This window comes from Aricia agestis, chromosome 5, assembly GCF_905147365.1.
Source record: "Aricia agestis chromosome 5, ilAriAges1.1, whole genome shotgun sequence".
Classification (NCBI taxonomy): Eukaryota; Metazoa; Arthropoda; class Insecta; order Lepidoptera; family Lycaenidae; genus Aricia; species Aricia agestis.
Window position 1 is genome coordinate 8,683,999 of NC_056410.1, and position 144,179 is coordinate 8,828,177.

Below are 144,179 nucleotides of genomic sequence, written 5' to 3' on the forward strand. Positions count from 1 at the left end.
CCAATCCCCTACCCTATTCCCTTCCCTACCCGCCCCTATTCCCTTCCCTTCCCTAAACTCCCCTATTAGCATATACCCTCTTAAAATGCCGGCAACGCACCTGCAGCTCTTCTGATGCTGCGAGTGTCCATGGGCGACGGAAGTTGCATTCCATCAGGTGACCCGTTTGCTCGTTTGCCCCCTTATTTCATAAAAAAAAAAAAAACGCCTACCATAATATCATAATAATATGAACTTTACATAGAATTATGGACTTCCGGAATTAGTTAACGATCAAAATAATTACGGATGTGTACTTATGGTTATATTATACTTACAGGGAAACAGATTCATGGACAGATGGTGGACCTGCGTAATTTATTCGGATTATGTCTAGGCCAGCCGACAGATCACAAGAATTGACATAACTCGACCAAATGTTCTATGTCCGCCACCTGCGTGTAAATCTATGATGGTACAAAATATCTGGGTGCACGGTAGTGCACTCGCCGAGACCAGCCAATCGAAGCGCAAGGGCACTACCTACCTTTTCTCGAAGTGTTTCGTCGTTTTTTTGAACCCTCATAGAGTGGGTTTCCGATGTACCAGCTAATTCATATTCTCAGAATATGATATCAATAATAGACTTATCAAACATACAAAGTCTCAATTGATAAATTTAATCGATCTCACGGTTTTTATGAGAAAAAACCTTTAAATAAGTACTTTCAAGAACCAAATTCCAAAACGAACTGAAATCCCACCAAAAACAATTCTTGTGAAATGTTGTTGAGACGACCACATAAGGTTTACCCTGTGAATAAGATATGAGATCTCATGTAAAGCCTTTTGAATCTACACGGCCTAACTCTATTGACCCTAACTTAAACAAATTCTACAAACAAGTAAATATTACCGATGTATGGCTTCGCCGTTTCGCTACCATTGCGTAGAAGCTTGGCTCTACATGAGATCTCATATCTTTTTCACAGGGTAAACCTTATGTGGTCGTCTCGGCAACATTTTACAAGAATTGTTTTTGGTGGGATAAAGTTTAACAAAGTAGACAATACTATTTACTTAATAATTAAATAAATAAATAAAATCCCAAGCAATGATGAAAAACTAAAAGCAGATATGTTACTACCGCGCGCGTTGTGAAGCTTCAAATACGGCCCAATTGGCCCGTCTGTTATTTAGTCTGCATCGAGCGCAGTCACCAACGTGCCGCGTCTTGTCTTACCTAAATAAATTGAAAATGACGTCGTGCGTGTATCGAAAATGTAACAATTATGACTCGAAAGTAAACAAAACACATGGAATCTCTTACCACATGTCTTTATTGCAATAAATATCTCGATTATTTACATTTTCAATTATTTTTCGAACAATCTGGTAAAAATCGAATTTTCGTCATAGCTCAGGCGAAGAAAGAGACAGCGATACGATTCGACGTTTAAAAATAGAACTGTCTCTTTTATGTAAATGGTTTTTCGTATCTTTTGTTTCACTTATCTGTCAAATTTGTCAATGTTTGCAATTTTGAATTTGAAAATTGTTCGGAAGAGATTTAAGCCGGAAAATAGTATGGACGTAACATATCTGTATAGGTAGAATATCATTGATCCCAAGTAACAAAGTTCTCCTATAGTGGCTAGTGCACAGTTTATAGGCTTGCAGGACTAGTAACTCTCTCTTTGGTTCCAGGTTTTACTCCAAGCTTATAACAGGTTACACGGAGTTCGTTTGGATTTGTAGTAGACGGTTCTTATAAGTTGACTTATAGTCGTGTATAGAACGAGACTATTAAGGCGCAGCAAAGGCTAAGATGGCCTATACAAGTGTTTTAAAGGTGTAAATATACTTGGTCCGTGTGGCTGTAGACTGTGGCTTGCTCCAGTCAGTTACACTTGAAATAGACTACAAGAAGTAATTATAAATCCGCTATAAGGTCATACGCCAGTAATAGTAATTTATAGAACGCACTTAGAAGACAGATATCTAAAAAGCTTATTGAAGCTACCCGAGACCCCAGAGCCGGGAGCTACCTGGCACAGCGGATAGCAATTGCCATCCAACGTGGCAATGCTGTCAGCTTGCTGGGCACTCTGCCAGATGGGGACGACCTGGGGAAGTTTTTCTTTTTGTAGCTTTATACTTTAATTTTGTATATATTTGTATATTTTAGATTGTATTTTTTAGTGCTTAGATTGTCCTCTGTATCTTAGTTAATGTGCTTATTATATATTTACCCTTAATATTTTAATGTTGTGAGAATAAACACTTTATGTGCTAATTATAAGTGAATTAGTTCTACAGTGGTTTCTTCCTAGAGAAAGTGTACTTGATATTATTGTGGGCTCTCGAATGCTGTTATAGTCTTAATTTCTATATAAAGGTTTCTTGAAAACTATTAGTGTCTAAAGAATAAGAATAAGAAACATTTATTTTGCACATCACACAATACAATATTTACAAACAGACATAAAGCATTTTTCGTGAAGTCCATCTAAGCTTTTACAAATTTATCGCACCTTCATGGCAATTGTCTTAGTAATAAGGTCCCCTTTTTACCCTTTGGGTACGGAACCCTAAAAATTTTAGTAGATAAGTAGTAGGTAAACCGTTAACCGTACTTACATTTGACATTGTATTTTCATTCTTCTGTAGAACATTATGAACACTTTTACTCTCCGTGCGCATGAGTCTGCCAAAGCTACACGTCATTCGAATTGGCTGTGCCATTAATAATTTTGCAACATTCATCGTAAAAAAATTGGTCTGAAAACACTTTCTGTAAGAAACTGACAGTATCTATATAGTTGCAACTTAAATGTAATAAGAGCGACAGCACTTAGTTAACAATTTTAATTAGGTATCTACCTATACAAGGAAAATCTTTAGGCATTTACATAATATTATAATTTACTTATTATAAACATAAATAAAATATAGGGTGTGCAGAGAACTACTAGCCTACTACCTTATATCATCTACGATAACGTAAATAATAATTATAGGTAAGTAATATTATATTATATTATAGAGCAACTAGCTGTCCCGGTAAACGTTATTTTGCCTTATAAAGTATAGATGTTCCGCACGGCTTCGCCCGCGCCATTTAGGAATATCATGGAAACCGTACATTTTTCCGAAAAAAAAACCTATGTCCTTTCACGTGATCTATTCTTCATGTGTTCCGAATAACATAAAAATTGCTCCAGTAGTTTCTTAAGACTTTTTTATTTTAACTGATAATTATAATAATAAGTAATAATTGCTATAAACAAGGTTGGTCTGAAATATTTTTTTTGTAAAATGTACTAAACAAAGTTGAAGAGTGATAATAAACCTTTTCAAAAATTTTTCTCCCTTTCTTATAACTTTTTACATTTTTAATTTAGGGTAAAAAGTTATATAAACATATTTGTAGGTAATTTGCAACAAATTATGTTCTTAAAATTTTTTTGTAAGACGTAGACGTATAGTTTCCGAGATATCACGAAAATAGTGTTGTCACCCCTTTTTTCAAGATGGCGGCCGGGGGACAAGAGTGGCGACCCCACAAACTTGAGGTTAAGCTTCTATTGACCCCCCAACATATTCCAAAAATAAAATTGCGTCCTCTAATAAATGCAAAGCAAATGTATCATTTCAATAGACTAATATAGCCTCTGAGCAAAACCGCGGACAGATAGACAGACAGACAGACAGACAGAAAGACAGACAGACAGACAGACAGACAGACAGACAGACAGACAGACAGACAGACAGACAGACAGACAGACAGACAGACAGACAGACAGACGGACAGACGGACAGACGGACAGTCGGACAGACGGACAGCCGGACGGACAGACCGAAACTATAAGGGTCCCTTGTTCACTACGGAACCCTAAAAATATGTCTTACATAATATGTAAGTAGATAGGTATTTATACTAAACAAACTTAAATATACTTACTCACTGAAAAGTAATAAATAATATCGATCTAAAATAAAACTAATTTGAATATTATGTCTTAACAAAATGACGTGTTGTATTGGAGGCACTGACTTCACTACTAAACTTAGTGAATTAAAAATGAGGAAAACCCTTATAGTTTCGGTCTGTCCGTCCGTCCGCCGAAAACTATCTCGGCTATAAAAACTTCGTAAGTTTTTGAGTAATAGTCGATCAACTAAAAAAAATGTTATTCGTAGAAGTACAAAAGAAATTTTTCTTCAAATTGCTTTAAACGTAATAATTACTGAGATGATGTTGTTAATAGTTTGAAACACGTTATAAAATATTATGTGCATTCATTAAAATTATCAAAAACTAGCGGTACTACGAAACCCTATATTGCGAGTGGCACGACACGCACTTGGCCGGTTTTTTAAGTACTTTACTTTGTTTCTACATTGTTTGGTATTTATTTGTCCATCCTTTAATCATCATCGTTCATCGAAAATAAATATTTAATATTTTAAAAACGTTTTTTTTCCACTTTTAGTCACACTGTAGGTAAAAGATTCAAGTCGTAACTCATAATAAGGATAAACGCAGCAGCACTGCTGCAGTCACAGGTTCTATGATAGGTATATTTTTAAGAGGCAAGGTTTCTACAGATCTTGAAGGTTGTCACAAGTGTGATTACGAGTATATTCTCTTTGGGTTGTACCTACGACAACTATCTTTACTGATAAATCCATATCCATTATCCATACTAATATTATAAATGCGAAAGTGTGTCTGTCTGTTACCCAGAAGGGCGTGAAGAGGTAACAGACAGATTATCACTTATTTTTGTTACACCCTGTATTTATCTAATAATTATTGGAATGCGCTATGCAAGTGTTGGCAAGGGCCCGAGCGTCACGAGTTTCCCCATACAAAAGTGAAAAAAAATTTTGGTCTTTCAGCGCTGCTACTTTCACAGTGAACTCTCTACAAGGAACACGTACACACCTTAAAGTATTATCACTTATTTTTGTTACACACTGTATATGTATTTTACAAGATTGAATATTATAGTGCCACAACCTGTATGCCAGGTTGTGGCACTATAATTTATTCATCCTTGTTCCTTTGTACACTACGCGGTCACAGTATAGCAATTGACGCGGTGTAAGTGATGTAACTAATGTCTAGTATTTCAAACTGAATAGGGATGATGATTAGGTCAAAGATTAGCGAAATGCTAGTTTCTTAGCAGACAGAAGCATAAAGGTCGTAGTTGACGGCGAATGCTCGGAAACTCAGTCTGTTAATGCTGGTGTCCCTCAGGGCTGTGTGCTATCGCCTACTCTATTCATACTGCATATCAATGACATGTTACAAACCAACGGCATTCATTGTTATGCGGATGATAGTACAGGTGATGCTGTATATACCGGCTCCCCTAATATTTCTCGGCAAAATGTCACTGAGAGTCGAAACGAACTTGTGTCTAAGGTGGAGAATTCAATGGAGAAGGTCTCTGAATGGGGTAGACGTAACTTAGTCCAATTCAACCCCACCAAGACACAAGTCTGCGCGTTCACCACTAAAAAGTCACCAATGGTCGTATATCCTCGTTTCGAGGGCACATCTTTAACCATCTCCCCTAGCATTGAGATACTTGGCGTCAACATATCGAGCGAAGACCAGTTCCGATATTATCTTGAGGGTAAGGCCAAATTAGCCACGAAGAAGCTTGGTGTTCTTAACAGAGCGGGACAGTACTTCAGTCCGGACCAACGCCTACAACTCTACAAGGCGCAGGTTCGGCCTCATATGGAATATTGTTCTCATCTCTGGGCAGGGGCGCCAAAATACCAACTGCTCCCTCTGGATCGTATCCAACGAAGGGCTGCTCGAATTGTTGACTGCCATAGTGTTTCAAACAGCTTGGACCCCCTGGAATTACGCCGAGATGTAGCTTCACTCTGCATCCTCTATTGGTTGTATCACGGGGAGTGCTCTGAGGAATTGTTCGGAATCATACCACCTGCAACTTTTCGCTATCGTCCCACGCGAAAAACATACCATCCTCATCACCTTGATGAGTGGCAGTCTTCCACAGTGCGGTTTTCGCGTAACTTTATGCCGCGCACTGTAAAACTCTGGAATGAACTGTCACCAGCAGTATTTCCGGACCGATACGACCTGCAAACCTTCAAGAAAAGAGCGTATTCCCTCTTAAAAGGCCGGCAACGCACCTGCAGCTCTTCTGATGTTGCGAGTGTCCATGGGCGACGGTAGTTGCTTTGTTTACGGTAGTTTGTTATGCGCCTTCAAAGTTGGATATTCAAGTCGAATTTTTTTTCAATTAAATTTCTTAATATTTGTATAAAATTCGATAACTTATGCAATTAAAAGCAACTTTTGTTATGAAACCACTTTCATAAACGCAATATTTAATATACCTGTCTAACAAAGTTGTCTCCCGATGCGTACAAACTACGAAAGACTGACGTCATACTTTCGTAGCACTTTGTATGGAGCGTTTCGGGCATGTCTTTTTTATGAGATATTTGAATTGTCATATCTTGGTGAATTTTTAAGCTATCAGAGTCATTCTTTTAACGATGTTTCTATTTTTTTAGTGTCTTTCAAATTTCAATTACCGATAAGAAAAAAAATAGTCATCATGCCTATTCTTGATAAATGGTTGTAAAGAGAGTTTTGGCCTAAGAGCTAAGAGTAAGGATTTAAAGTAAGTAAGCTGTTATTTGTAAATACAAGCAGAGGCGGCGTAAGGCGTAGGCGACGTGGGCGACCGCCCACCGCCCACGGCCTCGCGCTCGCGGTCTAAGGGCCTCGTGCCCCTTAATGGACCACGAGGCTTTTTTAAAGATTTACGAGTTTTGATACTCAATATTATTCATAAATAAGCAAATAGTTTTATAAATAAAAGTTTGAGTAAGTATCAAAAAAATATTTCTCTCAACAAATCCGTCATCTCGCGTCTTTCATCAGGGGGCCTCGCAAAATATATTTTAGGGGGCCTCGCAGCATATATCTTGCCCACATTAAATTTAGGTCTTGAGTGAGTACCAGGAACGCAACGCACGCACAATGTGGACGATCACCGGTTGCGACATCTTCTATCGTACCCGCAACTCTGTCTTTCTGTCTTAAGCGAGGAATAGAGCACCATTAGAGTAAGAGCCTGCGACGGCCAGACTTTCCTCATTTGAGAAAAGCTGAAAGTTTACCTGTTTGTGACCTATACAGAGGTAAGAAGTAAGAACGACCAGTAACTATGGAGCTACTTACCTATGTTCTTCGTCTTATGCCGGATATTTTTGACAGTTGCTCCCCACTGCCAGACATCCTTAAACTTTCTTAAAGTATAAAACTTTGAACTGACTTTTCTAAAATGAGAAAGTCTGGCCGTCGCAGGCTCTTGGTCTACATGTAGTTTAGCGGGTACCTACCCCAGCATGGCTCTCCCACGTATAATAAATAAATTTGCAAATAAATGCTCATATCATGAAACACGGCTACAATCTGCCCGAGATGATAATGAAAAAGGTCTTTCGAAATCAACGGAGGCTATTGTAGTGTATGTGCTGGAACACCAAGACCAAAAAAATAAAATTGGTGGTCCTAATAAAATAGTGAAAATTAGTAATTCAAAATGTGGGAAAAGAAAATATAAAAGAGGCCACCACATAGAAGGCCTCTGGGTAATATGCATGATTGAAAGTGGAAAGGATGATTTAAGGCTTGAAGTTTGTCCTGATATTGAGGGAAAACAGAAGTACTGGTGCCTCTAATAAAAAAACATGTTCAGGAAGGTTCCAGAATTCACACAGACCATTGGGGAACATATACCTAATTAATTTTGCCTTCCTGAGCATGGATATATTATACGCAAGAGGGTTAACAACAGTGATCCCGAACAAAGCTCTGTGGCACCAGACGGGACATACACCCAACAAAAAGAATCCCAGTGGCTGAACCTTATAAAACGATTCCGCAATAAACACAAAAAGAGAGATTTCACAGTTGTGTTTGTTCACTTGGCGGAGAAGAATTCGTTTAAATCATTTAGACCCATTTGAGGAACTACTTAAAGTAGTATCATAATTCATATGTTTATAGATTTAAATAGATTTAGATTTTAGTCCTAAGTTAATTTGTTGAAAATATTAAAAAGTTAATACTTATACTTTTTAATTAACCCCCAAAAAAAAGAGGGGTGTTATAAGTATGGCACCATGGCAACGTCAAAACGTTGCCATGGTGCCATACTGATTTAGTCACTTCAATGAAATAATATGGGCGAAATACTTTATATTATGGCAAAACAATATTGCCGGGAGCCCGGGACAGCTAGTAAATCTATACATTGGAATTTGGAACGCGCCGTCGTCGCGTCGCTGCCCGCTCCCGCCCCGGTGCCCGCTGATTTCGAGACGCGCTTATCGATGTTTAAGAGTACGGTTTATTACGGACAATAAACCAAATTATTTAGTCTAAAATAAAACAAGATCTCTTATTTTTATTTTACGTGCTTTATTTCATTTTTTTGTCACAAACTACATTACTCGGCTTTAACAAACAATTTTCTGTTGGACCAAAATGCTTCTAAGCCAGTAAACTAATAATTATTACAATAGAATTATTTAGGCATATAAAGTTTTCATTTAACGATATTAAAATAAAAGAAAATATTTTTAAAAATCTAAATTCATATACAAATAATCACCTTACATTCAAATCTAATATGAAAAAGTCAAAGCGATACATTTATATGGAAAAACATGACGTTTATCACAATGTTATGGATTCTACGACCCCAGTTTCACTATCAAATATACATAAAACTTAAAAGTGGGGATGTTATTGACTGGTGAGAATCGTTTACACAATATTCAAACAGACGTTGAAATTCATTTTGCAATAACGCAACGTAAAATGCATTAAAAATCGTTTTGGTATTAGGTGTCAATTATCATTAAAGTTGTTTTACTCGTAATAAGGCACCTCTTTCATCACAAGCATGCACTTGTGTCATACAAAGAAATTCTAAACCCCTTTCAGTTCACAAAAAAAAGTTATTTCGCTGGCTAGTTTGGTAATACAGATTACAGAATACCCTTTTCTTACTATTTCTCACCATCCAAAAACTCCTCTTACATTATTAAAGTTAGCAATAATTTTAAAGAAGCAAAAAGTTATAGCTGTGCAGTGACTGTATTGTAATGTTAAGCACGTACGTTCGGTAGTGTAAGTTGTACGCACGAGCGTATATTGCGTGTACGTAATGCAAATGTGTGCAAGTTGTATGTCAACTTGCACACATTTGCGTTGACATACAACTTGCAACATGTATCAAAAAAGGGTTCAAACTTTACTGCTATTCAAAGACATGGGTATAACATTAAAAGCGGTCTACTGACATCCAGAAACCTAGTGCTTCTTCAAAAGTTTCATTTTCATCCATTGATACAGAACATAGCTTCTCTTGCCAGGCTGTTTACCAATTCAAATAACAATTAATTAGAGAATATTATGTTTTTGCAATCGCACACAAAATTTAAATTTCATAAAACGTTACACATAATTTTAAACACGTACATACAATTCATATTATATTTTATTCAAGAGGCATTTTAAAATAAAAAAATATTATACATATTATGGTAATGTAAAACAACAATCTCTAGTTCTTTTTTAACGTGAAATATGTGAAGCTTGCACTAAAATTATTACAAAATATTTACATTTTAATATACATTACACCGAATTATGCAAAAGTCTATGCATATCACTTCGCCCATATCAAACCGAGAAGCATGTTATGCATTAATGGAATGTGCACAATAAAATATATTACAATATAAATTAATTATTAAATTAATAATTCATTAGCACTCTAAGATTAGAAATATATTTTTACTTTCCATTGCGTTCATTACTCAAGAATTGTGATTTCGTACGTAATATCGCTGTTTTAAATTTGTCGCTGAGAAAGGACCTGCCTTTACCATTTCTAAATTTAGAATGTCAAAGATCTTGTCATATTCAATCACATTTCTTGCAACCGTTCATTCTGAGTCACTCCTACAAAATGTATCTTTCTTTGCAATTGTGTAGTCAATTTATACCTGAAAATGTGTTCTTAAGCAAGAAACAAACGTTTAATTATCAATTTCATCAGACTGTTTTTTCGAATCATTTCAGAAATGTAACCTACATTCAGTACTTTTAGATTTTATTTAAAAAAAATTGAAAAAAATACAAAAATCTCTTGTCTTTTAAATATTAAACATAAATTTTATAATAGGTGTAGTAGACATACATTTTAAGCATAATTAAAAAGATTATATTCAACATTGAAAAAGCTTTACTTTTTAACTAGCCTCGCATAAACATTCTTATAAAAAGTTCATAGAAATAGGCAACTCTTGCGCTGCTAAAATCAAGGTGATTCTTTAAATATATCTTATTTGGGACTGCTGGCGCAACCAGGTGAGCTGCCAAAAGACTGAACAATGAACATGCATCTGGCATCGAACTGCTCTCTCAACAGCATAGCTGCTTACTGTTCTTTAGTAGCCCTGGTTGCACCACCGATATCACTGCAAGAATTATCGAGTGTTAAATCTTTATCAATTGACTTTCTACTTTGACGCCGATCCACGTTATATGCGTGACATAAACTTGTTCTGCGATGCCATACCATGATACCTTCAATTTTATGCGGGTGGCAGTGCGAGTAACTATTTCTTCTCGCGCCACCCTCTTCCCTGGCTTACAGGGCTGAATGTAAACAGCATATTAGAAACAGTTACGAGAATAAGTCGAAAGTGTAGGTCATCCTCAATTCTAGCAGCGGCAGAAGAGTGGTGTGGGTACAAAGCTAGGACTACACAGTGACAAAGGCGCGGGGCTCACGGTATCCAGCCCACGACGTAGCTGGCGCTGCGGGTGAACCGGCTCACGCGCCGCACGCGACCACCTGCAACATTAACAGAAACATTTTAAAAAATCACAATATAGTTCAATGTTATTTCACCTCCAAAATTACAATGAGATAATACTCCGTGTGAATTGTGTGTGTCAAATTGCAGTTGCATAGTGGGAGCTATTTTCTGACACTGCCTCTGATGTCTCGGAGTTCTCAAACGGTATTTATGTCGTATAAGGATTAGAAGCAAAATAACACTGAACGGTCTATAGGCTAGTCATGAATGATGAGGATTACGTATTTTATAAAACAGTGTGTTTAAGAGTCTATCTACACGTTGGCCATGTTTGCCGAACAGAAGGGGAAGGCGCTATACCAGAAAGAAAGACGCAAATAATTCAATCTCTTTTTTTAGTATAGCGCCGTCCTCTTCTGTTCGGCAAACACGGCCAACGTGTAGAGGCTGCTTAATGTTCATGATTGAACGAAAAATATTAAGATGTTGAATCATAGGCAGATGACGTTGTTTGGTTAAAAAAAATGCAGTTAAACCTAGCTGTATGGAGGGTAGATGGAGAACTATCTAATATGGGGGATGTTTGAAAAAGTGTCCAGCTGTACGCAGTAAATAACAGTTGAAAAATCCTCCAAGAGTGGCGATAGCTGCAGCAAAAGGTATGGTAGCCGTTGGTGACAATATATAAATTGAAGTTAGCCGAATAGCCGAGTCACAGAATTACTGGGTTAATACCAATATATTTTGAAAAATATAACCTAAAATAGCTGAAATAAAAGCTGCTAAATGATTTAAAATCTACCCTGTTGCTACTGTAGCGCCACCATAATTTAACGCATTTCAGCGGACACTTTTAACATACAGAGATAGTTCTCCTCCATCTACACTCCATACCTAGCTGGCAGATCACGACTATCATTGAATTGGCATAACCTTACAAAAAGACGTTGGTCCGTCACCTTCCTACGAATCAATTTCTTCGATGGCACATTGACAATTTACAATGCCTTTCGACTCGGATTCGGAAACTTGCCATGCGGTTATTGGTCAACGTCGGTTCGCGATTAAGCGTTGGCCAATAACGGGTAAGTTTCCGAATCCGAGTCGAACTGTATTGTTACCATACCGTACCATAAAGTTAATATACCTAGCGGAATAGAGTAATAATCTCGAGCTGTCAAACGTAACCGAAATTGGTTTTCATCTGTGTGAAAAATATGTGTACGCATACACTTACACAAGCATGATTGAACATGCATTCTATGAGATTAAATTGTCAACGTGCGGCACGTGCCGACTGGACGTCAAAAAAAGAGTGCTGCTGCCATGTATCACACGTCTCTTTTTACCACGCAGTGTTACTGATAGTGACATCTCTCTTGCTCAGGCCTTTGTTTCTCTATTCAGCTAGGTATAATAACTTTATGATTGTGACTGTAACCTCAGAAAAACATTAAAAGATTTATGTCATTATTCTAACTTGTTGCTTAGCTCTGAAGCTAAGACGCCACATTTAGAAGGCGAGACGCTCACTTCGATACTACATTGACATCACATTTTTTACATAATATGGCAATGTTAAATTAGTGGACACAAAGATCCATCATGTTATAAGCCCTTTTTATCTTTATATATAAAACTCAAAGGTGACTGATTGACATGGTGATCTATCAACGCACAACCCAAACCACTGGACGGATCGGGCTGAAATTTTGTATGCAGGTAGTTGTTATGACGTAGGCATCCGCTAAGAAAGGATTTTGATAAATTTCAACCCCAAGGGGTTAAAATAGGGGATGAAAGTTTGTATATAATAATACTTCTTAAGGCGCGCGAAGCCGCGGGCAAAAGCTCGTTGTATGTATAAAAAAAATATCAACTATCAAGGTACTTGCGTCATAATTTCATAACCCATACTAATATTATAAATGCGAAAGTATCTCTGTCTGTCTGTCTGTCTGTCTGTCTCGCTTTCACGCCAAAACTACTGAACCGATTGCAATGAAATTTTGTACACAGTTATTCTAGAGTCTGAGAAAGGACATAGGCTACATTTTGACGTGGGAAAATATCTTATTTCCATGAAAATATCGATGAAAATGAATTCGCATTGCACGTGGCCAGCGCTCATCCCGGGGGTCCTGGGTTCGAGCCCCGCAGGCGAAACAAAAAGTTTTCAATGTTCCTGGGTCTTGGATGTGTATTAAAATAAAATATCAAAAATCTTAAATATATTTTATGTATAATATTATAAAAAATCCAGAAATATATCGATGCAATGAACATTTTAGTTCTAATACGATTCAACAGATGGCGTTTTATTTTTTACTTCATTGTAACATAGAACTAATCATACTTATTAGTTACTAGCGGCCCGCCCCGGCTTCGCACGGGTGGACATTGATTTTTAAATATTTTTTTTCAATCTTTATTTCTTAGTCAATCTTTATGTTAAGCAGAACATAAAAATGGTTTACACTATTTAGCCTGTAATCAAAAATAATAGTCATTCAAAATGTAATGAATTAATGAAGCACTATAATATTATCCCATCAATGAAGCGGCACCCGGCTGTCGCATAACTATTATATTATAAATCTATTGTGTCTGCGATTCCCATGATCGAGGTAATATTTACGTGGACTCTCCGGGCGAGCACACCCGCGCGGCGCGCCTTAACGACGCCCAATTCGCAACGTGCAGCAGAAATCGTAATATTTTAATTTCGCCATAACATTAAAACCAAACGTCCAATTTTAATCATTCAAAGACCAAATATTATCTACATTAACTGTACTTAGTAATGAAATAATTTATTTTGATAAGAATTAATGCCATGAGTAAAATAAAGACATTTAAATGTAGTCCAAAAACATTTCAAGTTTTTTTAAATAAAAAATGCTTATTGTGCCTCACTCAACATAGATAGGTATAGTGTGTCGCGGACTTTTTTGTAGATATTTAAAAGATCTACAATTACTTAGAACATTTTATGGTTCTATCTTTTATAGTTTAGGCAGCGTACGCGAAAAAAGTAACATTTCTGGTTGATTTTTTACACCTTGCGTCCGAAAATCCCAAATATGTTACGGAACCCTATTTTTTTCCAAAATAAAATTTAGCCTATGTTCAGCAGAATTAATGTAGGATTCCAATGGTAAAAGAATCTTTCAAATCGGTCCAGTAGTTTCGGAGCCTATTCAAGACAAACAAACAATCAAATCTTTCCTCTTTATAATAGTAGTGTAGACTAGCTGTTGCCCGCGACTTCGTCCGCATGGACTTCAGTTTATAAAGTGCGATGTCAACAAAATTGGTGTCAAAAGCTTTTATAAAAAAACCCTGGTACCCCTTAAATCAATACAGCTGTGCAGTGTGCACACAATAAGTATTTCATTTTTTTATATTAAACTTTATATTTTATGCCAAATTTTAAAGCTTATTTAGCCCCCCAATTACACAACTTTACCCATAAACTATTTATCATTGATAGGTTTAAGGTTACGTCACTGCACAGATAAAGTACTGAGTTATTTAATACCGTAGAATAGATATAACAATCGAAAAAAATCAAAACTTAAATGTAAAATGATACCACCTCTTATAGAAAGACTTTTGAGCAAGCGTCAGCGCGATGTAGAAGACGCACGGCGCCATCTATTATGAATTTTTGGAACTAACTTAATTTGAACAAATTTACGCATTTTCACCCCCTGACAACCCTTTTTTCCAGTAAAAAAGTAGCCTATGTCCTTTCTCAGGCTTTAGACTATCTGTATACAAAATTTCATTACAATCGGTTCGGTAGTTTTGGCGTTTGGCGTGAAAGCGAGACTGACAGACAGACAGAGATACTTTCGCATTTATAATATTAGTATAGATTATGTGCACACTGCACAGCTGTTTTTGGGTATTTTGATTAATTAAGGGCCGCGCTACTCCGAAATGGCAGCGGCGAGGCGAGCACTTTCAGCGCTGCCATTCCGGTGTAGCGCGGCCCTAAGAGGGGTACCACTTACCAGGGTTTTAAAAAGTTTTTAAATTTGACACAAATTTTGTTGACACCGCGCGCTATAAACTAAAGTCCACGCGGACAAAGTCGCGGGCAACAGCTATTAATTACCATAAAATGTTAATTTAACATTCCGGAATTATATAATTAAAAAAGTATTTGCCATTTTTGGCGTAAATAAATCTTAAAATATATTTATTCACAGAATTTCAATTAGCAAAAGAATTATTATAGATAATAGATGTACAAGAATTTAAAATCTACTTACGAGTAAGTACATAAAGAACATACTTTGACTCATCGGTATTAAAATAATTTCTAGTAATAAGTTGGTACTGAAATAATTAAAAATAATTATCAATTAACGATCATGTGTAACTACTGTCAGTAGGTACGAGTTAAAATAGTTTATTTATTACCCTATGCTTTTTTTTATTCTTAGAACCAATCGGTTGAATAAACAGTAGGAAAAAGGTGCACATACGTGCGGGGCGCAGGTGGCAAACACACAAGCTACGGAGAATAGAATATTCATATCGATACAATAACTATTACAAACACAAAGTCTAATGTCACTCAATCTATATTAACGCTATTGTACGCTTTAATTGCTAGTCTATGTTGCTGTCGTTATCTATAGACTGTAATGTATCTTCCAGTATCAGAAAGAGAGCAAAAAGTTGAGTTAATATTTATCATATTATGGCATGGATGTAGACTAAGGGCCTGTTTCACCACTTCCTGATAGGTGCCGAATAGGCTATCCACGACTTAACTTGACAGATGAAGTATGGAGAATCTTTCGAAAAAGCTGTGAATAGCCTATTCAGCACTTTATCAGAAGTGGTGAAACAGGCCCTTGGTAAATTATTCAGGCATCATACATATTGACGTCCAAATAATTACATATTAAGAGTTATTAATAATACATAAAGTGTAAAACACTATTCTCCATAACCTGACATATCTGATATAATGACATGCCGACATTGATATCTTTTGCAATTAGTAACTTATCGAACCAATTAGGTAATATTTTATTACCATTGAGTAATAAAATAATAATTATTGTTAGTCTCGTGGTATTGTGTTTCATACATTTCCATTCGTCTTCTAAACACATTTAACATATCCTATTATGTCTTAAATCAATATTATATACAACAGTTTTAATTAAATAATCTGTCTCAAATCGTGTTTTATTTCTTATTGTTCGAATTTTTATCGATTAAAGAAGCAAATGTAGATAACTTGACAACTTACTTTAATCACAACTTTTTCTACCTTAAGGGCCGCGCCACACAGGAATGGCAGCGGCGAGGCGAGCACTTTTAGTGACATGTGATTTTAAACTTTATCTTCATTATAAATCGCGGCCACGGGCGGCCGTAAACTTCTCAAGCAATCCTATGTATTACAATAATGAAGATAAAACTTAAAATCATATAACACTGAAAGTGCTCGCCTCGCCGCTGCCATTCCGGTGTAGCGCGGCCCTTATAGAAGATGAGATTGGTCTTTAAGAGACCAATAAATAAAACTTTTAATTGCAAATTTTATCTACCTTTTGCCTATAGTGATTCTAAATGTAGGTCTCAAAGGTTTACTCACCACAACGATGATCATGGCTCTAAGCGCCGCTCTGGCTCCGTCGTTGCTGGCGTACTGCAATACACACACCGACAGATCGTAAGGGTTTTATATACATACGTATCTTCGACTGTCAGGTGATCGTACTAATCTTTATATAAATCATAAGCATAATATCATAAGGACACTTAATTATTTAGTATTAGATCACGTGACTGTCGAAGATGTAGTCGGAACAGGTAAAAATATTTTGGGGTGCAGCACATCTCATGCTCAACTCGGCATTCTGTTAGTTCAAACTCATGCGAGAAATTCATAAGACAAGTTATAGAACACATCAAACAGTGAGTTCGTCTTCCCCACGTTTCCTTCTAAACGCCTAAGCGGAAACTCATATTAGCTTAAGCGTCGGAGCTGAAAAACAGTTAACACTGCTCGAGAGCAATCGCGCAAAAAATGTATTTCTTTTACCACTAGGATTGGCGTGGATTCTATTTATTATTTTGTTCTAAGCTCCCTTGCTGCTAAAAACCAAATTACATATTTTAAAACAATTTGCATATCCCTTTAACATTACTGCATTTAAAAAAATAGAAAAAAGATATTTAGCTATTAGATATTATAAAAGAATGTTTTACATCATAGATTTTAAAGACGATTCATAGATATGTAAAATTAAGATTTTGAGAAAGAATAGATCGATTTTAATGCGTCCGAAACAGCACAGATATATTATTGTAAGTGATTAGAGTCAATCGACATTTTAAAATAAGCTTTAATCGAAGCGAAGTATGTTATAGCCGGCGTGCCAACTGAACCTCGAGGGTCTGACCTGTCCATACTCTATTGACTACGCGCCCCTTTTTGCAGATTGTTAAAGAACCTGAACTGAAGTCGCAGCGTTAGGTCTTTCCGTACTGTAATGGAATAAAACACTGTGACTATGGCAAACAGTGCGACACATACCGTCCCGTTACACGGATGCGGAATCGATCAGTCGGAAACGATCGTCCTCACCGATTATCGCGAGTGATCGATTCCGTATCGTCAAACAACATAACCCAGGGCACGCGTGATTCTGTGAGTCGCTCGCGTAACTCACGTGTGGGGGTTGGGGTTTATGTCGGGGGGCTCCGCCATCACGAATCTATCGTCGGCTTTCCCGGTCTGTTTCTGGGCTCGCGGCGTCGACTGAGCGGTATCCATCTTGCGGTCGGCGGGCGGAGTCAGCGAGCCGGCGCTGGGCGGGGTCAGATTGAAGAAGCTACTGTCCACTCCCACTGCAGGCGGTCTTCCGCGCGGGAGTCGTAAACTTAACGACACGCTACTTTTCTTTAGCAAACGGCAATCTGACAATATCGATATCATTTATCGAACCTGTTCTCGTCGTCCAACACTGGTGAGTCTGTCGTGTCGATGAGTGACGGTAGTGTCGTGCCGATCGTCGATATCGATATTTATCGATTTTCGATTAATGAGTTAATAAGCGAGGATGTCAAATCGCTACCGTTATTCGACGTGCGGGTGACTGTTACGATGCTAATGGAACTCGATATAAGTATGTGATTACTAGTGAGCGACCGGCCCGACGCGGCCCCGACACCATCCGGACCGCAATCTATTGTTAATGTATTTGCCGAACTTTGTACTCGTCGCCTCTGTTGAAATTATGACGTATTGTGAAAGCGCATGATCTATGTGAAGAGTGATCAAGGAAATAATAAAGCCTTAATCAGTTATCATTATGTAAAAAAGAAAATAGTAAAATAAATAGTTGTCACTTAGATGTGTACTTATATCAAATCACATCTTAAATTACTGCCGTTCGAATCCTTCTATACAATACGATAGCTGTTTCTATTTCAGTCCATGACTGCTTAACACATGAGGTATAACAATAATTATACCTTTCTTACTTCACATACTTCTGCATCACTCCGTTGGTTGGTTGAGTTATCGACAACTCAACTTTTGACCAGCAGTACTTTAACCATTAAAATATAAAGGCTCCAGTCCCTTGTTACCACTGCGTGATGTATCGACATTATCGCCTCCCTACTGTCCAGTTTATCGTATAACTAGTGTTGTACTCACTCCTGTCGATGTTTCGCTGCAGATGGCTGGCGACGCGGTGTCGCGCGTCGCTGTACTCGAGATGCAGGCCGAGCCGCAGCAGAGTGGGGTTCTCCTCGACCAGCTTGGTTATCTCCATCTCGATCTTGTTGCCGAGGACTTGTGATCTCTGGAAACATAAAACTTGGTCGTTAATACCTTTAAAAATCCTCTTTTTTACATTTTATTATTCCTCATAATATTTCCGAACTGTAACTCGATTTTACTATTGGAACGAAGTTTCTTATCGCGCGTTGCGAAAGGGGGCTAAACGAAAAGTTGTAACGACACAAAAGTGTCATGTCGCGTCACACACGAAAGTGTGTGTCGCGTGTTTTCCTCTCTGTCTCTCTATCTCTCGCATTGAACAGTGTAGCGGCTATTTTTTTTGTTTTATTTTTTCAGTGTAAGTATACAAGATTTTTATGCACATAAGAAATAACTTCGTTCCATCCGGGTGTCCCTTGACACCTTTTTTTAATAAGCAATCGGTTACTGTACCTGGTTGGAAGCGCGGAACTCCTCGACGGTGTGCGTGGTGAGGAGCGAGCGGACGAGTTGCACCACGCCCGGCGGGCTGATGAAGTTCGTCTCCACGTTCACCACGCGCAGACCCGTGTTTACCTGGAACACGTAATGTACCGTTGAGGATTTTTTTTTTTTATGAAATAAGGTGGCAAACGGGTCACCTGATGGAAAGCAACTTCCGTCGCCCATGGACACTCGCAGCATCAGAAGAGCTGCAGGTGCGTTGCCGGCCTTCTAAGGGGTAATAGGGGAGGGTAGGGAAGGGAATAGGGGAGGGTACGGAAGGGAATAGGGGAGGGTACGGAAGGAAATAGGGGAGGGTCGGGAAAGGAAAAGGGTAGGGGATTGGGCCTCCGGTAAACTCACTTACTCGGCGACACACAGCGGAAGCACTGTTTCACGCCGGTTTTCTGTGAGGACGTTTTTTTGATTTCTCCGGTCGAGCCGGCCCATTCGTGCCGAAGCATGGCTCTCCCACGTCAAAAATTGATACCTAGGCCAGGGGTTCCCAATCTTTTTCAGCCTGCGGCGCAGTTACACGTCGCAATAATTTTCACGGCGCCCTACTCTACCTAGCTATTGGAAAAGATACATAAATAAACACCTTCAATGATTATATTTAGGTTAAGCAGGTAAATTTGTTCGGAATCATACCACCTGCAACTTTTCGCTATCGTCCCACGCGAAAAACATACCATCCTCATCACCTTGATGAGTGGCAGTCTTCCACAGTGCGTTTTTCGCGTAACTTTCTGCCGCGCACTGTAAAACTCTGCAATGAACTGTCACCAGCAGTATTTCCGGACCGATACGACCTGCAAACCTTCAAGAAAAGAGCGTATTCCCTCTTAAAAGGCCGGCAACACACCTGCAGCTCTTCTGATGTTGCGAGTGTCCATGGGCGACGGTAGTTGCTTACCATCAGGTGACCCGTTTGCTCGTTTGCCCCCTTATTTAATAAAAAAAAATAATAATACAACTATCTAATCGTCTATCTGCTTTACATAATAATATATTTATTGATATTAAAATTTAATCTTATAATATTTCTTAGGCATATTATCATGACACATGACAGCTATATCGTGACAAATGACAGCAGTTTGACATGATAGACCCTAAAGCTACATAGCGGCACCTGGTGGCAAATAGAATTTCAAACAACCTCATTAGTGTTCTGTCTTTAGCTACGAATAATAAAAACTAAGGAAGAGTGTGTCAAAAAATTTGTCCACGAGTCTACAAAATGTGACCCGAATACATGCATACTTAATGCATGTATTCGGTACACAATTTTGTGTAAATGTATAGAAGTGACAATTAATGTCAACGGCTTTATTTCGTAAATTTGAGTGTTAGTGTTTCGTTGCTATTGCCATGTTAATTTAGTGTGCGAAAAAGAACCAAATTCAAAACGGTTGAAGTAATGGGAGTTACGTTTCTTTAGTTTTATTATTCGTAGGTCTTTAGTGTAGAAGTAGATGACGCCTGCAAATCCGTTGCGCCAAATAGAATTTCAAACACCTTCTATGAGCAAGACTGGGCAATAGTTGTACCATCGAGGAAGTTGATTCCTATGCAATTGACAGACCAACGTTATTTGGTCGAATATGTCAATTCAATGTTAATTGTGATCTGTCAGCTGGGTTTGACGTAACGCAACCAAACTACTTAGGTCCCCGATTTGCATAGGAATCAACTTCTCTGATAGTACCTGTAGTGCGTCGGCGAGGAGCTGCGCGGTGCGGTCGTTAAGGCCGACGTTGACGAGCGACAACACCTCCAGGTGAGTGTTCGTCTTCAGACCTTCGAACAGCTTCTCGAATTTCTCGTCGCTTATATTCTGGAATTATAAGTAGAATAATTATTTAGTTTTAATCGTTACTAAGCAAAATAATTATTGCTATTGATCGCTGGTTTCCCGGTCAGTGATCAGAATTATGAACCTAAGATATAGATAGCAGTAAGTATTACTGCTATCTGTTAGGTTCATAAGCTTCAGTCTCGAAATCAGCGGACAACGGGGCGGGAGCGGCAGCGGCGCGTTCCAATGTATAGATTTATATGGACAGGTCTAGAAAGCTGCTCGCCGCACGTTGTACTAGACGGCTAATCCATATTAATCTATACATTCAAACGCGCCGCCGCCGCTCCCGCCCTGATACTCGCTGATTTCGAGACTGAAGCTTAACGTAACTCTTTGTTACAAATGAAACTATTGCACTACATTTTAGGACAAAAAACATTTACGAATATAAATACAAAGGTGAAAGTTACCTTAATATTATTCCAATTGAGATCAGTCAGCTTCTGGTCATTTTCCTTCACCCTGTTTATTGTGTCGTCGGGGTCTGTGTCATTGGGGGGGTCCATGGGGTACACCTGTAATGTTATTTAACAATATATTAGAGAATTGTTTATACAGGGTGTAACAAAAATAAGTGATAATACTTTAGGATGTGTATGTGTTCCTTGTAGAGAGTTTACTGTGAAAGTAGCAGCGCTGAAAGACCAAAATTTTTTTCACTTTTGTATGGGGAAACTCGGACCCTTGCCCATACAAAAGCTGCTATTTTCACAGTGAACTCTCTACAAGGAACACTGTACGCGTTACAATCGTAAAGTATTATTGCTTATTTTTGTTACACCCTGTATATGAAAATATGTCATATTATATCACATTAACACAGTGGCGGCTCTAGGGAGTGGGGGGTGGCGAAGAGGGCAATCGCCCGGCGTCTCGCTCTTGCAAGGGCTTCGCAAGGTATTTTTCGTGAGTTTATCTCACGAACGGCCGTGAGATAAACTAAGATAAAACAGCCGTGCAAATACGTGCCGCCCAGGGCCTCGCAAAGACCTTCCACCCGGGGCCGCGCAATGGGTAAAGCCGCCACTGCATAAACACTTCAGCTTATATAGCACTAGCGACATATACCTTGGGTTATATATAACATACCTTGGGTTTAGTAGCTTTTGTGATGCCGTCCCAGCCGAGGCCAACAGGCTGGCCCTTGTTGAGGAGCGACGCGTGGTACTGATCCTGGTTCATCATGGAATGGAATCCAAGAATAGCTGGAACAATATATAATATAACTCTTTAGTTTTAATTTTCATGACGACGACTACAGGATGCCAACAACACTGGAATTTGAATACACTACTGCATCTTCATTATTTAATCTAGAACACCCGAATCAGCTTATAATAATATGTTTCAGAACCTTTTTATATATTCACAGAATCCTTTTTTTTATGAAATAAGGTGGCAAACGGGTCACCTGAAGGAAAGCAACTTCCGTCACTCATGGACACTCGCAGCATCAGAAAAGCTGTAGGTGCGTTGCCTGCCTTTTAAGAGGGAATAGGGGAGGGAAGGGAAGGGAATAGGGTAGGGGATTGGGCCTCCGATAAACTCACTCACTCGGCGAAACACAGCGCAAGCGCTGTTTCACGCCGGTTTTCTGTGAGAACGTGGAATTCCTCCGGTCGAGCCGGCCCATTCGTGCCGAAGCATGGCTCTCCCGTCGGTCACACTGCAGTTTCAGTAGCAGGAATAAAATATCATAATATTATGTTATCTTTACAGGATTTCATCGAAGTTTTGTAAATATTTTGTTAGTCTTTTTGAAAAGTAGCTATTAGAAAGGATAAAAATAACAGAAACTTGTAGCTAATTTTGTAAAAATCTATAATTATGTTCAGTAGAAAGCAAAAGTTGAAGGTAGCAAGTCATTGCTCTATTTTTTTTATATATAAAATTATATTTATACATGACAAACATTTTATTATATCATAAAAACACATGAATAAGATGACACTGGAGCATAGCCAATTTACCACAAAGTCATTGCAACTTTCGAAGAAATAAAAATGTATTTAAATGATCATTATAATATTATGTCATAAATAAAACATGACTTTTAAAATTTATAATTCATTAATACTTCCAAAAATATAGATGTATTTTTGTTGCACAGAAAACTTTGTTAGTTTAGAATGATCTCAAGATAACTAAGTAAAAAACCCTTAATATAACAGCAATTTTTGCTGAGGCATTTTAGCTATGCAGTCTAATTATTGCATTAAGTTTTTAGTACAACGTCAGACGAATGATGAACAATACTAGGGTGGTACCATATTAGCTTTCAATCTATACATAAGCACCAATATTGACTTTCTGATGAGCACACAGCGTCACAGCAAACTTAACGCAAACGAAATGAAACAACAAGCAAACATGATCACATAACATTTTGTTATTCAAGTCCAAATACCTCCTAGCTGTAGATTTTATTTACAGACTTTTCCTATAACTCCTAATGAAACTATTACAAAAATATGTATTGATTAATTCACTGCAATATAAAAATACTATTACTTATGTATTCTTGTAATCCGTCAATTAAGAGATATTGCTCTTGAAGTTGATTTCTTGAAAAATGTTAGGAGGTATTACTACTTATCGACGGTTTGCAACTCTAATAAATAATAATGGATGCTGATAGGAACTCACCGGCAAGGTCAATAATTTCCTCTTGTGTAGCACCAGTGAGCGCTTGCTCATATTCATCACCAAGATCTATAGCAATCTGTTCCTCAGCATCACGCATCTTTTCTGGCTGTGGTGGGGGAATCCACTGAAATGGTTTTAAGTATAATATTAACATACTTATTTACTGCAAACATAACTATAATCCATTGTTTTTTTTCATTGTTTATAAGTACTTTATAGTTATCTGATGCTTATCTTGTCTATTATTTTTTGTGAGTATTTTATTGTTACATGAGGATATTGCAATGCCAATTTGAATTCAACTCCTATTATTATTTAAAACAAGTTTATTTCGTCAATACAACAATGTAGAATTTGGCAATGTGCTAATTTACTATAATATTACTAAGGGTTTACATATTTAACAGAACAACAAAAAATTCGCATTAATAGGTTAAGCCCCAATTTCACCAACGTCTGTTAGTGTTAACAGCTTGTTAAATTGTCATGTCTTCTCTTTCATTCATAAGAAAAACAAAAGAGGTAACGTGATACTAATTCGAGCGTTAACTTTAACAGTCGTTGGTGAAATTGGGGCTAAAGGTACATACTGTATAACAAAATTAAGGTTAGTAAAAAAAAAATTTTGAAGTGTTTGAAGTATTGTGTTGTTTATTTACAAAGCAAATAGAAACTATATTTACCTTTTTACCTCGTACAACGCCAGCTACGTAAGGTTTCACCTCTGGTCTGTCAGGTGTCTCTAAGGCTTGTTTGTTGATGTGTTCAATTAACTTCTTACGGTTGAGTGGTCCTGTGGGGTCCTTTTCACATGCATAGTTATTCCGTAGTGATGGGGGTAAACAATTGTCCTGTAAGTAAAATATTTAAAATAAGGTCAATGTGTCGAAGTCCGTCTGGGAGGTAAGTCCGTCTAGCGGCAATAACTTCCATATTTGAACGACTAGTTTTATATGGCTCAGTGGGTAAAACAATATTGCAAAGTTAGTTTGATCTAAGAAACAGACATATCGCTACTAACTACCTGTAACGAAAAAAACGATCTCAAATTTTTTTTCCGTTTTGTACTCGCAATCGGAGTGTAAGTCTCTGCCAAAAAAATTAAAAAGAGTGGGAATACGAAGGAGTTTTTGGAGTTTCTTGGATTACATAAGTAATTTAGGGATCCTTTTACTTATTACTGGTGTTCGATTCGTTAATATCGCTTTAATTTCGTTATTATCACCTGCAACATGTGTCTAACCTAAAATTGCAATAATTGGGAAGTCCGTCTAGTTTTCATAAGGAAAGGCCTTCATATGCCGGTCTTGCCTCGAATCAGATATTGTCAACCTTTTCAAAATATATACATGTCTTTATTGTTAATTTGCATTTAAACTATGGACTACTAAATGATTGCCCAAATTTTACTGCACGAAAAAAGGAAATATACAAGAGGGGCTGATAAAAATTGCAAAAGTTATAAACTACTAAGTGAAAAAGATGGGTTTGGTTTTTTTAATATTCCAAAAACCAAAAATTATTTGAGATAATCAAAATTTGAAAAAAGATCCTTAAAGAGCAGGAACTTTTCTTAAAAAATCCTACCTCCCGGACCAACAACCCTTATAATTTTAATTGAGCGGCGAAAATAATGGTAAAAACGCGTAACTTTCGCGTGCATGGCCCCAATCTGCCACGTAAACTAAAAATAACTAAATATTAATATGAAGGAATAAAAAAAAAATAGGTATTAAGTAGACATATCAATAACAATAATCAAATCAAAATTAAGTAGGGGAGTATGTTGAAAAATGTCTCATCCCATAAATGATGATGAAGCAAATTTGTTGATTTTACCGGCACTAATTAATATAATTTTGTTGTAATAAGCATTTATGTTTATACTTAGTGTTTAATTTTTCAAAAAATGCACTATAATTTTAATGAAAATGTTTGCAACCACTTAGACTTACGATATGCCGGACTTGCCTTAAAATGATATAAAATTAATTTTCTCTGGAATGCCTTATTACCGACACCTTAAACACATATTTGAATGGCCGTTTTGCGGCTTTGCTAGAAACCGTTGCCATGCATTTTACTTCACAAGTTATGGCTATACTGCTGCTAGACGGACTTACCTCAAACTGTAAGGGAAGTCCGTCTACATGCCGAGTTTTAAAAAAATACCATGTAAGTAAAAAAATACGGCAACTAAGATTATTTTTAGATCATTATAGGTCTAATTAATATATAGCCTTTAATTTCCAATGACACAAGTTACTTTAAAAAGCGAATCTCAAGTCAATAAATTATGTTAAACTTTAATTTTAGAAAAGTATGCCGGACTTCGACACATTGACCTTATTAAGTTAATGAATTGTAACCTTAATGGTAATTAATTTTGGAATTGTTACAGTTAATGTTTCATTCCAATAATTAATAACCCATGCAGGTTTTGTCAGTGTGTCACCAAAATAATTTCGGTAAAATTTACTGTAAAAAAATTAAGATAGTTTTTATAAGGGAACAATAAGTTCTGATTTAAAATAATCTATATACATACTTACTTATTAATAAAAATGAGTGTTTTCAATTTTGTTAGTCTTACTTGAGAATGGCTTAGCCAATTTGGCTAAATTTAGTTTTAAAATATTTGGGGAAGCCCAGACAAGGATTATACAAGGACCAAGGTGTAACAAAAGAAAGTGATAAATCATAATACTTTAGAGTTTTTATATGCCCCTTATATATTATATACGGTCCACTGTGAAAGTAGCAGCACTGAAAGAGCAATTTTTTTGTGATTTGTATGGGCAAGCGCCCGAGCATCATGATTTTTTCCCATACAGAGGTGAAAAAAAGTTTATCTTTCAGTGCTGCTATTTTCGCAGCAAAACTTATTTAAGGGACCCATTCACAACCATTAAACACAATAAATACATTAAAGTATTAATAACGCTTAGTTTTCTTACACCCTGTAATGGGAAAAGTGATATGAAGTCACCGGGTCATCTTGATTGTAACATTTTGTATAAAAATTTATATTATTTAAAGTACTTATATAATTTAAAACAAATTATATAAGTTCTGATTTAGGATAAATTTGACTGCAAATAGAACATGACAATACAATGTGGGTTGCTCTTACATGAACTTGTTTAGATTACTCATTCAATTTAACACCATTTAGGATTGCTATAATATTCAAGGTTCTTTTTATTCAGTAAGGTAACTTGAAAAGGTTAAAGGCTTGGCTCATTGCTTTTGATAGCAAAGGGTGGCACTCATTTTGAGATCAGTGGTATCAATTGAAACTTAAAGATTTTAGATTACATCTATTTTAGATAACATAAAGATCAAAACTGGTTGCTTACAATCCATCACTTAGTCTGCTTAGTCATATTACAATCTTACGGTACGGAATACTTGAAATTCCTCTATCGTTAAAAAAATGTCCCTTACAGTACACATTTTTGAAAGTCTAGACAGGTTTTTTTCCTAAAAAAAATGATTTAACGGACGTGAATATTTTTAAGTATGTGTTAAAAAAAATTACGTAAATGCTGCTAAGGGTTGGTTGCACCAGAGGCGTGGTTAATGTTATGGTCAAAGTATTATGGTTATAGTTAAGGCTAATTTAACTTAAGCCGTAACTTTGATCACAGAATTTGACAGAAGACGTTGCTGATCCAACGAGGCTTTAAATGAACGTGGGCGAGGGCGCTGCTGATAAAGAAGAACTGTCAAAAATGGCGTTTGTGTAAAGTTATAGTTAAAGTAAGTTGGTGCAACCCGCCCTAAAATACAATTCAGTCCCTTATGTTAACTTTTAGCTTAGTGCAATTCTCTTTTAACATGTCCTTTGCGTTAAGAATAATTGATACATAATTGTCATAGCTTCACTAAAATTTGTCCCTTACCTTAATCTTAAATATCATATTTCAAGTAAGAAGATAATTTTTTGGCACCTTCTCAAAAATTATTATCCGTAAAAGTTTAAGGTTTTCTATCAAGTTTTAGTGTTTTAGCTAAACCCTTAACCTTTAGGTATACACAATATGTAATGCGATGAATTGCATTGGAAGTGGTTAGCAAATTCATCTTTGATCTTTACGAACAACGCCACTTGTGAACCAAATATACATAGAAAAATTGGGATGACTAAGAGTGCCATGTCTCAAATTTATAAAACCTAGCCTGACAGGAAGATTTCGTTAATTATTATTTTTAACAAAAAATTAAAAACGACTTTCAAGTTAAAAACAAAAGTAATATTCTTAAAAATAATCTAAAAAAAAGAATCAAATAATTTTTATACCTTATTATAGTGCCGTCTTCAGACTATTTCTGTACTCAATCTTCATGCTTTTGAAGTCGCTACCAGCCCAGAAAAGTTCTGAGATCCTTGATATAGAACTTAGGCTAAGGTAAGCTGGTACCGACTTCAAAAACATGAAGATTGAGTACAGAAATAGTCTGAAGACGGCACTATAATAAGGAATAAGAATTATTTGATTCTTTTTATTTTATCTAAAAATAAGAAGTTAAAATTAACTTTTAACTATAACAATTCTTTCAACCCTGACTTCACATTAGTGCTAGTCTGTAAAGTGTAGAGTGCCTAAGCCAGAGGTGTGGAGGAAAAGCAGACTGCCCGCTGTAACAAAACGGGAAACCAGGACTGATAGTAACCAAAAAGCCGGAGCTGCCTAAGCCTCTGAGGAAAGTTCTTTTCGTCCCTCCCCTTAACACAAAAATTATGATTCAGTATTCGAAACTTTTAACAAATTCAAAAAACAATAACCACATAATTTTTCATTCACATGCAGAATGTGAATGAAAAATTATGTGGTTATTGTAAGTAGTTTAGGGTAATATAATATTATATTGTAATTAGTAGCATTATAGCCACTAGCCGTAGCCATGCATACTGAGGTTTATATTTACATTTATTAACAGAATGAATTGTTATGAAAAGCATTAGAGTAACACCCTGCAACAGCCTGAGACCTTCGTCAGTTTCGGAAAGCTGAAAATTTACCTGTTTGTGACCTTTACAGAGGTAAGAACGACCTGCAACTAAGGTCTACCCAACCTTTGTGAAAGAGTAAAACTCAATTTCATAGCTTATAAATATTCTTTGCGGTAAGTGGAGGAATCTTGTCTTCCAGTGCAGCTGCTAGACACCCTTAAACTTTCTTAAAGTATTAGACTTTGAGGGTGTCTAGCAGTGGGAAAAGACTGTCAGAAATGTCTACTGGTAGGCGAGATTCCTCCACTTACCGCAAAGAATATTTAGGTCATGAAATTAAGCTTTATTCTTTCTCAGAGGTCGGATAGACATTCAGAACGAGATACCTCCTCTTTAGGAGGAGATCTGTGACCAAAACTCTGTAGTTGATACTTGATAGTAATTCTTGCCTCTGTAAAGGTCACAAACAGGCAAACTTTCAGCTTTCTGAAACTGAGGAAGGCCGTCGCAGGCTCTTGGTCCAGTGTAAGTCTTAGTATAATATCTCAGACTTAGTTAAAAATTCCTCAGAAACCTTAGTAAATTTTACCTCACAGGTTATCTCAAAAATCATAAATTTTTGTGATAAAACAGATTAATATCTACAAAGTCCGATATCATGTAATACCTATTGTCTAATGTCTCCAGTCTGACATTTATTAGGTACCTAGGTGCAAAGAAAATATTATCATGTAGACTCAGATAAATTTACATCTGAGCATGTAGATTAGTACCACAAAGAATCATGTTTGATGACCTAATGAGTTTTTAATGAAGAATTCATACTTACATCTGGGTCGACGTCTTTGGCGAGCATCGTAAGCTCCTCCTGTGTCAGTTTTGATAACAGTTCGTCGACGTCCACTTCGTCGTATGTCGACAACTCCCGTCCGTACAGCTTGGCCGGCGTCGTCATTGTCGTCGTCTTCGTCGATGACGACTTCTGCAATCCACACAAAACTACACTTGAAAAGAAGCACTGAGCTCACACTTGAAAGTGATTATCAAAACTACAAAGGAATCAATTTGACATCATTTATTCACCACACCCTAGTCCATGTTACTTTATCGATTTACGCTACTCGGGATTTCCCTAGAAGTTGCTGTGTTTTGGAAACATTAAATACTGTAACAGATTTAATATTGCAAAAGAAATCTTACACTCAATGATTTTCAAGTTATTGACTATATTTTTTTGTAACTTCTCAACGAAGCGACAATCAGCCGCGATGAATGACAAACGTAAACTGGAAAATTATTATACTTTGACATAGTGTCAACCGAAACTGATTTTTCAGCCGAAACCGAAACCAATACCGAAACCGAACTTTCGACCTTACTCTCAATTTCAGCCAAAACCGAAACTTGATAAATCATAAAACATTTAAAGTTACATACGATTATATACTGAAGTTTAATAGTTTCATACTAAAGTTTAATAGTTTCAATATTAGACTCGAGCTCCCTATAAACTTTTTAGCACCATATTTCCGTTTTTTTATCCGATTCGATACGAAGGATTATCCTAAAAAACATGAGCAGATGTTATATTTTCAAAACATTTTATATACAGGGTGTAACAAAAATAAGTGATAATACTTTAGTTTAGGGTGTGTACGTGTTCCTTGTAGAGAGTTCACTGTGAAAGTAACAGCGGTTAAAAACCAAAAATTTTTTCACTTTTGTATGGGGAAACTCGTTACGCTCGGGCCCTTGCCCATACAAAAGTGAAAAAATAGTTTATAAATAAATAAACGTTTATTCAGTAATCTGGACATTACACAAAGTTCTGTACGTTTAAATTTAAAGACACCACACCATACAAGTATCAGAAACACACAAACAAAAAAAAAACAAAAAACAACAATACAAGAGGAAAAAAAAACAATAAAACAAAACCTAATATGCATTTAGCAAGGCGCCAGATATTTGTCTTTCAGCGCTGCTACTTTCACAGTGAACTCTCTACAAGGAACACGTACACACCCTAAAGTATTATTATTATCACTTATTTTTTTACACACTGTAGAAATTTAAGACGTGCTACGGAAAACACAATCAACTGCAGTCATATTCTTTATATAGGAAACATGGGCCACGCACTCTCACAGACCGCGGTCAAAGTTGATAATGGAGTTCGCGTCACAATTATATTATGTTGTATGTACTGTAACTTCTTGGTGGAATTTCATATTTCACAGTAATAAATAATAATGTACATGTGTCATTGTGTGTCATTCCACTTTTATTAATTTATAGGGAATTTCTATTTTTATTTTACAGATATACATACACATTTTCCAGATACTTTAAAATATATAAAACTCAAAATTTCTCTAAAAATTCAATACGCACAGTGAGTGCCAGTAACACACTTTCCGTTCCAACTCTAATATCCCCCCAAACCCTTTTATCTTGGTTATGGTGAGAGTTAGGCCGGTATAAATAGTCAGTACTCAAGATGCATCTCGGTCTCAAGACGCGGTTCGGCTCTATGACTGGTCCAAATTTTGACAGCCAACCAATCACAGAGCCTGAACCGTGTCTTGAGACCGAAATGCATCTTGAGTACTGACTATTTATACCGGCCTAAGTCTCTAAGAATTTTGCAAAAATCTTATATTTTATTGGCCTAGACTATTAAAGCATTTTCAAGACTTTCATTTTTTAAATTTGTGTTTCTGGTTAATTTTCAACGCAACAACCAGATAATAGCCATAAAGTTACAAGCAAAAGAAATAAGTAGGTACTTTTTTGTCGACCTATGTTATTAACAATGGCTCCACCTGCGTACCTCTCAAAAAGTTGTCCGTTCCATTTAGCGTTAAAAACGATCAACGATCAAGACGCTCAAAATTTTGATCGTTTTTAACGTTAAATGGAACGCGGGGATAGCATGTGTGACATCACTGAACGCTAATTGGCGTTTTGAAATCCGTTCCGTTTGAAGTTGCTTTTCTTTCGTAATTTTGTAAAAAAAAAATTTATAAAATATTAAACTTGCAGTTCTTCTCTTTTATATTTTTTAACATTTTAATAGCAAAATTTTCATAAATATTATATTTGCATGTTCCCTGTTTTAATATTATATGTTTCACACAATCCGATTCGACAAAAAAGATACCCAGCTGGCAGCTGATGATGATTTTGTCGAAACCATTCGTGTGAAACATAAAATTTAAAATTTATGAGTGTAACTAAAGTGGAATAGAATAATTTAAAAATCAAAAGCACAACTTTTCAATAGGTAAACCGTATTATGTAGGTTATCAGCTACACATTCCTTTTTTTCTTTTCAATTTTCATCCACTATTACGGAAATCAGAGGTTTGTATAATTTTTGCGCTCTAGGCACTCCACTAAAATGATATGTTTTATTTCAAAAATTTTAGAGATCCTTCCGAAAATTGCATTATTTAGTTGAATACTAATAAATATAGTATTCAACATTATCGATAAATATATTATTTATAAATAATAAATATAGTATTCAACATTATCCATCAAAGTCCGGGACAGCATATTATTATGTCTATTTATTTTATGGTTAAGATACAATAACCATTACTTTCATTAAAAAAATAATTTCAAGTCATCTTCTACTTGCGAGGCTTTTTTGCTTATTCATTATGAATATTTACCTAAATGAATGTCAAAATATTAATTGGCAATAAATAAAGAATACAATTAACCTTTAAAGTATTTCAAAAGGACTAATATTGTCAAATTTAGGGTAGTTTGATTGAAACTCAAAACAACGCGTTGACGGCAGCTACTGCGAGTGTGTAATGATAATAATATTAACCAAGTCAAACGACTGGCTACCGATCTCAAAGAGATATTCTAAATAAGCAGAGAAGATAAAAGCTTCCTTTTTCCCCAGCTAAAAATATGTGCGCAATACACAGGATGCACTCTCTATTCCATCACTCTCTCCCATCAGGTGGGACGACTGATCGACACGACCGGTAAGATGAATGGCAAAGTGCTTTGCATGTCCGGTTCACTCATGGATTTACTTTCTTAAAAGAGCGAAGCGTAGTTCGCAGGGTTGGTTAGTTTTAAATACATATAAATCATATCCTATTGAATATGAGGTAGGATATACCTTGAATACCTCATTTTCAAACAATGTTGATTAATTAAATAAAGTTCACACACAATATAATCAATATATCGTAGCATTTATTTAATAGTTTGTTTGGGAAACATTGTTAAAATAAGAAAATAGCACGAAATTCACCAACTGTTACATAATAATATTATATTAAATAAACGTCGTTTACAAAAAAAAATCAACAATACACCTCTAATGCTCAATAATAATAAGTTTGGACAATTTGATGAAAATAAAACGAAGTACTAATAAAAACCAAATAAGTCGCCACTTACTTGCAATATAATATAATCTTAAAACACGATTAAATGGACGGCGGCAAACTGAGCCGAGGCCTCGCCGCCGAGCAAGTTTACCGAATCACGCACGAAAATTCACGAACACTTTAGTTTCGGCAGGGCTGAAAGTTTCGGCTTTATTTTGACCGGAACCGAAACTAAGGCCAAAACTAGATTTTTGGCCGAAACTGGCCGAAACCGAAACCGAAATTCCGGTCGTTCTTACTCTGTCAATTGAATACAGAGTAGTGTGCTGTGTGAGTACTGCTAGAGAGAGATAGATTATTTTTTGCCTCTTGGTTTATAAGTGTGACAAGGATAGTATCCAGCTAGTGATGTGAAAGGAAAATAATAGCGAAATACCGTTTTTAAAATCGATAAAACTTTGTATTCAACAAATAAGATATTTTTTAATGTGGTTTTGTAATGATGAAAATATTTCAAACTACAATACTTTGTTCTTATTTCGTACGTACTCATTCATATTTTTCATGTTTTGCTTCTACAAGTAGACACATTTTTTTTAGTTTTCATTTTAGTACTTAACTAGATGGCGTATGGGTACGTCAGTTCTTCTAAGTAGTCTGTGGTATGGGTAAAATGGGGACAGTAAAGTCTGTCAAATAAGTGAAGAAATTAAAAAGTGGCAGCATCGTAGTGTCATCCCTTTCAAATCCATTTAAGAAAAAAGGGATAGCACTACGATGTTGCCACTTTTTAATTTCTTCACTTTCGTGACGGACTATACACTGGTATTTTTTAGAAACACAACCAATATGAAGTCAATGATGCCAACCTGCAGATAATTTCAGATCGGTGGGGAACCAATAAAAAATCTGGAAGTGTCTATCGTCCCGCCCTCTGGTGCAGATTTCAAAAAGAAAACAACCTATTGAGATTCGTGATTTGTGAGGATAATATTATGTTTATACCTATTCATATTTTGTTTTAATCACCTTCAATTATACTATTGTGAGATACCTACCTACTCATGTTAAAAATCACGAATTCGAAGGATTGAAATTATCAAGGATTGCATTATCTACTAAGTATCAATACGGTATACAAAAAAACAGCTCGTTAGGGTTCCGTTAAGTATAGGGTTCTGTAATCAATAAAACTTGGTTTTACTACTGAACCCTAAAACGGAACCCTAACATGCAGATTTTTTGTTTATTGATATGTTATTAGTTATATAATTTAAGCGTAACACTGTCCTACAAATAGAACAATCCATATTTTAGTACCATCAAATCAAAGTATAAAATCCTTTCTATTTCTGTTAGCTACTACTTTCAAGATTTTTCGCAGATAAAAATATTGTTCGGCTTATCAAAAAATTAGCTTGATAGTAATAAAAAGAAAATGATCTAGGGCTCCCGTACTACTTAGCTTGCGCAAAACATTAAGAGGAGTCCACACCGCCCTTTTTTCCATACAAACGTTGTCCCCTGTTTCCTCCCTGGATAATGCTAGTAGAGTTATAATTTTTTTCCTGAATATCTACGGCCACTAATACAATGTCCCTATGTTTTCTTTTTTTTCATAATTTAATTATTAAATAAGATATGAACGTTCAAAAACCCAAAAAAATGGCCAAATTTTCCACTGTGTTCAAACGTCCAGAAAACAGATTTGGCTAGATTATACAAAAAAAGCAAAACATAGGAACACAGCTCAAGCCTTTTTTTAATATTTAATGAAAAAAGTACTTAAATCGGTTAAGTTTTGGAGAAGGAATTAGGGGACAACGAATCGTTGATTTTCTGGATTTTCTGCAGTTGTCTCTATCGCGTTCTGCGGTATAGGCCTGTGGTAAGGGAGACAGCTATAGATATTACACGTACTTTTTTTTCATTTCTCTAGCCCCTGTTGTATCCTCTTAAGATCGCTCAGCAAGAAGTGGAGGAGAATAATAATTAACTAAGTATAGCGCATGTTTGATTTTTATAGAAACTCATCTCGTGGCTTGGACTATGGATGGTTGTTACATAGGTACATTTTAAATAACATAGTTACAACAACTTGGTTTAACCAACTGCAACTACCAAGTCATGTCGGAAGAAGTAATCGTGAGTTTACTCGAGTCGAGACTCGAGGTCGTGATATTTTCTGTGGACTCCGACACGATGTCTGTGATTCACAATGGGATGATTACGCAATGATCCACTTTATGCCTTGTCTACATAATTGAACTGTTATTGAACTTATTTAATAGCTATTTATAACTTGCTCAATACCAATACCACGTTCGCACAGAAAACCGGCGTGAAACAGCGCTAGCGCTGTGTTTCGCCGAGTGAGTGAGTTTACCGGAGGCCCAATCCCCTACTTTATTCTCTTCCCTACCCTCCCCTATTACCCTATTCCCTCTTAAGAGGCCGGTAACGCACCTGCAGCTCTTCTGATGCTGCGAGTGTCCATGGGCGACGGCAGTCGCTTACCATCAGGTGACCCGTTTGCTCGTTTGCCCCCTTATTTCATAAAAAAAAAAAAAACCAATCGTCAGGTAGGTAAGTAGGCTTAGGTAGGCAGACTTATTTTTCCTAGGAGTCCGATCCTAAGCAGAGCAAGATGCTCTAGCTAGGATGATGGACACTCCGCCTGTGAATTGTGATTATTTAGAAATGTATAATTCAATTCTTTGTCAAAGTTAATGAGTATAAGTTAGTTTTTATTATTCGTAGGTATAAGTAATATACTTACATAAGTACTTACTAGAAACCTTGACATTAAATTAGTTCGTGAATCAGCGTTCCTTTCATATTAGTTTTAGGCTTCTAAGCTTCTAACTTCTAAGGCCATAAACATCACAATAGGCATGATGACAATTTTTTTTTCTTATCGGTAATTGAAAGACACTTAAAAAATAGAAACTTCGTTGAAAGAATGACTCTGATAGCTTAAAAATTCACCAAGATATGACAATTCAAATATCTCATAAAAAAGACCTGCCCGAAACGCTCCATACAAAGTGCTACGAAAGTGTGACGTCAGTCTTTCGTAGTTTGTACGCATCGGGAGACAACTTTGTTCGTCAGGTATATGAAATATTGCGTTTATGAAAGTGGTTTCATAACAAAAGTTGCTTTTAATTGCATATCGACGGTGGAAAGGCAAAAGTTACCAAGCGAGATATAGCTATTTTTACAGGAGAGCCGTTTAAAGATTCATTTTTTCTTTAAAAAATCGTAGAAAATTAGCTATTAGAGATATTTTAAAAAATCCAACGGATTTTTAAGTATTTTAATGCCTTTATTAATTGGTTTATTAAAAAAAAAGGTATTTCTGTATACTTGGCGTAGAAGTGGCGTTTGGTTACAATTTACATAAATTTAGAAGCAGGTAAAAGTTACCAACCGACAAAAACATTTTATCTTTCAATCTAGTAAAGATATCTAAATATATATATTTTTTTCTAAATAGTTCGAAGCAAAAAGGGTTAAGTAGAGATTTTTTTTATTAATTGAACAAGCAAAGGGATCTAAATTTCATAATATTCCATTATTATAACAAGCAATGTTTACTATACGACAAATAAAAATTATTTACCTGCCGCCAAATAAATTTGAGCTAGAACTCAAAAGTTTTTACTTTTTAGACTCAGTGAGGAAATTTTAGTTAGGCTGCAATCGAAAATAACTGAAGTTAAACTGTTGAAGAAAAACCTATCAAGTATACAATATTTGAAATATGCCTTTGAATAAATAATTTTCAAACAAATATTTGAAGCCGAGTTCCTCGGTAAAAATAATATTCAGTATTCCAATGAACCGTAACTTACTTACCGACTTCTAAAATGTATGAAGATTGAGTACAGATAATATAGTTTAGGCTTAGTCCAATCGTAAAAATCGGCCAAGTGTGAGTTTGACTCGTGTACAACTCGAAGGGTTCCGTACCATTATAGAGCAAAAATAGGCTAAAATAGGTTTTTTGTGTGGGATTATTTATCTATTTTATTTTAATTTTATTATTAATTATAAAAGTATAAATACAATTGAGTATTTTGTGAACATTTCAAGTGCCTAGCTGTTGCCATTATTGATATCTAGCAAAAAAGGCGAAAAAATCAGGTTTGTTGTATGGGTTTTTTTTAGAATTTGTTGTTACAGCGGCAAAGGAAATACACTATCTGTAAAAATTACAGATGTCTAGCTGTAGCCGTTCTTGAGATATAGACTGGAGACAGACAGACAGACAGACATCGAAGTTTTAGTAATACGGTCCCGTTTTTACCCTTTGGGTACGGAACCCTAAAAAGGCACTACTATAAAATAAGAATTATGTAACACTTTTTAGTTTATTCATAAGAATATTAATTTTGCTTTTGTCAGTTCCAATTTTTTGTTTGAAAATAATTTATTTTTCTCTTTTTTACGGCTAGTCAACAAGGAACCCTTATAGTTTCGGTCTGTCCGTCTGTTTTTTTTTTAATGAAGTAAGGGGGCAAACGAGCAAACGGGTCACCTGTTGGAAAGCAACTTCCGTCGTCCATGGACACTCGCAGCATCAGAGAGCTGCAGGTGCGTTGTCGGCCTTTTAAGAGGGAATAGGGTAATAGGGGAGGGTGAGGAAGGGAATAGGGGAGAGTAGGGAAGGGAACAGGGTAGGGGATTGGGCCTCCGGTGAACTCACTCACTCGGCGAAACACAGCGCAAGCGCTGTTTCACGCCGGTTTTCTGTGAGAACGTGGTATTTCTCCGGTCGAGACGGCCCATTCGTGCCGAAGCATGGCTCTCCCACGTATGAAAGTCTGTCTGTCCGTCTGTCTGTCCATCTGTCTGTCCGTCTGTCTGTCCGTCTGTCTGTCTGTCTGTCTGTCCGCGGTTTTTCTCAGAGACTAAGGCCTACAAAGCTGTAATTCGGCATGAATGTACATCTTAATCAAACCGACAAAATGATAAGTATATAAAACCTTTAATTTTTTTTGTGGTACCTTCGATACACATTTAGCGGGAGTGATTTATTTTTTCCGCGTCCACCCCACCGTGTGAAGTGTCGTTGGATAGGTTTTTTAAAAATGTTATAAGGATTCAAAGACAATTTTCCGATTTAGGGATCCATTTGTGAAATATGAAGTCTTAAAGTGGAACAAATCGTTAGAGTCTAGTGCCCCCCCCCCCCCCCCTTCTACCAGCTAAACGGTTGCTTCTGGAAATGTGAAAAAATTCACGGGGGTAAGAAATATGCTGAATTTAAAAGGAAAACTATCACGGCTAAGAAGACATTCATGAGTTATTGAGTAATAGTCGATCAACTAAAATATTGTATTCGTAGAAGTGCAAAGGAAATTTTCGTTCAAACTTCAAATTCCTTTGAATGTAACTGAGATGATGTTGTTAGTAATGTAAAACACGTTATAAATGTACACTAGCTATTTAACCGAGCTTTGCTCGGTAGGTATTCGATAAACCACGAATAAAATGACATTTTCTAAAAATGATTCCTAGCTAGATCGATTTATCGTCCCCGAAACCCCCTATATACTAAATTTTATGAAAATCGTTGGAGCCCATTCCGAGATTCCAATTATATATTTATATATATACAAGAATTGCTCGTTTAAAGATATAAGATTCATTAACTATACAAAAATTATCAAAAACTATCTGTACTACGGAACCCTATATTGCGTGTCGCCCGACACACACTTGGCCGGTTTTTTTTTCGTGTCCATCCCAAAACATTTTCATTTCAAAAATCATTTTCCGATTTCGGGGTCCATTTGTGAAATATGAAGATCTACAGTGGAAAAATACGTTAGAGTCCAGTGCCCCGCTCCCCATTCTACTGTGGATGTGTCTAATGGAAATGTTAAAATATTCACGGGAGTAGTAAAGATGCTGAATTTAAAAGGAAAACACTCACGGCTAAAAAGACTTATCAAGTTATTTAGTAATAGTCGATGACATAAACAAAATGTATGAAAAGTATAAAGGAATTTTTCGTTAAGATTCCTTTAAATGTTACTGAGATGGTGAAAAATTATGAAAAACTAGCGTTACTACGGAATCCTATATTGCGCGTGGCCCGATACGCACTTGGCCGGTTTTTTTTAGTTATCTAGATGTCTATTACGCGTATTGTACGCAGTCAGTGGTGGATTATTTTATCTAAGTGTATATGACTACCACAAAAGTTAACTGTACCTGGGTGTATTTAAAAAAATACACATTATTTTGATGTGATTGATTTATGACTATGAGAAGTATCAATAATAGGGTCATGATTGACGGTGCGTGCAGCGTGGCATAATAACTTTATGGTGATGATGATGACGATTGATGAAATTGATATATTGGCATATTATTATGCTTAAATTAGTTGTTTAAATGCTGAAATCCCTGAACATCTATGAGGATTGAAAAATTCTGTACAGCACCTTCGGAACCAAGGTACCTATTCATGTTTGCAGAATGTTACTTTTTGGTAGTATATAATATGTTTGAAATCCTTCAGAAAAAGTCAAAATCACTACAGTAATACCCCTGTCCATGTTTCCTTACAAATTCATCGTGGATCGCATCATCAGATCACAACTTTTGTGAACGTGGTACCAAATTTCAACTATGTCCTATACAACAACAGAAGTATCTTAAAAATCGGTCTACAAATAGTGGAGTTATCCGCGAACAAACATAACTAAATAAAGAACATACTATCGAATTGAGAACCCTCCTCTTTTTTTGTAAGTCGGTTCAAAATAAAAAAGCGATTCTCTTCACAAATTCGTTTATTTTATAATCAACTTTTGCTACGGAATCAGTAAAATATTTGGTATGTGTTTATTATAAAATTAATATAAGAACTTACCACACCAAAATTCAAATTAGATTGAAAAAAATAATTTTAATAGATACCAAGTGTCGTATCGCACAAAATAGTAGTAAGGAAATGCGCGAGAGCGCGCACGCTGGTTGCGCGACAATGGAACTACGACTGATCGAAAAAACCGTTACTATCCACCATATTAGGTATGATTTATAGCGAGGACAAGCGACAACGCGTTAAGTGTTTGTTTGGGCTAACCACATTTAAAATTAAATAATTGTTTTAGCAATTGGTATCCAAGTAACAAAATTTATAGATAAAGTGGCAGGTAAAAGGTTACCAAGAGCCACATATTATCTTAGTTTCGGCGAGTAAAATTTACTATATTGAATTTTTGATATGATTACGGTTTGTTAAAAAATACTTAACGACAGAAAAAATATCTCAAGGGTTTGTAAAAGAGTCCGAAATACCATAAATAAATAAATGTATTATAGGTAAAACGTCCCAAGTACCTAATTGATACCATCAGTGGAAAGGCAGAAATTACTAACTGTAGTTTGAATTAAAAACGTGTAAAGCCAAAAATTACCAAGTAAAAAAAGAAACATATAGATATTACCAAATGCCTGCTTTTTAAAAAGGTGTCAAAAAGTTGTCGCTTGGTCGCCGAAAATAAGAAAAATACCCGTTTCCACGGAGTTCCTAAGCGACATCAAAAGTGCTCGTAGAGACATGGGACTAAGACCAATCGATAGAGAAAAATTCGTTGATTCCGAATATATAAATAACTCATTTTGACCCCTAGTGTCGCTTGGTAACTTTTGCCTTTCCACCGTCGATATGTTATCGAATTGTATACAAATATTAAGAAATTTAATTGAAAAAAAAATCGACTTGAATATCCAACTTTGAAGGCGCTTAACAAAAAAGAAATACAAATGTTATCAAGCTGAAATTTTGGGAACACTTATTTTTACCGAGATTTCTTTATTTTATTAATAAAATTTGCTAATCTTTGACCTTGTCATCATCCCTAATTTCAATTTAAAAATTCGGCCAAGTGCGAGTCGGACTCGCACGAAGGGTTCCGTACCGATACAGAGTAAAAATAGGCTAAAAATAGTGTTTTTGTAAGTATATTAAAATAGAATAAAAATTTAAGGGTTAAATTTTTATTTTATATTTACTCGCACTTGGCCGATTTTTTTTCTAAATATTTTTATCAATGTCCTAATCACTATACGGTGAATAATGTACCTAATATTTAGGTTCCTCTAGTAGGGTAGACTGGGTACGGTTGTGCCAGGGAACGGTTGTGACAGTCGTCATAACAGCGAAACTATACGGAATATGGGGATGGGTGCTAAGGGAGAAAGACGCGTCTTGTAAGTCTGAATGCTTCTCCCAGCATTGCTTCCGCCAGCACTTGACGATAATGTTATCAGGGGCCTTCATTGCTTTTTAATAGTCAAAAGTAGGTTTTCTTGCTTGATTAATTTTAATGTTTACTATTTTTTGTATGCAAATAGCCTATGTCGTTTATTTTCTTGTTATAAGTTGATCATTAGTAGTAATAGTAACTACAAGTGATTATTTTTTACGTAAATCGTTTAGCCGTGGCGCTTGTTTGATAATTAAAATTCTGTGTTGGGTACGGTTGTGACAAATCTTATGGGTACGGTTGTGACATACATTTATCCTAGAATTTTTCTTACATGTCTAAAAACGCTTGCAGGAGACCAAACGAGTGCAGGATATTATCAGTCAATACGACAATACTTACGAAGAAGTCAAACGTAGGACTTATTTACAGAGAACGGAAAAATTCATCAAATGAATCGGATGTCGTTGTTTTGGTTGATAAATATGTTTAGAAATAGACTATGTTTTGATACGCTAGATAAATTTGTTTAGAATAAGATTATGATGTTTTATGGTGCATTTTTATTGAAATAAAAATCATATAAAACATTTTTTGTCGATGTCACTACCGACCCCAATCACCGTCACAACCGTCCTTGGGTTGTGGTCGGTTGTGACAATTTCCCTCCTTCTTTTAAATTTGATTCCATGACTAATACATCGTATTTTAGTATGATATATTAGTATTTTTTGTAGACAAATAAATAAACTATGGTTTGTGATAAAATTTTCCTAGCTAGGTGTAAAATTAACAAAATTATTGCCCTCCAAACCAAAATTGTCACAATCGTACCCAGTCTCCCCTACCTAGTAATGTCAGAGTAGACAGAATATGTCTATTGTGGTAATGTAATCGCATACCATAATTAGATATTAGTACTAACAAACAGGTTTTTTTTTACATATCGATTTTTGCAATTTTTGACAATTTAATTATTTCTCTAGGAGGAAAACCGGCTTTCGATAAAAAAACACATCCTATGTTAACTTTTAGAAGTGTTTTTGCAGACCACATACCATAATTTAAAGTTTTCTCAAGAAGACAGTAGCTTCATACTTCATTGTACAGCTTTCTATGTGTGAAAGCTTAGGTAGATTTTACCGCAGCGGCCATGGTATTATCACATAGCAATTAATACTATTGTTACATGCGAATTGGTCACATCTGCTAACGAATTCTCACGGCGAACTCACTTTCCACTTGAAATAAGCTACTTTCGCATCTTGGCACCTCTACGGTAGAGTACGAGAAATGGAAGTTAAACATGTTTATTTTCACATCCAAACACGTTTGCTACTTTCAAACGATTTGTCATCAATGTTTATATGTTTCTAGGCGAATACTATGTTCGTGAGCCAGCTAAGCATATTGTTGACAGTTTACTGTTTACTAATAAAAACATTAAAACAGCGAATTAAATAAGGTCTGACACACTGGGAGATTCACAATCACACGACAATCGACATACAAATATAGGGATCTTGCAATGCCCGTGCTACAGAATGCCCGTAACTACGTTGCGCAGTCGAAATTCGTTTACAGCGCGGAAACCGATTTTTCCGGGATACAAATTGCGACAGACAGACGCACATTCGCATTGATTATTCGTATGAATGTGTAAGTAGGCAATAGTAGGCATTATTCTGTCTACCTACTTCCTTACTGTGTCTAATGCTTATAAAGTGTGAAGCTAGTTAATGGTTGCACAAACAAATGTGCAACTCCACTTTCGACGTCGAATTTGGGATTCGGAACTAAGAATAAGATTGAGAAATAAAACGTGCATAACGGATGCTCTATTTATTGTAACGAAGTTAAACGGTTATGTAATTAGAACTAAACAATATAATATATAAGTATCAATTAAATAATAACTATAATGAACTCTATATTGAAATAAAATATACAGTTGTCTTATCTAGCCCACCAAACTGCATGGCAAAGTACCCCATTAGTCATTACTAATATCTGCAACTTTTCTAACGTATCGGACGAAAACAAATCGTCGTAAAATATATTTAGATCCTTACTGACGTAAGGACTAAGGAGTCAAATCTAAGGGCAAATGTTTATTATCAAATATCACCTATATCAATCGCATCAAACTATCTACCTAAGTACCTACCTACAAGCTTGTAGAAAACCACGTAAGCCACCCAAGTGTGGACATGTTTATTCATACAGGAGACGTCAAGAAACTCCGGCGTTCGTGATGCACCGGTGCATAATTAATCAATGGAAAAGACTGTTATATTAAGGTCGCATCCGTTATACGGGAGGGGCAAACATTCACACATTATTCAAGACTCGATTATGGCCAGTGAACTGACCAAGACGAATTATTTAGGGTCACTTCGCACGGACACGAGACGCTACGGCCCACGCATCGATTGTGATTTGTGATGGATAAAGTCTTCTTTCTTGGTAAGTATTTGATAGATAACTATGATTGCAATGTTGTCCATGTCATATTTTTCATCATATTATCCTATGGGCCAACAAAGTGACACTGGAAGTCAAGGTATTTGTAATTTGACGGTAAATAAATGTTTGCGTTGCTTTTGTGCATCGTCAAATCCCGCTTCGTTTTGTTCTAGTGTGAACTGTGAACTACGAGTAAAAGTTAAGAGTTAAGACTCGGCTATCTACGAAGAAAACCAAAGGAAGGGTTATGACATATGATTTACTTAATATCAGTCTTAATAATATAGCGTTTGTCCGAATGTTCATGAATGTTGCATCGTTGTTATTCGCAATACCTACCTAGGTACTATTTCAATATTTCGTGGGTGCTAATATCTAGATAATAGGCTTCATAACAGGTGTTTATCTTTTGATTAAAAAAAAACTTTACTTAGGTAGGTACTTTGTTCCAAATGGCAAATACCAATCTACCTATATTACTTATGAATTTATAACATTTTGTTACCAACATCAATCGCGTGCAGGTGCAATTAAAAACCGGTCGATTACATAAAAATCGTTTACCGATTAAGGCATTAAGCACTAGCCAGTGTGCAAACATTCACTAGTTTTTAGTGTGTTTGTAGATTGCAATCATTTTGCGCAACTGTGAATCACGCTTCACGTGTTTTTATTTTGATAAACGAAAGTTGTTACCCAAGAAAATATACATAAAATTAATTAAATTGATGATGTATCGACCTTACCAGTTACTAATAAATCTATTCACATTTTGTATACAGACCTTATTATTCTGTCAATTTCTGTTCAGCCACTTTTCTATCAGGCAGAAACAAAACAGCGTATAAGTACATACTACATAATATTTAGGGCCTGTTTCACCACTTCCTGATAAGTGCCGAATAGGCTATCCACCACCTAACTTGACAGATGAAGTATGAGAATCTGTCAAAAAGTTGTGAATAGCCTATTCGGCATTTTATTAGAAAGTGGTGAAACAGGCCCTTAGTTTCTAAGGTCAGTACTTAGATACTTTAAATCTTGATACTTTAAATGTTGTTGGGCCCTCCAGTCTACAACATAGTATCAGTCTGGACAAAAACCGTTGTTTTTTCGTGTAGGTTGAGGAAGTGTCCCGTTCCGCGCGACCGGTTTCTCGCCGGTCGACACGGCACTTTGCACTCGGCGACCGAACCCCGCCAAATCACACCACTGTCACCGGGTCAGTGGGATCGAGAAAGTCATGATTAATATGGCAATATCGAAAAACCGTTCTTGTAGCGACATTTTTTACCAAAATTAGCTGCACCAAGAATTTAGAACGCCGAAACCTAGATTTCCTAGCCCAGAAAGGCGAATCGTTGAAGCATGTGATTTGTAATATCGTCGAGGTCGTGACTTATAAATCGTTCATAAGATTAACCCCAATAGATCCTAAAAAAATAATTTCTAAGCCGTTGAGGAGGCGGTGTAAATTAGATAATATTATAATTTATAATAATGACGATTTTAGGTTTCTCACACTTCAATGAAATTAAAGTTACTGTAATATAATTTTTTAAACATTTTATTATTTGTTAACTATCATTGATTAAAGTGTTGTATTATGCAGCCACTCCTTGGCCAATGATGGACTAATACGATAACAAACGTACTTATCTTAATTATTGCCTTGATCGAATCATCGACGTCGGTTATGCATACTGTAAAATGTAGAGAAAGAATATAGAGTGCAGACGCAAAGTTAGTGAGTGTAGACTACGCAATCAGGGTGGCAATCATAGCTGTTATGTACTATCAGAGAAGTTGATTCCTATGCAAATTGGGGACCTAAGTAGTTTTGTTGCGTTACGTCAAACCCAGCTGACAGATCACAATTAACATTGAATTGACATATTCGACCAAATAACGTTGGTCTGTCAATTGCATAGGAATCAACTTCCTCGATAAAATACCGCTCATTACGAATCTTATAAAATACACCTTTTCCTTGAAGTTTCACAAAAAATCATAAAAAATGTCTCTGCTCTACATCTAAAATGTCCAAAGCCTGTGGTCTGAATGCAAATTATTTTATTTGTATGTATAACCAGCTCTTAAAGTGAAAATATTATCATTTTGTATAATTATTTATTAAGCTACAGACTCACGAATATTTTTTTTGGTACCAAAAAGTTCTACTAAATAAATTGTTTTGCGTTTCGTAAAGAGCAAATCAAAATAGACTGTTTAGTGTTTATAGTATGTATAAGAAATACATCCATACTTCCATACTAATATTATAAATGCGAAAGTGTGTCTGTCCATCTATCTGTATGTCTGTCTGTCTATCTGTCACCTCTTCACGCTTAAACCCCTGAACTGATTTTGCTGGGCATGGAGATACTTTGAGTCCCGAGAAAGGACGTAGGATACTTTTTATCCCGGAAAAATGTACGGTTTCCGCGCGACAAACGAGTTGCGAGCATCATCTAGTATTATCTTAATATATATATTTCTTGTGTGCGTGTGTATGTGACTGAACTCCTCCTAAACGACTGGACCAATTTTGATGAAATTTTTTGTGTGTGTTCGTGGAGATTCGAGAATGGTTTAGATTTACAGTTTGGTCTACTGGAAAATGTTTTTTCAATTAATTTCTTATTTATAAGGAGTTGTTGATTTTGGAATGTTTTACATTAGATCCGGCGGACGGCGCTATCATCGCATTCAATATTATTCTATTTCAATTTTAGTTTGTCCTGACAGATGGTGCTACGATTAATTTGAAAAAAATTTTGTTATTCATGTGCTGATTAAAATATTAAATAAATAACACATAGGCTACAATTTTAACCGACTTTCAAAATGGGGGAGGTGTTATGTTCGTTTTCTTATATTCAACGATTACTCCGCCGTTTGTTAACCGATTTTCAAAATTTTTCTTTTGGTATATAGGGTATCATCCCAATTTGGTATTATATTCAGAAAAGTGGTGATCTGATGAAGGATCCATAAGTAATCGAGGGAACTCCTCAAAACTTATAGGGAAACATATGGTGACTTCGGTTTCGTGAGAAGTATTCTAAGCATATGCTACCAACAAGTAAGATTTTGCACCGAGATATACCTGGTATACCTTGGTTCGGAAGGTGCTGAGAGAATTCCTGATTCTTTATAGATACAAGTTTGGGAGTTTCGGCGTTGTTTTAAGAACAGAAAGCATATGCTACTATGCAAATTACATTCTTCATCATCATCATCATCATCATCATCATCATCATCATCATCATCATCACTACCATATTATACTATTTCATAGTCTTTTAGATCGAGACTCGAGTTTGTCAAGCGATAATTAAAAAAAATCTATATCTACCTAATATCATAAACCTGAAGAGTATGTTTGCTTGAACGCGTCAATCTCAGAAACTACAGGTCCGATTTAAAAACTTATCTCAGTGTTAGATAGATCATTTATCGAGTAAGACTCATCATTTATCGAGAAGGTTATATTATATTATTACTCTAAGACTAATACGACAGACGAAACTCAGGAAAATGTGGGAAAAACGGGGGAAATATTTTTTATGGGAAAATGTACCTACGGATTCTGTAAAATTTCTAAATTACGCGGGCGAAGCCGCGCGGGACATCTAGTAATATATAAATTATAAGCAGATGACGGACCTACCATCTGGGCCTTTTAATCAACTTCTCTGATAGTTACCATCTCATCGGCCGCAGCGAGTCCCACATTCCCCGGTTGCCCTCCCCAGCACTGCCGGGGATGCATAATAGCATTTCCCGACCAAAAAAAAAAGTAATATCACACATTTTTTGTACAAACCCAGACGAAAGATCACGACGAATTGACCCCAACTAAATAAGTAATAACGTAGGTCCGCCATCTAGCTATGAATTAATTTCTCTGATGGTACTGTATAGTGTATTTTTCGAGCAAACGGGTCACCTGATGGAAAGCAACTTCCGTCGCCCATGGACACTCGCAGCATCAGAAGAGCTGTAGGTGCGTTGCCGGCCTTTTAAGAGGGAATAGGGTACTAGGGGAGTTTAGGGAAGGGAAGGGAATAGGGGAGGGTCGGGAAGGGAATAGGGTAGGGGATTGGGCCTCCGGTAAACTCACTCACTCGGCGAAACACAGCGCGAGCGCTGTTTCACGCCGGTTTTCTGTGAGAACGTGGTATTTCTCCGGTCGAGCCGGCCCATTCGTGCCGAAGCATGGCTCTCCCACGTATAAAATATACCTATATCGAGCAATAACTTGTACTTAATTATCCCATTTTATGTTCCTATTCACATAATATAAAAGCGCAGAATTATTTCAATTCACTCACAAACAGTTATAATTTCCCGGCCAGTAAATTGACAACAATAGAATTAATTGGAACAAAACCGTGTCGGATGGTTTCGTTACAGATTTTCCGTTCACCGCGCTAACGCACTGTAATGACACTAATGGTACTATTCAATGAGGCTGTCATTGTTTATTTTAAATGTAAGCAATAAATTCATTGTACACTATTTTACGCTATCAATAACAATCGCAAAAAAATATTTCCCCAGGAGAACTACTGGCTATTTAATTTTGGAAGTCGTTTAAATATGTAGAGACTCTGCTTTTATCTAAGACAACTGATTTCTTGGTGCTCCGTGACCATTAGATAATTAAGTAATTATTTTTGACTAGATGACTCCCGTAACTCCGTTCCGTCAAAATTTGTATATCGCGCAAGAACCGTACATTTTTTCGGGTCTCCTCAGGATTCAAAGTATCTTCATACATAATTTCAGCAAAATCGGTTCAGCGCAGCAGCGATTTAAGCATGAAGAGGTAACAGACGGACAGACACACTATCGCATTTCTATACTATATTTTTAATATTATAAAGCGGAAGAGTTTGTTAGTTTGTTTGAACGCGCTAATCTCAGGAACTACTGGTCCGATTTGAAAAATTCTTTCAATGTTAGATAGTCCATTTATCGAGGAAGGCTACAGGCTATATTTTAATATGCTAAGACTAATAGGAGCGACGAAATAGAGGAAAATGTGGAAAAAATGGGGGAAATTATTTGAAAGGGCTTATTTGAACGCGCTAGTCTGAGGAACTACTGGTTAGATTTGAAAAATTCTTTCAGTGTTAGATAGCCCAGTTATCGAGAAAGGCTACAGGCTATATTTTATCACGCTAAGATTAATAGAAGCAAAGAAATAGAGGAAAATGTGGAAAAAACGGGGGAAATTATTTGTAAGGGCTTATCTCACGAACTACTGGAGCATTGTTTCTGTTATTTGGGTGAGATAAGAAGTAGACCACATGAAGGATTATAGGCTTTTTGTACACTAATTTGTCTGTGAAATATCTAATTTACGCGGGCGAAGCCGCGCGGAACGTCTAGTATAATAATAAATTAGTCTGGACATCTTGATGGTCCCGTAAGGCTTTCTTAAGGTCGGTACTGATAGAGTACCCCCGAGTTTTTGTTGATAGATTAGCTGTAGATCTACACTTACTACCATCATTCAGGACTCCGTGAGTCCTAGGTACATATCCGCAGTGGGAGTTCCCAATCCCTTGTGGAATGCGTAACGGCATTTTTCGGTACTAAAAACTCAAAAATCGGAATGGTGAAAGTGGAAAGATTGTCATAAAATTAGTAAAATATTATGATACCAATTAGTCTACCCTAAATGTTCTTACCGCGTAATTGACATTCAAAATTTAAAAGTTATTTAAAGGAAGAATTTTATATCATTCATTCAATGTTACATAACATAGAGTTCAAAACACATTCGTGAATACAGTGAGCACAATGTTATGAAACGTTGGTCGCACCAAGGTCAGCAGAACCGCCCACTACCAACAATAATAAATATTTTGAATCACTTCCTAACTCTTGTATCTGGAGATAAAGAGTAAAAATAAGCGTTATTTACGCATTATCAACATTTACCTCGGTATTATCAACATCTACCTCGAGGTAGAAAAACCTACACAATTAAATATTTTATGTTGTAAACGTGAACGCATGAAGTAAGTAACAATTTGAAAATGCCTGAGGTTTTAGGACAGGAAAAATGATAAAAAAAATTGTATTTATTTATACTTAGCCATATAGCTCCGCCATCTGCCTAGGAATCAACTTCTCTGATAGTACTGTATACAAAATTTCATTAAAATCGGTTGAGCCGTTGGAGGAGTTCGAGCACACACACTGTGACACAAGTATTGTATATACATATTAGATTTTAAAACCGGTCAAGCACGTGTCGTGCCACGCAGGGTTCCGTAGTACCGCTAGTTTTTGATAATTTCGTATGGTCAATGAATGCACATTTATAACGAGTTTTACACTACTTAGTACCTACTAACGACATCATATCAGTTACGTTCAAACGAATTTGAACGAAAAGTTCTATTGTACTTCTACGAATACATTTTTTTTAGTTGATTGACTATTACCATCTATTACTCAATAATTTATGAAGTCTTCTTAGCCGTGATAGTTTTCCTTTAAAATTCAGCATAATATTTCTTTCTCCCGTGAATTTTTTCATATTTTTAGAAGCAACCGTTTAGCCGGTAGAAGGAAACTGGACTCTTAACGATTTTTTCTACTTTAAAACTTAATATTTCACAAATGGATACCTTAATCGGAAAATTATCTTTGAATACTCATAATATTTAAAAAAAAAAACCTATCCAACGACACCCCACATGGTGGGGTGGACGCGAAAAAAAAATCACCCCCGCATTGATGTGTAGTGTAGGGGAGGTACCATATTTTTTTTAAAGATTTTATATAAGTACCATTTTGTCGGCATCATTAAGATGTGCATTCATGCCGAATTACGGCTTTGTAGGCCTTATAGTCTCTGAGCCAAATCGCGGACAGACCGAAACTATGAGAGTTACTTGTTGACTACGGAACCCTAAAAATTTCGAAAATCGGTTCACAAACGGCGGAGTAATTGTTGAACATACAAAAATAAAAATAAAAAAATCTCCACAGCCGAACATATAACCTCCTCCTTTTTGGAAGTCGGTTAAAAATGGTATGTATAAAATCACTTGTGTGCCAAAATATGTGCTCGTAATAATTATTTCTTTCTCTACAATCTACATTTTACATGTTACAATGTCTATTGTGTAACGATGATATGCGAAAACATCTCAAAGTTTTATAACTTAATACGTTTTAATAAGAATCATAATATTATATAGGGTATATAATAAGTATACCTAATAAGGTATACATAATATGTAGGTGTTTAATTGCAAATTGCAACAGTTTTAGTCATATTTTAGTTGTTCGCTGTTCTTTATTTCCTGTACAGCTGTACCTATATCAATATGCAAATCGTTTCCAAATCGGCGAAATATGACATTAAAACAGCACAGCTATAACCGAATTTAAAGATACTAAAAGCATGTTGTATGAAATATTTTTAAAGGATTACCATTATATAATAATACGGTCGATTTTGAATGAGTAATTTTAATACCTCTTAGCAGCCACGCTTGGTACTACTAATCTATACTAATATTATAAAGAGGTAAACTTTGTTTGTTTGTTTGTTTGTTAAATGTAATGAATAGGCTCAAAAACTACTGGACCGATTTTAAAAATTCTTTCACCATTCGAACGCAACATTATTTACGAGTAACATAGGCCACTTTTTATTTTGGAGAATATAGGGTTCCGTAAGATATTTCAGTTTTTCGGAAACAACCAGAAAATTTAATTATTTTGCGTACGCTGCCTAAATTATAAAAGATAGAACTATACAATGTTCTAAGTAAATATAGATCTTCTAAATATCTACAAAAATGTCCGCGACACACTATACCTATCTATGTCAAGTGAGGCACAATAACCATTTTTTTATTGAAAAATGTTGATTTTTTTTACTAAATTGAAACGCATTTATTTTACTCATGCTAATAATCCTTATCAAAATAAATAATTTCATCACAAAGTTCAGTTTATGTAGATTATATTTGCTCTTTGATGAAAAATTGGACGTTTGGTTTAGAAGCTAAGCGCGTCCCCGCGCCGACTAACTTGTATAAAATATTCTGTGGCCACTCCTAAATTATTTTCTAAAGTGTGCTTTTGTTTATGTTGAATATTATAATTATCTACCTACTTTTTTTATTGTTCAACATATTTTAACCAAATTTTGGTTAAATCTTTAAGGCGCCTTTTCTTGACTTTAGGTAATTCATAGAATAGAATATTACCGAATACAATGCTAAACCGAACATGTAATAATAACCAAATGCCTCCACAGTGTCAACTAAGTTACTTCACTTATCTGTGTCGCTTTCTCCTCAAATAGTAAGATGAAGCATGAATGTTGTCATAAATCTTATTTCTCGCCGTATCTGTAGCCCGTGTAGGTGTGGTTAGCTCAGTCGCCTGTCGAGGCAATTAGCACTTTCGTCAGCTGTCATCGAGCTGCCGTACTACTGACGAATTCTACATAGAATATAGCTTTGGAATAGTGTATGGTATGGTAAAGTGATAGATGCGAATTTGCAGTACAGAACGACAGATTTGGTGTTATGAGTCTACTTACCGGCAACATATTGATGTAGGTAAATATATATTGGTAATCTATTGTATTGTAATAGTTATTTTTGCTTCTATTTACAAGATAAAATGTGGTACTTTGGAACTCTACATTCATAATTTGATGGTCCTTATTAAAAATGTTAGTGTACAAAATTAACTTTTAACTAATATGAATGGAATCACAAAGAAAACACCTATCGAAAGTAGTTCCACTATTAATTCATTCTCTTTTTTAATATCTTAGTACATACTTGGTAATATACTTAAGTACTAATTATTAAAGATAAAGCATATTCGACATCTTAAAGTTTTTGAGTTTTATCGCCAAAGAGTTTGGAGGCTGGAGTGCTCTACTCAAAAGGTGTTTTACAAATACAAATATCTTTATTGCAGACTACTATGGTCCATTGGTTAGTATTACATACTTACATAATTTTTTTTATGGTTAGTTAAAAAAAATCATATATTAAAATAAATATTTATCACTAAACTAAGTTTTGTAGAGCCGATATTGTTTGTAAGTTCCATCGAATATAATAGCTCTAGACGTAATATTGACCTCAAGACTCAAGCTTAAGAGGATTCCACACCGCCCTTTTTTCCATACAAACGCTGTCCCCTGTTTCCTCCCTGGATAATGCTAGTAGAGTTATAATTTTTTTCCTGAATATCTACGGCCACTAATACAATGTCCCTATGTTTTCTTTTTTTTATAATTTAATTATTAAATAAGATATGAACGTTCAAAAACCCAAAAAAATGGCCAGATTTTCCGCTGTGTTCAAACGTCCAGAAAACAGATTTGGCTAGATTATACAAAAAAAAGCAAAACATAGGAACACAGCTCAAGCCTTTTTTTAATCTTTAATGAAAAAAGTACTTAAATCGGTTAAGTTTTGGAGAAGGAATCAGGGGACAACGAATCGTTGATTTTCTGGATTTTCTGCAGTTGTCTCTATCGCGTTCTGCGGTATAGGCTTGAGGTAAGGGAGACAGCTATAGATATTACACGTACTTTTTTTTCATTTCTCTAGCCCCTGGTGTATCCTCTTAATTACCTGGGTATGTCGTAATACCATGGGTCTTAGTTCACGACCGCTTTGTTACGAGTTACGACACAATGACCAGATATTATGAGGCCACGGTCAAAACATTATTTGCTTTTTTATTGCTTTAATGGGTTCTATGAAAAGTCGTTTGAAGTCTATGTTTTAAGTTTTATACAGTGAACGTGAAAAGTAGGCCCCGGTTTTTAAAGTTTATAAAACTTTTTCATTAATGCACAGTGTCCATCCAATATCAAAATTATAGTCATTACATTTATTTTATATAAACGTACGTACGCTAAATAAAAATTTGTACAGGCAGAACTCTTTAGCTTTTTACTGACTTAAAGGAAACAAAAATTGTAGAGTACATTAAAATACATAATACAAATACCTGAGCCTTTTTGAGGTCTTAGTTTCTACTGTGATTTATTTACTGAAATAGTTAAATACACAGTACTAAAGTTACCAGTGCATTTAATTCTAATAAACTAAACTAGGTTAGTAGGCAGTAGGCAGTAAAGCTACTAAACTGATGAATTTATGGAAAGTCACACTAATACCCATTTCCTAGCATTTCTCGCTCTACAAATAGGTACATTATGCTGAACCGGTCGACGACCCCGGCGGCTTCTAAAAATATAAGGCTAGATTTAACTTTAGAAAATAACGGCTTTATAGGGGCTGGTGGTTTTTTGACAGAAGTTTGTTTGTTCACTAGCGCTTCTGATTGGCTTACGTTTAAGTTGACCAATCAGCCCTTAGATACCATAATCAACCACGATATTGAAAAGACACAGTCCGGTCAAAAATACATCTGAAACCGGCAAGTTCTAGTTTAGGTACATTGCAGTTTCCAAGCAATTTCGAAGGATTTACAAAACTCAATATACCACAATAAGCTGTTGATCACAACATTGTATTGGAAACGGTTTACAGTGTAGCAAAAGTGGAACGAGTGAATTACATAAATCACCCCAATGTTTACAAAGTTACAGCCTATTTTAGCGCGCATCTAAAATTGAAACTACCAAAATTATACCATCGCCTGAAATTGCTACGCAGTAAACTATTCCATATCAACATCGTCTTGTACTGAATATAGTTACTACTGAGTACTGAGTAATATTGCACTAAGGCGTCCTAAATCTTTTTTTAACATGGGGAAATGCTTTACGCATCCCCCAAATGCATTCATCATTATTTTTAGACATCAATGAGAAAAGTAACCATTTTTTGTAGCTAATTATCTCTCTGAAGTTTGGAGTGAAATAATGGTGCAAGCTAGATATTGACATTATATCCTGGAGATGTTGAAGTCCTAAGATGAACGAAGATCATCTTCGAACATGCTTGGTCCGCACACAATAGGTCGGCGGTCCGGATGCGGACCGCGGTCCGCCATTTGGTGACCCCTGCACTAAAGCGTCCTATCTCCTAGCGCTTCTTCTTATTTTGGAGTATACTCGAACCTATTGAAAAGTCTCGAAAAGGGCAAAATAGACTAATTGGCTAATCGAACAGGCCCAACTCAAAGCCTAAAAATTGAAGCCTTGAATTTCTTATAATAAATTAGGCATCCACTGTGAAAAAAACTACCCCTAAACAGTTTAATGATTTTCTTTTGTTTATTTATTCATATTTTATACTAGACACAAATTAGTACCTTAAGATAGCTCTTACTAACTTCTGTGACTCGCACAATAATTTGCTTGCTAGCAATCTAGTTACAAGTAATGCATCGTACTTTCAGCGATAGCCGTATCTTATCTCGGAGCATTCAACGTGATGTAGTGTCAATAACTGTCCAACAATTAGTGTCGACTGTCTCAACAATTAACGAGATGGCTATCTCACCTTCGCAGCAGTAAGGAAGTAGTACAACAACTATAATTTTATCAACAGATCGCGAATAGAACGGATCACGGTCGCGAGCCGGTGACTAAGCTACTTCGCGAAGGAATTCGGATATTTTTACGCCTTCATCAATGTTTTGTAATTGTTTTAACTTCTTAAATCTTGTCGATTTCGTTTCCTACAAATGACTCGTTCGTTGGACTGTCTTAAGTAATTTTAAATGAATCTACTTGTAAGGAACTTGCATGCGCAACTGTTTCTTGGAATTTTATTAATGTAAGATTTAAAAATATTTGTGATACTATATGAAGACTGCGAAGACTAAAATAAAAGTTATTACAAACAGTACAAAAATATGATTAACTAAACGTTATAAATGGTTTAAAAGCACTACAAATTTAAACAACCTTTCCATTTTCCTATTTAATTAGTGAGTCAATGATAAGAGATAAGCTGAAAACCTAATCAAAAGGAAAGCAGGTCACGTTACAAAGCATCATTGTTTGAGTATCTTTATTTGTTCATTGTTTCAACAACAAAGGGCTATTTCTTCTCGCGATTCATACCTATCTGCTTTATTCATATTGGCTTCTACAGTTTACCTTTATAATTACCTAGTACTGTTGTTATATTATAATTATGTCATTTATTAATTTTCTTAGTCGATTTCTAGTAATAATAATTAAAGCATCATTTTATAGCTTTTAAGAAAACGATATCTTTAAATGCCCATACACGGGACAATTTGTCGTTTCGATCGATCGTCAAGAAAATCGTCCAATCGATCTTTTGAACGTAAAATCTTTTGCGATATTGCTACACACGTACAATCTGTTGTTCGATTTTAACATCGAGGAGATAAATCGTTACGATAATAATTGTCCCGTGAATGGCCACCTTAAGATCTCTAGCTATTCAAAATGTTTGTATCTCTCTAGTATCGCTGCGAACCGTTTCGTCTCGTTTCGCTATGAACTGATCCCCGTGAATGATACTGTCATCAAAGTAGTCGTTTTTCGTTTGTTCTTTAACGAATAATCAAAGTTTATTGTCACTTTACAACGTCTCTTAATAACAATATGACGCAGAATCCTAAATCCCTTTGGTTTTGGCAAGTTATTTGATATATTCACGGAAAATTAAACCGCTAAAGCGCCGTGAAGTTTCGATGCTAAATTAGAATGATATTCAGATAAGACTTGTTCCGCGTGTCTTGGAAGTTTTCGGAGTATATTTTTGAATTCCACCGTCTCGTGAATGCCACATTAAGGGCAGGTGAAGTCGGTAAATCAGACAGATAGTGCTGTTTTGAAAAATTACTCCAACATGGTAATAACATCAAAGAAACTATGGAAATTATTAAGAAAATATAATGATGTAAGTAATATGAATGTATCAGGAAATATGTCACATGTTTTTATATTGTTATTGGCATACCTTCATGTTATTCGTGTGTTTATTGCTTCGGTTCGCAGGTTTCTAATTCCGTATTTTGGTAACCTTACCACAGAATAGATAATAGTACAAGACCTTACTTACAACGTAGCCTACAACTCTATAATTGTCAGTTTAAGTATGTTTTATATTGGCTGTCCAGTAAGCTGTACTCTAGTAGAAAATTAAAATAGTCAAAACTAAAGTAACACGCGTAACTATAATTTTAAACTTAACAAAATACAGTTGGAACTACAAATTTTTGCTCAAGTAACTCATGTTTACAAGAATATTTATTCTCTATCGATCACGAGCTATTAATCTTACCTACCTAATTATTGATATCTAGAGTAAATGTTATAAATAAACTTTATCAGATAACAGCAAAGTATTCAAACATTTGACCGTAGCCGTACCTAACATCAATGGCTTTATGAATGACTAGATGATGCCCGCAACTCCGTTGCGCCAAAACTCGTTTATCGCACGGGGACCGTACATTTTTTCGGAACAAAAAGTATCCTATGTCCTTTCCCGGGACTCGAAATATCTCCATGCTAAATTTCAGCAAAATCGGTTCAGCGGTTTGGGCGTGAAGAGGTAACAGACAGACACACTTTCACATTTATAATATTAGTATGGAAGTATGGATTCTTGATTGATGTTGATTTTTTCGATTGTTTTGTACGTATTAAAAAAAATTTTTGAAGGTTGAGTTCGCACCTACACCTGTTTCTTTACTACCTCTATAAGTATGTGATGAGGACTATGATGATAACTTTTGACGGTCTGACGGATTGACGTCACAAAATGGCGCCTACGTTCACGTTTGCCGTTAAATAATACAGTTCAAATGATTCCGAGTGTAAATAGAACGTTCTATGACATTATGATAGCAACAGATGTAACATTTGAAACGAAAATACAACATTTTTAGCGGGAGAGGTCGGTGCGTCAGTCGATTTATACAAAAAGCGCCCTGTCGCCTTCACCTTGGTGCGAATTCTGGTTTATAACATCGCGGTGACATCGTCCATGACACCCGTCGGCCGACACGAAAACTTACGTAAACTACCTGCTACCACCTAAATCCGAGGAAATTGCGTAAACCGACATCAAAGCGATAGTCTATTCTAGAAGCGAATCATACGAAAATACCCTCACGATCACGGCCGACTCACAGGTGTTTTGGTGGTCTTGGTGGACCGCCGCATGGTCTTGGTGGTGGTGACCGTTTCCACGGTCTCCTCCTCCTCCACGACCTCCGCATCGTCCTCGGGCTCCCCGCTCCAGCCACCGAAAAATTCCGACATGCTTTCCAAATTTTCCACTCGTTCACTCACAGAACACCACGAGACACATCACTCGGACAGTATCAATCGGAACTGGTCTCACACGCTCACTCTATCCCATATCATTGAATTTCTACGCGGATATTCGTAGCCCGGTATCGCGGCACTAATGCGCGGAGACGGGGCGCGGGCACTGTTGAACTTGCATGAATCCTACTGGAAAACTGAAATAAACGCGTCGAACAAAAAGCACCAGCCAAAACATTTCATATGCGCGATTATTATTAGTTGGACGGGCTATTCGGGAGAGACGACTGGAGCTTTTGTGAGATTCACCTATAAAAATAATATTTTTGTACTTTAAATTAAGACCCACTAAAATTGTTGGAGGTTACAATCATTTTCAAGTCTTAAAGAACTTCGAAGTTCTTGAAGATCTCTAGCTCTAACTCCGGAAACTCTGAATAGTGTGGGTGTCTAATGTCTATACTATCTCAATCGGGAAATTAATCATTCTGCCTACACACATTTCCCTGGGTAATTAACGTGAAGTGAAGCCTCAATTGCACCTTCTCGTTTGTGGTTTAAAATTTCTTAAATTTTTAATTGCTCTCAGACGTATTTCAACAAGTAGAATTATTTTCAGTATTTCCACAGAATACATATTAGTGGTATTTCGTTAATTAAGTATGTAAACAAAATATACCTATTATTAGCAACTCCTACTCCTGTTATTACTGTACTGTTCATAGAAAAATGATTTTTAATGCATTTTGCTTCATTTTTCCTACTTTCTGAAATGAGATTTTTGTTTACCTTTTATTTAATAATGAGTAAATCACACGCTCATTCCCATGAAATGTAGTGTTCCCCTTTTTAAATAGCGATACGAGATAGAAATAGTGTTTATTGTATACAGCCGTCCGAAACCGAGCCGGCGTAGGAGCCGACAGCTCCTCCACTTAATATAAATACCTCGCGATAAATCCGTACCGTATCACGGTGGAAAATCAACGCATTTTCTATCCTATTTTCCAGGTTAGAAAGTTCTTTTTTGAATGAGCTTCGGTGGCGAATTAAAAATCCAGTTACCTAGTCGTATTAGATAAAAGTGGACGTTGTAAAATTTCGTACGTAAACGCTACTACCACAATATATTACTAGTTACTGCTTATGGGAAACAAACTCTTATACAGGTATGCTATAAAGATTTCTTCTCATGCGTACAAAGAGCGAAAGGGTATGAAATGTTCGGTAAGCATACTTTAGCCAGTGAGCCAGTAGCCACGTGCAACAAGTAAATGAGTTGCATCTTTACTCTATTCTTTAGTACAACTAGTACTACATCAACGTCTTTCATAATAATTATTTATTATTATCTTCAAAGTATAGTTTTTAATATTATTATATAGAATATAATGTTAATAAGTAACCAGTTTCGTTTGTCATTCAACACTAGGTACGCGGGGACCACTTTGTTTATAAGATTAACCTTATAAACTATATTTTGTGGTCTTCAGATGAAGTCTGAAGACCACTATAAAGAAAGGTTCTAAAGGCCTATGGGGGATTTTGTATGGACCCCGTCCCCACCCTTCAACAGTCATGGGATGCATCTCGATTTGTTCACTGGGACCCAGAAGAGTAGAAAGTACCAGTGTCAGTTTTAAAATCAATGGGGTTTATTAAAAAAATAAACTTTTCTCCAAAAAAAAAGGTGTTTATTTTTTAACAAAAAAATACTTTTTTCTACAAACAAAAAGCATATCAGGATACCATAGTCAACAAGGAACCCTTATAGTTTCGGTCTGTCCGTCCGTCTGTGTGTCTGTCTGTCTCTCCGCGGTTTTTCTCAGAGACTAATAGGGCCTACAAAGCTGCAATTTGGCATGTATGCATATTATCTTAATTATGGCGACAAAATGGTATATAAAATCTTTTTTTTATGGTACCTCCCCAATCCCCATACACATCAAGCGGGGGTGATATTTTTTTTCCGCGTCCATCCTATCGTGTGGGGTGTCGTTGGGTACGTTTTTAAAAAATATTATTCAGAGTATTCAAAGATCATTTTCCGATTTGTTCCCAGATCTACTTGTGAAATATGAAGTTTTAAAGTGGAAAAAATCGTTAGAGTCCAGTGTCCCCCCCTTCCACTAGCTCAAATTATTTTAGCTCAGGTTTCAGGCTCAGGTTTAGCTGTTTAGCTCAGGTTGCTTCTGGAAATGTGGAAAAATTCGCGGGAGTAGGAGATATTATGCTGACTTTAAAGGAAAACTATCACGGCTAAGAAAACTTCATAAATAAGTAATTTAGTAATAGTCGATCAACTAAAAAAATGTATCAGAGGAAGTATAAAGAAACTTTTCGTTCAAATTCTTTTGAACGTAACTGAGATGGTATTATTGGTAGCGAAAAACACTTTACAAATGTACATTCATTGACCATACAAAAATTATCAAAAACTAGCGGTACTACAAAGCCCTATATTGCGCGTAACCCGATACGCACTATGGTGGTTTTTTTAATTTCATGTACAAACAAATGACGATTTAATTGAAGACAATAATATTAATATGATCTCCATATTTTAACACTATTTATTTGCACATTAAGGAAATGGGTATGTAAAAGAGAAAAAATAAAACCTAAGGCCGCGTCCCCATCAAACACGGCGCGGCATCGTCACCGTGCCACGATACGACGCCGCCACCGTGACACGTGACGCGTGTTCCGACTTCCGGTGCCACGAACAGTGCGCCGCTCCGTGGCCCATTTAGTTTGATTGAAATCTGACAATATTTCCACTACGCAACTTTGTTTGATACCTGTATTTCACATGCCTCGTTTAAGTTTGGAACGCCATTTTTCGCAAGTTTCACACTGAATAGAGGCGCTCGGTGCACCGTCACCGGGACACTGTGCGGCGTCGCACCGTCTCAGGGTGACGGCGTCGTGTCAAGGCACGATGACGACGCCGCGCCAAGTTTGATGGAATTGCACTGTAACCCCACGTATTTGACAGATGTCGCCATAGTAAAAAATTATCTATTCTAGTAGATCTTTCGAATGACACCTGTTTCTGCTCTGTTGGTTGGTGGGGACGTTTCTTCTCATAGTCCTTTGCCTAAATCCATCTAGACCAAATAATTTACAGCTTTCTTTTCATCTTGAGGGACTAGTTGTAAATTCAGTAATTATTTAATTATTTCAATACTATACTAGGCCCTAGTAGCATTGGAGGTTTTGTACAAAATGTGAATCATCTAGTATCATTATGCTTGTGCTTCATTAGCACAAATTATACAACAGGTTTTTGAATCAACTATATTTTGTTTTGTTTTTATTTTATTCAACAAAATTTTATCAAGATTTACATAATTTACATAGATTGTCCACAGTCCAGTGTTCCACAATAAAAATTCAATTATTTTAAGATACTCTGTGAAATCAAACTATTAACCAGTACCTATTTGAGCAAGTAAGGTATCCTGTAGCTTCGAGCTCGGTTAAAATAAAATAGTTAGGAAAGAGTTGTTCAGAACACTGAACAAAAACCGAGTTCTTCAATAGCTATGTCCATTGTCCACACTATGCAATTTCATCTTCAATTTTCGTCATCATCTTTTTATTCAACTTTCGTTTGGCATATTCAATAATTGAATCAAAATTCCACCCGCGGGCCGCGTTGGAAAGAAAAGTGTCATAGCGGAGGCATGCCTCACGTGCGATGTTGACTGCGCTATAACGCATGCCCTTGATTAACAAAAAAAGGCACAGTGTGGACAAAGCTAATAAGAACTACGCCTTGTCTTCTCAATGCCACATACACACATGTAATGAAACTACGCCTCACTTCGTAAGATGAACTGTTACTCGAGATGTATGCTTTTATAAGTATGCATATTGCATAGTATGTAGCTATATGCTGACAAATCAGAATAATTTACGTTTTTACAAAGCCTTTTTAGGTTTTAAAGGCCTCAACTTGGCTTCAACCACTTAGCCCCGAAAGTGTTAATGTTTAATCTTACCGAGCTAAAACAGCATCCATCCTCATGACGTCACTCACGTCTTACCTGCAATCACAATCAAGATTAGACGGATGTGCGAAACAGTTGGAATAGAAATAGAGCTTCGGGCGTCCTTGCCGCGAGCACGTGACATTGGTGACGTCACACCTGCTCACAAGTCAAAACTCACAGGTGTCATTATTTACCTTACATTGTACATTAAATATGAGTTACATACATTAATTGTACAGATTTAGGACGACGTTGGCCCTTGAGTGGAGCTTGAATAATTAATTTACTAGTTAGCATCATTTCAGTAGAAAAGTTCAATTATGGATTATTTAATTGAACTAAATTGAATCAATAACGGGTAGATATATCATTTCTTGACAGTTGGTCAGATCTACGATCAAAACAATTAGAATGTAGAGTGAAATGTTTATTATTTTTCTATTTTTCCCTATAATTTTGTATGTGTTTAAAGTACTTAACTATAAATCAGACGTGGTGAGACTTAATGGCATAATAATAATTAATTTATGTTTTATTATAAGTTGTAGACTGCCTGTTTTCAGAACTGAGAAAGCGTTTATTGTGTTTTAGAATTAAATAAATGTTTTTTCCGACTGGCAACAATACTTATATACTTCAATAAATAAAATAAATAAAAAACTCTTTATTCAAACCATTAATGAAACAAATCAGATACTTACAAAGAAGGAAAAAAAAACAGTTTGAAATGGCGGCCTTACTGCTGGAAGCAGTTTCTTCCAGGCAACCGTAAACTTAATTACTTAACAAAACAAATAACTGAAAACATTAATTAAAAACATAGATATAAAAAATAACAAAATGAGATACAATATATAATAAGATAAATAAATATTATACTTACTAGATAACACAAAGGAGAAAAATAATAAAATGGATCCAGAATAATAAAAACAGAACTATTTTCGAAATAGGGTTCAGTCGTTCATTCCGAGTGACATTGGGAGACAAAAATAGCACATTTCAAATTAAATTATTACACAGAGCTGGCGTGTTTACAATTAACAAGCTTTTTTGTTCACAAATTAATATATTTCACTAAATTAAATGAGCTGTTGCTGAAATATAAACGCTCTACATGCTACAAAATTTCAAGTGTTAATCTCGATTTAATTAGATAGAGGACAACGTTAAGTTACACCTTGTTATAAACACAGCGGGCAAACGAATAGGATCGCCTGATGGAAAGCGTAAATTCATATCCTTCAGTAAATTTTAAGTTAGTCGATTTATAAAACAGCAACCGCCTGGGCTGACGAAATTTCCTCGTAAGTGATATCAGATCTATGTTGTAGTCGCAATATAGTGATGTTTTTATAAAAATGGTATATTAAATAATTTCTTAAAGCTTTTATATTGAGCTTTTATTATGTAGAAATGTCACGGAACTTCGAGAGTCGTGTGCTTAATTATGTTTCCCATGTCTCTACGTTTACACTTTATTTGACAGTCTAGAAGCTGACGAAAAGTTGAGTTATTGGAAAGAAAACTGTTTTTAAATGCTTGAATAAATTATACAAACTTTTGACAGATATGAAATAGAGAAAGTGTGCATTGGCCATAAAGTTAATATACCTAGCGGAGTAGAAAAACAAAGGCCTGAGCAAGAGAGATGTCACTATCAGTAACACTGCGTGGTAAAAAGAGACGTGTGATACATGACAGCAGCACTCTTTTTTTGACGTCCAGTCAGCACGTGCCGCACGCTGACAATTTAATCTCATAGAAATCATGTTCAGTCATGCTTGTGTAAGTATATACGTACACATATTTTTACACACAGATGAAACCAATTTCGGTTTCGTTTGACAGTTCGAGATTGTTGCTCTATTCCGCTAGGTATATTAACTTTATGGCTTTGGCTATAGGTCGGTATTATTGCGGTATCATACAAAACCGACTTTAAATAACGCATGCAAACTTTAATTAATCATTTAGGTATTTCAAAAACGGAAATCGAATTTACCTTCAAAGAAATATATTCATAGGCAGATGGTGGAGTTACTTAATTTTTAACACGCTTTTATTAGCTCGTATGTATGTAACGAAATCTTTGAGCACGATTTTTATCCATTTCTAATAGTCTAAATAATTCCAAACTTTGCATACGTATTAAGAGCTAATAACAATACAATAATTTATTAATTTTTTTTATTATTTTTGAAAAAATAATAAAAAAACGTGTTTTTTTATTTTTTAAACTATTATTATTTATTATATTACGCTGTGTTTCGCCGAGTGAGTGAGTTTACCGGAGGCCCAATCCCCTACCCTATTCCATTTCCCTACCCTCCCCTATTACCCTATTCCCTCTTAAGAGGCCGGCAACACACTTGCAGCTCTTCTGATGCTGCGAGTGTCCATGGGCGACGGAAGTTGCTTTCCATCAGGAGACCCGTTTGCTCGTTAGCCCCCTTATTTCACTAAAAAAAAATTTTGGCGCAATGGAGTTGCGGTGTCATCTAGTACATTTTATAAAGAAAAAAATGCAAGAAAAAGTCTTAATTACTATTTATATTTAAGACGGTTTCGAGAAAATTTAATAAACTACATAATATAACTATGTAACCTCTGAAATAATTTTATAACAAGTATAAATGTAGAGAAGGATCATTATAATACTAATATTATTTAAACTTACAGAGTGTTTCTCGTAGCGACATCTATCTGAGACATGTTGAACTATAAGTACTAACTTTAGTCTGCAAATGCATAGTTGATTCATCCATGATAGCGAATAGCGATAAATAAACTGAATAAAGTATTACAGACATTAAAACTTTAAAATTTAAATAGCTACAAATTACTAAAAAAAATAATTCGCAGCTCTACCGTAGAATTTACAGTTTGCTACGCGGCGTAGGCCTTTTTGTGCTCTGGGTCTACGCCAAGTAGATTCGCACCCTTCAATATACGTCGTTTTAAAACCGAATATAATTCGCAAAAGAGCAAAATAGGACGCAAAATTCTTCAACACTTAATATGGTTTACTATCAAATATTAGTATAGTATTTCAAATTATATAGGTACGGATAAAACTTTAGAACAACACAAAGTGATATTCAAAAGCGATCATTACCTAGACGGAAGAACATACATCTATCAACAGGCGGCGCTGATATATCGGGACTTGCAACAAGTGCCAATAACCTCTCCATCTTCGATCGGAATTCCTGGTACGCCCAAACGTAAAGTGATGTAACCCGACGACACAAATAAATAATATTATAAGTTTTCCTAACATTGTAAAGGTCATTAGGATAATCATTCGTGCAAGATGTACGAACTAATTATGTACTAGGCTCGGTTCAGATGCATAAAGCTAATCAAGGTTAATACAGAAGCTTGTTTATAAAATAATGTGTTTCGATTTTAAATATATAAAAGACGAATTCACTGAAACTCTACATATTTTCTCGGGAAAGCAAAGATTTCCCCTAGTGTGGATTCATGCTTCTATTAAATTCATTATTCTTCTACTAAACGGCGAAGCTTTTCTTTACTCGAGGAACCCAAAAATGCCGTAAACGTGGGCTCACGTCACATTGCAATAGCGATCCAGCACAGGCTCATAGCATTTTGTAACTTCTAATCTGCCTCCCTGTAGTTTGTCAATGCTACAAAACTATTTCAGTAGTTTTAGATCCCGTTCTGTGCAAACAATATATATATTTTTTAAATTGCGTGGGATAAAATACGGTCGCCGTGACGTACATTATAAATGCAAAAGCCGATTATGGTATGTGATAAATTTTGGCCAGTATAGTGTAATTTGTCACGAGGTGACTGACGGCACGTGGCAATGGGACTAGGTCAACCTTCGTGGTATGCAGACACAAATCATGAATCAATGAGTTCATACAATCATACAATACTACGAACTTGTCAATTAATGATTTATGCAATTTACCTATAGTGTATTGACGCCAAGGTATAATAGGCTATCAATGATTTAAATTCAAATGTCTACGAGTATAATGCCAGAATGTTGTTCATACTATAAAGGTCTTATTAACGGTTCTAACATTCTGTCATAACAATGGCGTGCTATTAAATTAAATTTATGTAAAATTAATTAAGTAGTTTGATGCTACCGGTTCACAATTTTCTTATACATGATTATATTTTGTTTTGCTACACCGTAGTGTAGCTAAACAAGGCCCTTAAAACGAACACACAGTTTTGATCGAGTCATTGGTAGGCTTCGTTTTCGACCTAAAATATAACAGAATGCCCAATCTACTCAAATAAGGTAGTTCTCAAACTTTAAGCTATAAGCTTTGTAAATTATTTTTTACAAGAATTTATTTAATTTATCATCTTTTTGAAAATTTATTAAGTAGTCAGTGTTTTCATGTTACTTTGATATTATTTTTTTGTGATTTCAACGTGATATGCATCAACTTACATACAACAATATATTTTGAATATAAAAGCAATTCGGAATTCCTGAAAACTGGTAATACAACATAATATTACCGCGTAGCAAGTACAGTTCAACGTAAACTTTGATGGTGGTACAAACATATAAATGGGTCATAGATAAAAGTGACGAAACTGAAATGATGAAGCGTATCAAGTCTATTAATACCGGGGGCCTATTCCTGGCCTGTTGCATAATGCGACAACGGCTAATTTCAATTTGCAATTAAATCTTAGCCCACGACGCATCTATCGTTATTTATTTCGTACATCTACCGCTTGTCGCAGATAATTGGTTACTGGTAAAAGCTTATATCAGAATCGTAATTACTAGATAATTCTTCATATTTCAGTATTTAGTAGATAATTATTATGTACCTTCTATCTCTCTCTCTTTCTTTGGCTATAATAAGTATGTTAATAGTGTCGGTATGAATTAACTAATAAACACCAGGAAAACTATATATCTAAGACTAACATCGTGTATGAGCTTTGTATCACATTATTATCTTATATATAAAAATGGATGTTCAAATGTGTTAGTCGCGCTAAAACTCGAAAACGGCTGAACGGATTGGGCTAATTTTAGTCTTAAAATATTCGTAGAAGTCCAGGGAAGGTTTTAAAGTGACACGAAGTTCACCGGGACAGCTAGTAATGTTATATAATATGAGTAATTACATTAAAAATATAAAAAATTAGGACTACTCATCAATTCTTCGGAAGAAGCAAGAAAGTTTTATGATGCAAAAAATGCAGCTAAAGCTCTGTAATATTTTAATTCTCACCTAATAAATTGAAATTGTGCAACATCGAGACTAGAGAGTAGGCAGATATTTATACTACTTATTGATTAATTAGCCGCTGACACACGTATGAGTTTAATATTATAAATTGCGATGGTCCTAAAAATATTTTAATGATAATTCATGGGTTCAGGTTTAGGGGTCGAGGGAAATTTATTGATAACGGCCATTCTTATGCAATTCCCTGTAACAATAAGTTCAGGAAAAGATTTAGTAAGATTATTTTTGGTAAGCGACAATATTTGATAGCCCAAACCGCGGAACCGATTTTGCTGATATTTGCTTTTTATCCCTGAAAAATGCACGGTTCCCGCACGATAAACGAATTACGGTTAATCGACGATCAGCTGTACATCTAGTGTGGATATAATTTGCGCGAGTATTGTGATGATAACATTATATTCATTAAATATATCTTATATCTTTATTGGCTTTTAGGGCTTACAGGGCTTGCATACTATAATCATTATATTCCCTTAAAATATGAAGAAAGAAGTAATTAATAAGAATTGAGAGTTGTAATGCCTAGAAGTTTTTAAATTTTTTTCATCAGACTTGTCTCTTCATAGAATTGCCTATTAGTAGAATCATTTTGTGTGTTCTCTAATTGATTGGGTTTGCGCGCGTCACGTCAGCCGTTTTTATACAAAGTACATTGGCCGCCTGAGTCATTTAGGTCGGGTATAAACCACTGAACTACATGTGCACGCCACACCACCGCCCGCCACGGTCGTCGATTTTATATTTATTACGGCAATTAAACATCATAGAGCAAGAGCCTGCGATAGCCAGACCTTCCTCCGTTTCGTAAAGCTGAAAGTTTATCTGTTTGTGACCTTTACAGAGGTAAGAACGACCAGCAACTATACAGTTTCGGTCGCGGTCACTTTAGGAGGTATCCAGTTCTGAAGGTCTACCTGACCTTCCAGAAAGAGTAAAGCTCAATTTCATAGCTTATATTCTTCGCGGTAAGTGGAGGAATCTCATCAGTGCCGGTCATTTTGACAACTGCCTTAAACTTTCTTAAAGTTACCCTTACACCGTTAGACTTTGAGGGTGTCTAGGAGTGGGAAGCAACTGGCCATCAGCTGGCTCTTGGTCCATCAACTTTGTCATCTGCCAAAATGTAATTAGAGGAACGAGAATTAAGGATGAAATTATTAAGTAGCTTATGCTAGCTTTCTGGAATTTAACAGGCTAACGTTAAAACGAGAAATTCATTTTATTGACACCGCTACTAAATAGTTAATCTTTAGTGAAAAACCAGATAATATTATAATAAAAAATCAAATAATCTATTTATTATGTTACTTTTATTTATGTTAGCTTCTATTTCAAATTTACATCTTCATAAATTTTATTTAGATTATACCGACAGCCTCTCAACGTCTCAACCCCCAAGCGCCGACCACGATAACAGTAGAATAACAATAGATTTCCAAGAATCCGCGATCAAGGGACTAGGCGAGCAATTGTTTTATTTTCAATATCACGTATTGCGTAAATCGTAATATTATTGACCGTCTACGGTTGATATCGAACATCACGCGCCTTCAATCCAATTGTCAAATAAACTGTTCAATAAAATTTAAGCGTGATACATTTAGGCACCTTACTGGAAAATACCACCTTCTCCCTTGCCATCAGTCTGCGACTAGGTTTGCCAAAAAACCATCCACACTGCTGCCCTTGTGGATCTATGGTAGATCGTCTGGGTCACCATGGGCTTTCTTGCCAGCGGAGCGCTGGTCGTCTGTCGCGCCACGCAGCGCTGAATAATGTTGTTCGTCGTTATCTTGTCTCCATCTACGTCCCGGCTATTTTAGAGCCGAATGGTATTGCTCGTGATGGTGGCAAGAGACCCGACGGTTTAACACTAGTTCCATGGGAAGGTGGGAGGAGCTTGGTGTAGGACGCGACATGTGTCGACACACTGGCGGCCTCCTATTTACATGGAACTTCAGTGACGGCTGGTGCCGCTTGCGTTTGAAACGTTTGACCGGGGGGATGATATGAAAAAGTTTTTCAATCTTATATCATCCCGCCTCATAGAACGCACAGGTGACCAGAGGGCTGGAGCGTATTTTGCCCAGCGATTAAGCCTGGCAATGTAGCTAGCATTCTGGGCACTCTCCCTAAAGGCGGCAGTCTGGATGACAACCTTTTTTTATATTTAAACTGTTTTTTTACTTATTATTTCTATTTAGTTAGCTAGTTTTTATTTTAATTTAGTTTTATTGTATTAGTATATAATGGTTTTAATATTATCATAAAATAAATATTGATAGCGTGATATTGACAATAGAATTGCTCGTCTAGGCGGCCGGTAAGTTATAACAATTTAAAAGTTAAAAACAAAAGAAAACACTAATCTATATTTAGAGTTTAGAGCATAATTACGAATGAATTAACAACCCATCAGGCGTCACTGTGGAGCAAACATAGTACATAACATAATAATATTATTACACTTAATTTCGTCTCCACCATAATATGGAAAGCTACGGTGTTTTCAGCTTCTGAAAATTCTTCACTGAGTTCATTATCTGTCAATACCGCATTATCATCAGAAATGTACACGTTTCTGTGGAGTGTGGACCAGTCTTCATGCCAATTTATATCGTCACGATTTTTATTACGGTAATGATTGAGGTGACAGTAATAGATTTTTAAATGTATTGTAATATATCTTGAAATGCATTTACAATGTTTTGGATTTACTCCAAAAAATTGGAAAATACGTAACATCCGTAGCGAAGACTACAGTAAATACTAAAAAATAGGCCAAGTGCGAGTCGGACTCACGCACGTAGGATTCCTTACCATTATAGAGCAAATAGACCAAAAATTGTGTTGTTTGTATGGGAGCCCCCCTTAAATATTTATTTAATTTTATTATTAATTAAAGTACACATATAATTGAGGATTATGTAAAAATTTCAAGTGCCATTATTGATATCGAGCATAAAATTACAAAAAAATCACGTTTGTTGTATGGGAGCCCCCTTAAATAAAAAATTTATTTTGTTTTTAGTATTTGTTTTTATAGCGGCAACAGAAATACACAATCTGTAAAATTTTCAGATTTCTAGCTATAGCGGTTCTTGACATACAGCCTGAAGACAGACAGGCGAACGGACGGACGGACAGACGGACAGACATCGAAGTCTTAGTAATAGGGTCCCGTTTTTACCCTTTGGATACGGAACCCTAATAAGTCACAATGAATCTACGCAAGTGGCTTTCTTGATGGTTTAAAGTTTACAAGCATAAGTTTAATGTGACCACTAATTACTTAATTAACATTTGTTATTATCTACCTATTGATTATTTTCTTAGCATTTTAAAACGGGAACAAATATAATGACCACCAAAAAATACACTGATACCCTAAACTTGTTTACCAAAAAAAGATAATTAACACCAAAAAAATAAAGTCTAATATTGCAATACTACCAGCTATTTTAGTCATGACAACACTTCAAATTGTAATCGAACACCAAATATAGTAAATGATCACCAAATATAGTAAATGACCACCAAATATAGTAAATGATCACCAAATATAGTAAATGATCACTAAATATAGTAAATGATCACCAAATATAGTAAATGATCACCAAATCCTTGTGAGCAAATCAATGCGATATTTCTGTCCAAATAAATCACTACGATTGACAAAACATGTAAGCATAATATTATTAACAAAATAGTTGGCCAAGTGTGAGTCGGACATGGAGGGTTCCGTACCGTTATAGAACAAAATTAGACCTAAAATTGGGTTTTTGTATGGGAGCCCCTTTTAAATTATTTTTTATTATTATTATTACCTAATTATTGAAGTTAACATAATATAATCAAGGCCTTTGCGAAAATATCAACGTGCCTACCGGTTGCCATTATTGGTATCGAGCAAAAAAGGCCAAAAATAATAACGTTTGTTGTATGGGAGCCCCCCTTAAATAATAATGTTATTTTGTTTTAGTACTTTTTGTTATAGCGGCAACAGATATACATAATCTGTGAAATTTTTAGAAGTCTAGCTGGAGCGGTTCTTGAGATACAGCCTAGGCCCTAGAGAAAGACAGACGGACGGACAGACGAACAGACATCGAAGTCTCAGTAATAGAGTCCCGTTTTTAGGGTTTTGTATCCAAAGGGTACAAACGGGACTCTTTTACTAAGACTTCGATGTCTGTCTGTCCGTCTATCTGTCTTCTTCTCTTTAATAGGATATTTGCTAAATAAAAATATATTTGGTTATAAATTTATATTAAAATGCTAACGTATTATGTTGGTGATCGTTTACTACTTTTGGTTTAAGTAACAATGATTTATTTGGAGTCATTTTGCATAAATAGGATAGCGAGATAATAAATCTTTGGTGACCATTTTACATTAAAATGCTAGTATAATGTTGGTGATCATTTACTAATTTTGGTGATAATTTTACTTTAAAATGCTAGTATAATGTTGATGATCATTTACTAATTTTGGTGATCATTTACTTATTTTGGTGATCATTTACTATTGTTGGTTTTAAGATGTCAAATCTTTGGTTATCATTTTACATTAAAATGGTGGTCTGTATTTTCGTGATCGTTTACTATTTTTGTCTGTGAAATGTTACTATTTCTGGTGATCAGTTAATTATAAGCCTTTTAAAACTAGACTTAGCATAGGCTCTGAAAGAACGCTGGCCCATCATTAGGACGGGTTGCACCAGAGGCGTAGTTAAAGTTAAAGTTAAGGTTATCGTCAAATATGGCGTCCATAATGGACTTTTACTAGGGATTTGACTGTTCATTTGAGTTTTTGTTATGGTTAAAGTTTCAGTTATAGTTAAAGTAAGTTGGTGCAACCCACTCAAGTTTTAACTGTTTTAGATTTATTTACATAATAATTATAACTTTGTTTAGTTTTAGTACTTATACTTAAGGAAAATTGTATATTCATGGTTATTTATTTATTATTTTATTTATTTATAAAACATAAGATACGAGTAAATTACGCACGGACCCCTAAAGGGGAATGCTGATGCAGCCACACGTGCCCGGTCAACGCCATCGTCTTCGAGGAAACACATCAGCAGTTTCAGCATAACCGCGTTTTCGTAGTTATTCCGATTATATCAAAAAATTGTCATTCCATTCCGGTCTAGGATCGATCGCGGAACAATTATTGTAAATTAAATATAAGTTAGTTTTAATAAATTTCTTAAATAATTTTTGGTTTTTTTTGGAAGCCCAGGCTGCCGAATTCGTAATTGGCGCAGTCTACGGATACTTTCGGGGCTATCGCGATCGCATTTAAGAAGATTTCCGGGGTCTAGATTCGACACCGCGCGCGGTCGTTCTAGCTCTTGCTGTCCAGCATTCACCGAAGCATCGAACCTCAGGAGTAAGCAGCCGGGGCGCACTCAAACTACAGTGCAGCTTCAGAAAAAGCCAGAGAAGTCGACGAGTATGTGAGTACACTGATCTTTTTCTCATAAGTGTTGCTTTCCACGTCCAAAATTTTCCGTCCCACTAAAAATAGTGATAGGACCGCCTCCTCAAGGCAGGTACGTAGGGATAGCATATTAGATTTAAATCGTAATTTAGGAGAAAGCTCGAATCGCTCTCTACTAGATTATAGTGACGACGATAGTTTAAAATTAGATTTATTTTTTTATTCCGAGAGCTCAAATCGCTTTCAAGAAAATTTTGATCAAGATTTAATATTAATAAATTCAAGTAGTAGTAATTTAGATTTAAATAGTAGCATTTTAGGCTACGGTATTACAATGGATCCGGATACGATTTATAAGGCTCTTCGCCCGGTTCCCGAATTCGACGGGAATCCGAACATACTTACTAGATTCATCAGGATTTGTGATCAGATAGTTATTCAGTGTGTAAAAGATGGTCCAGAATACGAGTTATCTAATTTGTGCGTTATCAACGGTATTTTAAATAAGATTACCGGCCCTGCGGCTCGGACAATTAATTCAAACGGGATACCAGAAAATTGGTTAGGCATAAGGAACACCTTAATTAATAATTTTGCCGACCAGAGGGATGAAACCGCCCTCTATAACGACTTGGCTCTTGCTACACAGGGTAACGAAAGCCCGCAGGAATTTTACGACAGGTGCCAAAACCTTTTCAGTACCATAATGACGTACGTGTCCTTACATGAAACCTTAGCTACCACCGTGGAGGCTAAGCGAACATTATATAGAAAATTAACATTACAAGCGTACGTCCGGGGGTTGAAAGATCCTCTCGGCTCTCGCATAAGATGTATGAGACCCGAGACGATAGAAAAGGCGTTGGAATTTGTCCAGGACGAATTAAATGTAATGTACTTGCAGCAAAGAAATAATCCTCGTCCATCATCATCATCATTACCACCTTCACAAGCACAGATTAAATTACCTCCAGTTAATATTAATAATGTACCGCGAGCGTTACCAGGACCTAGTTGGCAGAAACCTGCATTCACACCGGCTTTTCAGCATCATCATAATATGCCGCAGCGACATCCGTTCCAACCGAGTAGAACGCAGCAAATGTTTAGAGCTCCCTTACCGAATTATAATCATGGATTTAGAATACCTCATAAAAATAATTTTTCACCTAATAATAACTCTGGGCCTAAACCTATGAGTGGAGTGAGTCATTTTGTCACTAAGCCCATGCCACCTAGAATCCCTGGCCATGATTGGCAAAAATTTGGGAATCCACCACCATCTAACTACTTTAAGAGTAGGGAAATGAATTACAATGAATTTTCTGACTACTACCCTGACTATAATTACTATGACCAACAGGAATATGACTATGACTATAATGACTATAATGACTGTAATGACTATGACGAACAACTTGCACTTGAACAATATAGTTATCAGTATTCTGAAAATTCACCAATATCGTATATAGACCATAACATACCTACAAATTCTAGCCCGACTCAGCACGTAGATAATTCAGCCCAGTCTAGCAAAAAACAGGATTTTCAGAAACACAAGGGTCGCACCGCACCCGAATAGAATTAAATTTACATTCAAAAAAAGAATTGCCGTATATACAGATTCACAATCCTCCTCTTAAATTTCTTATAGATACCGGGGCTAACCAATCATTTATAAGCCCCGAAGCTGTTCATAAATTTTTCCCACATTTGCCAAAAATATTCGATCCTTTTGAAGTTACAAATTCTCGCGTTACCAGCATACACGAACACTCTATTAAAATTCCTTCTTTTCCAGAATTTAATCAGGATAAAAATTTAAAACTTTTTATATATAAATTTCATAATTACTTTGATGGATTAATTGGATTAGATTTATTAGAAAATTGCAAAATTGATTTAAAAGATAATATTTTAATAACGGACAGCGCTAAATTACCACTTTTGAGATATCAATGTAGGAGAGATAATATAAGACAAGAAAATATCCCTGCAAATTCATCAAAACTTGTTAATATCCCAATTGACCACGACGACGGTGAAGTCTATATACCAGAACAATTTTTATGTAATTTTATTATTCACGAATGTATCACGACAGTTACTGACAAAACAGCAATAGTTGAGATAAAAAATTTGACAGACACTGACTCCGTAATTTCGTTTGATTCACCGACGCAAATTGACGTATGTAATATTGAATGTACTGAACCTGTTCAGGACCCGACTCGAGTTAAGAATGTTTTAGACCGACTTAGAACCGACCATTTGAACCCTGAAGAAAAAACTAATTTAGAGACTTTGTGTAAAAATTACGCTGACATATTTTACATAGAAGGAGAACCTTTGACATTTACTAATAAAATTAAACATTCTATAAAGACCCATGACGAAATACCAGTATATACTAAAAGCTATCGCTATCCATTTATACATCGACAAGAAGTTAGGGATCAAATAGCGAAAATGTTAGAACAAGGTATAATACGACCATCCGACTCTGCCTGGAGTTCACCTATTTGGGTAGTTCCAAAAAAGGCCGATGCCTCAGGTAGAAAAAAATGGAGACTAGTAGTTGATTTTAGGAAACTTAACGACAAGACCATCGATGATAAATACCCTATCCCCAACATCACTGACGTTTTGGATAAATTAGGTAGATGCCAATATTTCACCACCTTGGACTTGGCGTCTGGGTTTTATCAAGTTGAAATGAACCCTGACGATATAGCTAAAACAGCATTTAATGTGGAGCATGGACACTATGAGTTCCTGCGTATGCCAATGGGATTAAAAAATTCCCCATCAACTTTTCAACGTGTCATGGATAATATTTTGAGAGGTCTGCAAAACGTAATTTGCCTAGTCTACTTAGATGACATAATAGTGTTTAGTACGTCACTTCAGGAGCACATGGTGAACCTGGAAAAAGTTTTTCGTAGATTACGCGACTCAAATTTTAAAATACAGATGGACAAGTCCGAATTTTTAAAATTAGAAACTGCATACTTAGGTCATATAATTACTAACGAGGGAATAAAACCTAACCCCGATAAAATCAAAGCAATCGAAAATTATCCATTGCCAAAAACGACTAAGGAAATAAAACAATTTTTAGGCCTAATAGGATATTATAGAAAATTTATACCTGACTTTGCACGAGTAACTAAACCCATGACAAAATGCTTAAAAAAGACAAATAAGATAGTTTTAAATTCAGAATATGTTGAATGTTTCGAAAAATGTAAGACCTTATTGACTAATGACCCAATACTACAGTACCCTGACTTTACAAAAGACTTTATACTTACCACTGACGCATCGAACGTTGCTATAGGTGCCGTACTTTCTCAGGGCCCGATCGGAGCCGACAAACCCGTCAGCTTTGCATCTAGAACTTTAAGCACTAGCGAGACAAACTATAGTACCATTGAGAAGGAGCTTTTAGCTATTGTGTGGGCTACAAAGTACTTTAGACCCTATCTATTCGGACGAAAGTTTAAAATAGTTACTGACCATAAGCCCCTTCAATGGATCATGAACATTAAAGAACCCAACTCGAGACTAACTAGATGGCGACTCAAACTCAGCGAATATGACTACACTATAGTATATAAGAAAGGCAAGTGTAACACCAATGCCGACGCCCTATCTAGAGTTCAAATTAATAACGAGGAAATAGAGTCCCTTCTCACAGAATGCGGAATTGACCTTTCTATAAGACCTGAACCCTCTGAAGGTTCAACCACCGTTACAGCACATACATCAGCTGAAAACCCTATACTCGAGATCCCAATTACTGACGAACCACTTAATAAATTTCATAGGCAGGTCTGTCTCACGATAGTAGGTGACATAAAGCGACGACCGACTGTTACTAAGCCATTCGACACACACACACGTACACATATTCAAGTATCCGAGTCAAATTTAGAGCAGGATGTAGTAGACGCTATAAAAGAGTATGTTAACCCCAAGATTAAGACAGCCCTTAAAATTACACCTCCCCTAGGTATGTACTCTATCATACCGATACTACAAAGTAAGTTTAAGTCATCCTCCATGCATCTTGTTTTAGCAAAAACGGAGCTGGAAGACGTAAAAGAGTATTTGCGACAACAGGATATCATAAGACACTATCACGAAGGAAAGACCAATCATAGAGGTATAAATGAGTGCTATTTGGCTTTATCTCGCAAATACTATTGGCCAAAGATGCGCGAAGAAATAACGAAGTATATCAACGAATGTACTATCTGTGGACAATGCAAATATGATAGAAATCCTGTTAAACCCCAGCTCAACATCGTACCACCAGCCACGAAACCATTTGAAATAGTACACTTAGACCTATTCACAGCACAGAATGAAAAATACTTAACGTTTGTTGACTCTTTCTCTAAATACGGACAAGCTTACCATTTACGTGACGGAACGGCAGTCAGTATACTACAGGGACTACTTACATACTGTACACACCATGGACTTCCCTTGACAATTGTGACTGACAATGGGACCGAATTCACCAATCAATTATTTTCCGAATTTGTAAGATTGCATAAAATTATTCACCATAGAACCCTACCCCACTCACCCAATGACAATGGCATCATAGAACGTTTCCACTCCACACTTTTAGAACATCTTCGAATATTAAAATTGAAGCAGAAAGACGAACCGACCGTTAACCAGATGCCCTACGCAATATTAGCATATAATAGTTCTGTTCATAGTTTCACAAAATGTAGACCCCATGACATTATTAGAGGACATTTTGATCCTAGGGATCCACTAGACATCAATCTGACCGAACATCTAATGCAGCAATACGTTTTGACTCATCGAGACCAAATGAAGACAGTTTACGAAATGATTAATGACTTTACTACCCGTGACCGTACTAATTTAATGAATAACAGAAATAAAAATCGTGAACCAGAAATAGAATATGTCCCAGACCAGCAGGTTTTCATCAAAAACCCCATGGCCAACCGACAAAAACTAGCACCCCGATATACACATGACAATGTTTTAGCTGACTTACCCATTCACATTTACACATCTAAGAAAAAAGGACCTGTTGCGAAAGCTCGCCTTAAGCGTGCTCCTAAGACTAAGAATTTGTTACAGGATTCGACTGTTGATGATACTACACCTGACCATGGCAGCAGACATAAGACTTGAACAACTTGACAGCGGACCTGGACTCTTACCATTCAGGCTCGGTAGAGCAAAGTTCATCAGCCATTATCATTCATTCATTCAATATGTAGAACTTACTGAGTTAGAAGAACGTATTGACTCTGTATATAGTCAATTAGATTATTTTAAGACTAAGCTAGATAACATATCCTTACCTATATTTGAAATTCAAATTGATTATTTATATTCTAAATTAACAAAGGTAAATTCGCAATTAAAAACTTTCGAACCTAATAGAGTACGTAGAGGAATAATTAATGGTTTAGGATCAATAATAAAAAGTATAACTGGTAATTTGGATCATTCAGATGCCGAAAGGTATAATAACGTAATAGATTTATTAGAGAAAAACGAAAATAACTTAGTTTCAGAATATAATAACCAAATTAGTATCAATAAAGCCTGGATGAATCAGTATGATATGATAATAGATAACCTAGTAGATAATCAGAAGAAAATTAATCAAACTTTAGAGTTGATTTTAGATAAATACAGTTCAGAAGTAAAGTTTGCAAAATTTGCACAGTTGCTAGCAATTATTACTGAGAATACCGACGACATATATTTAGAATTAATTAGATTAGAGAATATTTTAGGTTTTATCCGTGCATCGAGCACTCATCATAGCATGTTAAGTATAGATAATTTAGAAAGTATGATAGGTAGACTTAAGAAAATTTACAGCAATAATGAAATCTTAGAATCTGATTTAAGAGACTATTATGATATTATTAAACCTGGTAGTTATTTTCTGGATAAGCGAATAGTTATAGTTTTTAAATTTCCTGTAGTAGCTCTCAATGACTATGATTTCTTCCGTCTGTCCATTGTCCCGAATAAACTCCAACAAACATTTATCCCTCCACATCCTTACATAGCAACCGATGGGAAATTTTTCATGTACATAGAGGCAGAATGTCCGAAGATAAATGATTACCTTCTCTGTGAAGAAATGGTAAACTATCAACCCCGAGAGAGCCCTGACTGTATACAGAACATCATCATCAATCAGTCTCTGGACAAGTCATGCAGCCCCACGAAAGTCACCTTAACGAGAGAAGCTATGGAGCAGCTTGATGATCAACATTATACCATAATTTTCCCAAGGCCGACTAAGATTCAACTACAATGCGAACGAAAGGAGTACAAAACGATATCCGGCAGCTTCCTGGCTACGATACCCCGTGGATGTTCCCTGCGGACAGATTCGTTCAACATCATTAACAATAACGACGAGATCAAAGGACAACCCCTGAAGATCGCCGAAGTTCGAGACAACCTTGCAGTCGCAGACAAAGATATTCCCCATATGACCCTCAATTCTTTCGACCTGAAGAATCTACATAGCCTGGAAGACCAAGTAATTCTACAGAGCCCTGTCCATCTAAATCAAGTATCTTCTTCACTGTACCATACAACGTTGCCCTTATACACGTTAGTACTTGGTATAGTTACAATTTCCCTTATTCTTATCATCCGACGTCGCCACTTGCGTCGACAAAAGGACAGTGGTCTAAATGAGGGTGTCACTCCAACCAGCCAAGCTGATCAACCAGTCTACGCAGTTCCTGTAAAGAATCAAGAATCTCTGCCAGCAACTTTCTCGCTCAAAGTCCTCAAATAGTTGCTGCTCTGGGGGTGGAGGAATTACGCACGGACCCCTAAAGGGGAATGCTGATGCAGCCACACGTGCCCGGTCAACGCCATCGTCTTCGAGGAAACACATCAGCAGTTTCAGCATAACCGCGTTTTCGTAGTTATTCCGATTATATCAAAAAATTGTCATTCCATTCCGGTCTAGGATCGATCGCGGAACAATTATTGTAAATTAAATATAAGTTAGTTTTAATAAATTTCTTAAATAATTTTTGGTTTTTTTTGGAAGCCCAGGCTGCCGAATTCGTAATTAGTACATAAACATTATATTTAAACAGAATGGCACAACCATTAAACCCGACAAGGGTTTGTCCCGGTGCCATACGGTGGTTAGCTACGTACTACGTACGTATGTCTACGTCTAGCAAATCACTTTTTGAAACTTTAATTATTCTGGATGTTTTATTTATTTAAACACGTAAACCTGATAGGTGTTTTTCCTGTAATTTAGTTTCACGGATATGTTATATTTATAAACAGGGTTTATCAATTTAGAACTGACGTTCTAAAATGTCTAAAAAGTACGGAAATGGATTCCTTATTCAAATGTGTAACGGAAGTAATATCTTGTTAAACATGATATGAAATATAAATACCCAATAAAATATGTGTCCGTTGGGGAACTTGGGATCGTTAGTCTTCTCTTAATCTTAATAGGAACATCAATTCAACCTAGTACCTATGAATAGATAAAGATTTAAATAATACGGCTTATGTCATAGGATACAGCCATTTAGGAATACCTTATCCAAGACATTTAAGTCTAGGGACTTAAATGTCTTTTATTTAGTTAGACTGGAAAGTATTTTAAAATGCAATTATTTGAAATTCAGAGCTATCCAAATCTCCTATCAGGGTTTTTAAATTCTGGATTATTTTAGTACATCATTGAATTCATTGACAAAAGTTTCATCAATTCTGGTAAAGGCTGGACTTTGCAATACGAGTATAAGTATATTTTTATGGTTTTACTACAAAGTTATAAGCGTAGCATGTTGCTCTACTTGGTACTCTAATCCTATTGTTGGCAGCGACTCGTGGTAAAGGTTGCTCTATATCGGTTCAGCATTAGGAGTATTTTTACCGCGCTAAAGGAAGTTGACTGAGTGGTTAATGTTAGCACTCATGTCATTGACCCTAGTTAGATATTCGATACACACATGATATCTGAAACTTAGGATTTTTTAGAAATCAACTACTAAATAAAAACTTTTTACTAATTAATTTAATTAACAAAAATGTACTTTGTATATAGTTCTAGTTATATTTTGTTCTTATTTGTCAACTGTTAAGCTAATTTTTCCAGCATATTAGGATTTAGGAACCAACGTTTTGTAATAATAACGTCTGACTTAGCGTGGATTTTATTTATTAGAAAGGAAAGTCCGAGTATCTTAGCTATACAACAAAAAAATTAAAAAGTTAAAAAAGGCTTTAAGCCTTCAAAAAATGTTTAGTCAGGGTACTCCTGATAGTGCTGAAAAAAATTGCGCCCTTTTGTTTGCCTTCAGTGCCCCTTTTTATCCGGCGCCGGATAAATACACATACACAGACAAAATATAAAGTTATTATATTTTATCTGTGTATGTGTGCTATTTAAGGGACTCAAATTAAATTACTACTATCGATCGTAAAGAAAGTGTGACGTGGGAGGAACGCCCTAAAATAGCAATCAATACCATTAGAATCCTTACAAAAATTGTTAACTGCATCACCTAAGGGCTTCCGGATAGAATTTCTTCTGGTGTTTTTTACCGAATGTATTGAAAGTTAATTATATTGTACGAGTAGTGTTCTTTCTAGCGTAAACTCTATAATATGTATTTATTGTGTATAAATTGCAGAACGGCAGCCATATTTAACAATGACTATAATAATTATAATCCTAAAAGTTGATCTAATGTGTCTGTATAAACCACTAACTACGGAGTCGAAGGATTAAGATAATATTTGACATTTTACAAGAAAAGGAGTATGGACATAGAATAAGTAATTTTATCCCTGACAAAATAAAAAGGTGTAGACAGTGAAACAATTCCCTAAAAGTCGTAAACTTAAGTTTAAACTTTTGTTTATCTTCCCCTTTAAGCTTATTTAAATCCCTAGCCAATGTCTATATTCTCTATTCTCTATTTCCTATAGAACATGAAACTTTACGCTTTTGCTTACACATTCCTGGCTAGCATATATATTCTCTATCTCTACTTCCTAGCCCTCAGCACTTCCTGGTAATCCTGGCAGCAGCCGGCACATGGTAATCGGTATTGATACGGTGATGATGTAAAAGATACAGCGGTGAGAGAGCAACGATCACCTCGACATTGGCGTCGCGCCGCGCCGGGCTATTTCCGTCCTGCGCCTGCGCATACGTACTCATTGTGTCGTAAACAAAGAATTTATTGTAATATATGATTTATTGGCTCACTATACTTTATATTATAGCCTCGTAATAAGTAGGAAATTGGTGGATTTATCAATATGTTCTAATTTGATTTTCATGGTGTACGTTTATCATAATATATTCTACTATTAAGATGTTATTGTCCAATTATCTTAAATGTAGCTTTTCATTGTTTCTTAAATTATAATATAAAAAATCCAAAACTAGCTTAAAATTTATGACAGTTTTGCTGTCGGAAAAACTTTTGTAAATTTAGATGTTTACGACGTATATTAATAAAAAGTATTTCGTGTAATTAGTAGTTTACTTTGTAGCGAGCTGACCTACATAGAATGTAACAAATAAAGTCAAAGAACGCGTAAAATTAAAAATAAAGTTTGTTGCTTGTAGACTGTGTCGATGGTCGAAAATAAAAGTTTGCAAAAATGAGTCATATCGGTTATAAAAATTATGAGTTTTCTTTCCTGAAACTTTTTTTATTTAGATGTTCTTTCTAATTTTTTATGTTGAAATTTAGAGATTTATAAAACTGTACATTATTGAAATAAAGTCCGCAATCTACGCTTTGATAAATGATCTCTCATCACAAGTGTCTCAGAATATCGACCAATATTTTTATTATTAGATTTACTGAAAAATTCGCATACCAACCTTGGGCTGTAAATAGTTTCCTTGTACATACATTCATAAAAATAGTACTTTATACTTTTGTTTTTATTATATTCCTAGTTGCTATTTATGAAGACGTGTATTTGCACTATAGGGGAACGCTTAACAAGATTAACTATTTATTTTAATATTCATTATAATATATTAGATAAATATGACTTGTCTATTGCTAGAATTATTGAAAAAATGAATTGAAAAAAGAAAAGATTGACTGACAAATGTCAAAAATGTTCATTCTTTTCTTTTTTCTCTAAAATTAAGATATGGATCGTTTAGGCAGTAGTGATTGGTTTCTTTTCAATTTTTTACAGGCTAAATAGGTACATTTTGAATACCTATAATTTGTCACAATACAAAATTCAAGATTTCTAAAAAGCATCAGTCTACGCTTAATATTGCAATCGTGGGCGAAGATAGAGCTGTTATTAACAAATTGTTTGTTTAAAAAACTATAAATATGTCATATGGATTAAATTTTACGCAATAACCTACTCCCAATATTTTGTCTCGGTGTTGGTAATATCACTTGTTCGGGAGTTTCTAAACAATAAATCATGTTAGGGGGTCAGTACAAAAAAGTCAACATCGTTTGTGACCACAAGTTGGTAATGGCTGCTAATGTAAACACAACCATTTTTGGAATTGTCATGAATTCATGATTCATAGTGTTAGTTACTCAAATTTTTAATAACTATAGTATCAAATCATTAGGATTTGACTTTCAGTTTTTCAATGTATGTTAGACTAGATGACGCCCATAACTCCGTTGCACCAAAATTCGTTTAAATCGCGGAAGAAACGAAAGTTTTTTAGGATAAAAAGTATCAAAGTATCTGCATACCAAATTACATCAAAATCAGTTCTGGGTTTAAGCGTGAAGAGGTAACAATAAACAGACAGACGGACAGATAGACACACTTTTGCATACCTATTTTAAAATATTACGCTACGCTATACTTTCTGAATTAGGCCTACTCGAAAACGTTTTGAGACTCAAACAATCGGATGGGAATGCCGCGTCCTGCTCTAACAACGTAATTTCTCGTTTGTTAGAGTAGGACGCGGCATTTTCGTACGATTGTTTGAGTCTCAAAACGGTTTCGTGGTACAGCCACAGGTTAAAGACTCTGAAAATTCTCATGAAATGTCAAAACGACGTTCAACTTCATGTTTAGGTTTGATAGAAAGGAAAGAAAGATCAAGGATCGAAGCCACATCAATGTTGCATTTTAGCAGTAGAATTGGAGAGACTGTTTTTCGCGTGCAATATAAAATTCTGCCATTGCGGAACCGAGCACACTTAATATGAAGTAGTCTAATAGCTATGTCCACACTATGCGCTTTCGTTTTTAATTTTCGTCATCATTCACTAATTGAATGCGCACAGCACAGTTGACTGCGCTATAACGCATGCCCTTGACGAACAGAAAAAGGCACAGTGTGGACAAAGCTAATTCACGCCTCAGGAAAATCCGTTCCGTAGTTTTAAATATCGAAGCATAGTATAATATGGCAGCGTGAAGCGCTTTTTTAGGGTTCCGTAGCCAAATGACAAAAAACGGAACCCTTATAGATTCGTCATGTCTGTCTGTCTGTCTGCCCTTCCGTATGTCACAGCCACTTTTCTCCGAAACTATAAGAGATGTACTATTGAAACTTGGTAAGAAGATGTAGTCTGAGAACCACATTAAGATTTTGATACAAAAATGGAAAAATAATGAAAAGTTTTAGGGGTCCCATAGGTACAACTGTAAGAATTTTTTCTTTCATCTAACCTATGCGTGTGGAGTATCTATGAATAGGTCTTCAAAAATCATATTGAGGTTTTTAATATAATTTTTTTCTAACCTGAACCGAGAGACCCTCTTCCAATGTGGTAAAATATGTCCCCCCCCCTTCTAGGCTCTAACTTCATGATAAGTCTAAAAAAAATATATTATGATGTACATTACTATAGAAACTATAGCAAGTACTTTTTTATACGTCATAAATGGTAAACATTATTTTAACTTTCACTAAATAAACTGAAACATAAAAATAAATCAAAAACCTTTTAATTTCATAGAAATAAACCTCATTGCTGCTGCGGAACCCTTCATGGGCGAGTCAAACTCGTATTTTTTGACTATGTTTTAATTTCTTTCGACTATAACAATAAACAAACATGGACGGCTGAGTTTCCATGTATAATAGCTCCCACACCGGTTTCGGTGACGGTGGCCGGTTTCATTGAAACCAGGCCAGCTACGCAGGAGTTATTTTATAGTGCCCAAGTGTGTGCGCAGTACACAAGAGCACTCTCTATTCCTTTCATAACCCAGTGGGACGGAAGACCGACACGACCGGTGAGAGATCAGGCGCAGGACCAACTTTTTACATGCCCATCCGACGCATGGATCATCTTACTTGTCAGACAATCAGGTGATCAGCCTGCATTGTCCTAACCAAACTTGGAAATAACATGTTTCCAACGCGGGAATCGAACCCACGACCTCCGAGTCAAGAGCCGCGCTCTATACCACTAGACCACGGAGGCGTTAAGTTTCCATGTGATGTTTCACGCGCGATGCCGCCAGCGATGTCCGACCACATTTAATTATATCCGCTATGCTCCATTTTCCCGCACCGGCTTCCGCGACGCCTCCCGCCAAGTCAGATTGACATGACTGCGGCTTTGTTCGCTATACTCAAAGCCAAAAAAATAGTTTTTATGGATATTTCACACTATAAGTTAGGTATAACAGTCAGTGCTTACTACTGATAACTTAAAAGTACTATTTGAAGAACATTTGCGGTGAACAGAAAATGGAAATATATTGGATACTTTTATACGACATAACATAATTATATATTTTGAGATGTAAATTTATTAATATTTAAACTTATCCGTAAATCAGGAACGTTTAGACCAGGGCTCACCAAATGGCGGACCGAAGTCCGCATCCGGACCGCTGTCCCATTGTGTGCGGACCAAGCATTTTCGAAGATGAACGTCGTTTAAAAATAAATTTCAGTCTCCACTTACTCATAAACATGACCAGAATTTAATTATTAAACTTTTCTAAACAATTGGCATTTTTCTCTTTGATATGTAATTTTCGTAATTACCTTTGTTTAAATTTTTTTTAATAAAATGTGTGGACCGCGAAGGTGATTTAATTTCATAAAGCGGACCCCAAGCGAAACAAATTGGTGACCCCTGGTTTTCAAACTTGCGTACTTTGCTGACAGGCTTTAGAACCGAGTAAGTAACATATTAAAGCCACATCAAATTTGTCAAAGATCGTATTTGACTATAGAACAACAAAATCCATCCTTGTAAACTGCACTGCGCCAAACTTGTTGCCACGGGGAATCCCCGGGAATAGTAACATTGACATATTTTATTTATACTGAATGGAAATGCTGAGCCAAAACTTAAATAACATCCAATTATACTCGACGTTGATAAACAAGATTGGACATTAACAGACCGCTTCCGTCTGAGCGACAACGAACACTGTTGAAAAGGTATAAAAAACCATTGTTTTAGGGAGAAGTGACAAAAAGAATATTATGTAGAATAGTCGAATAAAATATTTTCTTTAAATGTGCTTTCTCCTTATCTCCAGAAAACAGTAACAAAATTGCATTTTTCTGTACCTATAATTGACCTACAACTGTTAACCACCGCACCGTTGAAATATTGTGCAATTTATTGTAGGTACTATCGTTCTACGCAATCTGTGTCTATAAAAACAATAGCCTGCATTTATATCATGTCATTAACATCACAATGAAACAATTGTTGAAATCTTTTTAATAATAATAATATCTATGGACGCTTCACACCACGTCAGTCTGGCCCCGTGCTAAGTACCTAAAGGACTTGTGTTACAGGTACCAGACAACGGAAATATATTTAATACTTTTATACTATACATATATTTAAGATTTTTATTATATCATACACATATTTAATACACATCCAGACCCGGGAACATTGAAAACTTTTTGTTCCGTCGGCGGGATTCGAACCCGCGACCCCCGGCTTGAGCTACCGATGCGCTCACCACAGAGGTCGTCAAGAATTAAATTACTATTTACGGCACATAAATTTTATTCAACAATGGAAAGAAAATCTTGATCTCCACACCTGTAACCGCTACGGCGTAGCGCCCTCGTAGCCCTCTACGCGCAACTTTTATGACTTTGTTTACAATACAATTACTATTTAAACAATGTATAATACATAGCAGTATACAGCTGTTTTATGTTATACGAGTACACATGTATTATTTGCGAGTTAATAGCGGTGGCTGGAGAGGGATCAAACGGTATATTCCGTTCTTCAATTAGGGGAAACGCAATTGGCAGAGTTCCCGAACACTTGTTGTGCCGATTTGCGCCTTGATTCCGGACCAGTTACCTCCATTTATGGTCGCAATAAAAAAGTTATTTGTGTAGAAAACATTTTGACAATATCTACAAAAGAAAATTATTCGTAAATGGACAAAAACTTGTAGCAATATTCGTTTTTGTATAGAAAATATAACAGATATCCTTTGTCGCCTTGATCGTACTATTTTCTTGTCAAGCTAATTGAACAAGTGGTTGTTGTCTTGAAGAGCGATAATATGGCATTTGAAATTATTAAAAACCGTGATAGTTAAATTTCTATTCTGCGTAGATTGTAGAGTATTTTAGTGGGGTTTCTTTTAATTAATTAATTATTATTATATAACCTATTATACTAGCAAAACTTGGCAGATTAGAAGTTTTTAAAACAACAACAAACAAAAGAAATGCAACAACAGAGCTTTTGTTGGCATATAATTTAAAAATTATATGCGTTTAGTAATTAGTAGGCAGGTATCTCTTTTGTTTCTACATATTTTGGTGTTTTAAACGTAACAATTAACATTTTTAATGATAAAAGAATAGGAAAACAATGCTATAAAATATGTTAACGACGAGACGAGACAGAATTTCAATCACTCTCTGCTGTATTTTCTTTTGAGTTACCATTTCAAAACAAATAAACTATGTATTCAAAATTTTCCTATGCTTTTGCGTCTACCAATACTCAATCTGTTTTTGTATAAAAAGTGCATACGTATTTGTATTTATAGTTAGCTGTAAAACTGCGGATGTGGCGACCTTGCGTGCCATCCACATCATTTAAAACGTCACGACAGACACTAACTAAATAGTTCATGGGATTTCGATATATCCACACTAATATTACAAATGCGAAAGTGTGTATGTCTGTTACCTCTCCACGCCCAAACCACTGAACTGATTTTGCTGAAATTCGGTATGGATATACTTTGAGTCCTAGAAAAGGACGTAGGATACTTTTTCTCCCGGAAAAATTTACGGTTCCCGCGCGATAAACGATTTTGACGCAACGGAGTCGTGGGCATTTGGTGGTTTATATTTTATATAGTTTGATCTGTAATAATTGAATGTTATTGTGATCGTTCGGTCATTTGAAGAAAAATATCATTGTTTCAATCATTTGTGTGTGAAATGAAATGAGAGAAAACAAAATTTGAACATTAATGTTGTTTGTTTTATGTAACGTACAATGACTAGGCGTCAAAAATATTCATTGTTGTGTTCATTCCGAAATTTATAAGATGCATATTCGTTAAATGCTGTCAGTGATGTCGGCAGACGCCATGTTTTGTTAATTACTGGTGCCAAATGCCAAGTAAACAAACCGCGGAATTGGCAGCTCGCTAACTTTCATCCTCATAGTATGTAAGGTTTCGTAGTTAGCTCTCATTAATACCGCGTTTACATTGAACGCTAAACAGACGAACACTGCATCGAACTTTTACAAAGATAAAAACGGATCGCCTCGTGATGCGAGCTATTAAATTATATTGGATTCTTTGAAATGCTTCGAGACTCCGAGCACGAGTGCCTCAAACGCACACATTAATGTTCACATTTGTATTGTGAATAAACATCGTAATGTAGCAGATAAACTAGGATGGGAGCCAAGACGAAAATATGCCCCGCCGCGTTTTTCCATTGGATTTAGCGGTTTGGAAACGGGCAGTACTCCTAGCTGTCAGCCATTGTCGAATAAAATATGCCGGGCAGCGAAGCTGCAGCGAATGATCTCCACGATTGTTGTCTTTGTGTTTTATGTTTATGCGATGTTTATATTCAGTAGACTGTTGTAGCACTGTGTCCCTACACTAGTAAAGTGATTGATGTACCTAATTGCGTGTGGTGCATGTTTGTTTGTCTTGCAAGGTCACGTGGTCATCGTCCGTCGGCGGACGGGGCGTCGCACGCGCGTTATGTACGGAAATTTTCATTGAAGCCCCGGTTATATTTACATCGGCACATATATGTACGTAATGCGCGCACTTCCACTGACGTAGGCCGGACCTGCGCCGGCAGATCGATCCGCCGGTGTTTACGCGGCCGTGTAGTGTTCGGTGTTAACTTATTAAGTAGTCCTGGCGCAGGAGATGGAGGTGGTGTGTGTGAGTGGTGACTGGTGAGGCGGCCGGACACGGGCGGTGTTTACGTCGCGTCGTCGGCGTGTGAGCGGGGCAGGTGAGCGCCAGTCGCGCCGGCGCGCTATTTGTGTCGCATCGGTTACATAAAACAGTCGTGTCCTCACCTCCTCTATCTTGAGGCTCTTGTGGACCACCTTGCGGGTGACCATCGTCTCGTACGTCTCCTCGATTGTCTCCGCCATGGTTGCGATACGCGGGTTGCGCGGGCGTCGCGCTCGGCTGTGTCGGCGGTACTGAACAGGGCATGGTTATTTTTAGTTTTTGGTCGCCCGTTGGCGTGGTGCGCCTGACTCGGCCAAACTTTCGGGAAACGCGGGTTTTGGGGTTGATCCGAGTCAAGGGACTCGTTTCGTGAATTAAAATCACCAAGCGAGGCGGTCGTCTCTTTTCCTCGATTCGAACTTGGGAATTTCGTCGAGAGAACGTTTTCAAGGGTGACCATTAATAAATTGTAAAATATAGTTGCAGCCCGTGCCAGCGACCTGCAATAAAGGCAAATTATGATTAAAGCGAATGTAGAGTTCACAAAAAGCTTTATTGCCGAAATAAATCACCGTCTACCTAGTGTAAAATGTTAATACGGTACAAATGTAGATAGTTATAAATAAAATTTAAAAAGGTTATTAACGAAAACATTTGGCAAAAAAATCGTTTTATTTAAAACTTTCTAAGCTGAGTAGGTAATAATTTATAACGCGAACCTACGGAAAGTAGGTACGTGAAGCCGTAGGTAGATCTTGAAGCTTCAACGGCTCAACGCTTTTCGAGTTGAACTTTATAATTTATTTTTTCTTTCCTAAACTAAATGAAAATTTTAGCGAGTTATGCACTTGAGGAATACTTAGTTATTTAGTTAGGTTTCTTTTTTTTTGCAACTTATACAGAAAACTCCTTTCTAAGGTGCTTTCTACCAATCCTTGCAGTGCAGCGTGTGAATCTGATAATACACTGATATTGGCGCAGCGCAGACGACAGACTATCCGTGACGCACTTTTTAGTCCGTGGAAATAGAACGTATGCAATTATATGCAGTAACACACACGACGCGCAGCGCAGACGTGTGCGTTACTGCATATAGGTTCTATTTCCACGGACTAAAAAGTGCGTCACGGATGGTCTGTCGTCTGCGCTGCGCCATTGTGTGCACACGTATGCTTATAGCAATCTAGTCGAAAGAACAGATTAACAGCTGTTCATCAGCTGTTCCTTTAATGTAAGTATGTAAATTAAAAGAATGCACCCACTCAGTTGCTGCAATTTTCCCAGATTTTCCAACTTCCAGGTTACAGTATTTCCATCACAATCACTCAAAAGGCTGCTATTAAATGCTAATTTAATGTTTGATAAGGTGATGCATTTAATTCCTGGAAAAAAATTATAGGGCTCCTGCGCAGTAGGCGAATTTTGGCGCATCGAAACTCTTGATGTCAACCCCTTGTAAATAAAGTGCTATGATTAAATGCCTGCGAATATATCAGAAGCAGTCATACATCTGTTTGCTTTGTGATTTAAACGAGACTCATGATTCTATTTACAGCACATTTATTATTGCAGAATTGTACCGAGATAATTTATAAAGTTTATGGAAGTCTTGAACATTGTCGGATGAAAATAGACGTCGTCAACAACATGGAAAATTGTTGTGAAAAGACGAAACGAAAACACGTTTTAAAAGCATGTAATTTTTATAATTGTCTAGTGGCTACATGCCCGGGAGAAATGTTTTCCAGTGGAAAAGCGATTGCTCACGGCACTGTGACTAATGCTCAATGAAAGAAAAACAAAGACATCTTATTAAATGCTCTTAAGGGGGCGACTAACTAACCCTAAAGGGTCGGTTTTATAATTCATATTTTTACTTGAAAATAAGCCCCCAATTGTTTCATTTTTTTAAATAAGATACGACATTATATTTCTGAGAATTCGATCTGAGCAAAAACACGATATCTTAAAATTTACTCGATAGAAAAAAATCACAAAGATGCATCTAATTCTCACGAATTTTCATTTATTGCCATAACCGTGCATTGAACTAAGTTAATATTTTAACACATTGTATAAAATTCTATCATCGACCTAGCGGATTTTTAAAATGTAAATTTATCGAGTTATTGAGAAAAAACTAATTTGGCGATGAATCCTCGTCGTTCTTTTTCACCTGGCATATGAAAGACGGGCGTGAGTGTGAAGAGAGAAGGACGATGTTAGATTTTTGGGGTTAGTCGCCCTCTTAAGTGGTTGATCACAATGAGTTAAAGATAAATATGATATGACACAATAAGGTTTTTAATTTTCGCGCTTTATAAAATTCATAAGACTTTAGTTACAATTATTGTAACTAGATTTGCGTATTTGTGAAAGGGAAGTCCCACAGGTTATTTGTGGGACTTCCCTTGAACAAAGACACGCAACGTGTACGATACCTGTAACAGGTATCGTACAATTTCCCACGCCAAAGCGTAGCTCATTGTTATACATCTAGTGCAGTGGTAAACAGGAAAACTAGGCGCCGATTCAAATCGGTTCATTGGTGAATGGTGAAAAATACTGTTCCGCTGCGACAATCATATTTTGGAGCAACGAATTCACCGACAATTTCCAGTAGGTACTAAAACTTTTTTGTTTCATTGATAAGATGGATGGAGGACTTCCTCCTTTCTTGGGAGCGAATAAATCGTCTTCAAACGTTTCGCGTGTAATGTACTATGACACAGAAGCCGCACAAAGAACCGTGATTCAGAGGCTGACGCGGACGCTTTCATTATTTTGCTTCTTCGTCTTATTAATTTATTTAACGGATATTTACAGAAGCTTCCGCCGAGTGCTCTAAATGTTTTTGGTGTTTTTTTTTTGCATTTTTGCAAACAAAAACAATAACAAGGAAACAAAACTTATAGATATTATTTCCGAGCTCTGACTAGAAAGCTTTGTGTCGTAATTACCATGATGACAAAACATTTACAGCTATTTTAGTAAAAATATTAATATCTATGATATATCTAAATTACAGCTCCTACGCCCATTTCGGTGTTAGTGGCCGATTCGATAGACACCCAGGCGCTACGCATGAGTCATTTATAGTTTCCAAGTTGGGAAATGAAAATTTGTCTATTTAATGTCTAGGTATTTCTTTTCTCCTAATCCAGAGAGACCAATAATTAGGGTGTTTTGATATTCTATTTGCCACCAGGTGCCGCTATGTATCCTTAGGATATATTATATCGTGTCTAATTCATAAAGTTAATATACCTAGCGGAATAGAGAAACAAAGGCCTGAGCAAGAGAGATGTTACTATCAGTAACACTGCGTGGTAAAAAGAGACGTGTGATGATGACAGCAGCATTCTTTTTTTGACGTCCAGCCGGCACGTGCCGCACGTTGACAATTTTTTATCTCATAGAAATCATGTTCAATCATGCTTGTGTAAGTGTATACGTACATATATTTTTCACACAGATGAAAACCAATTTTGGTTACGTTTGACAGCTCGAGATTGTTGCTCTATTCCGCGAGGTATATAAACTTTATGGTCTAACTGCTATCATATGTCACGATATATCTGTCATGTGTCACGATAATATGCCTATTTGACACGATAGACCCTAAGGCTGTGCGGCACCTGGTGGCAAATAGAATAGAAATTAAAACACCTTCATTAATCCGACTCGAGGTGCATGATAAACTTCTTACATGCCTAATGCCTATTCGACACATGGGTTATTGACCTATAAGGCTATAACGCGAGAGTCGAACCCGCGACCGTCGAAAGCTTGAAGGCACTTGACCATGGAGGCGTGAAACAGTGTATTTTTAATAGTAGCACCAATTAAAATTAGTAGTAAGCACAATAATATCCAGACCTTTTTTGCGTTAGGCGAATGCGTTTACGCATTCCCGGGGCCTTGGGAGGACCACTGAGGTATGTGGGACTCCCCGGGGCGTCCCACATAGCGACGGGCACACGCTCAACGCAGCGACCTAAGTGCTTTTGAAGCTAAATGAATAAACCAGCGCCATCTCTTGATAGATAAAGTCACCTAATAATTTACACGCTTTATATGAGCATCGGCGCCGTAAAAATGTGTATTGTATACAAGTGATAAGAATAGAAATAATACTAACAGGTTGGAGACAACACGACATATTTACTTCTCTGTTTTTTTTTTCTATACTCCCATAGAAGAAAATACGGATTGCTGGAAGCATTTCTATGGTGGCGATACTACGCCTTACGTCTGATTGTAGAGTTTTTGTTGGCGGCGGTTGGACACTGTATAGAAAATACCATTGAGTTAGAAACATTTCCTAAATAATGGTATGTATGTGCAACCAGTTAAATAGCAGTTGGTGGACCTACGTTATTTGGTCGGGTTATAGTCAAATGATCAGTGCAATTTTCCGCTAGGTATATTAACTTTATGGTGCTCTGTGGCTTAGTTGGTAGGGCTGTTGGTAGCTCAAGCCGGGGGTCGCGGGTTCGAATCCCGCCGACGGAACAAAAAGTTTTCAAAGTTCCCGATTCATGGATGTGTATTAAATATTATGTGTATAATATAATAAAAGTCTTAATTATATGTATAGTATAAAAAAGTATAAAAAGTATTAAATATAATATTTCCGTTGTCTGGTACCTGTAACACAAGTCCTTCAGGTACTTAGCACGGGGGGCGATACCGGTCCGTCCACGTCGTGTCCCTGGGCACCTCCCCCGTGCCATCGTGAGCTTTTTCACGGTGATACGGGAGGGGTGGCTGAACGCCGGTATGGGCGAGTGATTGTGTGTGTGTTTGGCTGCGCCCGCAGTGTGAAGAACGGGCCCGCGACCCGAGGTGTCGGAGTTTGAAGCTATGGAGGATCGCAATTGTCAAAAGACATCCAGAAGTTTAACCATATTGTTCGCTTGTTCTTCGTAATTGAGGATTTAATAATATGTAGTTCTTAGATATAGTGCTCATGCTTTGTCACAGATTTTTTTTAAGTATCTAAGAATAACTATTGAATGAATTGAATACATCATTGACCTAGAGATAAAATACTAAAAACAAAATAAAATCAATATTTAAGGATTCGTGTTTTTTGGCCTTTTTTGCTGCATAGTGATATTAATGGCAACAGTAGGCACTGGACATTTTTGCGAAATCACTTAATTAATTAATAATACAATTAAAATAACATATAAAGGGGGCTCAATTACAAAAAACACAATTTTGGCCTCTGTTTATCTATAACGGTACGAAACCCTTCGTGCACGAATCTGACTCGCACTTGACCGATTTTTTTTGCTTCCGCCCTACCTGTAAGTCCTGTAACCGACGCTGCCCTACCTCAAATTTGACTCCAGCTACAGCCCTGCATGGGGGGGTTTTAGTCGGTAAACCTCCGGTGACCCGGAGGGAGTCCGACATACCCCTGCCCCTTCCCCCGAGGGGCGGGGGATGCGTAATGCATTTCCCCTCCTCAAAAAAAAAAAAAAGGTACTTAGCACGGGGTCAGACTGACGTGGTGTGAAGCATCCACAGATTTTATAGGTTATTATTATTATTTTTCTATTGGTAAATGCAATAGAGATTATTATTAATAATATAATACAGCGCAGTAAACAAACTGACGATGCAATGTAGTGTTGGTATTTTTAGATTAAAATTATACGGTCGCTTAATTCGTCTCTAATTTGCTTACAACTTGCTAGTTGCTCTCTGTAACTGTGCCAAAACGTGAACAAAAAATTACATTTTGTATAATTATTATTTGGCAAACGAACTGTTTTGTGTGACGTAGAATGAGTTTCATAATTATAAATTATCAACCTATATTATAATGATAAGAAGTTGCCTTGAAATGAGTCCTAAAAAATAACTCCAAGTCGACTTGCGCCAATTCAAGTTTAGGTTAACGCTATGTTGAAATGTCTTGTTTCACTTCGCCCTTTTATAAATATTTTCCAAGTATTATTTTACATGTATGGCGTAATTTTAACTGACCGTGACTTGGCATTCACATCTCCAATCCTTCATGACATCCTGGTAAGTGTATAAGCCGGTACTACATCACACTGTATTCAGGGCAGTGTAATAGGATTTAGGGTGTAAGGTTACCTACAAATTAAATTATCCTACAAGGGGCCACGCCTTTACTAACTACAGGACCATGAAAAAGTATCGTGTAATATCGGCTACAGAATAAACGATTAGTTTTACTTTTAAAAAGTTTATTTACGCACAGACGCATAATACTCCTGTATCTATAACAAATTCGTATCAATACATAAATAGAATATCTAGCTATGATATAATTTCTATCATCTATTCAGATGCAACTCCATTTTCACTTTAAGTGCACTGGGTTTCCAATATCATAACTGCACTCTCTTAATACTTAAAACGTCTTCTAGACTTCCTTATTCGACTTGGCTGAAACAAAAAAATATGTTACTCTTACAAATTCATCAATCTTGTAAACAATCCTCTCCAAGTTGGGCCGTCTATAGCATACACAATCGAAGTGGGCAATCATAGACGAATGTGCAAATGTGTTGCACAAATTTTATTTCAAGAGCACGGCTAAATTACGCGACAGTAATTTAGCCGTGTTCTTGAATACAGTAATATTATAGTTTTGATTCATCGGACACCGTCTTTACTTTTATTGGTTAAGGGCCTGAGGGTGTGTTTTTCTACTAGAGATGAGTTAAACTGCGCTTGTAGGAATGTGTTTTTTAAACCAATAGAATGTCACCGCATAGCATTACTCTATTGGATCTTAAAAACAACTTCCTTGCAACGCAGCTCAGCTCAGACTGCTTAGTAGCATTCGCTAGTTTAAAAAAAAGTATAAGGAATTTGACAAACTTCCTTATAATTTTTTTAAGTTAAACTAAACTGTGTCTACCTGATAGAGATGCAGTCTTGGTGAAAAACAGCCTGCAGTATACTGTAGCAAGTCAGTAACCTTTTTTCACTGACATGCTATTTCAGCCACGTCTTTTAGCCAGTCGCGGCGGGGACTCTGTCAGTGTCGTAGTAGTTAGTACACTCACATGACGCGCATGGTGTTGGTGAAGCCGGAGCCCTGCCGCCAGCCGGTGACGACGACGACGTTGTCACCGGTGTGCAGGAAGCCGCGCGCGCGCCCGAACTTCAGCCCGTACTGCACGCGGTTGTCCACGTCCTTCAGCCAGTCGCTGGCGGGGGACTCTGAAATTGATTGAATATAATTATAAAAAAGGTAAAGAACAACGTTAACGGTCTGTTTACCCCGATTCTGCTGTAAACATTAAGGCTGACGTCTCGAAACCAGCGGGCAGCGGAGCGGGAGCCGCGCGGCGCGTGATAATGTGACAGACGGCTTATCCATATAAATCTATACATTGTCACGCACATCGCTGTTGCCGAGCCGCTGCCGCCCCGCTGTCCGCTGGTTTCGTGACTTCAGCCTATACCCCTCATAGACGTTTTTGATCTTGATAACTTTCTAAAACGTCCATAAATTACTCGTTCCTGACTACAACTACCCCCATTTAGTTTTGTAACATTGCTTATATTTACCGCATTTTCCGCAACACTTCTGAACGCAATAACACTTTTTTTCTTTAGCAGATACACCTATAATGAGACGATGTAACTTAGTTTGTCTATAGTTAAACTTTCAAGTATCGATATACAAACCGACTTCATATCCCGCTACTAATTACTTTTTTGCAGTAAACCTACGAAAAAAAAGGATATGGGCGAACAGTCCATAGACGGCCCCAATTTTATAATAAAAAAAAAACCTACGAACTATATTTTTAAAAGCCCTTATTGCAAAAAATTAAAAATATGCGAGCGATACACAAACACTTTTGTGTTCACGCAAGTATCACGCTTCTAACTCGTGTATCTTAATGTTCTGTATGTATAGACCATAGACATCTCAACTTACCCTCATACACTATGGGCAGCACACCGCGGAACAGGTGCGCCTGGCGCGCGGTCTGCGCGTGCCGTGTGACCGCGATGACGGGGCAGCGCGGCCGGTACTTGCTCAACAGGTGCGCCGACCGCCCGCTCGTCGTGATCACGATGATCGCCGACGCCATGGACTTGGTCGAGGCCTCAACAGCGGCGATCGCGACGGAATGGGCGGGGTCGATTGAGGGCTTGACCTGGGGAATTATGTATCGTTTTCAACTTCTGGCATTATAAATCCATACTAATATTATAAAATATGTGAAAGTGTGTCTATCTGTCTGTTAACTCTTCTCGTCCAAACCGCTGAACCGATTAAGATGAAATTTGGTGTGGAGATCGTTTGAGTGCAGGTAAAGAATATAGGATACTTTTTATACTAGAAAAAATTACGATTCCCGCGTGATAAACAAATTATGGCTCAACGGAGTTGCGAGCATTAATTGATAAAATATTATTCAGATGCGACTCCGTTTTCACTTTAAAGACAACGAGCGTTATAAATGAGGATTGATAATAATAATTGTGAGTTGTTACACTCGAAAAAAAAGCACGAGACATATGAGTGCATATTTTGCTAGCATTTGGCGTAGAGTCTTCACCGAACGCAAACGCGCCAAAATAAATAGGATTAGGCGTCTTGGCAATATGGCGGAACAAATATTAACTGCCAAAACCTAATGTTGCCTTCTCTATACCACAATAGACATATAATTCTGTCTACTCTGTCTATACGGCTATAGTTACATCTTACCTGAGCGACCAGGTCGTTGAACAGCTGTTTGTGCCAGATCGCGGCTTCGGCCTCCTTGCAGATGTTGGCCATGGTCAGCACGCACTCTAGCGGGTAGTCACCCTTGGCGGTCTCGCCCGACAGCATCACGCAGTCGGCGCCGTCGAGTATGGCGTTGGCGACGTCGGAAGTTTCCGCGCGCGTCGGTCGCGGCTTCTTCACCATCGACTCCAACATCTGTGTGGCGCAGATCACCGGTTTGCCCACCTGGAATGTGATACAACGTGTTTAGAGTTATGGATACAATATGAAATATTATAAGTTAAATACATATTCAACATCTTCTGGATACAATATAAATATTTTTAGTTATATTGAATATTTAAGGTGCTACTATACGTTAGTTTGATTTAAAAAAAATGAATGTTAAAAATGTTACCTACGTTAAAAGTATAAATGTAAAGGTTAAGATAGTTTCATGGGCGTACCGAGGAGGGGCAGGGGGGGGGCAGCTGCCCCCCCCTGGATCATGTTGACGTCCCTACTAAGTATATTATCTAGTACTTTCATCTATAAAAATAATAAAACGCATTTTTGCCATTTGTTTGCAATACAATATTTTTACAACTAAAAATTATTAATTTTTTATTCTTTATAAACACCTAGCTTATAAAAAATCTGATATGGCCCAGTATCTGCGTAATTTGCCCCCCCCTGGCCCAGAACCTGGGTACGCCCATGGATAGTTTAGTCATTGTTTTTACTAAATATATACGGGTTTAGGTTTTAGGAGTTCTATTTTAATGCTACATTAGAATAATATCTTCTTTTTTTGTTCGAGGAAACAGGCTGGTTTGTTTCCCATCGAGTGGTATTTAATTCGCCAAAGTTGGTTCGATATTATCATCAGTACCATTTCGTAGCTTGAATTGGGATCCTGTTTAAGCTTTGGTCTATAATAGTTATGGAACGTTTTGAAGTAAAACTATACATTAAGTAATATTTACCCTATTACACCTGGCGATCATGGTCTTCTGTGCGAGGAACACCTTCTCCGGCGGGATCTCGATACCCAGGTCACCACGCGCCACCATGATGCCGTCAGATTCCTGAAATTAAGAGCCAACACTATTACGGATTGGAAAGGAGATATTAATTTTTTTTTTATTTTAACATTTGCGATTGGCTCAAAATATTCAAAAGGCAAAAGTTTTTATTTGAAGAAGATAAAAGTTTTTGAAAAATTTATTCGTGTTACATTACACGGTGAATTACATTACACTTTACACTCGTCTGGACCCGGCTTTACAATCGATCCAAGATTCGAGGTTTAATGATAATTGGACCCAATAACTGCATAAGTCTTGTAAAAGTCACCTCTTACGTTTATAAACGTTTATAACGAAAGCCCCAATTTCACCAACGTCTGTTAGTGTTACCAGCTTGTTAAAATGTCATGTCTTCACTTTCGTTCATAAGAAAAACGAAGGAGATAACGTGCGCGTGATACTAATTCGATCGTTAACTTTTACAGTCTTTGGTGAAATTGGGGCTTAGTCTTATATTACTCATCATAATATCTGTGCATCACATTCTAACAAACTCAATGCACAGTTCAATAAGCTGACCCATTTATTTCGCAAATTGATAACATCCTTGCTCTAACAAAGCTTGATAGTTGGCATTCAAAAACAAGATGCAACTAGAATAGACTTGTATCACAATGGCTTTAAGAAAGGACGTTAGCTCCTACGCTTTGCTTCAAAGCCCAAAGGTAGAGTATCAAAATCTTTAAAATTTGTAATTACTTGTTCTTAAACTAGTTTTTTTTATAAGCAAGTAAATTTTAAAATAAGATGTTCGATTATTTTTCCTAAAAAGACCTTTTATAAAATGTTTATTGTTTTTGTGGATGTTGGTGAGTGAGTTGGTATAGTTTGTGCGTTTTAAGATGATATGGGTGACACTTTTCATATTCCTTGCTACGGGTTTTTTTTACAAGAAAACAAAAAAAATCAAAATGTAATACTTAAACTATAATCCATCTACAAAAACAAATGTTTCCTATAATTGTAAATGAATAAAAATGAAAAGTTGCTAAATGCTAACTTATTATTAGGTATAAAATTATAAATATTAACTTTGAAAATTATTGTTACGAAAATATTTGAAAAATGTCAGATGCATGAAACGGAACTTATGCAAATAGAGATTGACACTGTTGAATCGAAATCAAATCGATAAAAAGGGCGGCCATTTTAAATCGCCGGCGCCACTCTGAATCGTCAGTACGAAATTGATAATGTCGATTGCAATTCCTTTACGAAATGATTCGATATTTTTAAATTATCGATAAATTTTCTTAGGTAACTTCCCTACTATTGTCAATTATATTGTGTCACCCATATCATCTTAAAACGCACAAACTATAGTAGTAGTTTAATTGACAGAAGAAAAAAAATCATCGAGAAGTAAAAAATAAGAACAGCAACTCTAGCTCTAAAACAATAAAGAAATTATACTAAAAAATATGTCATAATATTAAGTTGATTAGCCATAAAGTATACCATTAGAATAAATAGCCTGTTTTACATAACTTGTAGGAACTTTATGTGTATGATTATTTCTTATCGACTTCTATTTATAGTGACAGACTAGTCTGTATTTCATTATTGGCTAAGAGGCGTCGAGCGTCATGTACTAGTTGTTAGCAGGTGGGCGAGAGACCTTGAAATTGCAGATAGAAACGTGCGAACATTTTTCAGCATCCTTTTGTTGTATACTCTGATTTATGATAAAAAAATTCTATCGGCCGGATTCGGCGACATTTAATGATGACTTTACAGTGCTCTTAAAGTTATAATGCGCATAGAAATTTTCGTAATTTTTCGGCAACGGTCGTATTTCCCGAGCGTCGGAAGACGTCGCTGCAAGCGCTGTTTTAAACTTACTTTAATAAACACAGAGCTTTGCAGCGACGTAGAGGCACCTGACATTGCTTGGACGTTACCATGGTAACGCCGCGATGGCTTCCCGGTGAGTTATAGCACTTATTGACGGACCGGCGACAGCGGACAGCCACCGGCTATATGCTATTTACTTCTATTTCCTTTGAACAAGGTGCAAAATGCACGTGCATTATATTTTGGGGTGCATTAATTACGACAATTAGCGAAGATTTGCATGCGCTTTATTAATTTGGGAGTACTGTAATTTAATGATGAGTAATAAACTCCATGTACTATCTGAGAAGCTGTTGATTCATAGATGGTTTTTTTTTTTATTAAATAAGGGGGCAAACGAGCAAACGGGTCACCTGATGGTAAGCAACTACCGTCGCCCATGGACACTCGCAACATCAGAAGAGCTGCAGGTGCGTTGCCGGCCTTTTAAGAGGGAATACGCTCTTTTCTTGAAGGTTTGCAGGTCGTATCGGTCCGGAAATACTGCTGGTGACAGTTCATTCCAGAGTTTTACAGTGCGCGGCAGCAAGTTACGCGAAAAACGCACTGTGGAAGATTGCCACTCATCAAGGTCACAATCTGTCTACTCTGTCAAGGTGATGAGGATGGTATGTTTTTCGCGTGGGACGATAGCGAAAAGTTGCAGGTGGTATGATTCCAAACAATTCCTCAGAGCACTCCCCGTGATACAACCGATAGAGGATGCAGAGTGAAGCTACATCTCGGCGTAATTCCAGGGGGTCCAAGCTGTTTGAAACACTATGGCAGTCAACAATTAGAGCAGCCCTTCGTTGGATACGATCCAGAGGGAGCAGTTGGTATTTTGGCGCCCCTGCCCAGAGATGAGAACAATATTCCATATGAGGCCGAACCTGCGCCTTGTAGAGTTGTAGGCGTTGGTCCGGACTGAAGTACTATCTCGCTCTGTTAAGAAACCAAGTACCTACGTAGTAGTTTGGTCGAGTTATGTCAAACCCAGCCGACAGATAACGACTTGCATTGAATTTAGCGCATTCGCTGCAAAACCTAGTTATTGCGCATGTCCAAATCATGCCATGCCATGGCAACGACAACTGTTTACGACTTGACATTTAACCCAATTGCAATTTGTTGGTGGCGTTGCAATGAACAAACCAGTGGGAGAGCCATGCTTCGGCACAAATGGGCCGGCTCGACCGGAGAAATACCATGCTCTCACAGAAAACCGGCGTGAAACAGCGCTTGCGCTGTGTTTCACCGAGTGAGTGAGTTTACCGGAGGCCCGATCCCCTACCCTATTCCCTTCCCTACCTTCCCCTATTCCCTTCCCATCCCTACCCTCCCCTGTTACCCTATTCCCTCTTAAAAGGCCGGCAACGCACCTGCATCTCTTCTGATGCTACGAGTGTCCATGGGTGACGGAAGTTGCTTTCCATCAGGTGACCAGTTTGCTCGTTTGCCCTCTTATTTCATAAAAACAAAACAATTAAATTTTTAAATTTTTCCAAGTGATCCATATCCATATTTTCCGAAATAAAATAATCAAACACTATCATAGTGTTAAATAAATTATTATTTGTACGGCTGTTAGACAATTTAGGCTTATGTATTTATGTTTAGCTTTTATTATTTTAATCATGTAAGTATAAACAATTAAGACGTTGTTTACGACTTGACCAGCAACTTGTTATGGCGTTGCCATGACATCTTTTGGACATGCGCAATAAAAGGTTTGTCCAAAAATACGCCGACGAACACGGCCATTGACATAATCCGAGCAAATGACGTAGATCCGTCAACTGCCTATGAATCAATTTCTTCGATGGTAAAACATAGAAAATGTACGGTTTCTGTAAAAATTATAATTTACGCGGGCGAAGAAGCGCGGGACATCTAGTGTCAATATAAAAAGTAGCCAGTAGCCGATTCTCAGACCTACTGAATATGCATATAAAATTTGATAAAAATCAGTAAAGCCGTTTCGGAGGAGTACGGTGACTAACATTGTGACACGAGAATTTTATATATAAGATAACTGAGATTAAAATGTAACATGGCCTTAAGATGAACTTGACATGCCCTGACTCAAGGTAGCGGAAACTTTGTTTAACCTCTTGATAACCCCCTTGGTTACGCTGATAACCTAACAACCTGTAGCTAATCACGTGACAGTATTATTCATTTAAAAATAATTATAAAATTCTTGTTTTGATAAAACATAGATGTAGATCCAGTCGCAAGCACGTGCTTGGCTTTCTTCGGATTATTTACTGAGGCACTCAAGGTCGCACAAAACCAAACAGCAGCGCACGTGCTCTCGCACTTCAGTCCATGATTCGTCAATCTCACTTGGAGTATAATTTTACTTTGCAATAGTAACCAGCAAAGCATCCCTTATAGAAGCTAAGCGTTTTATTGGACTCCCAATCCCTGTCTCTTACGTTATAGTAACCTCCTCCAAACCTCGCCCTATAATCGCATATTGCTTAAACGCTCCGTAAGTTTTCTTTCCACAGACATAGATCAAGATAGATACCGCATGTGTATACTTCGCGTGCCATATCGCGTTCCCAAACGACGAGAAATGCTCGTCTTTCGAAAGTCTTAGTCTGCGCTCTGTTACATCCCTAGTTAGTTAGAACATTCCGTTTACTTAAGCATTTCTATATTCTTCGATATTTTTTCGTTTGCGTTGCAGTTTTCGTTTAGTATTTATTCATTCTAGTTCAATTTCTCAGTCAGTCAGATTCTGGAAGCCGGGCAAGTAAGGTGTGGGAAGTCGTAGCTTAAAGTGTAACTAATTTAATTTTGGGTTAATAAATTAGTTTAGGGTGAACTTTTGGTTTTTTTTTTTAAACTGACACAGAGGGTGCTGCAAAACACCCTCCGTTATCGGAATCGGACGTCAATCGGATTGAAAAAATGCCTAATTGTGCCGTATTAAGCTGTAGAAATTCTAATGAAAACGTCGGCCTAGATAATGGATACGTTTCTTATCATTGGTACGTCACGTAGGTATGAAAAAAGTGGCACGCTCGTTTTCATACAAATGCGTATGAAAACGAGCGTGCCATTGATCTATGCCTGTGATTCTTTCCCTCCCCCTCACTAGATACTCACATCGATGATCTCGTCGAGGTTGACCATGCCCTGGTGGTTCTCGATCTTGGAGATGATCTGTATGTTCTTGCCCTTGTCGCCCAGGATGCCGCGGATCTCCTTCAGCGCCGCGCCGTTGCGGATGAACGAAGCGAAGATCATGTCCACCTACAAAAAAAAAATAAAAAAAAACACGCTTTTTTAATTAAGTATTTAATTATTTTTTTAATTATGAAATTATTATTGCATTGTCATTGGCTCTTAATACGTATGCAAAGTTAGGAATTAATTAGACTACTGGAGAGGTAAAAATCGTGCTCAAAGATTCCGTTACATATACAATACATATACATTGCATACATAGCCCAACCAAGCTAATAAAAGCGTGTTAAAAGAGAGATTTTCTATAGTGGTATTTATTCGAAGAGAAGCATGGATACAAGTGTGAGCTGTGGATTTTTTTATCCATAATATAAAAATGAGTCGCTGAATGTGTTGCTAAGCGCAAAACTCGAGAACGGTTGGACCGATTTCGCTAATTCTTTCTTTTTAAATATTCCTTGAAGTACGAGGATGGTTCTTACAGAGAGAAAAATTCCTGAAAAAGTCTAAAAACAATACTTTTCTATACTCCCATACAAAAGTTAAAGAATCGACTGTTAGGCGATACGAAGTTCGCCGGGTCAACTAGTTAAAAATAAAAGCTATAAAATCATGGAATAGGAAGACACAACACAGGTTGAAATTCATTCTTGTGTTTGTCGAAGCGAACATTTATTATATACTTAATATTTTCGTCTAAAAACTAGATGTTTTTTTATTACGATCTCATATTTGCGCCATTTAAGTAATCTATAATTTATGTCTTCCGAATGGAAATCTTGCGATTGTTCTAAGAAGATAAGATACTGGTTCACATTTGCGTATCAGCAGACATGCAAATGAACGAAATGAGGTCATCTTATCGCGTATTTTAAGATACGGTGATTCTTATCAATACATTCATTGAGCATGCGGCTTCGAACTTTTACGTTTTTTAACTAAAATATTTTATACTTATTAAGAAAGCCGATGTTGTTTCTAAGTTTAAGTTTTTTTAGTAAGATAAATATGTTTTACGAGCTTTTCCCGCGGCTTCGCTCGCGATAAGAAATATTATTATATGCAAACTTTCATCCCCTATTTGAACCCCTTGGGGTTGGAATTATCTGCATGCCAAATTTCAGCCCGATCCGTCCAGTGGTTTGGGCTGTGCGTTGATAGATCACTATGTCAATCAGTCAGTCAGTCACCTTTGAGTTTTATATATTATATGTCGTAGGATGATTTGATAAATCGAACTATCGCGAAAATTCTAGTGATTTCGCGAAAACACGGATAATTAGATAATGCTGTTTACATTTTTCAATTTTTTTAAAAAAATTTAGGTTTTTTGCGAAAACGCGAGTTGCCTTAGTAACATTGCACATTCTTAACGCTGATTGGCTTGATTTCTGCTTACTGGCCAACTCTTATTCTGATTGGTTACTATCTTTTTCTATATGTATCTTTAAGGTATTACACCATAGAATTATAAAGAGTCAGAAATGACAATGCCTCTTCATAGGAACTTTCCTTTTTATTTAACCTTTTTCTTATCTCAACCATAACCTCAGACTTAGTTTCTGGATCTGTTGAACTTTCAGCATTAATTTCACGTCTTGTATCAGTCATTTTGTATTTACAGATACACTTTTAGATAACTTTTCGCACTATTTTTCAAGTCCAACTGCAATTTTAAACACATTAAAAATATCAAAAACTGCTAGCTCGCTTACAAAAACGACCACAAAAAAAAAAACAACGCGTGACAATGAATTGACATTTAAAACGTCAAGTCTTCAACCAATCAGAGAAGATGTTGTTGTGAGGCGCTTAAACAGACCAATCAGTGATGTTTTTCGATAATAACTAACGATTCGTTTCGCAATCTTACTAAGGCGACTCGCGTTTTGGCGAAAACACGACCTTTTGTCAGTAAGGTTGAAAAATGTAATTACCATTGTCTAATTATCCGTGTTTTCGCGAAGTCCCTAGAATTTTTGCGATAATCCGATTTATCAAATCATCCTACGACATATATATAGATAAATACGACCTTGAATTACTAAACCTCTCTGAATATCTTAAATGTACGACTTATGCCTGATTTTTAAAAAGTTCTTGGACAGAAGTTTATATAGTCAATAGAGTAGCTTTGTCCACATGCCTTTTTCTGTTCGTCAAGGGCATGCGTTATAGCGCAGTCAACAGCAAACGTGAGGCATGCCCGCGACGCATGCCCTCTGACCGTATCCAAAACTTCAAAAATGACAATATTGGCGTTGCGTTCCTTGACGCATTCAATTATTGAATGCGCCAATATGAAAGTTGATAACGAAAATTGAAGATGAAAGTGCACAGTGTGGACATAACTAGTCGTCAATAGAGTCGTCAATGGTTTACGTTTTGACGTTAGTCAGCCACAAACGCTAGTTAATTAATAAAATCCTGTAAAACCTCATACATCGAGTTTCAATTATACTAAACCACATAAAATAAATTTTGCCTTTATTGTAGAAGTTCAAAACACGAAATAAAAAATAAAAATTCCAATGACGTGAAAATAGATAAGAAGATTTTGACAGCCTCAAGTTCAAGCCAGTGTTTAGCACGTGTTATCACGATCATCCGCACATATCGTGCGCGGACGCTCGCGGGGACGCATTACGATCACGTGGTCGGGCCATTCACGTCTACCTCAGATTGTTCATAATATTATTATTTAAATAAGCAATTTAATCTGCGATAAGGCGTTTTTTTAGCGACGTGATTTAGATTATGTTATACACATTGGAGGAACTTGTTTACGGTCTGTTTGTTGTCAACTGAAACTCGTTATATTAAAGTCCTAAGGAGAATTTTAAGAAATATATTGATTTTTTCACATAAGTGCTGATTGACAGAAATATAACCTTCAATTACACTGGATTTTGATGTTTGATCTGCCTTGTATCAATGTCAAAATGTCCAGCATCTCATTCCCTTATGTTGCATGTTTTAATCTAATACAAATCCAAATGTTTTGGTCCATCTACTGCATGAATGTAAAAACAGTATTAAAATGTTTCAAAACTTACCCCCTGTTCAACACCAAAGATGAGATCAGACTTGTCCTTCTCTGAGACGGCTGGCAGGTCCACGGGGAGACCGGGCAAGTTGACACCCTTGCGTGAACCGAGCATACCTGGGGCAAATAGCGTTAAATCATCATTTATAGCCTATAGGTTAGACTTTTGAATTCACAGGCAAGTAGACAGTGTAGTACAATTTTAACCGACTTCCAAAAAACGAGGAGGTTATAAGTTCGGCTGTATTTTTTTTTTGTATGTTCAACGGTTACTCCGCCGTTTGTTAACCGATTTTCGAAATTTTTGTTTTTCGCTAATAGATACCAAATATTGGTCCTATTTTTAAGAGTGCAAAAAGTAGATACGTTACATAAAATATCAACCCTACTCAATCGGCGACAAAACTTTGTATTTGCGCTAGTAATAATTATTATTCATCCAAGCGCGAGCTTATAATGACTATACTGTCATCATGAATCATTTGTTCGGAAGGAATCTTTTCCTTCCGAACAAATGATGCAACCACTGAATACATTTTTGGAGAACATGACGCTATGAAGCGATTTCATCGAATCGAAACAGTTTGTGACCTGTTCTTCTGTCTGTCTGTTACCTCTTCACGCCCAAACCGCTGAACCTGTTTAGCTCAAATTTGACATAGATATATTTTGAGGCCCGGGAAAAAACATATTATGATACTTTTTGTCCCGGCAAAATGTACGGTTCCCAGGCGATAAACGAGTTTTGGCGTAACGGAGTTGCGGGCGTCATCTAGTATTCAATAAACAATATTTCTACACCAGGAACCAACACGTACCTCCATTTTCAATCTCGCAGACCAGCGTGTTGCCCTCAACGGACTTGCAGATGATGGAGATGAGGCCGTCGTCGATGAAGATACGGTTTCCGGGCTTCACGACATTGGTAATGTTCTTGTAGTCCACGTACACTGTGTCCGCGTTGCCGCTCTCCTGCAGGGCGGGGTCTGTCGACAGTCTGATGGTAGCTCCCTTCTTCAGCTCCACTTCCGCGGAACCACCCTGTAGAAGTTGATGATATTATGGAACTAGCCTGTAGTGATGCAGGGATTTTATGAATACGCTACTGCTTAAGGTCCAATTTCATCAACGACGGTTAGGGCGCGATCAGACGTGCGCGTGTTCTGCGCGGGTTGTACTATAGCGTATGGGAAAACACGCTGCCGCGCGCTCTGCGCGGGTTCAGCGCGTGCTGAGCGCGTGTTTTCCCATACGCTATAGTAGAACACGCGCAAGTCTGATCGCGCCCTTAAAGTTAATGCTTGTATTAACATCACGTTACCTCACCTCTTTCATTTTTCATATGAATGAAAGAGGAGACATGACTGTATATTTTGTGGAGACATCAAATATCGTTGATGAAATTGGGCCTTAGGCTATTAGCCTTGAAAGGTGACCGTGTACGTAAACATATTTTTGGACATACATAAAAAATAGGTATGTACATTTAGTCATTTACTGACCCGTTCTGAGCTAAGTCGTGTTGTTAGACTCAATAGGCGAGATTCATTTGTGTCCCAGTGTGAAATATAACAATGTAAACTCGTTATATTAAAGGGGGTTTTGAATGTCCTTCTGTACGATACAATTCGCTGCAATACGAGGGCTGCTATTTATGTATCCGGAATTAAAAAAAGAAACAAACATATATCATTTAATATGGTTTTATTGCTTTTCAAAATATTCGCCGCGATGATCGACACACTTTTGCATACGCTGGAACCAATTTTCATAGCACTTTTTCCATTCTGATTGAGGTATCTCCAAAACGTGCATTTTGAACGCATCAACAGCCTCTTCGCGGCTCGAAAAACGTTGACCACGTAATTTGTTCTTCGCGTATGGAAATAAAAAGAAATCGTTAGGTGCCAAATCAGGGCTGTACGGCGGATGACCAGTCAATTCGATCTTTTGACCCTCCAAAAACTGAGTTGTTTCAGCTGAGGTGTGACAGCTAGCATTGTCGTGATGTAATATGATTCTGCGTTGTCGGTTGTCCTTTCTTATTTCTTCAAAGACTTCTGGTAAACAAATGGTCGTATACCATTCAGAATTAACCGTTTTACGATTCTCTAATGGCACTGTAGCCACATGTCCATTAATTCCAAAAAAACAGGCGACCATTTGCTTCAAAGTACTTTTTGCACGAGTAACTTTTGTTGGTTTCGGCTCATCTTGGAACACCCACACCGTTGACTGTTGTTTAGTTTCGGGGTCATATGCATAGATCCAAGATTCATCACCTGTGTAGATATTATAAACGGCTTTTGACGTACCACGGTTGTATTTTTTTATCATTTTTTTGCACCAATCGACACGAGCCCGTTTTTGATCGATTGTCAAGTTGTGCGGAATCCAACGCGAACATATTTTTTTTACAGCCAAATGTTCGTGTAATATCTTATGTATGCTCGTCATACTTATGCCTAAGGACGCCTCTATCTCGCGATATATATTTTGTGGGACAACAGCTGTTTTTGGGCGACCTTCTTTATTTTCATCCGTGAGCATAGACCGCCCACGATTAAACTCACTGTACCAGTGATAAACAGTGGTTTTTGATGGTGCTTCATCTCCAAAAGTTGCGGTGAGTTGAATAAAGCACTGTTGTTGATTTAGCCCACGCCGAAAATCGTAGTAAATCATTGCACGAAAATGTTCACGCGTTAAATCCATGGCAAATGAAGACACGCAATTTTCAAAATGACGCCACAATGGAAAAATAATTGACAGTCACATGAAACAAAATGTATTCTTCAACCAAAGAGTTCTATTTTCAAATGTTGTAATTACTTTTTAAATATTGTTCTTGTAAGTGGCCAGTTCCGGATACATAAATAGCCCTCGTACAATACCAAAAGAAACCGGTTCTGATTCTTCGTCCTATAGTGTTCAGACTACAGAGATATCGCTGTATATGTAGGAAGTGAGACCAGATATAATTATGGTACATAGCAACAATTGCACCCTCTAGCAGACGTGAGAGAAGGCATCGCCGATCTTCGCACTGTAGTTCTCGGCTTCTCGGCATTTGCTGATACGTTCAGAGAGAAGTTACATATTAAATAATACATAGCATTACTTACACAGGTCCCATGTGTCGAGAGCGATGGCCAGGGAAAAGGGCAATACCGAGCTTCGAGCTGTTCTCAGTTTTTCGTCTGTTGCGGATAATCTCTAGCCGTGAAAAAAGTAACAATATCTAGTAGTAAATAGCCAAATACTTCGCCCTGTAGCAAAACAGTTATCTCAGGTCCCTTGGTGTCAAGAGCAATGGTGAGAGAAGGTAATGCCGAGCTTCTTGCTATAGTTCTTCTCGGCTTCGCGGCAGTTGCGGATAATCTCTAGCAGTGAAAAAAGTTACAACAGTAGCAAATAGCAAAATACTTACGCCCTGTACGAGACCGGTTCTGATCTCAGGTCCCTTGGTACCAAGAGCGATGGCGAGGGAGAAGGGAATGCCGAACTTCTTGCGATAGTTCTTCTCGGCTTCGCGGCAGTTGCGGATAATCTCTAGCCGTGAAAAAAGTTACAACAGTAGCAAATAGCAAAATACTTACGCCCTGTAAGAGACCGGTTCTGATCTCAGGTCCCTTGGTATCAAGAGCGATGGCGAGGGAGAAGGGGATGCCGAACTTCTTGCGATAGTTCTTCTCGGCTTCACGGCAGTTGCGGATAATCCCTAGCCGTGAAAAAAGTTACAACAGTAGCAAATAGCAAAATACTTACGCCCTGTAAGAGACCGGTTCTGATCTCAGGTCCCTTGGTACCAAGAGCGATGGCGAGGGAGAAGGGAATGCCGAACTTCTTGCGATAGTTCTTCTCGGCTTCGCGGCAGTTGCGGATAATCTCTAGCCGTGAAAAAAGTTACAACAGTAGCAAATAGCAAAATACTTACGCCCTGTAAGAGACCAGTTCTGATCTCAGGTCCCTTGGTATCAAGAGCGATGGCGAGGGAGAAGGGGATGCCGAGCTTCTTGCTATAGTTCTTTTCGGCTTCGCGGCAGTTGCGAATGGTCTCGGCATGGTACTCGTGCGAGCCGTGCGAGAAGTTCATGCGGGCCACGTTCATGCCAGTTTCCATCATCTTCTCTAGCATGGCCACATCGCGGGAAGCGGGCCCTGGAGAGAAATGTTACGTAGCTAACTCATATGATGATATGACTGTAGGATCAGGAACTAGGAAGAACTTAGAACATGAACAAAAACGGTTTTATATGAGGTTACTGTTATAGCCACGGGTTATAGCTTATAGCGATATGCTTGTTGAATAAGGAAGAACATGAATGGAATCGAGAGAACAGAAGTTCTAGAGGCGTTTACGTCCAGTTGGCCATGACGACCTTAACTTCATTTACGAATGGACAAAAAAATGTACAGACAAAAGGTTGCTTTAGTAATCTGTGGTCTTGTCTATTGTTATTTAGACACTCATTTATATGGTTGATAATGATGCTTAAGCGAGACAGCCTGAAAATACTGAAATGATTTTTAGACTGTCTTACTTCTATTCTACACGAAATTTTGCGAGCGAGATATCTCGAAATTCGAGTAGGTACGAGAATTAAAAATTTAAGAGACACGACAAAGAGAAGGAAAGAGAGAATAAAAAAAGATTAGATTAACCCCAGCAGGCTTAGCATGGCCACCATAGAAAGGTTTATTCTTACGATAAAGTAGACAAAGTGATGGAATAACAAAGGAAATCTGTCAGTTTGTCCGCTTAAACTGTCGGCGTTTCTATTCTTTCTCATTTCTTCTGTGGCCATGCTAAGCCTGCTGGTCTACCTAGAATATTATATAGATCAGTATGACTCACCAATGGTGCAGATGATGCCGGACAGTCGCACATAAGAGGCCTTGGAGTCGATGTCCAGGCTGCACATGTGCTGCAGGTGGGAGCCCGCGTCAGCCGCCGCCAGCTGCATCGCTGGCTTGTTGGGGTTTCCCGTCTAAGCCAATTGATAAATCAGATGAGTTACAGAAATTAAAATAGCTTTTAATCTGAGTCTACATCTTTCAGTTACAGTTGTTAGTACTTATTTAATATCTAATATACCTAGATTAGACTAATTGTGTAAGTATAAAAGTACAACAAAGATTTACCTATTGACTCTTTAGTCATGAAGTTAGATTGTATTTACTAAAGATTCCAATATTTTCAATAAAAAAAGACCATGTTTCCTGCACTGTAAGTGCAAAAAAACAGTAGTTTGAATTATGAATATCAAACTACTGTTTGCACTAAAAGATTTCGAGTGGGACGATTACATCAATATATGTACTGTATAGGCCCTATGAAGCGTGAAAGATACGATTTCAGAAGTTCTGAGAAAGATCTGCTTTAGTTATCTACAGAGGATACTCTTTATGTTTTGGCTGCAATCCAATGATTGGGATTCTAGGAATATTTCTAGCGAATGTTGGATTATGCTAATTTAATAATAAATCGTTTTTATTTGCAAAATTACAAGTTTCTATGTTCATTATAATTATCGATGCAGAATGTAGGTACTCCACGACATAGCGCATCTAATTTACGTATGTGTACGCCTGTACGGTAGCTATTATACCTTAATGGTTTTCTACGTGGTCGTGTAGTGTATATGAATTAATGATAATGTGTTTGACATTGAAATGTTTATAAGTACAGTAGGTACAAACTGTTGTTTCAGTTAGCATGTAAAATAATTATACCATCGAATCCGTACCAAATACTGAAATACTTATTAGAAAATAATATTTTGAATGTAAGTACCTTTTTTTGCTTATCTTGATTACCATAGCCACTCGTACCTTACTACTTAGGTATGTATGTCCAAACAATGCAAATGTATAGCGGAACTGAACGACGAATGACGCCTTTACATAACTATTATTCTTATCGACTTATCAATATAAACATGACACTTATCAGATTATTTAATACCTAATTATTGTCGTAGTACCTGCATGGATACTTTACTAATTAATACATGGTACAATAAAATGCAACATGCGGATAGAAAGTTGATTTAAATAATTTTGAAGACGTTTTAACTGCAAAAATATTGAGTCTTATAAGACTTTACTAGCTATTTGACCGAGCTTTGCTCGGTATTCGATAAAACACGAATAAAATGACATTTTCTATAAATTATTCCTAGCTAGATCGATTTATCGCCCCCGAAACCCCTTATATACTAAATTTCATGAAAATCGTTGGAGCCAATTCCGAGATTCCAATTATATAATATATATATATACAAGAATTGCTCGTTTAAAGATATAAGGTAATAGGGATTATAGAGAAATGAACTATAGAATATGTGGTTCGCACATCTTTGATTGTAATAATTTCGTTAAAGCGGTCAAGGAATTATTTTAACGAACGAGCTTTTACTTAAAGCTCAGAAACGTCAACAGCTAGCCGACACGAACAACTGCAAGCCGTATGATCGCTGTATAATGTGCTATTTACAAAACGCATTAACCGCATCAGTTCTGCTTCCACAGTTACATCATCAAAACGAAAATTATTACCTCAGTTTTTCCATCGTAAACCGTACACCAAACCATGTTTGCACAACGAATAGCACTACTTTTACTCGCACAATCAACGCGTGGTGAAACCGGCAGTATCAGTGATCTTGAACTGCCCTTTACAGCGGAAAACTTCTCTCGGCTGCAATGAAATGCGGACTTGCGTATTGAGCGCCGAATGACGAGCGTCGACGCGCGCATAGACGCGGACGTCGCTACGCGGGTGAGTTCACACAACCATCACAATGGATGGTTCTACGCTCAAATTGTTGTTAATATTTGGTGCATTTTACGACCTAAGCCTAGCTGGGCCCATGAAATTTGGTTCTATGTTTGAATATCTAAATTTAGACTGCGAGGGGTGCCAGGGTTCGTTGCCAAGATCTCAACGTTTAGTCTAATCGACAAATCGTGGTATACCGTAAAAATATTACTTTTAAAGGTAATTTACCTGTGGATATAATATCTATTTAAATATTATTATTGCAAATTCTCAGCCTCTAGATGTGCATGTAGGCTTTGACAGAGCTTTTAAAAGCTCTGAAAGCTTTCACATTTGATGGAAAGGTATGAGTGTATTTGACACCAATCCACTGATCTTTTGGAGGTCAGTGCACCAATCATATTATTGTTTTTTTTTATTCGATAATATTAATGTGTCCAGGGTTTAGTATAGGTATTGTATGTAGCAACGACCTTTATGGTATGTAGACATACTGCATACAATGTTATATAAACTGCAATGCAATAATTCATAAACCTAATAAGTCTATGCAATGCATTCTCATTTTTAAATGACTGGACAGTGTCACTCATAAACAGTGTTGTCACACCGAATTTTAGAAAATCAGTAACGTCTACTGATATGCCAAAAATTGGAAGAATTAGGTAGATGTTAGAACCAAAAATTGGTAGATCTACCACCCTCATATCAGTACATTTTATAGCAATTTGTGTTCAATATTGCTTTCAATTTCATTCTTTTCATAGCATTGTCACGTATTAAATGCACATATTGAGTGTACACTCCGTCAAGAAAGTCATGACAGGCGGGAAAATTTTCTAAACGTAATCACGCTTTTGTGGTGTATTTTTTTCTTTGTATTTTTTCGTTTAAAATTAGTTTTCTTAATTTTTAATTTTTATAGATAAAGTACAAAATAATATACTTAGTAGGGACGTCAACATGATCCAGGGGGGGGGCAGTTTTGCAGGAAATTCCAAGTTACAGACATTGATTCATTAGTTGTCAGAGAACGTTTCAGACCATTTACAGACTAATCTGCGTTCCGAAAGTGAACGGCTCAGAACAGCTGCAGGCTGCAGCTCGTGTAGTAGCGACCGTAGCGGTCCGTTTTTGTTTTGAAATGATAATTGCTGAAGGAAGTATTGTGCCAAGACGACTCAATTTGTACCAAAATGGTATCCCAGGAGTCTGTAACGTTTATTATTTGTACGTGAACAATGATATATAATGTCGATTGTCGAAACTTGAAAAATAGGTAGATTTGATACCGAAGTTGGTAGATAGGTAGAAGGGAGGTGAAATAGGTAGATCTACCAAAAAGTTGGTAGATGTGACAACACTGCTCATAAAGGTTTTGTAAATAATGACAAAAAAAGCTTATAATTGTATGGGTAATGGGAGCATAGCCAAATATTTTGGTGATGCTATTTTTAAAATTTTTGCTGTTATAGCAGCAAGTGTATACATCATAAAGTCCTTTAAATTATATTTTATAAAAGAAAGAAATTCCCTTCACAGGGACAGGAGAGTACTTTAACAAACTTTCTTTTGTCTTTTGCCCCTGTAGTTAGGAACCTTAAAAATTGCAAAATTGTGTTCGGAAAAAGCTAAAAGAATTAATGCTTTAAAATATTCTCACTAGTTACTTAGATGTTTCATAATAATTTGTATTTAATCTATGATTTAACAAAGATTTTGCAGGAAATTCCAAGTTACAGACATTGATTCATTAGTTGTCAGAGGTGGGTCCCTTAATTCAACCTGTGAATATTTTGACGTAAGGCATGTTTGGTTCGGTGGTCACGATATAAATATAATGTTTTACAGGGGTTGTCGAGGATAACGATGGACCGCTTTGATTCTAATTCAAACCTTACATACCCAATTTCCTGAAATATATTTTTTAGTTCACACATCGAATTTGTATTATGAGAAGTTGCATGAGTCATAGGCAGATAGCAGATTAATCATAGCCCCTAGCCAAGACGTGTTCTGTATCGCTTTTTTAAAGAAACGCTGATCAAAATTTATGGAATTGACATAAATATTGTTCGATAAAATAAAGTTACTTTTCATATGGTGACCTATTTGCTCTTTTGCCCCCTTATTTAATTAAAAAAAAGAATAGTATATGTGTAGGTAATGATTAAATAATACATTCCTACTTGTGTAGGTAGAATAAAAAAGCTTTGGTAGCAATAAAATTAGTTGTCACAGAAAATATCTATAGCACCTTTATCTATAACCTGAATAAAAGTATAATTTTAGTAGAAAGACAAGAAACACAATAGGAAGAAACTGATATTTAAAGTACTTGAGATTAGCCAGCATAATATTTTTTAGTAGGCAGCTGTACCTGCACCTATAAATTTGGCTCTATTAACATGAAGCTTAACTTAATAATTTCTGAAATTATACAAAGCTTATTTGTCATTAGGCATCTTCAAAAACTGCAATGGAAATTATTGGAAGTATTTTAGAAATAAGTAGTTTACTAGAACTTTTGTCACACTACCTTCACTTAGCTAATGTTTTATCTTACATCGATTTTAAAAACAATGTTTTTTTCTTTTAAATACTTTTATTGAGAAACAAAAGTTCTCAACTCAATAAACGCAGAAACAGCTCTATAATATGACGAAAATTGCGAATAAAGCCGGCTGATACTTGTGCAAAATGGACAACTTTTTTAAGTTTAGTATACATAAAAAACTTATTTTAACGTTATACTCACATAAGCCATTTTATTTTTAGTTTATTAAAAGTTATAAAAAGTATATTATAATTATTTAGATCACTGAATCACAGGAGTTTCAATAAAATAAAGTTCTTCAAAGTTACAAACTGCAATGAAATATGAATCAATGGGGGAAGGTCATCGCAATGTCAAATAATGACATATCCTCCACAGGTGTCATAGTTCCGCCAATGTCATGTATTTTTTTTAAACGAGTTGGTTTTGAAAATGCACTAAATTATAATTTTTGGCGCCAATATTTTGTAACAAAAACCAACAAAACAAAAGTTTGTAGCGAACAACCATCGAACAACCTATTAAAGAAAGGCGCTAGTTTTGGAACGTACAAGCAATATACACACGAATTTAAAGATTTTTCAAATTATAAAAATAACCTACAAAATAGAATCGCCCGCAAAAATGGACCAAAAATTATGTTTTTGTATGGGAGCCCCCTTTTCAATTTTTATTTTATTTAAATATTATTATTAAGTATGTAATTATTAAAGTAATATAATATTGTGTATATTATATATTTAAGGCCTTTGTGAAAATGTCAAGTACCTCTGGTACCTTTTGCTATTGATAATATCGCCCGTGTATTATTTTCCTCTATGTATCGAGCAAAAAATTGCGTATTGCAGCCCCCTTTTAATATTAATATTATTTAATATTATTATGTTTTTAGTTAGTATTTGTTATTATACTTCTTGGTTGTTTCTGTCTGTGTAAAATTCAGAAGTCTAGCTCTAGCGGTTCTTGAGATATTGTAGGTAAGTATATTGCGAGGAAATTTAATACAATATGAGGTAAGTACTTACATTCATATATTTATTCCTAGTTTCAATTGCCTTCATTGTCACAACGAATTAATTAAAAACACGACCACCGCAAAACACGACGAGACTTTAATCTGGTTTCTCGAATATTAAATTATACGATGTTTATGACCCAGGCCAAGACCCAAGATAAAAAGCTTAGCGGTCGTTTTATCTCTTCTAGTTGTCAATAAACTTTAACTCGCAGTTTGTATCGATACGTGGTCGATATCGATATCGCATCATTATCGATGGAACTTGAGATATTTCATATTAATATCATATTTAAAAAAATCTATTTCCCTGTAATGTTAGTGGAAATTGAGTATCAGCCATTGGAAAATTCATTCCACAGATTACTAGTATATATTTGTAATATAAAACGATACTTACTGAGATAACTCCCATTTTAAATCCTATACACCCAAAAATTAAAATTAAGGTTGGGTTGCACCAGAGGCGTGGTTATAGTTAAAGTTAAATATGGCGTCCAAACTCCAAACCCCTCATATTCTCATACGACATCTGTCAATTTTTCCGGTTATAGTTAAGGTTAAAGTTAGTTAGTTGGTGCAACCCAGTCTTAGTGTAATCTTTTACCGAGTAAAACCATAATATACTCTTTTTTGGTGAGCTCCCACAAGAGTTGAAAAATTACATTTTATTTCCCGTACTGCTTAAAAATTTTAAAACAAACTATATTTTAAGGAATACAAATTTAATAATATTAACTAAATTTAGGTAATCAGTCTACACGATATTCAGGCAAGTTGAAATCAGTAAGTACATTTTTTACAATGAAAGTGGGCACGACATGTAGGTAAGCAAATAGGTATATTATTTGAGTTTTAATTTTATCTTCCTGATAAAATCTGAATACATCTTTATTGATCTTGATAATTTTTCTGGTGGTCCAGCGGCTGCTTTGCCAAGAAATTGGTGAAACCGCTTCAATAACTTCTAAGTATCCATGGTTTATACATTTTTAAAATCTTCTATGAAAGTCATACTTAATTTGTTCATAAGCCTGTCCACGAATGCTTATTAAGGGCTCATATGACCCTAACTTGACTACATACTTTAACCTAGATCTCAAAATCTGAAAGGTCTAGAAAACTGATTTTTTGACACAAGTAACTTCAGTTCATGAATATTAAATGCTCAAGACGAAAACACGATTACTCAAAAAATGCTCGATAGTTTCTTTTTTACAAAAAACCTTGTTTTAAACACATTTTTGCTTGGATCTTCGAAGTTTGCTGTCTTTTTTTTAATATTTTTTAATATCTAAAAAGGTATTGATAAAACCTAAATTTGCTCAAAACACTTTTTTCATAATCATTATAGTTCGTCTTTTATTCAAGTAAAACTAATTCAGCGATGATTTCGCGCCGTCCTTTTTCACCTGGCATATGAAAGACGGGCGTGAGTGTGAAGAGAGAAGGACGATGTTTGATTTTTAGAGTCAGGTGAGCTCTTAAATCCAAATTAATTCAAATATGCGAGAAAAATAGATCTTTTCACATTTTACAATAATCTGTCTATACAACTTTTTAACGACGCGGACGTCCTGAACTACGTGGGGTTCTGTGTCGTTTCGATCGATCGTCAAGAAAATCGTCCAATCGATCTTTTGAACGTAAAATCGTTTGCGATATTGCTACACACGTACAATTTGTCGTTCGATTTTAACATCGAGGAGATAAATCGTTACGATAATTGTCCCGTGTATGGCCACCTTTAGGCAGCGAAGTGAGCAGGGAAGTGGGCAGCGTGAGAAGTAGTCACCCGCGCTGCCACTCGTCATGCCGCTGCACTGCCGTTGCCCGACGCGGCAAGTATGTTAGGGGGCTGAGCACTGACTTTTATAAAACATTGTGTGTGTTATAGAGGTCAGTGGGGCTGAGTGTAAACGCAGGGCCCCCGTAAGGGTTTCTGGCGCCCGTGTGCAAAAAAAGCGCGCCTTTAGGCAAATTTTTTGGGCCCTTGGTTTTGGCGCCCCTAGAGGATGGCGCCCGTGTGCATTGCACACATTGCACATATGGTACCGGGGGCCCTGTGTAAACGCTCACTCGCGTCGTTACTGCCGCTGCCGCAGAAATATTCAGAAAAATATTGCCGGTAGAGTGAGGAGCAGCGGCAGTGACTGAATATAAACGTCCCTTAGATTGAAGGTACTACGTACCAACCAACTATACAAAAGTAAAAATATAAATAAAAAAATGTGGAAATAAGAAAAAAAATACTGTTGTCAATTTTATTCCAATTCAATTTACAAGATAGATAATAACATAATATTATTATGGTTTAAAATAACAAATAAAACTACTGACAAGAATTATACTTTTTCAAAGTTTTTTTGGAATGGCATCCTCAATAATATACAGCATTCAATAAACTAAGAAGCAAACACTTACTACTACTACAATAAAATGATACGATTTGATTCAGAGTAAAGACTCTATTATTTAGAAAGTTTAAGTGCCAATTTTACCAACACCTACTGGGGCTAACATTTTGTTAAAAAATCTCCTTCAATAATGCGAAGATTTTAACAGAAAGGCTATTATTAATAAGCCTGCTTGGTACACAGCACGGTTGTCTCTTTCGAACTTCGTTCATGTGAAAGAGAAGACAACATAATATTTTTTTAACATAACATTCGTCGCAAGTCATAACCTAGGCTGGCGCAAGAAAGATTTACCTATTCAAGGTACTTTGTACGTTTAAAAATTCATTACTTTTGATTAAAATTAGTAGAAACATAAACTTGATGTGTTGGCAACAATCTGGTGCTAGTGTAAACCGCAAAATACTTTCCACAATATGAAGTTACTTTTTCTATAAAATATTTTTAATTAAATTATTTGATATAATATGCAATAGTACAATATCACATTAGCATATTATCCTCCTTTAGCTAAAGCTGTAGTCATTAATTACTCCGAGTTTCGACAATTAATTCAATACAGATATCAACACACTTATGAGCTACACACTCACGAGGAAAATATTGCTAAAGAATGATTTTTTATTACTTAATTCATTTATTATTTAATAATACAACAAAAAACAGCTCAGTGCCAGACTAGTTTAATAAATGAATTACTCGTCAGAATTTATTAACGCAATAGTTAAAGCTTTTAAGCTTGTCTATGTATATTTTCATAAAATGGCCAAAATTATTCCTAGCCTGTCCATGATATAATTTGCATGTATTTTTTGTACACACATACATTTAATTAACAATAAAAAGCATAAAAAATGTCTAAAAATGTAACAGCCTCGTATAATATTGAGACGCCAACACAACGGCTTTTACTATTTAGGCCTATGTAATAAATATTTCAATATAATATTGAGACAGTGAAATAAATAATATCATGTCAGTTACGCTCATTTTAGGTAACTTTGAATTGCGGTTTAACTTTGAACAATACAATAATGTATTGTTCAAAGTTAAGCAATTCAAAGTTACCCAAAATGACTGTATGCCATCCATTTGATTCTACAGCAGGCTGATTCACAATTTTCGTTCGGCTCGGAATTCGAAAATTACCACGACGTTATTGGTCAACGATTGGCGCGGCACGCGTTTATTGGCTGTTGCGCATTTAAGTTATCATATCCGAGATAAATAACGTACATTGTGAAGCGAGCCTTAGGACTTATTATAATCCATAAGTTATGCTCGGTGTCTGAATAGACTTTATCGATAGATTTCGCTAGTTGTTCTGTTGCTGTAATGAAATGAAATCAGCTCAGAAGCCGAGCATTATAAAAAAGTTGAGATTTTACCGTAAAAATGTTTGCTACAAACAGATGCTGTGGTGGTGGACATTGGCTAAACCGACACACTTGTGAGCAGTGAGTTGGTAAATTCGAGACACGCGTGTACTATCACAGAAGTTGATTCATAAAGCTCGACAAGGCTATGAACGTGGCGAAAAATGGAACTAACGCTGCCATTATACTAAAACGTCATTTATGACAGTTCTCCTTTACCAGTAGCGCTCCTACCCACGTTCATATAAAGCCTTGTCGCACTTTAAGCAGATGGCGGGCCTACGTAATTAGCGTTATGTCAAATCCAGCCGACAGATCACGACTAAAAAGTGCGACAAGGCTTTAAATGAACGTGGGCGGAGGCGCTGCTGGTAAAGGAGAACTGTCAAAAATGGCGCTTTTGAACGATGGCAGCGCCAATCTTTTTTTCGCCACGTTCATTTGAAGCCGTCGAGCTCTAACATTAAATTGATATTACTCGACCAAATAAGGTAGGTCCGTCAACTGCCTATGAATAAATTTATTCGATGGTACAAGTGATGAACCACAATAATAATGTACAGCCAAGTGGAAAAACACAGAGTAACGTTTAAAAATATAGCCAATTATAAAATAATGACAAAACGAATTGTACCTTGTGCTAATAATATTTTACACCTGATTCAACTCTGTGTGATATAAAAATAGTCATTCATAAGAAACGCAAGCCCTTATAAATAATAAAACAACACATTTTGTATACAAACGCATAGCGGCTATAATCTGTCTTTTATATTTTTTATATATACACAGGGCTTATGGAATTGTATACAATTCGAGTGAATGCAATTACTTAAATTATATTTTATATACATTTCATAGTAATGATGCAAACTCACTGACGGTGTTTGTTCACTTCACAAAGTTCTTTCTAATGCGGTCTCTCCGAGTTGGCCCATGACGGACCAACACAAGTGATGACGAGCACATTCGTCTACTAGATTGCCCATGATCGACGTCGATTGTGCATGCTATAGACAGCTTCGCAATCATGGTTATCCGTCGTGGCCCAAAAAGGACAGAGACCTTAATATAAACTCTACCAAGAAAGGTGCACTTTACATATAAGTGGTAATACTGCATATCATTAAAAAAGCTGTTTCAATCAATACTTTAACAAACACACACTTAAAAATACAAAAAAGTATGAGATTTAAGTAATTTTGTTTTGTGACTCTATTCATTACGCGCAAATGACAATAGACAAATTTTGTTACACCAGATTTGCTTTAAAATTAAATTGGAGTTTTCGAGACCTGTTGATATGACATTTAAAGCTTTTTCAGCATCTAATCACATACTAATTACAATTCACATACAATTAAAATCGAGACACTCTAATAACCGTTTTAGTTATTAATGTCAGAAATTATTTGCGACACAAGAAATAAGCAAAAGAAATAGTTTATAATATTATATTCTAATCTTTTCGAAAAATACTCATCAATTATAGTTGATTACGGACAAATCTAATCTAATGTTGTATTGTCAATAAAATGGAATACATGGAGTATTAGAGTCAGTTCGCACAGGAACAAGACGAGACGTGACGCAACGATAATAATAATCATGGACGAAACGACGAAAAAGATTATATTTATGGCATTGACAGCCAACCAACTACATGAGGTTAAGCAGGGATAAGCATACTTTGAATTCTATCAACGAGATGTTCTTGTAAAGTGAAAAAAAACACAATCATTTTGAATGTCAAATTAAAATTGCATCGTAACGTGACGTTTTGTCTCGTTTCGGTGTGAACTACCCCTAAATGTAGGTATGTCAATTTTAACATTTTATATAAACTTTCAACGGGGTACACTTTTTAATAACATGTCATTTGTATATTGTCTGATTGATATATTTTTTTACAAATAGAATGAAATTGTGTGCTCCAACTTGTAAATATTCATTTTAAATAAACCATTTTGAAGGAAATCTTTTTATTATTCAACCATTTCCTTATATTTCACCTTCTACTTTAAACATTTGGGATGAAATGATTTTGTGAAAAAGCCAGCTTAGTTAGCATAATTTTGTTTCCAACTAAAGAATATGATCGATAACTTAAATATAATAATAGTACATACTAATTTACAATAGATATGTTCTTTTGGTGTTTAGGTTTCATTGTAAATTTTTGTAATAGGATATTAAAAAATACCACATATTACAATATTAAAATTTACCATTAAAGAGTTTCTTATTGCTTTATAATCCTTATTTTAAAGCTGCCATGATAAAGCTGAATCAATAACGTGCTTAAAGACATAAAGATGAAATTATTCACCAAAGCACAACAGGGGGGTGAGACAAAATCTTTTCGTTATCGCTTCGTTATAGCATCGCCGATGAAAATGTATGGTATTGACATAAGCGTTCGTTAATAATTTAATCGAACGTCAACGTCATATTAACGAACACTTATGTCAATAAGTATCATAAATAAATAAAAATAACGAAGCGAAAACGGAAAGATTTTGACTCACCCCCAGCTCTAAGTAGCATTAATGCAAATAAAAATACATATTTAATATTTATCTTTTTAACTGATTTTATATATATTTGTTACTGAGGCTATGCATTCAACCAGTGGAATTTAGTATGATCAACGATCACTCCAACCTTGTAGAGCGATTTTCAATATTTTTTGTCGTATTTACAAGTACGAGCATCGACGAATATTGATCTATAGATGATGTCTGATCTATTATTTATATCTAAATATACATTTGTAACACTTGTATTATATAGAATACCACCACAAACGTCTTTTAAGCCAAATTCAGATAAATCATAATAATCAATATATGAAGTTTGTTGAATGTTTACATTTACGTATTACACAATATTGATTCTGTTGATCGAGTATATTATCATAAAATATTATGTTGTGTCAAGAATTTTAAGGGTAAGTGTAGAAAGTTTATAATATTTTTTTGTAAGATTTGAATAATGGTCTGTCAATTTTCACAAATGTAAACATTCATCAATAATATCAGGAATATTATAGATATAAACCGGTATATACTTCATCGATCACTAGCCTACCTCGCTTTTCACATAGAACAAGAGGTAGGGTGTCGCGGCGGAGCGCATCTTGGGTTCCGCGGATAGTAGATCTTCAAACTCCTCGTCGGAGATGGGTTTGACGAGGTCGTCGTCACAGGCGAGCCAGCCGGGCTCCGGTCTGGGGCGGGGCTCGCAGCAGTCGCGGGCCGCGCAGCCCGGCGTCGGGCGCGGTCGCTGGAACAGCGTGCGCATGAAGCTGGAGCCGGTCTGTGCGTCGCCCGTGCGTCCGCACCGAGCGTCCGCGGCGCCGTCGCGAGCGTACGCCACGTAGTGACCGCCCGTCAGCGTCTGCCCGAGGTGCATTATCACCGCCCACAGGATGTATCTGAAAAGTTTAGCTTACCTAATTTCTCTTCTAAAATATTTGATAGAGGGCTCAGATCAGGGCCCAGTCTTAGTTATTAAAACGGGCTTACCTAGCAAAATATCATGACTTTTTCGTAAACATGTAGAATGAAGAAATAACATAATATTGAATCCACGATTAAATGTAGCCAAGGCTTGCAAGATTCACAGTTAAAAAAAATAAAGTCAAGTAGTATTAGTAAAAGCTACAAAGACGATTAGTAAATTATGTAAAACAATTACATGCTTTTAAATAACGACAAAGGACAAGGGGCATTTTTGTATAAGGGCTTGAAACGCTGAATAATTTATTGTATGTCGTAAAATCTCTAAAGCATGGGAGAAAAAAGTTAACTTTTCAAGCTACATTACAGATTACTGGGTACGATAATATTATCATATTGATTGACAACTCATTTATTACAATCGGATTAGTAGTAAAGGCACAATGCTAAAAAATATGATCAAATATTATAAAAATCAAAATCCTTATAATCTTCTTCTTTGGCCTTACTGTAGTAAGTTAAAAAAAATCGTAATATACTAGTAACTAGATGTTGCACGCAACTTCTTTGCAACAAAATTTGTTTATCGAGCGGGAATCATACATTTTTCCGCAATAAAAAATATCATATTATGTTACAATTTTGCTGCGTTACGGTCTGAATCGACCCTAATAAGAAAAATAATCATGAAAGCCCACAATACCTATGCGGCGCTGGCGTATCGGGCGCGCGTTTGGCGCACAGCTCGCAGAAGCACGGCATGAGGAGCGGCGTGGGCGCGTGGCGGGTGATCTTCTCCATGCCACCGCTGAACCGCTTCAGCTGCAGCACCAGCAGCCGCGGCAGACGCGAGTACGCCACGCTGCGCCGCGCCTCGTTGTAGCGGAGGCAGCGCTCGCACCAGTACTGGAAATGCAGTTAAGCTGCAGTTACACATGCTTATTTCAAGCACGCCGCATGCTTAAACCGAGCAAATGCTGATGAACGAGCATATGTGTCAATGCATTGCTTTAAATAAGCATGTTTATTTTGAGCATGCTCAAAATCGACCGGCGTGCGATTTTCGAGCATGCTACCTGCGGCGCGGGTGGCGGGGGGTGTGATTGTGGACAGGTTTGTGGTAGTATCGATCGAGTTTTTTCTTATAATAAGCATGCTTGTTAGAAGAAAGTGTATCGAGTTCAAACAGCATGCTTGTTTTAAGCATGCTAATAAGCATGCTGTTTTTGAGCATGTGTAACTGTAGCTTTAACTTTATTAACACGATTTTATTAGCATGGGCTGTATGTATCTAACAGAATCTTTGAGCATGATTGTTACCTATCTGCAGTAGTCTTAATTTATTCGAAACTTTGCATACATATTAAGAGCCAATGACAATGCAATAATTTATTAAAATTAAAAAATAATAATTAAAAAATAAGTGTGTTTTTTTAGTTTATTTTAACTATTATTTAAGCATACTATATTCATAATGTCTGGACTCTAGGGCTGGTATAAATAGTCAGTACTCAAGATGCATCTCGGTCTCAAGACACGGTTCAGGCTCTGTGATTGGTTGGCTGTCAAAATTTGGACCAATCACAGAGCCGAACTGCGTCTTGAGACCGGGTCGCATCTTAAGTACTGACTATTTATACCAGCCTTAGACTATCTATTCCCTAACTGCTAACAGTTCTATTCTCCTAACAAATTTACAGAATAATAAGGTGCTTACTCGAATGCTATAACATGGCAACTGTTTATACTCAAATTAATCATTACTTATCACACTCGAATAAAGCACTCTCGTACATAAAGACCCAACATACACTTCTAGCAAATGTGTGAGTGAAACTAGTGTTGGGTCATTTAATGAATTTCTGCCCTATCTGAGACTGGGCAGAAATAGAGTATATTGCAATGGAAGCGTCATGCTGTTGCACTAATGATCTTGGGTCATTTGTGCCAGAGCATGATGCTTTCATTTTCTGTATAAAATCCCACATCAATATCACATTCAAATCTGTTAGAATACAAGTTCCATGTAGGTACCTTATTTTGATCTCGTAGGTATTCGCTCGACAAGCAGGAGGCTTTGAATGGTTCCTCGGGGGTTTCCTCATCACCTACAGGTACACAGAGCTCGCAGACCGCCTGGGCCTTTTCCGTCACCGCCTCGCATTCCAGACACATCGTCCTCACTACCATTGTCCCTGGGACAGATAAAACAATTTTTTATTAAATTTTTGTTTGTGTTATGTTTGGAATGTCCACTAATGACGCTAAAATATTATTCATATTCAGCAATCATAAGTCAATTTGGCATTATTGATAGTATGGTTTAACACGTTCAGTGCCACCGACTCACCTGGATAGTTCCATGTAGAATATACCACAAGTATATTAAAAAATTAAAACACTGGAATTGATTGCAAAAAATGCGGTTTAAAATTGTCAACTCACTACTACTACTGTCCCCCGCGTTCCTTTAGAGTTAAGAACGATCGAAAAGCTCAAAATAGGAGGCATTTAGAGCGTTTTGATCGTTTTTAACGCTAAATGGAACGCAGGGAGAGCAGGTGTGACGAGACTGAACGCTGATTGGTGCTTTGAAATCTGTTCCATTTCAAGTTACTTTTAATTCGTAATTATTGTAAATAAACAATATTAACCTTGCAGTGGCCCTTCTTTTGTATTTTTTAGCATTTTAATAGAAAAATTTTCGTAAATGAGGAGCTGCCGAACAAAACCGGACAAGTCCATCAGAGTGCAAAAGTTTTTTTTTTAATCACTCTTGACCCATCTGCGTCAATTCCTATTAATTATTTAAATCAAAACCGGTTAATAAGGCTTTAAAAAGTCAATTTTCAAACAAATGATAATATTTGAGAAGCAGGTGAAGAAGGAGGAGGAGCTGGGAACATGCAATCCCTATTACACAGTTGAATTATACCTTCAAAGTCCTCAGCAACAAAATCCCACCCTGGTCTCGACCGCTCGTCCCGTTCTGGATCATGTGGTGAGGGTGCTCGTTCTTCTGTAGGCGAATTTCTCTTTTCACTCGCTTTTAACTCTTTACGTTTCTTCCATGACTTTCTCAAATTTCCCAGAGTCTTAGTACCACTGTCACCATCTAGATTCGATTGACGCCCAATCCCATTGCTAAAAAAATTTATAATTTTATTCATTTTAACTTCTAGCGGCCTGGTAATAGATAAATTATTTTTTTCTAATGACAGTCATATTATCAAGGCGAAAGTTTGGAACTATTTCTGCCTTACATGAACACTACTATACTGAATTTGACAAGGCATGCCGGGCTAGCACGGCCACCAGTAGAAATGTGAAAGTATAGACAAACTGTGGGGACAAACTTAAGGTGAAGTTCCGAGCTTATTTCGTTCCGAAAAATTCAATTAAAATGCCATTTTATGACAGACTATAGTCCTAAAAATTCAATGAATATCCTACTGTATGACATATATTATAGTCTGTCATAAAGTGGCATTTTAATTGAATTTTTGTCGATCGCGATTAGCCGCGGTAAAGATCGGAACGGCACCTTAAGTTTATGTCCATAGTTTGTCAATACTTTCGCATTTCTTCTGGTGGCCGTGCTAGCCCGGCTAGTAGAAGTTCAGGCTATGGTTTACATAAGGACGTGGGAGAATGGCTCTCCCACGTCCTTCGGCACGAATGGGCTGGCTCGACCGGATAAATACCACGGGCTCACAGAAAACCAGCGTGAAACCGGCTTGCGCTGTGTTTCGCCAAGTGAGTGAGTTTACCGGAGGCCCCCTACCCTATTCCCTTCCCTCCCCTATTTCCTTCCCTTCCCTTCCCTACCCTCCCCTATTCTCTCTTAAAAGGCCGGCAACGCACCTGCAGCTCTTCTGATGCTGCGAGTGTCCATGGGCGGCGGAAGTTCCTTTCCATCAGGTGACCCTTTTGCTCGTTTGCCCCCTTATTTCATAAAAAATAAATAAAAAAGCTACTCTTTAACCTGAAAAGTAACGGCCTTGTTGTTGTTGTACTGTTAGAACGTCTTTTTGTGTCAATTTGTACATTTTGAGTCATAAAAATTAACTTACGTATCGCCATTTTCGTGTAGTTGTAAAAGCGATGCCCTTGCGCTGAGAGCTCGACACGTTTCCCGTATGTTGTCTAGTATACACACAAGTAGTTCATGGGCATCCTGCTGTCGGTTCCCTGCAAGTAGGTAATAATTATAGGTATTAACTGTTATTATCAGGTACTGTTACTGGTATTACATAATGTTACAATCTTATAATCTTTATACATATTTGTGGCTGTATGGGAAAGTTAAGAGTGACATGGGCAACTTAAGAGCAAATTGATGATTAGTTAACAACTAATACCAAAATTCCAGTAGTCAGAGGTATGTTTTAACAAAACCTTTTTGTGGACAAGTGAGAGCGACCTCTTTAGCCAGTAAAGAGACTTGTTGTTTACAATTTGTCTACTTTACTACTAATTTACTGTTATGTCATTTAAATGTTTTAGCTGCCCTTTTAGTGAGAAAAATACCATACAGTCTATTCCACCATCTTGACAGTTATATTATTCATGCAATAAAGTCAGCTTAAACGAAATAACACTCACCTTCAAATGTGGAGTTTACATCTCTGAGAGCAGCCAAAAACGCGTCAGCCGCATAAGGTTCAGGTGTTGCGTCAGTTTGTCCGCTGTGAATACATTTGCTCTCAGCAGCTCGCAGACTCAAGTATGTTTCATGGAGTTTTTCTGTTGCTATCTGTTGACAAAGGCATATGTTATTTTGTTTATGCCATAAATAAAACTGTACAGCCTAAATGGCTGAAATATTAATCTTTATACATACAAAATAAGTAATTCGAAGATAACCTAATTTACCTGTATTTTACTTTTCCCAGCATTGTTATCTGACTGTCCGAGTGATAAGAGGTCCTTGCTACTCCAAGACCTTGTTCCCGATGATGCTAAGCCCACTGCACTGCGGCCGAGAGAAGAACTCTTTAGCCTTATGCTTCCTAACTTCTGTTCTACTCTGCTCAGGTCTGACACTAGATGGTGGAGATTATGGACAAACCTGGGTGCATACCTGGAATTCACATTAATATTATGTTCTATTATCAAATGTCATAAAAAAATATATATTTTGATGTAAATTTTACATATATAAGTACCAACAGAGAAATAGTTTCACAGGCGCATCAAGGATTTACATTATTTTGTCAGGTTATGTCCAGTCAATTCAAGAATAATAAATATGTTGGCTGATGTTCGCATAGCCTAATCAAATTATGTACGTCCCCGTCTGCCTATGAATCAATTTCTCTGACACAAAAACAGAAATAAATAAAAATTGCACTCTTACCGTAAAGTATAAAGGACACTGTTCAGAAAACATGTGTTTCCAAGATTGGAGAGGGTTGCAATGGGAGCCTTCCATTGTGGGTTCCCACCAAACTGAGTGTCTAATTGATGATAGCCATTCAACATGGCAGAGTTACTTAGTGGAGACTTACGCACTTCTAGCTTTACTTTATCGTAAGTATCTGTAACGGCTGCTGCTTTTGCCACAAAACCTGAAACTAGTTATACATTTCATATTTTTAATTACTTATAATAGTAATATATATATAAGTAAATAAGCATTCATTTATTTACTCTGATGGTAGAAGAATATTCAAAAGGTAAAGTACAAAAAAAACTCATTTTTTTAATGTAATTGTTACATTAGGAGCTAGTCAAACAGATATCCAATTCTGTAGGATTCAATTTGATATCTTATAGTTCATATAAACAAGAATAACATTGTCACATTTACCTGCAGAATTGGTAGGTTCTATCAATGGTTTCAGTTTCTTAGCTGCATTCACCGTGTTCGAGTATGTGCTATGTGGTCTCTTTTTTGGAGTATTTTCTTTATTGTCATTGAATGTCCAAGGATTTTCTTTTATCTGAACGGGCTTCTTGTTTTCGTTGTTCAAATTTGTTGCATTATTTTTATTTAGTGAAAGTGAAAATTTAGTTTTGTCAACCCCTTTTTTCACTTCTGTAATTGAATTAACTGGCATCTTCAGGATACCTAAAATATGGAAAGCGTTAAGTATTAATTATTTTTAATAAGGTAGGTATCTAATTAGAAAAGCAGGAATATATTATTACCATTAATTACTTCATGAATTTCCGTCTGATAAACATTATGTTAATGAATATTTGTGGTACATATATAGTATACTTACACCCAATTTATAGTAACGCACATTGACTTACATTATCTGGTATAAGGCAATGTATTTCCATGAACGAAAAATACTACAATAAACAGAAATTGGTAAAAAACAGCGGTGGCTAACCCCATTTGTGATGGACGGCCATGTTCATAGACACAGATTACTATGTTCATAGACCACAGATTACTAGTATATATCATAGACAATCCGCTATGTCTAAATCGAAGTCATAAACATTTTTTAAGGCTAACGAAACTTAAGCAAAGAAATAATTATGTGTTCAGCTCAGCCGTTCATTTTTCTAGTTTTTCTAATTAAGAAAATTATCCTAGCCCCTAAATTAAAATTTATTATAGGCCTCTTGGATATCTCTAATGGCCCCTCTTCAAGATGGGCCAGCGCTGGGCGATCGAATGGCGCATGCGATGGCTATGCAATGGTCGCAACGCCCCTACATGATGGCCGTGTTCAGTTGTGATCTAAACGTCGTTCAAGATAGACGTGTAAGCATTAGCCATTGCGGCAATGCAAAACATGCATTTTTAATAATTTATGACTTCACCAGATGACCCGGTAAACTTCGTATGACCTTCCCTCCTAATATGAACCTTCTCTTGAATTCTACGAATAATCATTTCGAGCCTAAAATTAAAATAATGGTTTATGGTAGTGATAATGATGATAATGATGAATGTAATAATAGCATAATATACTTTCCGTTCTTAAAACAACGCTGAAACTCCCAAACTTGGATCTTTAAAAAGTCAGGAGTTATGTATTGTATAAGCTATTATTATTGTAAAGTTTCATTAAAATTCGTTCAGTATTTTTTGAGTAAAAGAGTAACAAACATCCATACAAACGTTCGCCTTTATCATATTGATTAAGGCGAACGTTTACGCTACATTCATTATGAGACCACGTACTCGTCATTTTGAATGAAATTCGTAAATTGTAATACGAATTACGACATCCTCGCTCGACTGCAGCCGGGCATCGACTGTCGTATCGCCAACGTGTAGAGGCGTACCGCTATCGCTGGGCCATCATCCTTTGATGTGCGGCCGAAAAACCGACACCGCCGCCATTCCACGGCCAGAGCTGGCGCCATCGACCATCCTACGCCACTACGTCCTCCCCACGCTGGGCCATCGTGATGGCCCACTACGCTGGCCCATCGTGAAGAGCCGCAATAAAGTTCACTCGGCGTAACTTGGCGGTAGCGGTCATTGACACCCTGTCAAAAACTTGTCATTTTCTATATAAACCGCGATTGACAATAAGGTGTCAGATGTTGTCAATCGCGGCTTTGTATAGAAAATGACAAGTTTTTGACAGGGAGTCAATGACCGCTACCGCCAAGTTACGCCGAGTGAACCTTAGTGGCGCGGCGAGTGGCAGATTCAGGCAACGTGACACGTGGGTGTCAGAGTGCGATCAGCTGTAAAATACCAAAGAGAATGTCATATACTACGTAACAAGAGGTCGGACTCAGAAGAAAAAAAAATTAACATTATTTTTTTAAATTGAAACTAAAGTTAAAATTTTTAAGTGCAAAACCTTCCACTCTAAACATACCAACAATTAAAAAAAAAAAAGAAATGAGCTCAAATAAATGTTTTATTTCAATAAAAATTATTGTACATAGCTAAATAAACACAAAACAATAAAACAGATTTAATCCACAAGGTTTAGGCAACAAATCCGTCCCCTGCGTACGCTCCGATTCCGATCCAGTGGACACGCATCTTTATACATACACACATAAGTATTATTACTTTGTTTTGTTACACCCTGTACATACGACAGCTGAAATCTATCGCATGGGCTCAGGCCAGCTGTATACCACCTCACTTGATCAGAGGATTTTCCCTTAGTGGCCGCACCTCTCATAATCCCATACCTTCCTTCTCCTCCCCCTTAAATCTCCTTAACAACCATTGCCTGCAGACTAAAATGTTGCAAACTAGTACAGGGACCTAAAAATCTGAAATTAATGAAAAGTTTTTCATTTACTACATTTCCATACATAAATTATTATAGTTAATAACCTTAACGTGCAATTAATTACTACAATAAATCAGTAGACACATTTCAACATTTTCGAAATTAACTGCATACATACTGATACATTATAATATTTTCCATGAAATAATAATCTATCTTTTTCATATATTATAGTTTAAGTTGCATGGGCGTACCCAGGTTCTGGGTCAGGGGGGGGGGGGGGGGGGGGGGGGAAATTACCCAGGTTCTGGGCCAGGGAGGGGCAAATTACGCAGATTCTGGGCCAGGGGGGGGGGCAAATCAGATTTTTTATAAGCTAGGTGTTTATAAATAATAAAAAAATAATAATTTTTAGTTGTATTGCAAACAAATGGCAAAAATTCGTTATTTTTATAGATGAAAGTACTAGATAATATAATTAGTAGGGACGTCAACATGATCCAGGGGGGGGCAGCTGCCCCCCCCTGCCCCCCCTCGGTACGCCCATGTTAAGTTGTAAATTATTATACAAATATGCCAATAATCACTATGACATACTTTGTATTAGAACACAGTATGACATAGTTATGTTTTGCTTCAATTTATCAATTTACGGTTATATTTACATTTTACAATGGCTCACCTTTCGTTTTTTAATAATAATCCACTAATTTAAAATTTTTGAAAGAGTTGCTACAAAATAATTTTCACTAACTGAAAATCGAACTTTGAGTTTTAAACTTCTTCTTCGTCTTTTTATCAACCAAATACAGTCGATCTTGCTTAAAAATTGTGCAGATTATCCAACTTACTTTAGGTGCTACGTTTAAATTTGGAACCCAATTTTTTTTTGTTCGAAAGTTTCACCCACCTGTAAAATACGGTTATAGTTAAAACTTAAAAATATGAAAACACGTTAAAAACGTTAAAAAGTCCTCTGAATAAGGAAAATATTATGGGCGGTACGAGGTACTGTTGTGTTGTAAGGTGCAAAAATTCCCAATCTCGGATTCGTGAATTAACGTTTTATTCGTTTCTGAGACGGAATTGGGAAACGTATCGAAATCAACATGCCGATTATTAATCATGCTTAAATTTAAATCTCGCATGAATATTTCTAAAATATCACGTGCAAGTTATTTTTAATATCATTGTTTTATGTATACCTAATAATATATCGTAATTGAAAAAACGATAACAATAAATAAAATTATTGTCGGTTCAATATTTATTATTAATTCTTTCAATATTCACTTTCGCATTTATAATATTATCATATTAATATAGGTACTAATTACTGATATTACTAATTTACTAATAATATTATAAGTGCGAAAGTGTGTCTGTCTGTTACCTCTTAACGCCTAAACTGCTGAACAGATTTTGCTGAAATTTGGCATGGATAACTCCATAGTATATTCTTAGTCCCGAAAAAGGACATAGACAGTGGCGTAACTATAAGATCCGGCGCCCGTGGCAAATTGATGGGGCTCTATCAGTAAAAATCGTCACGTTTATAATATTGTATAATATTGTATATATTATGTACTTAAAATTTTTTGCCCATTTGGGTCGGGGGCCCGTGGCATTTTGCCAGCCCTATATTTACGCCACTGGACATAGGATACTTTTTGTCTCGGGAAAATGTACGGTTCCCGAATCCCGCGCGGTTACTCCGTTGTGCAAGAGTTACGGCACAACGGAGTTGCGGGCGTCATCTAGTAAATTAATTATATTACATATTAATTTCATAAAAATCAAAGAAAAATTTCTTTGATAATGAAATACATCTGCATTTTACGTTTTTATTTTGCATGTATGGTTGAAAAGTTGCTGAAAATATATTTGTTTAGATTATTCAATACATAGCTCCACTTTCACGTCGTACAGTCGATTACCTACTCTGGTCTGTGGTATTACTTTTACACGGATGATTTGTTCTCCATCATCATGGATTTCGAAGACTTCATGAACATGATTGCTTTGGAATTAGTTTTTGTTCTATAATTTTTAATTAGGTAAACAACCTGTTTTTAGTAATAAGTAATAAGTAATAACTAAGAAGATGACCTTACAAATAAATAAATACAAAGTAAAAAATTATATTCAATGAATTTGAAAGAATATTTCATGATCGTTTATATTTAAGTAAGTAAGTAAATATAGCTTTCGATAAGTACTGATTTTCCGCGGAAAAAGTTTGCGGAAATATTATGAAGTCCACAATCAATAATAATTTGGCTCATTAATTTTTATTGTGCTAAAAATATAAACAATTACCAAAAAAGTGCAGTGACTTATATTCAGAGAATCATAATATTATGAGAAAAGCGCCCGTGAGTTTCCGCCGTCAACCGACCCGCGGCGTTGCCGTAGCTTAGCAACGATATCCAAGAGACAGCTTAGAGGTCTATAGAGGTCTATAGCAATAATATTATTTTTAACGCTTGTTAGTAGTTTGGTTAGTAGCATTTGCAAACGCGCGACTGTAGCACAACTGCAGTAGCGTTGCAAATGCGAAACTGTGTCGTGGACCGTGGACCGTGGTCCACCGTCCACGACACAGTTCGAAAGGTACCGTATCTAAGCGAGGTTGAAAATAAGTAATTATGTCAAAATGCTTAGACGAATTTTGCAAAAAAACTCGATGTCCCTGGATCTCACTCAATTATTATTGTTGGCGCATTCGATTGGAATTTGGTTACATTTTCTCGTGCGGGCCTCGGTTTCCGAAATAATCGTAGTTCACAGTGCTAGTGTAGCCGAAGAGGCGCGGCACTGAAAACACCATCATTTCATTGGTGCATTGTGTCGAGCTCATCAATCATAGTACTGATAACGAGAAAAAGCCGATGTAGGTAATACATAGACTTATAATAATATTATATACCTACTGTCGTAATGTAATGAGAGCGATATACCTAACACAAATCATAATATTGCAATTTCAGAATAAAATACCGTATGCAATATGATTGTAAACTAACATATTGAGTTTCAAAGGTCAGTATTTCGGTTCGGTCAGTTGTCGGTCAGATTTTAATTTATAAATATTATGAAGTAATTTATTTTTTATGTAACCTATAAGGAAAGCATTATCGTTCTACGATTAATACGTAATTATTTTATACGTGGGAGAGCCATGCTTCGGCACGAATGTGCCGGCTCGACCGGAGAAATACCACGTTCTCACAGAAAACCGGCGTGAAACAGCGCTTCCGCTGTGTTTCGCCGAGTGAGTGAGTTTACCGGAGGCCCAATCCCCTACCCTATTCCCTTCCCTACCCTCCCCTATTCCCTTCCCTTCTCTTCCCTACCCTCCCCTATTACCCTATTCCCTCTTAAAAGGCCGGCAACGCACTTGCAGCTCTTCTGATGCTGCGAGTGTCCATGAGCAACGGAAGTTGCTTTCCATCACGTGACCCGTTCTATTCCCCCCTTATTTCATTAAAAAAAAGTCATTTTTTTTCTAGATTAAAAAAAAGTCAGTAGAGGCGGCAAAAATTTAATACCTAGCCTACTGGTGGCAAATTTGTAAATCCGCCACTGGTTGTGGACGTGCCGCTGCCGCGTGCGACCAGTGGCCGACCACAGAATTGACCACAGACCACAGTGTATTTTCATATTATAACATAATATTATTATTTACATAATATCACGTTTGCATCGCGTTTACATGGCGTTTGCATCGCGACTGAATGGGCGCCATGTGTGTTACGAATTTTACCTAAGTAACTAGTAGGTGCCCCTCCTTCAATAAATATCTAAGTACTAGCTGATGACGCCCGCAACTCCGTTGCGCCAAAACTTGTTTATCGCGCGAGAACCGTACATTTTTCCAGGACAAAAAGTATCTTAAATGTCCTTTCCCGCTACTCAAAGTATCTCCATGCCAAATTTCAGCAAATTCGGTTCAGCAGTTTGAGCGTGAAAAGGTAACAGACAGACAGACAGGCAGGCAGACAGACAGACAGACAGACAGACTTACAGACGGACAGACAAACAGACACACTTTCGCACTTTTGATATTTGTATGGATATGGATAAGACGACGCACTTTAGAGTTATATAATATTATTATTTATTTTCCACCCAAATTTCGAGCTAAGCTCGGTCTTCCATGATGTTAAATGCCAATAATAGAGTAATTATTCTAATTCGCTTGTACCTACCGTCTTGTGTGGCAAATGCAAATGGCGCCAATTCCGACAGAGTCAATATTGAAGGGGAAATGAACCCACCCATATCGGTTACAGGCCGAAACGGGCGCGGGCCGATTTCATTACGATTTCACTAATTACCTCTATTAGCTTTTGGCCGAGAATTAAGGTAAGTAAGTAAATTGTGGTAAAGGTCGGAGATCTATGTTTCTATTTCACTACATTTTTTTGCTTTAATCTGACCAAAATATTTATAGAAATGCTACCCAACCTAATAAATACTTTTGTATTTATCATAATATTTTGTACAAAATTACTATAGAGTAAAGAGACTGTAGCATTTTTCTTCGTAGTAGTACCGTACCGTTCGTAGTACAACCGGGTGACCTACGGGCTACGCTACGCGTACCTACGTAGCAAGTAGGTACATAATATAACATACTTAGGGCCTGTTTCACCACTTCCTGATAAGGCTATCCACCAATTAACTTGACAGATCAAGTATGGAAAATCTGTCAAAAAAGTTGTGAATAGCCTATTCGGCACTTTATCAGAAAGTGGTGAAACAGGCCCTTAACATTGCATAATATCTTAGACTTAGTACAAACTATTTTTTTATGAAATAAGGGGGCAAACGAGCAAACGGGTCACCTGATGGAAAGCAACTTCCGTCGCCCATGGACACTCGCAGCATCAGAAGAGCTGCAGGTGCGTTGCCGGCCTTTTAAGAGGGAATAGGGTAATAGGGGAGGGTAGGGAAGGACTTGGAGAGGGTAGGGAAGGGAAAAGGTTAGGGGATTGTGCCTCCGGTAAACTCACTCACTCGGCGAAACACATCGCAAGCGCGCGAAACACAGCGCAAGCGCAAGCGCAAGCGCTGTTTCACGCCGGTTTTCTGTGAGCCAGTGGTATTTCTCCGGTCGAGCCGCCCATTCGTGCCAAAGCATGGCTCTCCCACGGAAAGAAGAAACTAAGAAATATAAGTAAGTACTAACTAATAAATTTTTATCAAATCAAATTAATCATCTCCAAAATAAAAATAACTAACTAATATCATTATTCATTACTTACATAATTGAATTTTAAATAAGTATTAACTTTTTCAAGTCAAATATGTAGAAATAAAACTTTTATTTCGCATCCATAAAAATATAAGCTTTGACCCAAAAATAGTAACTCAAGTCAAGGGTTAGATTACGAGTTCAGATAACTAATTATCTAAACGACATTGTCGTAACTCGTAAGCTATAAATCAGATAAATGGTTTACGGCAGCGCCTGTGCTTGATGTTCTATAGGTTTCTATTAGCATATTGCTTTACATCGATACAGTAGGCCGGCTCTGGGCTTGAATGAATACAGACTAGCTACTAGTAGACATTATCACCCATATAATATGTGGCATAATACGTGGGCACGAATATGTGGCAATATGTGGCATAATACGTGGGCCGGCTCGATCGGAAAAATACCACGGGCTCACAGAGAACCGGCGTGAAACAGCACTTGCGCTGTGTTTCGCCGAGTGAGTGAATTTACCGGAGGCCCAATCCCTACCCTACCCTCCCCTGAGTCCCCTATTCTCTTCCTAATTAATTACCCTTGCCTACCCTATATCCTGTTAAAAGGCCTGCAACGTACCCAGGGCTGTAGCTAGCTATAACAGCCCTGGGTACCTTGCAGGCAGGCAATGCTGCCCTACCTACAATTTGACTCTAGAGTCAAATTTTAGGTAGGGCAGCATTGGTTAGCATAGGTAGGGCGGAAGTAAAAAATAATCATAATAATTATTATTTATCTATCCTCGGAGCATGGGCTCCTAAATCAATACAATCACCATATTGTATACATATGTATTTTTAAGGAAGGGCATTGTGATTTTAAGTTAGGGCATTGTCCCTCAATGATTATGCCCCCCCCTAGCTACGGCCGTGAACGTACCTGCAGCTTTTCTGATGTTACGAGTGTCCATGGGCGACGGAAGTTGCTTTCCATCAGGTGACCCGTTTGCTCGTTTGCCCTTCATATTTCATAAAAAAAAAAATTACACATTGAATAACTTTTCAAGGTTCATTGTTTTTTTGTCGTGTGACATTTCAATTTGTCCTGTTTCCTGGTTTATTTCATAAAAAATATTAGTTACGATAAAATAATTATTGGTACATATAATATTATTACTAGTTCATCCCCATTCCCCGCAAATCTGTTGCGCAGAAACTAGTTTATGTAAAGTATGTTTTTAGGGTTCCGTAGCCAAATAGAAAAAAAACGGAACCCTTATAGATTCGTCAGGTCTGTCTGTCTGTCTGTCTGTCCATCCGAATGTCACAGCCACTTTTCTCCGAAACTATAAGAGCTATACTATTGAAACTTGGTAAGTAGATGTAGTCTGTGAACCGCATTAAGATTTTGATTGTCGGTCGCGCGCTGTAAAGATTAGAACGGCACCTTTAGTTTATCTTCAATGTTTATCTATACTTTCGTATTTCTACTGTAGCCATGCTACGGGTGCAGATGTTAAGTTGGAAGAAGACAAATATATCTAAGCAAACCGTATTTAAATCGGATCAGTAGTTTTGGTGTTAAAGTAAAAAGTTTGATACAAAACCTTACCCCCTCTTTTGTTCTCTTAGAGGAGTGGGGGGATTTTTTTTACACCAGGTGTTAAGTTAGAAGAAGACAAAATATATATCTAAGAAAACCGTATTTAAATCGGATCTATAGTTTTCGTGTTAAATTAAAAAGTTTGATACAAAACCTTGCCCCCTCTTGTGTCCCCTTAGAGTGTTAGGGGGGGGGAGTTTGATACAAAATCTTGCCCCCTCTTTTGTCCCCTTAGAGGGACTTTTTTTTTACACCAGGTGTTAAGTTGGAAGAAGACAAATATATCTAAGAAAACCGTATAATTTAAATCGGATCTGTAGTTTTCGTGTTAAAGTAAAAAGTTTGATACAAAACCTTGCCCCCTCTTGTGTCCCCTTAGAGTGTTAGGGGGGGGGAGTTTGATACAAAATCTTGCCCCCTCTTTTGTCCCCTTAGAGAGGTGGGGGGAAAATTTGTGTACATTAGATGTTAAATTGGAAAATACAGTAAATAATATGAAGTAAGTTCTTTAAAGAAAAAGTTTGATACAAAATCTGACCCCCTCGTTGGTCCCCTTAGAGGGGGGGGCGGGAATTTATACACCAGATGTTAAGTTGGAAGAAGACAAAATATATCTGCGAAAACCGTATTCAAATCGGATCAGTAGTTTTCGTGTTAAAGAAAAAAGTTTGGTACAAAATCTTACCCCCTCTTTTGACACCTTAGAGAGGTGGGGGTAAAAATTTTTATACACCAAATGTTAAGTTGGAAGAATACAAATATATCTGCGAAAACCACATTCAAATCGGATCAGTCGTTTTCGTGTGATGCTGGAACAAACATACAGACAGACAGACAGACAGACAGACAAAAAACTAATCACAGTTTTGGCTTCTATAGCGATGTAGTAACAGCCCGCGCTTATTATTTTTTTAATATCTTTAATGTACAGAATTGTCATTTCTACAGTTTTATTATATGTATAGAGTATAGATAAGTTCTGAAATAATTAGTAAAGCTGAAGTTGAAACTTTATTTCATTGATTATTATTCAAGTACAGTAAATACTACAATCTAATTCGGTGTGGCTGTTATGTCTGTACTAAATCAATTATGTAGTAGATAAAGTAATTAATATTTGAAGTTGGCCAACTGCTCTTATTTCAATTAATATAAGCTAATTTGTATGCTGCGGGCGTAACAAGTTATAGCAATATTCCAACCCATGAATAATTACTAGCTTTCAGTTTGGCGCAAACGGGCCACAAGAGCAGGTCGCATATTATTGCATATGATTCCTTAATTTTCCAGAAGTGAGCGAGGTGACAATATGATAATTAAGTATATTGTTTGAACACTGACAATCATGTTAGCTTTCGAGGCAAAAAAAAAAAACTATGTCAAAATCGGTGCACCAGTTTGAATGCTAATTGTGCTAATGTTAAGTACACACAGACAGCAATGTAGATTTGTAAATCCTATTATTTGTTAACCATATGTCAATCTGCCGTTATGGATTAAATTATCTTAAATTATACAAAAAAACTAAGTCCAATAATAATAGTTAATATTACATTAAAGTCATCATTTCATCGTTTTTCAGACTACAATACCAAAATCCAGAAGTATGAGAAACGGGATTGAAGGCCCTAAACAAACTAATCAGCAAACGTATACATTCAAATTATAATAAACATCGTTTGGACATTATTGAAATTAAAGGCACATACTAGAAGTCTGGGAGTTTCAACAGAGACAACAAAGACCTTCGAGCTGAGACCTTCGAGAGGACGTGGATAGAGGGCTGCGAAACTGCGAAAAGGACGAGCCGTAATAGGCAAGAAATACTATCAGATTTTCATAAAAACCTTTATCAGTCAGTATATAGAGAACCTTCAATACGAGAGACCCAAATAATATAACCAACTACAGACCTATAAGCCTGTTACCGATATGCAAGTTGTTCCTAGCAATAATAGAAAAAAGAATCCGATGTAAGCTAGCTAGCTTACCAACCTAAAGAACAGGTTTTAGGAGGGGGAGGGGTTCTCTACCGTTACGATATTCACTGTATTGAAATGTTTATCGAAAAATATATACTTAGTAGCCGTTTTGGAAAAAGTTATAGGAAGCCTTAGTTAAAAAAGAGTCGGCCTTAACATCAACAATTAATATTTGAGCCACTTAAGATTTGCTGATGACATTGTCCTGCTTTCTGAAAGTTTAAACCAACTACAATCAATGGTTAATGCTCTACATGTTGCAAGTCTACACGTGGGTCTTGAAATGAACCGTAATAAAACTTGTATTATGACCAACTCTACCAGAAAGCCTACATTCGAAATAAAGCGCTGGATTATGTCGATGCCTATGTATATCTGGGTAAGCTTATCTCTTTTCACAAAGAAAGAAATGAACAAGAAGTGGAGAGAAGAAGTGCATTAGCCTGGAAGAAATTATGGAGCTTAAAAGAAATATTAAAGAGCGACATGCCGACAGTAATTAAACAAAAAATAATGAACGTGCATTCTCCCTTTACTAACATACGCTAGTCAAACATGGCCATTTACTTACCGCATAAAGTCAAAAATAAAAACATGGCAAAGAAGTATGGAACGAAGCAAACTTAAATAAAAAAAATACAGAGGATCCCACATAGAATGATAAGACAGAGAACACAATTAACCGACGCTCTGACCTTCTGTAAAAACTCAAATGGCGTTGGGCGGGTTATGTGGCTAGATAACAGACGGTAGTTGGACTCACAATAATATCATGGAGCGGACTACCAGGTGCCAGAAAAAGAGGTCGACCACAAGTCGAGCGACATGTAATTGGTCAGACGATGTTGTACAAGTGGCCTGGAGGGACCTTCGAATGAGGGGTTCTTACTTTAACAGATATATTTTAATTTCTCTTAATTATGTTACTTTTTGTAGTTTTTAAGAAATAAATAAAAAAAAAAGACTTTTTTATTTTTATTTATTATTTATTAAATGCATCATAACATCATACAGCGCATCATTACAGTGGTAATGTAATGTAAGTAGTAACTAAAGGTTTTGGAAAAAAAACTTTAAAAATTAAGAGCAGACTTTGTGACCTCTTTTTCTCAATATCTTATAACCGTAACAGATTTATAAAGTTTTATAAATTTGCATCCACTTAACAATTCGTTTGTAACTGAATAAAAGTATTTAAATTCTTTAAATTTTGTTAATCATTCAGTTACCCTTTGAATGATATTAAAATTTTGTATCATCTAATATAAAATCTTATATTTAAAATTCTCGTGTCACAATGTTAGGCCGCGAACTCCTCCGAAACGGCTTTACTGATTTTAACCAAATTCTATATGCATATTCAGTGGATCTGAGAATTGGCTACTAGGTACTTTTTATATTGATAAGTGCATATTTTGTTGAATAAATAATAGTAAATTATTACAACTCGAGACTGACGGCGACCATTGTTTACATGCTACGGAATAGCGATGGACGTTGCCATCGTGACATACTTATTTAGTCACTTCGATAAAATAATACGGGCAAAATACTTTATATGGCAAAAAATTCTCATGTCACGGGGTGCGTGGTTGAACTCCTCTGAAACGACTCGGCCGATTTTCGTGAATCTTAGCGAGCATATCGGCTAAGGTTGAGAATTGTACAACATCTACTTATTATATTGATAAGTGCATATTTTGTTGAATAAATAATAGTAAATTATTACAACTCGAGACTGACGTCGACCATTGTTGATGCGGCGGGATAGCGATGGACGTTGCCATGGTGACATACTTATTTAGTCACTTCGATAAAATAAGTAATATGGGCGAATTACTCTATATGGCAAAACAACGTTTGCCGGAGCAGCTAGTAATATTATATTAAACGGTATAATCAAATGCCATATAGATATTATTATACCTACAGCTGCTGGTAACATAATATTGTAATTTAAATTTGTTGTAAGTAATACAAGTATTAGGCATAACTCTCAAGTATTATTTTAACAACTTTACACACACACTGTAAATACTGCACGTACAATTAAAAGTAAACCTACTGATTTTAAATAGTCAAACATAACACAAACTACCTTATATTTTTAAAATATCTAAGTAAAGCAGGTGAGAAACAGTTTTCTGAGTGAGAAAAAAAAGAAAACGTTTAGGAACAAAGAGTCCGGACGGTCTTCCTTTATCCCGTGTTTTTGCTTTGTTCTCGGCAGTAACTTCAGCTTCATCGCTAAAGGAGGGTGGATTATGATAATCCTAATATTCTATAACAAGAAAACAAAACTCTGTTTCGACAATCTTATTGATTCTTGGAAAAAAACTTTTAAATAGATTTCCTAGAGGTTTCGTTTTGGAGGTCCCCTGACAAAGTTCTAAGCGATTTATACCCCACAAGCTGTTACACACCATTTCTTCGGGCGGGCATAATTAGCTATCCCTCAGGGCTAAGTGATTTATTCGTATAAAACGTGTAGATTATAGGTGAGCCCTTGAAACAGGGTTTTACATTATTTATTACAGGTCATGTATCTTTTTACGCAGGTGCTTGATTCAATTTTTTCGCAAATCGCCTTTCTATGGAAAATTACGCCGGCCATAGTTCTAGTTTTAGTCCATATTGGGTACGGGATAGGAGTTAGAGTTACGTAGTAACTATGTTTGTGCGTTGATGAT

The 144,179-nt window shown here is 36.6% G+C and overlaps 4 protein-coding genes across 19 annotated transcripts in view; all 4 read right to left on the reverse strand.

Moving 5' to 3' along the window:
- LOC121727265 (geranylgeranyl pyrophosphate synthase-like) overlaps positions 1–2,759 on the reverse strand; it is a 25,283-nt gene extending 22,524 nt beyond the window's left edge. Inside the window, exon 1 of the mRNA XM_042114992.1 lies at positions 2,620–2,759. Within this exon, the coding sequence (XP_041970926.1) occupies positions 2,620–2,745 (126 nt within the window). The 5' untranslated portion in view covers positions 2,746–2,759. The remainder of the gene's footprint in view (positions 1–2,619) is intronic.
- Positions 2,760–8,447: 5,688 nt separating this feature from the next.
- LOC121726793 (tropomodulin-1) lies at positions 8,448–89,307 on the reverse strand. Of its 9 annotated transcripts, XM_042114313.1 has the most exons (14): positions 57,750–58,080; positions 29,423–29,575; positions 24,320–24,487; positions 23,637–23,760; positions 22,080–22,195; positions 21,401–21,505; positions 20,838–20,966; positions 19,097–19,219; positions 18,578–18,725; positions 17,586–17,832; positions 17,316–17,400; positions 16,955–17,004; positions 16,505–16,558; positions 8,448–10,916 (listed from the first exon to the last, which is right to left on the reverse strand). In XM_042114313.1, exons 1-11 carry the CDS (start codon positions 57,879–57,881, stop codon positions 17,358–17,360), a joined length of 1,488 nt encoding a protein of 495 aa, XP_041970247.1. In that variant the 5' UTR covers positions 57,882–58,080; the 3' UTR covers positions 8,448–10,916; positions 16,505–16,558; positions 16,955–17,004; positions 17,316–17,357. The 9 variants fall into 9 exon arrangements, with proteins under 9 accessions (XP_041970247.1, XP_041970245.1, XP_041970252.1 ...); XM_042114311.1 differs by lacking the exon at positions 16,955–17,004; XM_042114318.1 differs by lacking the exon at positions 17,586–17,832 and having other exon boundaries at positions 57,750–58,078.
- A 5,943-nt stretch (positions 89,308–95,250) lies between these two features.
- LOC121726865 (pyruvate kinase-like) lies at positions 95,251–117,396 on the reverse strand. 5 transcript variants are annotated; one of them, XM_042114489.1, is made up of 11 exons: positions 117,294–117,396; positions 111,786–111,918; positions 110,865–111,088; positions 107,746–107,968; positions 106,938–107,044; positions 103,801–103,947; positions 98,746–98,847; positions 97,760–98,005; positions 96,980–97,202; positions 96,096–96,252; positions 95,251–95,469 (listed from the first exon to the last, which is right to left on the reverse strand). In XM_042114489.1, exons 1-11 carry the CDS (start codon positions 117,327–117,329, stop codon positions 95,457–95,459), a joined length of 1,611 nt encoding a protein of 536 aa, XP_041970423.1. In that variant the 5' UTR covers positions 117,330–117,396; the 3' UTR covers positions 95,251–95,456. The 5 variants fall into 5 exon arrangements, with proteins under 5 accessions (XP_041970423.1, XP_041970425.1, XP_041970421.1 ...); XM_042114491.1 differs by lacking the exon at positions 117,294–117,396 and adding an exon at positions 116,470–116,594; XM_042114487.1 differs by lacking the exon at positions 117,294–117,396 and adding an exon at positions 113,489–113,777 and having other exon boundaries at positions 96,096–96,257; positions 96,985–97,202.
- A 6,148-nt stretch (positions 117,397–123,544) lies between these two features.
- LOC121727227 (ubiquitin carboxyl-terminal hydrolase 1) lies at positions 123,545–130,902 on the reverse strand. 4 transcript variants are annotated; one of them, XM_042114934.1, is made up of 10 exons: positions 130,799–130,902; positions 130,350–130,610; positions 129,897–130,113; positions 129,413–129,620; positions 129,143–129,293; positions 128,611–128,728; positions 127,473–127,681; positions 126,572–126,732; positions 125,241–125,443; positions 123,545–124,512 (listed from the first exon to the last, which is right to left on the reverse strand). In XM_042114934.1, exons 2-10 carry the CDS (start codon positions 130,597–130,599, stop codon positions 124,158–124,160), a joined length of 1,872 nt encoding a protein of 623 aa, XP_041970868.1. In that variant the 5' UTR covers positions 130,600–130,610; positions 130,799–130,902; the 3' UTR covers positions 123,545–124,157. The 4 variants fall into 4 exon arrangements, with proteins under 4 accessions (XP_041970868.1, XP_041970870.1, XP_041970869.1 ...); XM_042114936.1 differs by having other exon boundaries at positions 129,897–130,086; positions 130,768–130,902; XM_042114935.1 differs by having other exon boundaries at positions 129,897–130,107; positions 130,768–130,902.
- Between the last annotated feature and the right edge of the window lie 13,277 nt (positions 130,903–144,179).

Bases quoted from the DNA above. Each gene is read 5' to 3' on its own strand.
- LOC121726865 (XM_042114487.1), bottom strand. From the start codon at position 113,689: ATGCGCGCGTCGACGCTCGTCATTCGGCGCTCAATACGCAAGTCCGCA. The intron at 111,919-113,488 runs GTAATAATTTTC...CAATTGGCTTAG, and splicing joins TTTACGATGGAAAAACTGAG to ACGGGAAACCCCAACAAGCC. The intron at 107,969-110,864 runs GTAAGTATTTTG...CAACTTCTACAG, and splicing joins GAACTGGTCTCTTACAGGGC to GGTGGTTCCGCGGAAGTGGA.
- LOC121727227 (XM_042114934.1), bottom strand. From the start codon at position 130,599: ATGCCAGTTAATTCAATTACAGAAGTGAAAAAAGGGGTTGACAAAACT. The intron at 126,733-127,472 runs GTATAATTCAAC...TATCTGTCCCAG, and splicing joins TGTTGCTGAGGACTTTGAAG to GGACAATGGTAGTGAGGACG. The intron at 124,513-125,240 runs GTATTGTGGGCT...TAAACTTTTCAG, and splicing joins GATACGCCAGCGCCGCATAG to ATACATCCTGTGGGCGGTGA.
- LOC121726793 (XM_042114312.1), bottom strand. From the start codon at position 57,881: ATGTCGGAATTTTTCGGTGGCTGGAGCGGGGAGCCCGAGGACGATGCG. The intron at 29,576-57,749 runs GTGAGTCGGCCG...TGTGGATTGCAG, and splicing joins CCAAGACCACCAAAACACCT to AAGTCGTCATCGACGAAGAC. The intron at 16,559-17,585 runs GTGAGTTACGCG...TGTGTATTGCAG, and splicing joins ATAAACCCCAACCCCCACAC to TACGCCAGCAACGACGGAGC.